Source organism: Panthera onca, chromosome D1 (genome assembly GCF_046562875.1).
Source record: "Panthera onca isolate mPanOnc1 chromosome D1, mPanOnc1 haplotype 2, whole genome shotgun sequence".
Taxonomy (NCBI): domain Eukaryota; kingdom Metazoa; phylum Chordata; class Mammalia; order Carnivora; family Felidae; genus Panthera; species Panthera onca.
In genome coordinates, this window is record NC_138348.1 from 7,160,061 (window position 1) to 7,275,017 (window position 114,957).

A 114,957-nucleotide genomic window follows, 5' to 3' on the forward strand; every position below is an offset into this window, starting at 1 on the left:
ATTAAAACCACGCCCGGCATCCAGTCAGAGCTCAGCACACACGGGCTGTGTGATAATCCTTACGATTTGCAGCATCCACAGGGGAGCAGTTTTCACTATTCCAAACCCTGTGCCGACGGAGGCCACAGACGCGGGAACCATTACAATATGGGGTCATATGAGATTGTGTTCACAGGCGCCAAGAGGAGGGAGAGATTCATTTGGGTTTACAGCCGATGCTTGGCAGTGTCTCAGACGAGCCCTAGGGATTTTCCGGGCAAACGGGAGAAGAAAAGCATAGAGAAGAGACCTTTGCCAAAGAGACCAGCAGAGTGGGGTGGCACGAGGACAAAGTGGGCTTGACGACAACACAAAGGGGATGAGGAAGGGTGGGGGGGAGGCGGGCTGAAGCCGACCACGCGGGAATCCCAATGTCCGGTTGGGAAGGCCTTTGTCAGAGCAGAGAGTGGAAGCGGGTGTAGCCATCTGGCTCACGTGGCAGCTGTCCCAGGCTCCTTCCAGCTGCCTTCTTGGACTGCAGAGGTTGGAATGATAAAACGAAGCCAAACAGAGCAAAACAACAAAAAAAACCACATATGCTTCAGCTGTTCCGTGGCAACCATGGGAGACTTAACTCTGGAACCCAGTGAAATAGAGCCCCTCCCCCCCCCCCCCCCCAGGTATTCCTTCTGTCCCTGTGCTTCCCAAACCGTGGCACCGCGGAGCCTTCCAGGCCCCTGGATGGCAGTGTCATCTCACTGGAACAGCCGGGTCCCCACTGCCTGTGGTATGCCACCTCAAGTGGCTCTGACTGGAACCCTGTGCAGGAGGAAATGATTTCAAACAATCGCAACAGGGACTGTCCCCTCGCTTCTCCACGAAGCTGCTGCCCTCTGTGTCCCTGATTCGGCCAGAACCGACCACTTCAGGGCCATCAGGCCCAAGACAATGCACGTATCCACCCATCTATTCATCTACCCAAACGTTTGTTTATTTCCTCCTTCAATATTCACTGAGCTCTTGTTTTGTACCAGGCCCTGGACCTGGGGCTGGGAACGGGGAGACAAAACGGGTATGATGCCCACTGTTTGGGCCGTCTATCGCTGTGAAACAAACCACCCTAAAACCTGAAGGTTTGCACCAACAACCGCCGTTTCATTCCTCACAGTTTTGCAGTTTGGGCAAGGCTGAGTGGAGCGCACAACTCTTTTCTCCCCCATGTGGCATCATCCGGCACAGCCAGCCGTTTTCCCAGCAAAGGATGGGCTTGCTCGGGAATCGCTGAGAATTTACAATCTGGGACGAGCAAGCTGCCGCGGTAAAACCGCAGGCAAGTCCCCGAACAAAGGAGAGGGCCATTCTTTGATAGAGGCAAGTGGGGCGTCGGGAGTCATAAACGGGGAGCTTGACGTATGGTGGCTTCTCAGTGGCTGAGCTGCGACTGTCTGTCCTTGGCTGGGCTGTGGCTGGAGGAAGAAGAAATGTGCCTTCCTCCCGCTGGGATGGTCAGTAAAAGTAGGAACTATCGCTCGCGGGTTCCTTCCCTCCCCGTTGGCTCCGCGGTTGACAGCTAATGTTGGGCGTGAGAGCTCCCCCTGCTGGCCTCCTGGCTCCCTTCTAATGAGGTTTCCTTTCATTCCTTTTGACACGGGCAGGGGCTCCATAGAAGAAACAGAATTGAATAAATGCGTGTCAGATAAATGATGGGAGGAATTTCTGACGTGTGCCCCCTGGAGCCGATACCCAGCTGAGTTGAGGAGTGGGCATCGCTCGTCAAGGAGTGCCGAGAATTGTCTCCTTTTCGACGCCTGCCCCAGGGAAGGAAGCCAATGTCCAAGGAGCTGGGACAGGTAATGAGCAAGAGTGAACTTGGCCCTGGGGACGGGAAGCAGCTCTCACTGGGGAGGTGGGCCCCGTGAGGCTCCTGGAGAAGCCAGGAATCCTTACTTCTTGTGTGAAATCATGTATTTTAAGCAACGACGACTAATTTATAATAATTGTCAGTGCTGCGCAGGTCAAACAAAACTCGACCCAGGGTCGGATGTGCCTGTGGGCAGGCGGCTTGAGTCTCTGATTGTCCTCTAGATTGTCAATGGTGCCCTTCTCCACGAAGCTTCAGGCTCACCTGGCCACCCAGCTCCCAGCGACCTGGAATTGCTACTGCCTTTGTTTTTAAACCTTTATTTATTTTTCTGTGTATGAAAGGAATCCCCTTTCTTGGTGAAAAATTCAAACCTTACAGAAATGTCTAACCCATAAACACAGACACAATCCTATCGCTACCTTCCACCCACATCACCACCAGGACTAGTTGGTGAATATTCCTGTGGATATTTTAAGGGATTTTTTCCCCCTCGGTTCACAAAACTGAAATCTTACTGTATAACCATTATACAATCTCTTTTTTCCATAATAACATAGGGTGGACAACTTTTCATGGCAGTGACACTGAACTCAATTTATCCTTTTTTTTTAAAATGTTTATTTATTATTGAGAGACAGAGCATGAGCAGGGGAGGGGCAGAGAGGGGGAGACACAGAATCCGAAGCAGGCTCTGAGCTGTCAGCACAAAGCCCGACGCAGGGCTCGAACCCATGAACCGTGAGATCATGACCCGAGCCGCAGTCGGACACTTAACCGACTGAGCCACCCCGGCACCCAGATTGTATATATACATTTTAAAAGAAACCCTTCAATTCCACCAAAAAACCTTTTTGATCTAGATTGAAATTTTAAGTCCATTTGGAGAAGAATTGAGAGTTTTACAGTCCTGAGCTTGTTAACCCTCTGGGCCTAATAAAGTCTTGTGTTGTCTGTATCCCAGGAGGAGGAATGGAGATAGTTAACTACTGACTCATCTTAAAAATATTTATTGGTCTATTTTTGTTCTCAGTTTTAGCACATCTTTTATTTTCCAGAAGTTGTCCATTTCACCTAAGTTTTCCAATGTATTGCCATAAAATTCCACCTACTCTATTTATATTATTTTAAAACCTCTGCTGTGTCTGTGGTTATTTCTGATTTCCATTCTTTATATCATTTAGACCTCAACTCTTTTTTTTTTTATCAGTCTTTTTTTTTAATTTTTTAAAAACTGTTTTATTTATTTTTGAGAAAGTGAGAGGGCGTGAGCAGGGTAAGTTCAGGGAGAGAGGGAGACAGAATCGGAAGTAGGCTCCAGGCTCTGAGCTGTCAGCACAGAGTCCGACGCGGGGCTCGAACTCACAGATCGCGAGACCACGACCCGAGCCGAAGTCTGACACTTAACTGACTGAGCCACCCAGGTGCCCCCTTTTTTGATCAGTCTTGACAGCAGTCTATCTTGGGGGGGTGACCGATCAGGTGGAGGCTGGTGTCTCAGAGGTGAAAGAATTCACCCAAGGCAGAACAAAGGAGTTAGAAGTTCGTGGAATACACTGCAAGGGAAGGAGGGCAGGACAGCAAAGAGATTGTCTGCCTGGAAGCGGGGGTGGGGGGCTGTGGTTAAGGGGAGGAGGTCAGGAGGTAGGGGAGGTTCGTATGGAATTTTCTTTTCGGTGCCTATGACTGGTTGTAAGTAGCCCCTTGGTCAGCTAGGGCTTATGGGTATTTTGAGGTGTGGCACCTGATAGGTGGTCACGGTGGGCCCCTTCTACCTTTCTCAGGTTCCCACTGCTCAAGCCTGTTGCCTAAAAGCAGCCTCTACAGATCTTATTATTAGCGAATTCAAAGTACCAGCTTTCACCTTTGTTAATCTCTAGTTCAGCTTTACTTATTTTATTAATTTCTACTTTGTTGTTTCCTTGACTTTTTCATTGGTAAAATTCACATACCATAATATTCACCATTTGAAAGTGTACAATTCAGCGATTTTAAGTATAGTTACCAAGTCGGGCAACCGTTACTAGTATGTATTCCAGAACATTTCTATCACCCCCAAAGGCAACCCCACATCCATTAGCCATCGCTCCCCGTTTCCCAATCCAGCCCCTGGCATCCACTAAATTTCTGTCTATGTGGACTTTACTCTTCCAGATATTTAACAGAAATGGAATGATACGATATGTCTAGCTTCTTTCACGGAGCATAATGTTTTCAAGGTTCATCAGTGTTATAGCATGAATCAGCCCTTCGTTCCTTTTTATAGCTGAATAATACTCCATTGGATAGATACGTTACATTTTGTTTCTCCGTTCACGGACCTTTGGGTTTCCACTTTTCAGCTAGGTTGAATAATGCTGCTTCGAACACTCATGTACAAGTGTTTATGTGAACAGACATTTTCACTTCTCCTGGGGATGTAACCAGGAGTGGCACTGCGGGATCATAGGGTAACGCTCCGTTCATTTTCTTGAGGAAATGCCAAACTGTTTTCCAAAGGACCTGTACTATTTTCCCCTGCTAGAAATGCGTGAAGGCGCCAATGTCTCTACATCCTTGCTAATACTTGTTATTATGGGGCTTTTTGTGTGTGTCTTTTTTATTATAACCATCTGGGCGTGAAGTGATCTCATTGTGGTTTTGGTTTGCGTTTCCTTCATGTGCCTATTGGCCATTTCTTCCTTGAAAGAAATTTCTGTTCAACTCCTTTGCCATTTTTGAAGTGGGTTATCTGCCTTTTTATTATTGAGTTGGAAGCATTCTTTTTATAGTCTAGATACAAGTCTTTCATCAGATATATGGTCTGCAAATCTTGTCTGTTATTCTGCGGGTTGTCTCTTCAATTTCTTGATGCTGTCTTTTGAAGCACAAAAGTTTTAAGTTTTGATGAAGTCCAATGTAGCTAGTTTTTCTTTCATTGCGATGCTTTTGATGTCATATCCAGGAAACCATTATCTAACCCAAGGTCATGTAGACTTATGCCTGTGTTTTCCCTAAGACTGTTATAGTTTCAGGTCTTACATTTAGGCCTTTGATCCATTGTAAGCTAATGTTTTGTGTATGGTGTGAGGTAAGGTTCCCAGAACCATTTGTTGACAAGACTACTTTTCCCCCGCTGCATCGTGTTGTTGATAATCAACTGACTATAAATGTATATGCTTATTTCTGGACTTTTAATTCTACTCCCCTTCTTTGTCTATCCTTTTGCTATTACTACATAATCTTGCTTATTGTAGCTTTGTAGTAAGTTTTTAAAATCAGGAAGTATGAGTACTCCAACTTTCTTCTTCCTTTTTAAGAATGTTTTCTCTATTGGGGGTCTTACGCATTTCCACATGAATTTGAAGATCTCATCAATTTCTGCGATGAAGGCAGCAGGGATTTTGACAGGGACTGCTGAATTTTTAGATCAATTTTAGGGACCATGCCGTCTAACAATATTAAGTCCTATAACCCATAGATATCAGATATCTTTCCATTTATTTAATGTTTATTTATTTTTGAGAGAGAGAGAGAAGATCCAAAGCAGGCTCTGTGCTGACAGAGAGCCTGATGCGGGGCTCAAACTCACAAACGGTGAGATCATGACCTGAGGACTGGAGCCAAAGTCAGACGCTTAACTGACTGTGCCACCCAGGCATCCCTCTATGTGTCTATCTTTGTGTCAGTACCACACTGTTTTCATTACTACAGCTTGTAGTATAACTTAAAATCTGGAAATGTGATGCCTCCAGCTTTGTTTTTCTTTACCAAGATTGTTTTCACTATTCGGGGTCTTTTGTGGTTCCATACAAATTTTAGGATTATTTGTTCTAGTTCTGTGAGTAATGCTGTTGGTATTTTGATAGGGATTGCATTAAGTCTGTAGATTGCTTTGGGTACTATGGACATTTTAACAATATTTGTTCTTCCAATCCCTGAGCATGAAATATCTTTCCACTTGTATCATCTTCGATTTCTTTCATCAACGTTTCGTAGTTTTCCAGAGTACAAGTCTTTCGCTTCCTTGGTTAAGTTTATTCCTAGATATTTTATTATTTTTGGTGCAATTTTAAATGGGATTGCTGCCTTAATTTCTTTCTGTTGCTTCATTATTGGTGTATAGAAATGCAGTGGGTTTCTGTACATTGATTTTCTATCCTGTAACCTTACTAAATTCGCTTATTGGATCAGGAACAGGGCAAGTCATACGCATGACACATCTGGGGTCCCCACAAATAGGGCATATGCCTGACAGGCAGAGCGTGGGGAGAGGAGACAAGACATGAACGGAGGTGTCAGAAGATCTTTCTGGCCATTGTAGGGGCAATAAGTGGAGAGCAGAGAATAGGAAAGGAGACCAGTCGGGTGGCTGTTAAACTGGACCAGGCATAAGATGGTGACAGCCTGGACCAAGAAGACCAGGAGATGGCGATGGAAACACTTCGGAGGCAGACTCAATAGGACTTCATCTTTCTCTCTCTCTCTCTCTCTCTTTTTAATGTTTATTTATTTTTGCGAGCGAGAGAGACAGAGCCTGAGCAGGGGAGGGGCAGAGAGAGGGAGACACAGAATCGGAAGCAGGCTCCAGGCTCTGAGCTGTCAGCACAGAGCCCAACATAGGGCTCAAACTCACGGACCGCAAGATCATGACCTGAACCCTCGAGATCATGACCTGAGCCGAAGTCGGCGGCTTAACCGACTGAGCCAGCCAGGTGCCCCCCACCCCCCAGGACTTCATCTCTTGAGTAATTTACTGTAAGAGCCTCCTGTTTTCCCCCCGCTCTCACCTTTGCCCACAACCCCACACCATTCAATAGCACAGGTGCTAGAGTGACCCTCTTACCTAAGTAGAGCCTTTTACAACATCTCTGCTCATGGCTCCTCATGTCACTCAGAGTAAAAGCCAAGGTCCTGGTAATGGCTAATGCCATCTGGTTCTGCCTCCTCCTCCTCCTTACCCTTTTGCTATTTCCACTCTGGCCACACCCACATCCTCCAACAAACCAGGACAGGTCGACTCTTACCTAGCTGCAACTCTTTACCCAGATATCCACTTGGCTCACGCCTCTACCTCCTTCAAGTCTTTGTCCAGCTTCTCACTGATATGGCAACCTGCTTCAAGCACCCTACCACACTCCTGACCCCCTTTTGTTCTGCTCTTTTTTTTTTTTTTTTTTGCCTAGAGTACTTACTATTCATTGCCTCCCAATGTAGTAGAGAATTCACTTACATCATGCGTATTGTCTATCACCCAGCACATTTACTAGAATAAAACGTCAAAAAGGCAGAGATCTGTGTTTTGTTCACGGACATCCTAAGTTCCTAGAACAGGCTGCATCTGACACATATTCGCAGACAACTGAATAAATGACTTATTTACCAGTGGGGATGTGGGGACAGATGGAGAGGGGCAGGGGAACAAGATGCCCACGTTTCCGGAGCCGGGTAAGAGGCGATGACTAGGGACACTGAAGTGTTTTAAAAACAGGAGATATTCTAGTAAAGACCAGACGTGGGAGTCATCAGCACTTGGGTGGGGAAATGGAATCCACAGGAGCAGAGGACATTATGTACACAAAACAAACAGAAGGGGCCAACGTGGACACCGACATTTAAATAAAAGGACAGAGGGAGGAAAGGGGCAGATGTACAGCCAGAGAGAAAAGCAGAGGCCTGTGGGATCACAGGAAGTTGAAGGAGGAGACTTTTTACAAGAGGAAAGAGATCGAGTCAGGCGAGAACCGAAAGCTGACCATTGGTTTTAGTCACTAGAAAGTAATAGATGGCCTCGCGGGGGAGCCAACTCTGTGACAGCTAAATTGGTCAGGCCAGTTGGGGAGGTGGTGAAGGTGATGAGGCCAACCAACAGCACGGGAATCTAGAATCAGACACACCCGATGCCAATCCCAGGACAGGTCTTGTCAAATCTCTGAACATCAACAGTCCCAAGTCCAAAATGAGTATAGCACCTTCTAGCTCATAAACTGTAGTGCTTGGATGTTAAATGCGACGGAGGACAACGCAAGGCACAAATTGGGTGTATCGGCTTCATTCTGTCAACGAGCTGACTGGGTTGGCTGCGACTGCGACACAAACAAATACTACGCAGCTCAAGATCAGTAGTAGCTGCGATTACGGCCCGGGGCTGAACACAAGGAGAGCAAAGCTGTAGGCGCCGGGAAGCTGAAGTCAATCCCTTTGCATTGAACACCATCCCAACATTAGCTGGAATTAAAGGTCTGCCTTCTTAATCCCAGACACATCGGGCTGCCCCTCCTTTTGTGGCGCAGCAAATGTTCCCGCTGGGCAGACACAGATCACCCGCCCACGGACTGCGCCCCCCCTACCCCCCAACCCTGCCAGCTGTCCGCCCACTGGGGTTGGACCTAGACCTAGGCAACGCTGCCTTCCGTCCCTAGCAACCGCTCACCTGCTTTTCTCTTTCCACAGGCCAGCAAATGTCCTTCCTTTTCTTATTGGTCCGCGTAACTCTATCTAGGCCAATTAGTAGCAGCCACGGGGACCCAACTCACTCCCACACAAATCGGGGGTGATCGCGGAGAAGCAAATTTTTCTTTTCTGAACCCAGTTCTCCAAGGAAGCCTCTTATTTGTGAAGTTGTTGCGAAATCTTCTGGAATGAGACTCTAAAACATTTTATTTCTCTTAAACCCGTAATGCTTGTCCCTTGCACACTCCCCCTTCCAAGTGGTACGGCCCACACGAAGCTCCACCTTCCAGCCTCTTTGAGAGCCTGAGCCCTCCGCTAGGTTGAGTACACTCGGCGGCGGAGGCGATACCATGTTTGACTGATAGATGGGGGGACTCCAACTATCTCCCGGGTTGTCCTATTCCGCTCCGACCACCTCTCGCGTCTTTCGCTCCGGCCGTGGGCACGAAGCCTAGATACAGTGGCGGGACTACCGCTCCCGGCACCACGGACGGTGCGCGGGGCGGCCAAAGGAAGGGTGCACTTGGTACGATCCACGCCGCGCCCCGCCGGAAGTGAGGTGTCTCTCCCCCGAAGTTCCGGCTCGCAGGGGGTGGGGAGTGTTGTTAACCGGGGCCGCCTCCGCAGTCGCGGGGATTGAGCGGGCTCGCGGCGCTGGGCTCCTGGTGAGTCGGCCGGGGTGGGGCCCGGGTTGTGGTTGGAGTCGGGACCTGGGCCCTCCCCTTGCGGTCTCCGGGGTCGGCGCGCCCCTTCAGCCCCGCTTGCGGCTTGTCAGCTGGCGGTAGACCTCAGGCTCCCGTGCGGCCGCTCTCCGGAGGCTGGGCCCCACCTGCGACGTTCGCAGCTCCCGGAGCTTACAGGTGCGGGGGCGACCCGGGTCCCTCTCCGTGCCGCCGCTGCATCCCTCCAGTCGGCCGTTTCTCCGGTGCCCCGAGTGGACATTGCCCCGGCGGGTGGGGGACGCCAGGGTTCCAGGCTGACGTATCCCGCCCGCTCCCGCGGGGCGCGCGGCGGGGTTGCGCACCCCGGCCGAGCTGTCACCGGCGCTGTCGCCTGCCCGGCTGCGCCCCCCAGCGCCTGGCTTCTCCGAGTCCAGGCGGCACGTAACCGCTTCTGGAGATTTCTGCGTTTGCATCCTCTCCATCACCTTCACGGTAGAGCCCGTGGTAGCAGTTCTCCCTCCTGCAACACGTTTGCCTTTCCCCGTTCCTCCCTGGAGGCGGTGGCTTGGCAGGCGGCGTGGAAAGAGCCCTAGATTTGAAACAAAACTGACCCAGGCTCCAGGCTCCAGGCCTTGCGTCAGTCTGATCGCTTAACCCTTTTGAGCCTCCATTTTCTTGTTCGTAAAATGAGGGGGCGGGGGGCGTTTGCTATATTTGACGTCATGATTGTGTGGGAGAGGTGAGGTGGAGGGGGGGGGTCTCTCCCTGGTGTTTAGTGACATCGCGCGCTGGGCACTGTTCAGGGTTTGCGCAGTGTGCGCAACACGCAGGTTATTCCTTCCCTGTCCCCACGCAGGTCTCCAGGCCGGAGCGATGTTCCGCACCGCAGTGATGATGGCGGCCAGCCTGGCGCTGACCGGGGCCGTCGTGGCTCATGCCTACTACCTCAAGCACCAGTTCTACCCCACCGTGGTGTACCTGACCAAGTCCAGCCCCAGCATGGCAGTGAGTTCAGGGCTCAGGGTGGGAGGAGCTCCCTGGGAGGGAAGGAGGAGTCTGCTTGAGACGGGGGCGGAGCTAGGGGGTCAGGTAAGCGTGAGAGGCGTGAAGCTGCCACCAGCCGCCTAACTTTGAACGAATTGGGACGGGGGACATAGGGAGGTTCCGGAATCATGAGCCCCAGACATAGCAGAGCAGAAAGTGACCTCAAACCATAGCCTCTTCTCACTCCTAGGTCCTCTACATCCAGGCCTTTGTCCTTGTCTTTCTCTTGGGCAAAGTGATGGGCAAGGTGTTCTTTGGACAGCTGAGGGCAGCAGAGATGGAGGTAAGATGTTCACGACTCCCAAAAGTGAGGGCCAGGGAGCTGGGCAAGCAGAATGTCTTGAATTCCTCGTCCTTCTCTGCCCAATCCCCAGCACCTTCTGGAACGTTCCTGGTATGCCGTCACTGAGACTTGTCTGGCCTTCACGGTCTTTCGGGACGACTTCAGCCCCCGCTTTGTCGCACTCTTCACTCTCCTTCTCTTCCTCAAGTGTTTCCACTGGCTGGCTGAGGACCGTGTGGACTTTGTGAGTTGGGTCAGGGGGTTCTCAAAGCAGATGGGAGCCAGGGAGTGGCTTGGTAGGTGGGCTTGTGAAGTGAAGGCTGGGGGGGGGGGGTGGTGGGGGGTGAGCCCCAGCCTTCCCGACAGGCCCCCTTTCTGCTCTGCCTCAGATGGAACGCAGCCCCAATATCTCCTGGCTCTTTCACTGCCGCATCGTCTGTGAGTGAGATCCGCGGGAAGGGAGAGGAGGGAGCTGGAGGGAGTAAGAGGCGCTGTGGAGGATTGGAACGTGATAAGTCACGAACTGCGGACCCGTGCCGTAGAGCGCAGGCTTCCCCCTCGACCCGCAGCTGTACAGGAAAGATAATTTGGGAAGTTAATTTGCATCCTCTCTGCCCTGTTCCACCCCAGGGCTTTTCAACTGTCCAGCCCCTCAGCTCTTCGCCTCCTCACCTGGAGCTCGGGCTGCTCTAAAACCCTCCTAGGCAAAACTGGAGCTCCCAGGGGGCCGGGGTCAAGCCACCTGACTAGATGGCTAGGGCTTGAGGGTGGGAGGTGTCTTAAAGCGGGAAGTGGCTGTCAGTCCCTGGGCTGACCCCACCAACCCCCTATTTGGGGGGTCCCCACAGCCCTTATGTTCCTCCTGGGTATCCTGGACTTCCTCTTCGTCAGCCATGCCTATCACAGCATCCTGACCCGTGGGGCCTCTGTGCAGCTGGTGTTTGGCTTTGAGGTAAAACTGGCTCGGGAGGCGGGGGGGACGAGCCTGAGGTGGCCCTGAGTGTGCCTCGGATAACCCAACAGCCCCTCCCCGGGCGCCTGTTCTGTGGCCAGGCCCGCGGGGGCCACCAAGGAGCAGCCGTCAGTCTCAGCTCCCGCCTCGTGCGCTCTCACGCCTAGGAGAGCGGGGGAGGCACAGAAAGAGGCGTGTGCGTCGGGGGAGCCCTGACCCGACGCTCAGGGAAGGCCTCCTGGAGGGCGACGCCAGAGGAGCTGGCTGTCGTTGGGACGGAAGCACTTAGCTCGATGGACAGCTGGGGAGGGGTGTTCAGCGATAGCAGCTCACCGAACGCTAGACCCCGTGCTGAGCACCGGCTGCGTCTTTTAATCAGCAAAGCAACGTAGTCACTAAGGAACGTTTAATGCCGTCACTTGGCAGACAGGCAAACTAACTGTCTGACGTTCCGAGAGGTCTGGTGAGCTGCTAGACGTCAAACCAGCTAGTGAGTGCAGGCGCTCGGAAGACCCCAGCTGTGTCCAGTACCACGCTTGTGTCGTGGCACTCTGCTGTAGCGGCCTGGGTGTGGCAAAGGGTGACCGGAGCAAGGAGGTGTCGTGTGCTTAGGCCCCCGCGCCCCCTCCTCCCTCCAGTATGCCATCCTGATGACTATGGTGCTGACCATCTTCATCAAGTACGTACTGCACTCCGTGGACCTCCAGAGCGAGAACCCCTGGGACAATAAGGCCGTGTACATGCTCTACACGGAGCTGTTTACAGGTGAGAAGAGCCTGGGCCTCCCCTGACCTGGACCAGCGTCCCCAGCCCTGCCTCCCAGGCCCCGTGACTGCTGCTCTCTGCACCTCCCCTTGCCCCCCAGGCTTCATCAAGGTTTTGCTGTACATGGCTTTCATGACTATCATGATCAAGGTGCACACCTTCCCTCTCTTTGCCATCCGGCCTATGTACCTGGCCATGAGGTAAGCCCAGCTCAGCCCAGCCCGTCCTGCCCCTGCCCCACACCTGATTCTTCTCCCTCACCCAACTTTCACTGCAACTCTCCTTTCAGGCAGTTCAAGAAGGCCGTGACAGACGCCATCATGTCTCGCCGAGCCATCCGCAACATGAACACGCTGTAAGTGGGTCGGTCCAGCTGCTCTCCCTAGCTCCGCCCCAGGTTCCTCTGTCTCCACTTCCGGTCTGGACATACCCTTGGCCCGTCCTCACTAGGTATCCAGATGCCACCCCGGAGGAGCTCCAGGCAACGGACAACGTCTGCATCATCTGCCGAGAAGAGATGGTGACCGGCGCCAAGAGACTGCCCTGCAACCACATTTTCCATACCAGGTGGGAGGGGCCCGGGGAGCCTGACTGCAGGGGATGGGCTCTGGAAGGCAGGCTCCTGGGGACTTGCCGACCGTCGCCTGTTCTCGACCCCCAGCTGCCTGCGCTCCTGGTTCCAGCGGCAGCAGACCTGCCCTACCTGCCGTATGGACGTCCTTCGGGCATCACTGCCGACCCAGTCACCACCGCCCCCTGAACCTGCGGATCAGGGGCCACCACCTGCCCCTCATCCCCCACCACTCCTGCCCCAGCCCCCTAACTGTGAGTGGCCCCCTCATTTGGCCGTCCAACACACTGATGAGTACTTGCCCGGAGCTGGGTAGGGGAAACACGGGGGTGAATCCTCCAGAAGCTCAGTCTGGGTAGGGGAGGGGGTCATAGAAAGAGACCTCCGTGGACTGAAGTCACGTGTCATCAGTGCTGAGCTCAGAGAGGCCCGTGGGAGCAGGGACAGAGTTCCTAACGACCAGTCTCTCACACGTGATTCGGAGCTATCTCACTCCGGACCTTTCTTCACTGCCTCGTCCTCTCTCTGCAGTCCCCCAGGGCCTCCTGCCTCCCTTTCCTCCAGGCATGTTCCCGCTGTGGCCCCCCATGGGCCCCTTTCCACCCGTCCCGCCTCCCCCCAGCTCAGGAGAGGCTGTGGCCCCTCCACCCACTAGTGCAGGTGAGTCTTTTGGCTACTGCGACAGCCAGGGGGCGGGAGGAATGGAGAGCGGAGGCCTCAGCTCTCACCGACTTCCTGTTCTCACTCCGTGCCAGCCCTTTCTCGGCCCAGCGGAGCAGCCACGACCACAGCCGCCGCCGCCTCCGCCTCGGCACCTGGCTCTGCCCCCGCCCCCGAGGCCGGCCCCGCTCCGGGCTTCCCCTTCCCTCCACCCTGGATGGGCATGCCACTGCCTCCACCCTTTGGTAAACCGAGCCGCCCTCGGGGTTGATCTGGAGGGATTTGGGCGTCGGGCCCGGGCCGCCCCGGCTGAGCCTCTGCCTCCCTCCAGCCTTCCCCCCGATGCCCGTGCCCCCCGCGGGCTTTGCCGGGCTGACTCCGGAGGAGCTGCGGGCTCTGGAGGGCCACGAGCGGCAACACCTGGAGGCTCGGTTGCAGAGCCTGCGCAACATCCACACCCTGCTGGACGCCGCCATGCTGCAGATCAACCAGTACCTCACCGTGCTGGCCTCCCTGGGGTACGTCTGCACGGGGGCCGGCGTGCGTGGCGGCAGCCTGGAGCTGCCAGCGAGGCCCCCAGCCCTGGTCCCGGGCCTTTCTCTTCGGCCACCCTGTGATGCCTGTTGGTTCGCGTCACCCGTGTGTAGGCGCAGCAGGATCTCTGGGTTTCTTGATGCCTCCGTTCTCTCGCTCCAGGGGGCCTGCCTGGGTCTCAGGAGGGCTGGTGTTTATTATTAGCAGAGAGTTGACTTTGAATCCTGCTCCTTTATATTTTTCTGTAGTCAGATCACTCATAATCGTCAGCGCTTTAGCTTATCACATACACCTTTCTCACGTGTGGTGACTCTGTGCCCGGGAAACACTGCCCCTGATCTGAGACCGCACGTAAGTCACCCAAGGGCACCTGGGTGCCTCAGTCAGACGTCCGACTTCAGCTCAGGTCACGATCTCACAGTTCGTGAGTTCGAGCCCGGCATTGGGCTTGCTGCGGTCAGCACCGAGGCCGCTTCAAATCCCGTTCGCCCTCCGTCTGCTCTTCCCCTCCCCCCCGCCCCCAAAAAGTCACCCAGAACCAGCCTGGCCTAAGTGTAAGTTATGGTGCCCACCACTCATTTGCTTCGTGACCACTGTCACTTTAATCGAATAGAAGGGTCCTAGCTCCTATTCACGGGTCACACACACAGAGTGTCTGGCACACAGAGCACAGGCTCGGAGGGGAGTTTGAGCCTGAGCTACCTGAATACGGTTTTCTTCAGTGGAAAATCTTAGGTGGGAACTCTGTGAGGAGCCTGGCGCCCCGCTAGAGACCGCCGTTTACCAGTGAACAGGCCAGCGATTCTTGCCCGCACGTAGTCTAGTCTGTAGTATGGAACCCCGAGAACTCACACACGCTCGCTCGCGTCTGCTGCAGACTGAGCCCTTGCGGGCTCCACCCTGCAAGGCTCACCAAGCGCAGAATCTTCTCAATCGTGCCAGCATGTCCAGGCCTCCCCTCCCTCGTTTTTCTCTCCTAGGCCCCCCCGGCCTGCCGCCTCAGTCAGCCCCACTGAGGAGACCCCTGGAGTCGTCACTGCTGCCACCCCCACCAGCGTCCCCAGCTCGGAGGCCACCACCCCATCCCCAGGAGACTCCCCGCCGGCCCCTGAACCTGACAAGCCTCCAGGTAGTCTCGGCGAGCGTGGGGAGCGGGTGGGGGTTGGGAGGGAAGTTCTCTGGGTTCCACTTCCGAACTCTGTCCCCAGCTCCCGAGTCCGTGGGCACGGAGGAGCTGCCTGAGGACGGGGAGCCTGACGCCGCAGAGCTCCGCCGCCGCCGCCTGCAGAAGTTGGAGTCCCCTGTTGCCCACTGACACGACCCCAGTCCTACTCCTGCCTCCACTCTCTTGAGCAGCCCTCGCTGTAACGTGTCCTGCCACCAAGTGCCAGCTCCCTCTGTGTGCACCAGGGAGTAAGAACCCCCAGCTCTGAGACAAAGGAGGTGGCGTCCCCTAGGCCGAGTGGAAAGGAGCCTGAGGCCCCAGTTGACTCCAGCCCTTTCAGTCCCCGGCAGCCACGGGGATCTCGGGTCAGTCCCAGCCTTTCTTTCCAACCCGTCACCCTTTTCTGCTGGGGCCGTGAAGGCAGAAAGGCAGTCTCTGAGAAGCCCTCTACCCCCCTCTGGGAGAAGGGGCAGCCCTTCTAAGCCCACTTGTGTGCGTGTGTGTGTGAAGTCGCTTCAGTGCTGAACAGTATTAGCTCCCCGATCCCACGTGTGAACTTTAGGAGCTGGAGGCAGGCCAGGAACTTGCTTCCTGGGCCACCCACCAAGATTGGTACTGATTTCCCTTTTCTTACCCTAAACTCCCTAGAAGCTCTTTGTGACGGTGGCTGTGTCACTTACGCCCTGTGGTGTTTCTGCGTCTTAGTGGCAACCGCACAGCTCTGGGAAAGGCATGCCGAGCAGGTGGGCAGCATTGAGGTGTCCGTGCCCCTCTCCCTGCAGTTTGTCTAAAGTGAGACTTCCTGGTCTCACCCAGCAACCACTGCCCAGCCTCACTCCAGGCCGAGGGCTCGTGTGTCTGCCCCTGAACCACTGCAAGCCCCAGAATCTGTGGAAGGCCACTTCTCAACTTACAGAACTTGAGTTGAGAAGAATTGGAATTACTTCCTTGCCGTTGTCTCTTGGCTTAAATTTTGTCTTTGAACTTGAATGCTTGACCCTAGGAAAGAGGAGCAGGAGTGTCAGACTCCTGGTCTTTCCAGTTTAGAAAAGGCACTGGGCCAGGTAGGGACCACAGGAGCCGAGGCCTGCCTGCCCTTGTCTCTTTCTCCCTTGGTTTTGTGTTACAAGAGTTGCTGGAGACCGTTTCAGATGATTATTTAATTTGTAAATATTGTACACATTTTAATAGCTTAAATTGTATATACCGCCAAATAAAGACTTGCATTAATGACCGGTGGAGCTAGTGTCATGGGGTCAGTGTGCCGGGAGTGGTCGTCTTGCTCAGGCTGTAGACTGGAGAATCCCGGGGGGGGGGGGGGGGGGGGGGGGGCGGTGACGGTTTCTTTAGACATTAAACCATTACAACAGTATCTCCATTTTCCAGATGAAGAAACCAAGCCCCAGAGAGTTAAGCTTTTAGAACTCCCAAGGACGGGGCAAGTGTGAAGGCCCACGGGCCCAGAGTGGGATGGGAATGATGACAGGGGCAGAAGGCCAGCATCTTTCTTCCCGCAAAGGCCCTGACCACCCCGACACCAGGTCAAGGAAGCTGGCAAGGATGGCCTGCTCCGCGCTGGACCGCTAGAATCTCCCAAGCACCCCCTCGTGGACAGACCAGCTAAAGCTAATCACTTAGCTTCCCGGAGCTAGAAACCTAGTCACGCCCAACTCTGGCCTAGAATGGAGCAAAGGCCACTGGGCCGCCTTCTCCAAGGGTGAAAAGAACGAGCCAAGGGGCTGACATGGGTGCTTTATGCCTATACCCAGGACCGCGCTGGGAACTGAAGACCTCTAGGGCCCACGCCTGAGTTCCCTGTGTCCTCCGTAGCCTCCACCAAGCCACGTCTGGCCTGGAGCAAGGGCTTAAGGATATTTGTGGTAGTGAGGGTCTGAGGGCCGAGGAAGGCAGGTGCTCAGTGCGTTTGCCCTGTGCCACCCTGCCCTGAACTGGATTGGGCTATTCCCCCAGAGGGGCAGTCAGCAACCTCCAGAATTTGAAGAGCTGAGCCCAGTGAGCTCCAATGAAGGCAGGGTCCAATGTCAGCCCGCCCCCAGTGCTGGCCCCTGTGTAGAGGGTCCCGTTCCCCCTTAATGTGAGCAAGGCCTGCTCTGAAGCCCTCAGCCCTCATTTAACCCGTCTACGCTCTCAGCCCTGCCATTTATACCTGCTGTCCTGGTTGGTCCTACAGCCATCTCCCTCCTGAGGCACCCCCACGCCCGCCCCCACCCCAGACTCTAGTTGTGGGGAAGGCTGTCAGGCAGGCTGCTCAGGTGGGCCTCAGAAGCCCTTTTCCAGGAGCCAGGCTTTGAGCTGCTGGTCAAAGTAGCCCTTGACCCGCAGGGTACCTGTCACCTCATTGATCTGGGTGACCGGTGTCTTCCCGAGCAGTGGACTCAGAAAATCTTCCACATCCTTCTGCAGGGCCTGGGTGGGGAGAGGACAAATCAAGCCCGGTCAGACCGTCCCCTCTAGTAGACTCCCCATCCTTCAGCCCTGAAAAGGTCAGAATCGGGCCCTAACCCATCCCCTCGCTTACCCAGATGTCCCCCTCCACCTTTCGGATCACAGTCATCTGGCGGTTACCATGTGTGATGTCCTTGTAGACAGGGATATTGTGCATACGAGAGCGCCTCACAAAGTAGGGCAGGTTAGGTGGGGGGTCTGTGACAGGAACAGTGAGAAGTCAAATCTCCCCAGGCTTTATGCCACCTTAGCCAACACCCTTCCCCTCACAGTCTACACAGAGTCAGTGCACCCAATGGCAAAGCCACCTCTAGATTTCAGATCGGAAGACCCGCTCTTTCCCTAAGTTTAGAGCCAGGACCAGATTGTTCACCCTGGTAATCTCGCAGGCCCAACACAGGGCCTGGCACCAGAAGGTGCTCAAGAAGAAACGAAGTTAGGGCCATGCCTCCCTGGATCCTCATCTGGGGCCAATCCTTGCACTTCTCCCCTGGCACAAAGAATCTCTGGCACAAAGAAATGGGGATTTACAAGCACTGAACACCTACCTACCGCATGCTGGGCTCTGTGCTAAGCGCTTTATGGACTGAGCAGATTATCTCCATTTTGAGAAACCGAGTGACTAATGATCACGCTGGCAATGAATAACAGAGCCAGATTCGAACCCAGCACTGCCCAACTCCCAAGCTATGTTCTCAATTATGGTACGAGGCCTACTGGAGTCGGGGCATGGAGGTCCCAGCTCTTGGGTCTCCTCTCTTTGCTTCACTGTTCCTGAAGGGGAAGACCTCATCCCAACAGCGTTGATGGATGGGTACTAGTAAAACAGGGCTGCATTCCCAGGCCCCTCCTTGAACATGAGATAGGTGCTAAGCCCTGAGTGCCCTCAACACAAGTCCTGAACCCACTGGGGAATCCAGAGCCTCAGCTGGGGAGGTACACCACGGCGGGGGGGGGGGGGGGGGTTCCCTGTAGCTTCCAAGCCATCCCCATCACCCAGCTCACCTCTGGGTGGCTGCCAGCCACTAGGAGTGGGATAATGTTCATGCTTTGGGGGCTTCGGGATGCGGGTAGGGGGTAATAGGCGCTCCACAAACTGGTATTCATCCACAGACTCCACAAAGCTGGGGTAATCAGGAGGCCCCTGGGTCTGGCTCTGCGGCCAAAATCAAAAGCAAACAACCGTTGCTCTGCTGGCCCAGCCACCATACACCCACCCACCACAGGAGAGGCAGAACTTCAGTAGGTAGAAACACTACAGGTGCAGAGACTGGGATAAATAAAAGACTGGAGGTAGGAAAGCATCAGACTTCAGTTTGCCAGGGTAGAGGTAGGACTGGAAAAGAAGTTCAGGCACTCTGAAGCATCTGCCTCTCTTGGGATTTCTGTGGGACTCAAAACCCAAAGCCAAATCACTGTCAGTCTGACCAGTACAGCATTTTTCAGTATTTTAAAGTTTCCTCTAGGGGCGCCTGGGTGGCTCAGTCGGTTAAGCCTCCGACTTCGGCTCAGGTCATGATCTCACGGTCCGTGAGTTCGAGCCCCGCGTCGGGCTCTGTGCTGATGGCTCAGAGCCTGGAGCCTGTTTCAGATTCTGTGTCTCCCTCTCTCTCTGACCCTCCCCCGTTCATGCTTTGTCTCTCTCTGTCTCAAAAATAAATAAACATTAAAAAAAAATTAAAAAAAAAATAATAAAGTTTCCTCTAAACATCCTGCTGAAATATTCTAGTTCTGGATGAGGCACTTTCAGCAATCTTGATAATGCCACTCACAATCATCTGACGTGACCCTCGCTTACCTGGAACGTTTTGGCCTCATATAAACACCATCAGGCATTGGACTAAATGTATTATGGGTATTGTTTTGAGTTAATTCCTCCAATGACACAGTAAGGTATTTTATTACCTTTTTCCATCTAGGAAAAATTAAGACATTAATAAGCAGTCTACCTAAGGTAACTCTCCGCTGTCTCTCCATCCTCCAACAGATAATCCTGGAGTCCTTATGGGCCCCGGGGTTACAAGCAGAATAAAGTGGCCTGTATATCATGAACCCCAGGTTCCCTAAGTGTCGCCAAAGATCTGGGGCCGACCCCTACCCTGTGAAACGGGTATCCCTTTTCAAAATTAGGCAGCAAGCGATGAAGTATAGCCTCTCCCAGTTCTGACCAACCCGAGCTGTCCACCAATCAGGATCCAAGCCCCACACACAGGGGCGCGTTGTCAGCCCTGCACCTCAACCTTGCCTCTCAACCTTGTATGTGAGCTCCAGGGTTACAGGAGTAACAACCAGACTCACACGCAGCCCTCTTCCCCCACCTCCAGGCTCAGCGCCCTCACCAGCCACCGTAGCCCGCAGCCCGGCTGGACGCCGGTTCTCCAGCCCCTCAGCGAAGCTCGGAACAAGAACGCTGCCATCTTGCACCGCTCCCGTACACTGGCCTTCTGCGCGCGCAACCGGCCTGGTTCCGCCCCTTCGGGGGCGCACCGCCCCGGACCGAAAGAACGCCTGCGCAAAGCGTAAAGAGGCGGAGCTAGGACTGCGGTGGGCCGTACAAAAGCCAGAGACCTTCGCGGTCGCTCAGCAGTGACGTAGCACGCAGCAGGCGGTGAGGACGTGCGAGCCCTTCCTCCTTCCTCTTTCTCGACTCCATCTTCGTGGTTACGGCTGCGGTGGCCGTAGTTCAGGTAAGATTTGGGCCCCCGCTGGATCTGGAGAGCTTAACAGTAGGTTGGCCGCGAGATCAGAGGGCACGGGAAAAGTAGAGGCAGAGGGGCTGTTCTGAGGGCCAAGTTCTGTTCCCCACCCGACCTCCCTGAAAGGCCCGGCCTTACCCACGTGAGATCCCGCGACCACCTAAATCCCAGAGCGATCGGCCCCGGCCCGCCACGCATCCCCCGACCCCTCTAGAGCATTGTTTCTCATACAAGCCTTTCTTTCTTCAGTCGCCGACATGCAGCTCTTTGTCCGCGCCCAGGAGCTACACACCCTCGAGGTGACCGGCCAGGAGACGGTCGCCCAGATCAAGGTAAGGCTGCTTGGTGCTTCCTGGTCTTCATCCTCTTTTTTTTTTTTTTTTCAATCTCCCCTCCCGCGAGAACGCTGATGAATCTTCTTTTTCCCGGTAGGTTCATGTAGCCTCTCTGGAGGGCATCGCTCCAGAAGATCAAGTCGTGCTCCTGGCGGGCACGCCCCTAGAAGATGAGGCTACCCTGGGTCAGTGTGGAGTGGAGGCTCTGACCACCCTGGAAGTAGCCGGGCGCATGCTTGGAGGTGAGTTGGGGAGGATTGTCCTTTGAACTGTTTGTAAGCTCATAACGAGTGTGGGCTGTGGAGTTCATTGTCCTCAATCCAGGGTGGTTCTTGTTTACCTCCCTCAGAAGGAACTCCTGAGAGGTCCGTGGGAGACTGAGCCAGAGCCTAGTTCTCTTTTCAGTCATTTATTAGACCCTATAAAGGCTTGAATTGAGAGAGAGAGGATTCTGCTGGGTGGGGCCTTGTTGCTCCCCTAACTGTTGGCTGTCCTTTACCATCGCAGGTAAAGTCCATGGTTCCCTGGCCCGTGCTGGGAAAGTAAGAGGGCAGACTCCTAAGGTAGGTGAGAGTATTGGTTCGGAATTTGTTTTGTTTTGTTTTGCTTCTATCAAAGTGAAGCCAAGACCTTTGGCCTTTCCTCTTGTCTGCCTTCTTCCTGGAGTTAGGCTGAGGGAAGGCATGGAAGAGGTCAACCAGGGTCTGATCGTTCCTTCCTTTGCCCAGGTGGCCAAGCAGGAGAAGAAGAAGAAGAAGACAGGTCGTGCCAAGCGGCGGATGCAGTACAACCGGCGCTTTGTCAACGTTGTGCCCACCTTTGGGAAGAAGAAGGGCCCCAATGCCAACTCTTAAGTCTGTCATGATCCTGGCATTCCCCAATAAAGCCACTTAGTCCAGACATCTCATAGTTTCACCTTCACTTGCAGGGCTTCGGGAGGATATGTGGCTCCCAGGGTCGGTGGTGTGTTCATTAGTTTCTTGGCACCGTCTAGTTGGAAGAGGCAGGGACCCTTGGGCTGGCATGGGCAAAAAGTGACAAACTACAAGAAAAGGCTTGCCGTGAAAATAATTCGGTAATTCTCCCGAGTCCTTTTTTGTTCTTTAAACAGAAGGTGGCAAGAATCATGGGAGGATTATGGAGGCCGTGGTAAAGGAGAGGGGTTTGAATAGTAGATCTATCAGGAAGGCCATTCTGACCTTCCCTTGGAGTTGGGACCAGCTATGTATGGCCTTAGTGGAGTCCTTGGCAAGGGTCTGGCCTGTCCCCACTTTAGAAAGGTGGGGTGACCCGATTGGGTGGAGGCCAGTGACTTGGGCAAAGCAGTGTAAAGAATTCACCCCAGGCAGAACAAAGGAGATAGAAGTTTATTGAACACAGTGCAAGGGAGGGAGGACTGGGATAAGGTGAGGAGGTAGGGGAATGTATGGAATTTTCTTTTTTTGGTACCTGTGCCTGGTTGTAAGTAGCCCATTGGTCACCCAAGACGTATGGATATTTTGAGCTGGGTCATCTGATGGGCCTGTTTGTTGCCCAAAAGCGGCTTGTACGGAAAGCATTGCCTGATTACTTTGGCACTGTGTAACTTTGCTCCCCTAATCACAGGTCAGGTGGGTTGTTTCTGTGTTCCCAGAAGCGGAATTCTCTGGGATTCATTTCAAGGTCCCTTAGCTATGTGGGTACCCACTTGTTGTGACAAGGTTTTTCAATCTGCTTGTTCTTGGAATACAGTATAACGAGGTAAAGACCTCGTGATCTAGACTTGCACTGCCTTGAGTTTTAATCCTCGCTGCATTTATTTTCTGACTGACAAACTACTTATTTAATCTCTGTCATCATCAGAGTTGCTGTGGAGACTAATAAAGGATGTGAAAGACTGAGATCAGTACTTGCCACATAGAAAGTGTGCAAGTATATTGGCTATTTTTATCTCTAGTAATCTTTCTAGAAAAAAGACGTCCCCTCCCTTCTAGGAGTTTGGATTCTCGTGGGCTAAGTGCAGAAGCTAGTTAGTTTCAAGGGCTAGAGCCTCAAAGTCAGCAGGGTGTTGTCATGAAAGGGGCAGTGGGTGGTGGGCAGACATAACATCATAGGGAAGGGCTCTGAAGATGGGATGTGTGACACCTGAAGCAACCTGTCAAGTGAGATGACCAGAGTTCCAGCCAGGAGAACTGTGTGCAAAGCTGTGTGATATTGTTAACGTGGAGAGGAGTTTGGGTTTGAGTCCAAGTGCCAATGGAACGTCGCCCGAGTACAGGGAAAGGTTTTAAGCAAGTGCGTGATGTGATCTGACTTGTGATCCAGTACTTTCTCTGCCTGATTTTTCCGGACAGCTGGCAAGAACAGAAACCAGTTAAGGGACCAGTAGCTTAGACCAGTGGTTGTGAGGATGGAGAGAAAAGAGCAGACTTGAAGGTCCTCAAATCCATCCAGATCTTGATAGGGAAGGAAGTGATCCATATTGAGATAAATACAACTTACTGAGGCTGGGACTAGATGTGAGGTGAGGGGCTAAAGAACCAGATCTCACTTTGATGGGTGCCATGGCTCGTCTTCAGGACGCTTGCCACGGTTTGTGTGGGTTATCACGCCCACTCGACCACAAATAAGCTCCTTTAGGACAGGGACCACATCTCTGCCCCTCAATGTGATTCTGGAACCTACTGTGGATTCTGCCCTTAAAAGTTGGATAAACCACAGATTAGGAGGGGGAATAAAACAAGTTCAGTCTTAAAAATTGCTTTCTTCTCCAGAGGGGAAACGCCTCCAACACACACACACACACACACACACACACACACACACACACACACACACATATTGTAGGCCAAGTAGTCTACATCCTTTTTCTACTCCGCTTTGTCTGTGTCCCCTAGTTAGAATGGCTACCCTCCCAGCGCAGGGACGCACCTCATCCCCCGAGGGCCTGGGGCAATTAGCCGCCTAGAGTAGGTGCCTCGCCGAGGATGAATTTCCGCCACCGCGCTTTCTGGTGCCAAAAAGGGAGCCACTAGGGGGCGAGCTGGTACCAGCGGAGCTCCCGCCTAGCGCGCTTGCGCTCTCTGCTCACCGCTCGGGGCGGGGCATGTGCGTCAGGACCCGCTCCTGCGCTTGCCCGAGCCCTACTTGACCGAGAGGTGGGGTTTGGCTCCCGAGTGTGGGCGGAAGTTGCCGAGAGTCCTCGGCAGCTTTGGCTACGCCCCGTTGGCCTCCCTCGGAGGCGGAAGCAACCGCTTAGCGCCGGAAGTCGCCCCGCGCCGCCTCGCGTGTTCGCGAGTGGCACGGGGCGCCGGTTGCCATGGAGCCGGCCGGGCCGTGCGGTTTTTGCCCGGCGGGGGAGGCCCAACCAGCGCGCTACACCTGCCCTCGCTGTAATGTGCCCTACTGCTCGCTGCGCTGCTACCGGGCGCATGGCACCTGCGCCGAAGACTTCTACCGGGACCAGGTGCTGGGGGAGCTCCGCGGCCGCAGCGCCTCGCCCAGCCGCCTGGCCAGCGCCCTGCGGCGGCTGCGTGAGCAACGCGAGACCGAGGACGACCCGGAGGACGCAGGCCTCAGGCCTGGCCCGGCGCCCGGCGGCCTCTCGGGGCTCTGGGAGCTCCTGGCCCCGGCCGAGAAGGCGGCCTTCGAGCGGCTGCTGAGCCGGGGCGAGGCCGGGCGGCTGCTGCCCCCATGGCGGCCGTGGTGGTGGGGACGCGGGGCCGGGCCGCGGCTCCTGGAGGAGGTGGGCGATGCTGCGGGCGGTGACCCCGTGGGGCTGGAGCCCACCCCCGCGAGGGCGCCACCGGAACCCGTGAAGGAGGCCGACGCCGAGCCATTTCTCGGAGACGCCCCCGAGGCCTGCGCGCCCACCGTGCCCACCCGGATCCCCACGCTGGCCAGCCTGAGCCGTGGCCCGGCCTCGCCGCTCGTGCGCTTCCAGCTGCCCAACGTGCTGTTCGCCTACGCACACGCTCTTGCCTTGTATCACGGCGGCGGCGACGACGCCCTGCTCTCCGACTTCTGTGCCACGCTGCTCGGCGTTTCCGGCGCCCTGGGTGCGCAGCAGGTCTTCGCCTCGGCCGAGGAAGCCCTGCAGGCCGCAGCCCGGGTGCTCGAAGCCGGCGAGCATCCTCCCGGGCCCCTGGGCACACGGGGCGCCATGCGCGAGGCCGCCCGCATCCTGATGGGCGAGGGCCCGGCCAACCAGAAAGGCTACACGCTGGCGGCACTGGGGCACCTGGCGCGGACCCTGGGCCAGGCCCGGAGGCAAGCTGTGGCTACCGAAGAGCGAGATCGCCTCTACCGGGCGCGGAAGAAGTGCCAGTTCCTGCTGGCTTGGACCAATGAAAATGAGGTGGCCCTCACGCCCCTGGCTCTAGACTGTGCCAGGGCCCACCGAGCCCACGCTTTGGCCGCCGAGGAGGTGGCAGCCCTCACTGGGGAGTTGGAGCGGCTTTGGGGAGGCCCCCTGCCACCTGCTCCAAGAATTCTCATTGAGGAACTCCCTGGCTGAACAGGGATCTCTATGTCATCAATAAAGCCGCGACTGGTCTGCCCTGGCAGCGGTGCCCATTTCTGAGTAACAGCTGTTGTCCCGCCCCCTCTCCCCTCCCCCACCCCCAACCCTGGGGCCCACAAACCACCTCTCAGGTTCTCCCAGATCAGAGCTGACCCAGCCGGTTTTTAAACACCCTAACCCCAGAAAGGGAGAGAAGTGGTACCAAGGGTTCCAGATGTTTATCCGAGGAGGACGAGCAGCCCCTCCACCCCCATTGAAGCACTGGCTTCATTTCTCCTCTCTCCGGAGCACCTCCCTGAGGCTGTTCACCCCTGCCTGTGGGAGCTCAGAGCAGGGGAGGGGTCCAGGCTCCTGGTGCTGGGTGCGCTGACAGGCGGGTGGGCACGGGCCCCCGCCCGGGGTCGGTGGAGCTGGCTTCAGTAGACGTAGGGCAGGATTCGGTAAGGCACGCGCCGGCAGTACTCCTGCCAGGCCAGGCCGTACTTCTGTAGGCACTGCTGTTCATCCCGGGCCTCCCGGTGCACCAGGAGCGCCGTGAAGTAGAGGAAGTAGAAATAGGGCAGCAGGTGAGACACCCCTGTGGGGGAGGGGAGGCTGTGATCCCTCAGCAGCGCCCCTCCTCCCCGCCCCAGTTCACAGAGGTTTCCACACCCACTGGCTCTCGGGGATCCCGGGGCTCTATGGTGAAAGGTCCCGGTTTGCAGGCGTTGGCACAGCTTAGGTCGGATGGAGGTCAGCCCCGGCCACTCAGCCCATCCCCAGCTCCCTGACGGCTCCCTCCACCGGGCGCACCCCTGCTCTGCATTCCACACCCAGACTGGGCCTCCTGTGTTCACCATCTCTGCCCCTCGCACGCGTGGTGCCCGCCCTGTGCCCACCCGAGCCGCTCACCGCAGGGCAAGGACCACGCCAGAGCCATGATGAGGTCCCCGAGGTAGTTGGGGTGGCGGACCATACCCCACCACCCGGACACCAGCAGCTGCCGCCCCGTGGCCGTGGGGATGGTCTCGAGGCCTGGGAAGAGACAGGGCATGAGGGGGCGGGGGGACTGCTGGAAGCCCAGCTGTCCTTGACACTTCACTCATGGCAGCCCGGGAACCCAGCTCACCAGCCACTCTGGGGTCAGAAGGATTCTTTCGGAAGGTGTTCTTCTGGGAATTGGCTCTTCGGAAGATGTAGTAACCAAGAGCTAGGGGAAAGCACGGAGTGGTCAGGGCTGAGGGTTAGAGCCTACCTGACCCTGACCCTCCCCGCACAGCCCCGGAGACCTCGGACCCAGGCCTCCCCAAGCCCCGGCTTTAGAGACGCGCCTGAGGCTTAGCACCTACCAGGTGCTGAATAAACGTGACATGAACGAATGACAGGGGGAGGAGCCCCTTCCAGACTGACCGTTGATGAGACAGATGGCGGAGGCCATAGGCAACCCGAGGGGCTGCGGGTGGTGCAGCAAAAATTGGGCCTGCAGGCTGTAAGTGAAGGGTACCCAGGCCAGGTCCCCAAAGGCCAGCATGAAGCCAAACCCGTCGTGCGTGATGTCCATGGTGGTGAGAACAGCCTCCTGCAGGGACGGGACCCAGACACACTGGCTCAGTCCCCACGAGGTCCTCAAACGCCCTCCCCGCCTCTCCGCCCAGTCGGGCCTCACCTCATGCCAGAGAGCATCACCCACATAGAGTAGCTGGAAGCCGTTGACCAGCCACATGGCCAGTGAGGGACTCCCCCGAAGTTCCGCTTCCTGCATCAGCAGGGCCAGGTTGATGAGGACCTGGGGTCGTGGGGGAAGGAGAACAGGGCAGTGTGTCCCCAGCCCGTCTCTACGGAGGTGGCAGCACCTACGTGGGAGAGGAGCCAGCCTTTCCCCTTACAGCTCTCAGTCCTCAGGCCTTTGTTGAATGGATCCAGGCCCTGTACCCAGGGGAAAGACTGCAATAGATGCTTCTGGAAGTGCTCCCTGCCTGTTGGCTGACTCTTGCCTCATCCTATAATATTCCTTTTGGGAGAGCAACAGACAAGGATTAGAACAGACGTGGTTTGGGGGCGCCTGGGTGGCTCCGTCGGTTAAGCGTCCGACTCTTGATTTGGGCTCAGGTCACGATCTCACAGTTTGTGAGTTCGAGCCCCACGTCAGGCTCTGCGCTGACAGGGCGGGGCCTGCTTGGGATTCTCTCTCTGCCTCTCTCTCTCTCTGCCCCTCCCCTGCTCACTCTCTCTCAAAAATAAATAAACATTAAAACACACACACACACACACACACACACACACACACACAATCTTTAAAACAGACCTACTTTTGAATCTCAGCTTTGCTACTTGGGCAAGCTGCTGACCCTCTTCAAAGCCTCCTTTCCCCCACCCCATGTGGGAAATGATCGTGGACCCGCCTTATGGAGCTGAGGACCAGTGGACCTGACGCATGGACAGCACGAAGCACGATGAGTCTGGCACCCAGGAAACACTCAGTAACGGCTGGGTGGCAGCCAGCCTGTGCCGAGCGCCCCATTCTGGTAGCGGTGGCTTTGGTGTCGCCGTTAACGTCCCCGCTTCTAATCCCCACAAGAACCTCAGCAGGAAGCTCTCTGACTTTATTCCATTTCACACATGAGGAAATGGCCTCAGAGGCCAGAGAGACCTTGCCCGAGAGACCCTTTGGGAAATCTTGACCACAGTCCAGCATGGGGGATTACAACCGAAAACCACAGTTGGCATGTCATCAAGGCCACTGGTGATGACCAGGTTGCCGCACCCAGTGACCAGTCTTAAGTTGGGCACCGCTTGGACCAGCAGGCAGCATAGCATCACCCTGTCCTGTCCTCAAAATAGATCTTGAACTTGACTGCTTTATTGAAGGTTGCACCTGCTCACGTAACTCCCTCCGTGCCTTTTCTCCCGAGCCATGCTATGTATTTTTTACTTCTGTTTTGTCTGCCTTCCCCAATAGAGGGTAGGCTCCATGGGGACAGAGATTTTTTTTTTTTCCTTGCTTTCCTGTAACTTTTTCTCCTTTGTCTCCTTGGACCTAGAGCAGTGCCCAGGGCACACAGTGGACTCAACAAATATTTGTGGAATGGATGATTAATGGTTTACATCTGCACAGCATTGGCCTTGCCTGCCTCAGCAAGCTCATCCATCCCACCCCTCCCCTTAGCCGGGCCCAGCATACCCAGCCGATGAGGCCAGGCCGCAGTTCACAGAAATATTTGAAGTCAAAGGAACAGATGCGCGGGTTGAGCTCCCGTCCCAGGAAAAAGTCGTAGATGGGGTTGCCTGGAGAACAGCCGAGGGATGAAGGCGCGAGCGAAAGCACCCCCACCGGCCCCCATCCGCTCCCTACCGGGCCCCCTCTCACCTGAGGTCCCCCCAGGTGCCAGGGCGGAGGGAGGGACTCCCAGAGCCTTCAGGTAGAGAAGGAAGCTGAAGATGAAGGCGGTGAGGGTGGCCGCAAACGCCAAGGGCACCAGCATTTCCGGAAGCGCCCCCAGAGGCAGCCCCGCGGACACTGCCAAGCCCACCAACAGGGCCGTCAGCACCAGGGCCTGGAAGCCTGAACCGCAGTCCACAATGAGTCCTGGGGGCTGCGCCCTTACACCCCTGCTCTCCCCCTCCATGCCACCCCCACCGCCCCCCCCCCCCCCAACACACACACACACAGTCCAAAGCCCAGGAAGGTCAGGGACCTTGCCCTTGGCTTTCAGTGGGTCACACCGACCACTACTCTGGTGCACAGAGTAGCAGCAAATGCTGCGGGTAGGGGTGGAGGAACAAGGGACGTGCAGAGGGACAGTGAGATCCCCCACGTCGGCCTGGGCACATGGCATGAAATGGGCATCTATCGGAGCTTGGGGTCGGGGGCTAATCGCCACTGGGCCTGGATCTCCACCCCCACCGGGCACAAATCCGGCGCAAGGATCCCCCAGGCACCGTTAATGGGGTAGCGCAGGCGACTCTTGTCCTTCAATTCCAGCCCCTCGGCCACCTGCAGGCACAAAGGGACTCTGTAAGGGGGGAGTGTGCCTTCTCTCTGGGGGCGCCCCCTCCCTCCGCCCGCCGAGTCCGCACCTTGCGCGCCGGCAGTAGGTAGAGAGCCGCCTGAAGGCCGAGCCAGGCGAGCCACAGCAGCAGCACCCGCGGGCTCCACAGCACGTCGGGACCCGGCAGGTAGGGGGGTGAGCCCAGCAGGCGCGCCGGGCCCGAGCGGGCCACCAGGAGCAGGTGGAACATGGTGGCGGGGAGCAGCACCATCAGCGCCGCGGCGCCTGGGGAAGGGGGCGGTCGCGTCGGGGGTCCGCTCCGCAACTCGCCCACGGCACCCGCAGGCGCCCTGTTGCCTCCAGGGCCCCCTCAGCATTCCCACTGCCTTCTTCCATATCCCGTCCTCAGCCCTCAGCCCCTTCCCTGGCTTCCACCTTGGTCCCCGCCCCCACGCTCGCCCAAGGATCCTCCCCCTGCTCCCCATCCTCCGTCCAATCCTCCACTCCTTAGATGCCGCACCCTGCAGCCGTCTCCCCGGACACTCCCCCCGCCCCCCACCAGACCCCTCTGCCTCGGGATACCCTTCCAAGCCTTCCATTCTCAGACCCTGCACCCTCCCCCATCTCTCAGTTCACCCCGTACCCGCCGAGCCTCTGGTCCCAGCCCCGCCTGCCCCATTACCCAGGGGTCCCCCGAATTCCAGCGGAGCCCGGGAGCCCCGAGGATAGGCCATGGTCTCCACTCCACCCGGGGCCGGGGGCACGCAAGCGTCCGTCAAAGGAACACCGTCCACCCCATCCCCCAGGAGATGAGCTTGGTGACGCAGAGGATCGGCCCGCTTCACGCAAGCACCTGCTTGGTCCCCGAGCTCGGACTACAAGCGCCCGAGCGCCGAGGTCTTTAAATGGACCCGCCCCCGGCCCATTCCAGGCCCAGCAATCCAGCCAATCGGCTCTCGGGAGCGGGCCTGACGCGAGGGCCTCCGAAGCCACCTCGGTAGCCTCACAACTCCACCCCGGGCAAGCCCCGCCCCCGCAAGCGACGAGGAGGAGGAGGAGGAGGAGGAGGAGGAGGCAGCGCGTCTTTATTTGGCAGGTTTTGAGGCTGGAGGGGAAGGGCCGCCCGGGCGGGAGACCAGGAGATGGGCGGGTTGGGGCAAGTGGGCGAGCCGGTGCCTGGCAGCGGCCCGGCCTAGCCGCGCTCGCAGATGACCTCGACGACACTGGGTTCCATGGGCACTGGGTCCGGGCAGCGCAGGGCGGCTGAGGCCACCACTTCATCCAACAGTAGGTGCACAAGCTCCTCGTCGGCCACGAAGCGCCACAGGTAGAGCTGCAGGAAGTGACAGTCCACCTGCACCTGCTGCAAGCCGAAGCGCCCAAAGGTGCGCAGCCGCACACACTCCAGCAGCGTCTTCAGGCTGATCTTGATGATGCCGGTCAGCACCGATACCTGCAGGCAAGGACAGGAGGCTGCTCTGGGACAGCAGGTGTTGGGTAGGGGCACTGGATCCCGGAGGGCACCCACGTTCTGGGCAGGGGCCAGAGAGACAGTAAGAGGCCGGTAGCTGTGACGGGGTGTAAAAGTCCCAGGACCCATCCGAGAGGGAGGGATGTATACGAGGTTAGCACCACCACCCGGAGGGGGAACAGACAGGGAAAACCCAACAGTCAGAAGCAGAGATGGGAGAAGCGCCTGGTCGGTTGAGTGTCCAACTCCTGGTTTCAGCTCAGGTCATGATCTCATGGTTCGTGAGTTCGAGCCCCGCATAGGGCTCGGTGCTGACAGTGCAGAGTTTCCTTGGGATTCTCTCTCTCTCCCCTTCTCTGCCCCCTCCCCCATTCACTCTCGCTCTCAAAAAAAAAAAAAAAAAAAAAAAAAGGCAAGCAGAGATGGGAGTCAGCACTGACACCAGGAGCGGGAAGGCTTGCTGAGTTAGAGGCAGAAGAACACCAGGTCCCCGAGTGTGGGCTGGGTTGGGGCAGGGCCTGTCGTGTGGACAGGAATCCCTGATGAGGACCCAGAACTCCTGTGGCAACAAGGACAAGGGTAAAAGAGGCGTTCCAGATCAGCATCGAGACCCAGGCTGGGGGCACCAAGGTCGGGGCAGAGGGCCATGGGATATGGCAATGGCGGGGCTGTAGATGACCATTCACTCCTAGAAACAGCCCAGAGACAGAGCCTGGTGGCAGGGGGCAGGGGAGCAGAGGAGTCCTAGACTCCTTGAGTCAGATGCTTGAGCCAACCTTCCCAAGGGCCCCTAGAAGGTGGGGTCACAGGGGACTTCAGACCTTGTTGAACTCCACAGGGCTGAACACGTCGATGCGTTCAGAGAACAGCTTCTGGATGTTGCTCAAGAGATTGGTGTCCATTGGGGCACTGGATGGGGGGAGACAAGCAGTCAGAGCCCACCCTGCACCCACATCCTCCTTTGTCCATTCCCCTGGGGTTACCCTGGCCGGCCAGACCTGGGCGTGTAGCTGGGGGCGTAGCGGCCCTGCTGTCGAGAGCTGCTGTACACGGAGAAGGTCCTTTTGCTGGAGTCACTGCTCTGGGCCTTGCGGACACCCTCTTCGTACAGAAGACCCACCTGGTGGTGGAAGGAGGCACTCACTGTAAGGAGGCCAGAGCAAGGGGACCCTCTAGCCCACCAGGTGCCCAGGGTGAGGGCCAAGGACACTCTAAATTACAAACTCTGGGGAGCCTGGGTGGCTCAGCGGATTAAGCTTCTGACTTGGGGTTCGGGTCGTGATCCCACAGTTTGTGGGTTCGGTCCCCACATCAGACTCTCTGCTGTTGACACGGAACCCCCTTCTGGTCCTCTGTCTCCCGCTCTCTGCCCCTCCCCCACTCACGCTCCGTCTCTCTCAAAAATAAATAAGCATTAAACGAAAGAAGAATAAAAATAAATTACAAACTCATCTGTTAGAAGCACCACAGGGTAGTGGGGACCTGGTATCTGGTTGGTACCCGGTCGCTCTTTATAGAACTGGTGGAGCGGGGCAAGGGTAGGACATCAGACTTGGGGCTGAGGCTCAGTCTTCAGTGCTAACCCTGTCCTGATCCCTTGGGTGACTCCAGAGCTCAGCCCCCTCATAGGTGACGTGCGGGCAATGATGCCACAACCCAGGGCTGAGGAGGAACGAGGCCACAGACGCAGGCACTGCTCGGCCCTGCCGTCTTGATCCTCTGAGGGCGGCTATCTTCCAACCCCCCAAGCCCGCATCAGGCCAGCCTGACGGGCCAGCCCAGGGCCAGCACCTGCACGTCGATAGCCGTCGTGTCCTCCACCACCCGCTTCATGACAGCACGCACGTTCCGGGGCTCCAGGGTACTCAGCCAGTCCCGTGTCTCTACACTCTTACGCAGCATCTGTGATATGACGAGGCCCTGCACCTTCACATAGTGGGTCAGTAACCGCCGCGCCGTCTCCCTGGCCTCTGCGCACAGTGTGCTCACGGGGGTCACTGGAGACTGGTCCTGAGCCGGGGACGCAGAGGACAGAGGGGCAGTGAGCACGGGGTGGGCAGCTCAGGGGCCACCGCCAAGCAGGAGCGGGGCACGGGCTGGGCATGGGCAGCTGGCCCGGGTCTGACCGCGAGGGCACCGCCCAGCCTCCTGGATTCCCGGGACCACCGTCCCCTTCCCTGCTATGAGTGAGCGGTTCACCTGCACGAGAAACTGTTCATCGGTGAGGGTGAGGATGTAGGAGATGGTGGCTGTCTCATAGTCCAAGCAGAGGCGGGAGAGCAGCAGGAGCAGAGCAGGTGGCGTGGCACCCCCCTTCTCCCCAGGGCTGTCACAGAAGCTCTGAGCCGTCTGGCACATGGAGCGGATGAAGCCCACGATGAGGCCCTCGCGAACACCCTGGCTGCAGAACTCGCCCTGTGAGGAGGAGGGCCGCAGATACACAGCAGGTCCCCTCTTCCGGGCGGGGGCCAACAGCGAGCCTCTACTGGGACCCTACATGCCCTAGCCCCTCTCCAAGGGACAGCTTGGTCCCGCATTCCGGTCCCCAAGAGCAGCTCCCCCCGGGGGGAGGGGGGCCGCGGGAGCGCAAAGGGGACAAAGCCAGCACTGGGGACCCTGCTTGCAGATGCCCTCGGAGCCTTCACCCCCCCCTCCGGGTAGTGCCAGCCTTCCTCGTGACTCCCTCAAAGCACATCCAGAGGGCCTGGGGCAAGGACTGTGTGCCCCGACAGCTGCCAATCTACGGGATGAATGAAACAATGCCAGAATGGGGGGTGGGGCGGGGAGATAAAAGCCGGAAGGTAGGCCATACCCGGAAGTAGGGCTTGTTGGAGAAAGACACCTCCTTGGCGGTGAAGAGGTGCACGGCTGCCAGCGAGGCCTTGATGTGGCTCAGGATGGAGCTGGCCACGTTGGCCAGCAACTCGGCCAGGCCCGGGCCTTCCTTTCCGGCCAGGCGAGGGGCAGCCAAAGCCTGCCGCACATCGGTCAGGCAACCCAGGAAGGCCGACCGCAGGCCCTGCAGGTGGTGGCCCAGGCGCTCGCGGGCCACTCGCTCCACGATCTCCGTGGCCGCCTCGGCCAGCCCGGCAGCGGCCAGCAGGGCCCCAGGAGCCCGCAGGCGCCGATGGAAGCGGTCCAGCGCCCGCACCAGCAGGGAGTTGTCACCGCCACCCTGCTCCTGCGCCAGCCGCCGCTCCACTAGCGCAAAGTAGCGGCCACCCAGCTCCCGGGCGAAGGCTGCCAGCTTCTCGGCACCCGCCGGGCCCTGGGCCGCGAAGAGCTCCTGGTAGGCCGAGGCCACCTGGCAGAGGCCACCCACAAAGCCACTTCCTCCGCGATCCGTGAACTCTAAGACGTCGGGAGCCGGAGGGGAAGGCCCCAGCTCTGCCTCCAGGCTCCGCAGCTCGGCCTCCAGCCGCCCGCGGGCGTGCGCCAGGAACTCCTCACACAGCTCCTCCGCAGGCTCGCCCAGGGCCAGCAGCAGCTCCACGCACTCTGCCTGCTCGGGGGCGCCGGAGCCGCCCTCCCTGCAAAGTGGGAGGCGGCGGTCAAGGGCAGGCTGATGGAATTCGGCGGGAGGGAGGAGGGGGACGAGTTTGGACCGCAACCGGCAGGCCCAGGGCCCCGGCTGGGGGTGGGAGAGGGTCCCGGGGCCACACCTGAAGCGCTGCCGCAGCTGCTGGGCCAGGCGAGCCGTGATGACCTGGCAGTCATCCTGGATGGCGCGGAACGAGGGCAGGTGCTGGTACTGCTGCAGGACGGCCCGCGCGCGGCCCTGGTAGCGCACCGCCTGCCCGTAGGCGCCCAGCTCCACGCACTTGGTGAGGCGCGAGGGCAGCTCGAAGAGGAACTGCAGCTTCCGCAGCAGCGCGTGGACCCCTGGGGGCCGGGGACGGGTGGTGTCAGCCCCAGAGCCTCGGGGTAGGCCGCTCCAGCACCCGCTCGGGGGCAGGGCCCACCTGCTAGCTTGGTGATGCGCTCGTGGCGGTCCTGCAGGGTGGCGCTGATGCGCGCACTGAAGTCGGTGATCACCGCCATGTTGGTGGCCAGCCGGTCCATCTCGTCCTCCATCTTCCGGAAATCGTTCTTCATCTTCCGGATGGTGTCTGGCGGGGCAAGGGCGCGGGGGAAGGGAAAGGAGGCGACTTGTCAGCTTGCGACAGGGTCCGACTGCTCCCCCTACCACACACACACACACACACACACACGCACGCACACACACATGCACGCGTGCACGCACACAACCCTCCTTCCCAAATGCCCCTGAGCCAGCTCCTTAAGGGTCACGTTGATGATTCAGTGCAAAAAGCAATGGTGCTTGGTCACAGTAAATGGGAGGGAAGGCCGCATCTTCTGAGCACAAGTGCCCTGGTGCGGAGACAGCCCGTGGAGCCACAGTCCCTGCGCTCAGAAGATGCCAAAAGGGGGCACAGAGCACTTGGCAGGAGCCTGTCTGCTCCTTCCCGGGGGGCATCCTCCGCGCCCAGCACACTATGTGGCACAGAGGAGACAATAAATGTCTGTTCGCCCTTATCTCCTTCGCAGACTTCCCAAACCATTTCACTCCACTTTCTGGAACATGTCCTCTCTTCTCTGAAGGGTCCTTTAGCTCTTTTGTCTCAGGGGAAACCTGCCTAAGAGTTTTTCTTTTCACAACCGGTGCCTCAGGGCCTGGCCCCTTGACACTTCTAGAAGTTTCTACTCTTCTTCCCTTTTAAAGACCCCAGCTTCTTCGAAGACTGTGCCGTCAAACGGCATCCCTCTTGCTGCTGTCCCTCCCGTCCTCTTTGCCTCACCTCTCAGTGCCTGGTCACTGTCACCTCCTTGTGGACATGGCCATCCACGTGAATGAGGCTTCAGACATTCCCGACTCTCCGTTCACAATCTCCTCAGTCCCACCCACCCTTGCCTCTGCCTCATCTGTGCCACCTCTCCTGGTCCTCGGCAAGACCTGTCAATCTCAGCTTCAAGCCTCACACCTTCTGTAATTCTGATCATTCACCCTGTCTACCCACTCTAACAATCCTTTGCCTTTTCAGGAACTCTGGACCCCTGCCCCTAGCACAGGGTCACTACTCATCACACTTCTCACGGCTGCAATTCCCTACTCATTCCCCAGGAACTCTGACCCACCACCAGTGTCATCACATGTTTACAAGCCCCCTTGCCTCTCTTGTCCACTCCCTCCATTACTCGCTAGTGAAACTCTACCGCAGGTTAAGCCCAACTAGCCATCTATCCCATGCATCGGAACAGCTAAAACCGCGCCACAAGATCATGCCAACTACCTCCCTTTATTTTTTTTAATATTTATTTGAGAGAGAGAGAGAGAGAGAGAGGGAGGAAGGGGTGGAGAGAGAGGGAGACACAGAATCACAATGCAATGAAATTGGAAATTAATAACAAAACTAGAAAGCAAAGAGATCCCATCATTTGGAGAAAAAAAGAAAACTTCATTCTTAATCGGCTAGTGGGTCAAAAGGGAAATCAAAATAAACTGCAGCATATAACAACGAGAACACTATAAATCAGAACCTATAGGCTATAGCTCTCTAGAGCAATGTTCAGAGGAAATCAGTTTTAAATCCCTATATTAATAAATTAGAATAAACATTCAACTCAAGAAGTTAGAAGAAAAAGTACTACAAAAGAAAGCAGAAAGAAATTAGTAAAGCTAAAAGCAGAAATTAATACACTTTTTAAATGGGGTGCCTGGGTGGCTCAGTTGGTTACGCATCCACCTTCGGCTCAGGTCATGATCTCCCGGTTCATGAGATCGAGCCCTGCATCGGGTTACTCGCTGACAGTGAGTAAGTTTATCGCAATATAAATAAAAAAAGATCAGGATCACTGAGAATAAAAGGATAAAAAATAAAATTTATAAAATGTTAGCTAACCTAATCTTTTTAAAGGGGAAAAAAACAAAATAAGAAATAAGGGGTGAAATAATCATAAATACACAAATTATAATAATCACAAGATACAAGTTTGCTCGATTCCCCGTAAAAGAATTGAAAACCTGAATGAATAATTTGCTACAAAAACAGAATTTACCTAAGTGGATTCCAGAAGAACAGAAAACACAAATGGAGGGAAGGGAGAATGTTGTCAATCAAAGATTCTCCCTCTCCTCCACACGAAGGCACCAGGCCCAGGGGATGTCGTGGGGCGGCTACCAGAGCTCAGAAGGGCAGTTCATTCCAATGCTCTGTGTAAGCAATGCTCAAAGAGAAAACATTAGAAAAGCTTTCATGTTAATTTGCGGAACAAACCTAACACTGACATGAGAATGTTAATAAAAAGTTCAAAGATGAAAATGGTACATTCATGTCTCTTATGAATAGAGATGCATAAATTAATAAATGGAGATGTGTAGGTAAATTAGCAAGCAGAAGCCAGCAGTGGATTAAGAGAATAATTGATAAAATATGTCCAAATGTTTTTTATTTCATAAATGTAAAGACAGCTCAACATTAGAAGCCCTCCCCTGCCCATTCTCCCTCTCTCTCTCTCTCTCTCTCTCGCAAATATAAATAAACATTAAAGAAAATTTTTTTAAAAAAGAACTTTCAATAATAATTCACCCATATAAAAGGTGAAAGAGGGCCAATTCAACATCTATTCTTGAATTTGAAAAAAAGTCTCTCAATAAAATGTGAACAGGGGCGCCTGGGTGGCTCAGTTGGTTAGGCGACCGACTTCGGCTCAGGTCATGATCTTGCAGTCTATGAGTTCGAGTCCCGCGTCTGGCTCTGTGCTGCCAGCTCAGAGCCTGGAGCCTACCTACTTCAGTCTCTGTGTCTCCCCCTTTCTCTACCCCTCCCCTGCTCACGCTCTGTGTCTCTCTGTCTCTCAGTAATAAATAAACGTTAAAAAATGAAAATTAAAAAATATGAACAGCTGAGTATTTCTCTAACCCCCAAAACCCAGCATCATGTTAATGAAGCAATGCTAGAAGCATTCCTCTTAAAATCAGAAAGATAACAAGGATAACCATGATCACCACTACTTCCTAACGTTGTTCTGAAGATACTGGCCAATTCGATTGGACTCAAGAAATATATTATAGAGATACACAAATTGGAAAGGAGGTGAAATTATCAATATTTGCAGATGATAGACTTGTATAAATAGCAAACCCTGAAGAATCACCGAAAACATTACAACAAACAATAAGAGAATTTAGTAAGGTGATTAAGTATGGAGTTAATACAAAGAAACAAAATATAGTTGGATTCAGACCACACGCTCTCACACACACGTGCACACACACACACACACACACACACACACCAGACGGATCAAAGTTTAAATGTGATTTAAAATGTAATCATGGGGCACCTGGGTGGCTCAGTTGGTTAAGCATCTGACTCTTGATCTTGGCTCAGATCATGACCTCCCAATTCGTGGAGTTCGAGCCCCATGTCAGGCTCTGTGCTGACAGCTCAGAGCCTGGAGCCTCCTTCAGATTCTGTGTCTCCCTCTCGCTCTGCCCCTCCCCTGCTCACACTCTGTCTCTCTCTCTCTCTCTCAAAAATAAATAAACATTGAAAAATTTTAAATAAATAAATAAATCATTGGGGTGCCTGGGTGGCTTATTCAGTTGAGCGTCCAACTCTTGATTTTGGCTCAGGTCAGGATCTCACAGTTCTCGGGATCGAGCCCAGTGGCATCAGGCTCAGAGCTCACAGCGCGGATTTTCTCTCCCCCTGTCCCTTTCCCACCTGCGCTCTCTCTCTCTCTCTCTCAAAATTAATAAACATGAAAAAAAAAATCATTATGAAAAAGAACAAGTCTATAGAAAAATAGGAAAAGGACATGAACAGGCAGTCCACAGACAAGGATACCAAACAGCTCTTAAATAGGCAAAAGACTTTCAACCTCACAAGAGACATTGAAACTACACAGAGATACCACTTTTCACCTATCGGATGGCCAAAGATGAAAACTTTTGGCAGCAACGTTGGCCAGGGTGTATAGAAAGAGCTCTTCTCTTCGTTGCTGGTGGTTGCACAAACTGACCAATATGTACGGAAAGGAACCTGGCAACGTCTAACTGCGGTCATCTGTGAGCCTTTGCACACCCACCGCTGGTTTGTGTGTGGCTCCTGGGCCAGGGGAATATTCTCAGAGCAGGACTGGAGTAGCAACCCAACTTGCCAACTTGGGGAGAGAATGCAGGGCCAGTGGTCACGGGGGTCCTTGGAAGGTCATGAGGCATTTTCATCCTCCCCCCCCCCAGTTCTTGTTCTTGCTTGTTAACAGTTTAACCTGTGACACAACTCCTCCCAGGTCTGTCAAATCATACCATCAAAAGAGCAGATTCTTTTTTGCATTAGGTGTTTAGGCCCATGATACTTAGGTGCTACCTCAAAAAGGAAACTTGAATCTGACTTCCAAAGGGGGGAAAAATCCCCAAACTAAGTTATCAGAGTAAAAGAGGGGCACCTGGGTGACAGTCGGTTGTGCGTCTGGCTTCAGCTCAGATCACGATCTCACAGTTCGCAGGTTCGAGCCCCACATTGGGCTCCTGCTGTCATCGCAGAGCCCGCTTCAGATCCTCTGCCTCCCCCTCTCTCCTCCCCTCCCCCACTTACGCTCTCTCTCCCTCTCTCAAAAATGAATAAACATTAAAAAAAAAAAAAAAAAAACAGAGTAAAAGAAAACCTACCGCTAGTGTCATTGTTGCTGATTTCACAGGCCCAGAGCCACAAAATTAGAAATTAAAGTTCTACCATGTCAAAAAAAACAAGACAAAAACAAAAACAACTTCATATCACCAAGTAATAAATACTACACTGTGTATCTTTGAACCATTTCAAGCTTGTTAACTGAACCAGCTTGGGCTAGGGCAAATGGTTAGCTGTTTGGACACCAATATACCAGCCTGGGGGAGGAGTGGGGGGTAACTGGTTACTGGTAGGAGACTGGAGGGCGCCTTGCTAGCCTGCAGCTTACTGACCTGGGTGCTGACTGCATAGACCTGTTCTGTTTGTGAAATTCATGGAGCTGTCCACTTATGACCTGTGCGCTTTTCTGTATGTCTGTGAATCTTCAGTCAAGTTTACCATCAAAGACTGCTTTGTCTTTGCCTGGAGAAAGGAATGGGAAGAGGCTTTTCATTGCACAACCTTTGAGAGATCTTTTCAACTTTGAAACAGATAAACGCATTATTACATAAACTCAAGGTTGAGGCCAGATGCTGGCAGGCCAAACCTGACTTGATCCCTGGTTGGGTTTTTTTTTGTTTGGTTGGTTGGTTTTTAACTGGGATATAATCAACATACCATAAAATTCAGTGGGTTTTAGTATTTTTGGTGTATTCACAAGATTGTGCAACCGATATCACAATCTATTTCCAGAACATTCATCACCCCAAAAAGACCCTCAGCAGTCACTTCCTGTTCTCCCCATGCCTCAGTCCCTGCCAACCACAAATCTGTCTTCTGCTTGTATGAATTTGCCCATCGTGTACATTTAATATAAATGGAATCATACAATATGTGACCTTTTGAGCTTGGCTTCTTTTAGTTAGCATGATCTCAAGGTTCTCTGCATTTTAGCATGTATCCGTATGTGGGGAGTAAGCTTAGGAATTCCCTGAGCTTGCACTCATGGGTTAACAAGGCATACAGGAATAGGAAGCCCCAGGATAAAAGCATCCAAGATTAGGTAGGCAAGATTAGGTATTCAGGGCAGAACCCCCCCTCCCCCCAATTTAGTACAATAGCAGAAAGCTGCTTTCCCTGGAAGGAAGGGCCAAAATAGGTAAACAGGTAAACTGGGCTATAGACCACAGCAGGACAGTGGGGCCAATTAGCAAAAGAAAGCAGGTGCCTTGTTGACCCCGAGGCAGCCAGCTGTCTTGTCCCTGAGTCAAGTTAAGATAAACAGAGGTGGCGCCTCATGCCTGCCTTAAACAACCATCCCCCCCTGGCCAGGATTTTGTTTTGTATTGACCCAAACCCCTAACACTGCACATCTATCTTCAAAACCCCCTTTCCCTCACACCCATGAGTTAATGTTCACAGTTTCATTGTCTCTTTGCGCACATCCTTCAGGCTCGTAAGCTTTCCTGATCCTAATAAAAACACAGCAAGGACCCTTACTCGGGGCTTGTCTCCTCCCAGACATTAGCCTCTCTCTCACTTTAATCCTGCATCTGCTCTCTTGCTGGACAAGAGAGAACTCCAGACCCAGAGTCTACGACATCGGTGTATTTTTTTATGGCTGAGTAATCTTACACTGTACGGGTCCACGTTTGTTGTTCTATCCACCAGTTGGTAGCCATTTGGCTTCTTTTGACTATTATGAATAATGTTGCTATGAACATTCATGTACATGCTTTTGTGCAAACATTTTCTCTTCAGTATATTCCTGTGAGTGGAACTGCTGGAACATAGGCGAACTCTGTGCTTACCTCTTTGAGGAACGGCCAGACTATTTTCAGGAGCACCATTATGTATTCCTGCCAGCAACGTACGAGAGTTCCAAGTCCTCCACATCTCCAACATTTGTTATATCCCATTTGCTGGAAATCCCAGTGAGGGTGCAGTGGTATCTCACTGTGGTTTGGATTTGCGTTTCCCCAATAACTAATGATGCTGAGCATCTTTACATGTGCTCGTTGGTCATTCGTGTATCTTCTTTGGAGAAATGTCGATTTGAATCCTTTGTCCATTTTTAAATAGGGTTGTCGTTTTAGTGCCAAGTTGCAAAAGTTCTTTATATATTCTGGACATTAGACCCTTTTTAGATATATGCCTTACAAATACTTTCTCCCATTCTGTGAGTTGTCCTTTAACTTTCCCGGCAGTATCCTTTAAAACACAAAACTTTAATTCTGATAAAGTCCAATTTACTTATTTTTGTTTTCCTTTAGTTACGTGTGCTTTTGGTGTCTGTAAGGGGAAAAGACACTCTGGTGCCTCTCCTCCACTCTCGATACTCCAACGCAACTTCGTATCTGACACCACGTGTGTGGGGTTTCCACACATCAAGCAATTCTGCAACACCAGCTGGGTGTCCCACGATCTAACTTCATTGTGACACTATCTGCCTGGAGTTAGTGTCAGATCTCACAAGTTCAGGGCTCGGTCACCCGAGACTACTCTACCCCCACCTCAAACGTCAGTCCAAAGTTGAGGTTGTCACTGGTACTTTTGACCAACTGGCTGTAAATTGGAGGGTTCCCACCCACGATCCCTCTGCAGGTTCAATTAATTTGCTACAGCAGCTCACAGAATTCAGGAAAACAGTTTACTTACTAGCTTACCGCTTTATTACAAAAGGATACAACTCAGAAACCGCCAGATGGCAGAGAGGCATAGGACAGCATATGTGGGAGGGGCACAGAGCTGCCATGACCTCTCTGGGCATGCCACTCTCCCAACTTCCGCATGTTCACCAACCTGGAAGCTCTCAAACTCTCTCCTTTTGGAGTTTAGTGGAGGCGTCACCGATGAGGCACGACTGATCAAAGCGATAGCTATTGGTCACTGAACTCAGTCACCAGCCCCTCTCCACTTCCACATCCGGGAGGTCTGGGGGGCGGAGCTGAAAGTTCCAAACCTCTAATCAGTCACATGGTTGGTTCCCCTAGCAACCTGCCCCTAACCTCTGGTTATCAAGGGGCTTTCCAAAAATCATTTCATTAACATAAACTTAGGTGTGGTTGAAAGGGGTCTGTTATATGAGTAACAAAAGACATCTATGTTGCCTTTATTGATCTGGGGTTATTTCAGGAAATGGGAACAAAACTAAATATTATTACAAAAGATGCCTTGCAAATATGGTGCATTCCACTGATTGATTTGCATGTTGAACCAACTTTGCATTCCTGGAATAAATCCCACTTGGTCATTGTATGTAATCCTTTTTCTATGTTGCTGGGTTTAGTTTGCTAGTATTTTGTTGAGGGCTTGGCATCCATATTCATAACGGATATTGGTCTGTAGTTTTCTTATGTTGTCTTTCCCTGGTTTTGGCATTCGACTAATACTAGCCTCATAGAATTAGTTAGCCTCCTCAAATTGTTGGAAGAGTTTGTGCACTATTTAAATGTTTGGTAGAATTCAGTAGTGCAGCCATTCAGTCCCAGGCTTTTCTTTGTGGAAAGTTTTTTTTCAATATTGATGTCTCTCATTGTTATACATCTTCCAAGGTATTTTATGACTTCTTGAGAAAGTTTTGGAAGTTTGTATTTCTCCAGGAATTTGTACATTTCACCTCATTTCCTAAGATGTGAGCATACAACTCCTCACAGTGTGCTCTTATAATCCTTTGTATTTTTGCAAAATTGGTAGTAACATCTTCTTTCTCATTCCATTTTAGTAATTTGAATGTTCTCTCATTTTTTTCTTGGCCAGTCTAGCTAAAGTTTTGTCAATCTTGCTGAACTCTTCAAAGAACCAATTTTTGGCTTCATTTATTTTCTCTATTGATTTTCTACATTATTTATTTTGTTCTGATCTTTATTACTCCCTCCTTTTGACACACTTTGGGTTCTGTTTGTACTCCCCCCCCCCCAGTTTTTTAGGTAGTATGTTATTTATTTGAGATCTTTTCTTTCTTTCTTTCTTTACTTGCGTCTGTATGTATATAATTTCTACACCCACCTCTGAGATTAAGAGTCCCACGCTCATCCAACTAAGCCACAGCCAGGTGCCCCTCCCTCTTGCTCTCTCTTTTTAAATTTTTTCATGTTTATTTATTTTTGAAGGACAGAGACACAGAGCGTGAGCAGGGGAGGGGTAGAGAGAGGGGAAGACACAGAATCTGAAGCAGGCTCCAGGCTCTGAGCTGTCAGCACAGAGCCCGACACAGGGCTCGAGCTCACAAACCAGATCATGACCTGAGCCAAAGTTGGATGCTCAACCAACTGAGCCACCCAGGTGCCCCACCTCTCTCTCTTTTTTAATGCAGGCATTTATAGCTATAAATTTCCCTCTGAGCGCTGCTTTTATTACATCTCATAAGGTCTGGAATGCTGTGTTTTCAGGTTCACTCATCTCAAAGTATTTTCTAATTTCCTTGCAATTTCTTCTGTAACCCATTGGTCATTTTAGAGCATGCTACTTAATTTTCACATATTTGTGAACTTCTCAGGCTCCTTTGTTACTGATTTCTAATTTTTTTTTTTTTTTTTCTAAACATTTATTTACTTTTGAGACAGAGAGAGACAGAGCATGAACGGGGGAGGGTCAGAGAGAGAGAGGGAGACACAGAATCTGAAACAGGCTCCAGGCTCTGAGCTGTCAGCACACAGCCCAATGTGGGGCTCGAACTCACGAGCCGTGAGATCATGACCTGAGCCGAAGTTGGACGCTTAACCGACTGAGCCACCCAGGCGCCCCACTGATTTCTAATTTAATTCCACCATGATCAGAGAACATACTTCATGTGATTTCAATCCTTTTAAATTCATTGAGGCTTTGTTTATGACCTGACGTATGGTCTATCCTAGAGAATGCTCCATTCATGCTTGAGAATAAGGTGTCTTCTATCGTTGTTTGGTGGAGTCTGTCAGGTCTATTTGGTTCAAGTGATCTTTTAAGTCTTCTGTTTACTTGTTTTTCTATCTAATTGTTCTATTCATTTTTAAAAGTGGGATATTGGTGCTTCTATTATTGTTGAATTTCTTTTTCTCCCTTTAATTCTGTCTATTTTTGCTTTGTGTATTTTGGGACTCTGTTGCTAAGTGTACAAATGTTTACATTTGTTAAATCTTCCTCATGGACTGACCCTGTCATCATTATAAAATGCCCTTCTTTGTCTCTAGTAACAATATTTGCCTTAAATGCTATTTTGTCAGACATTGGTACCACAATTCCAATTCTCTTCTGGTTATTGTTTGCATAGAATATCTTTATCAGCCCTTTTTCTTTCAAGCCATTTATGTATTTGAATTGAAGGAGTGTCTCTTGGGGCGCCCGGGTGGCTCAGTCGGTTGAGCGTCCGACTTCAGCTCAGGTCACGGTCTCGCGGTCCGTGAGTTCGAGCCCCGCATCGGGCTCTGGGCTGATGGTTCAGAGCCTGGAGCCTGCTTCCGATTCTGTGTCTCCCTCTCTCTCTGCCCCTCCCCCGTTCATGATCTGTCTCTCTCCGTCTCAAAAATAAATAAACTTAAAAAAAAGAAAAAAAAAAAGAAAGAGTGTCTCTTGGAGACACTCTTGAATCATGTGAGCTTTTCAAATCTATTCTGCTTATCTCTGCTTTAATTGGAGAGTTTAATCCTTTTACATTTATTGTAACTACTCATAATGTGAGACGTACATTTGTCTTTTTGTTACTCATTTTCTGTCTTATGTTCTTTTTTGTTCCCCAGTTCCTCTATTCCTACCTTCTTTTGCATTAAATAGATATTTTCTAGTGTACCATTTTAGTTCCCTTTTGGGGTGTGTGTGTGTGTGTGTGTGTGTGTGTGTGTGTGTTTGTGTTGGGGTATACCTTAAAACACTCAACCAGGCAGCTTACAACTCTGCCTCAGCCTTCACTTACTACATGTGCAGAGCCCGAAGATGAGCCAGAGGTGAGAGCTTAGGGCATCCTGAGGTCTTTCTTAAAAGCATGTGTACTGGGCATCTGGGTAACTCAGTCAGTTAGGCATCTGACTCTTGGTTTCAGCTCAGGTCGTGATCTTGCAGTTCACGAGTTCGAGTCCCATGTCAGGCTCTCCACTGACAGTGCAGAGCCTGCTTGGGACTCTCTCTCCCCCTCTCTCTCAGAATAAATAAACAAACTTTAAAAAAAAAAAAAAAAAAAGCATGTCTTATATATACGTGACCTTCAAGATTCCCAATATGGATGTCTCATTTCTTAGCTTTTCTTTTAAGCTTTTTCTTTTTAAGCTTTTTTAAGTCTATTTTTTGCCCCAAATATTATCCATCACTTCAGGCAGACACAATACCTGTCTGTAATTGTTTCTGACAAACACCCCCTGGTGAAAGGCTTTTAGTACTGGGTGACCTCAGGGTCAGGACAAATAAAGACAAATCTAGGGAGTAGAATCTTTCAGGAAAGCACCAGACAGGTTACATAATGACAATTCTCTCAGCATGAGGCTTTGAAACAGGTCCAGTCCTGTCCTGGTCCCTCCAGTACTAGAAAGAGGCTATTTTCCAAGGCTACTGCTGAGCTGGAGAGGAAACGGTGGGCCAAGTCAAAACATCACTACTACAAAGAATTCACTACTTTGACCAAGATTCAGCTGTTTTTCTTGAATAAAGGCTCGTAAGATTGCTACAAACACTTGGTTAATTTCTAGAAGTCTGAAAAAGTTGACTCTGACCGTTTTGGCCAGTGTTTTGGTTCCTTTTATGGAAGGGAGATTTCCAAATACACTTGCTCCACTGTTTTCGCTGATATTCTGGATGTCACAGCTGTTGGTGGAAAGGAGTTTCACCGGAATACAACCATGTGTACGCTTACCCAGCGTCTATAGCTGCTTTCAGGCTACAATAGCAGAGGTGAGTACAGAAACCAGGTGGCCCACAAAGCCTAAAATATTTACTCCACCCAGAAAATGCCTGCCCCCCCGTCATGTACAACCTATGCAGTCGGGTCCTATTCCCTTCATCCCATCACTCTTACTCTGGTCATAGAGTTTTCAGGGCCTCTGTACAGGTCGCTTCCTCAGCCTGAGCCACTCTGCCTCCAAATCCTCCCACAGTCAGCTCTTCAACATTCACCTTCATTGTCCCCTCCTCACAAAACCCTTTCTCTGCCACCCCATTCGAAACCACTCCCAACCGCCCACTCTCTCTATACTATCCTGTTTCATTTTCTCCAGAGCTCCTGACAGATAAAACGATCCTATCTTCTGTCTCTTTCTCTAGAATGTATGTTCTGTGATGGCTGAGAAATTGTCTCGTTTGCAGCTATGTCCTTGGGCCTAGCATAGTGCCCGGCGCACAGGCAATCCAATACTTGGCAAGTAAGTGAACGAACGAATGAGTCAGCCGAATGGATGTACATTCATGCTCATACCACCCTCCCTCTGTGACCGCTCCTCTCTCTGCTACAGGCTCACCCTCTTCTGTACGGCCATCAAACAGGCACTCCTCAGAGGCCTGTTCTGGGCTCTCTCCTCTCCTCAGGCTCTATCCTGTCCTTGGGCAGTCCCACCCACACTTCCCTTTAAAACCTCCTCCTCTTCACAGCAGACTCCCAGGCTTATCCCTCCAGCCTCGCTCTCCCCTCTGAGCTCCAGACCCACACATGTATCTGCCGTCTCGTCAGCTCCTAGCACCTCGAAACCTAACTCCCTTAGCCTCCGAGTTCTGAGATCCCAGCCCTCGATAAAGGCTCCCCACCTCCAGCGTGAGTCAGGAGGCCACTCCTTAGAGGTACTCAGAGGACAGAAGAGATGGACCGGACTAGATCTGTCAAGGCTCCTTCTAACCTGAGACACTGCTGTCATCTGACATGGATCCCCAGAGTTATGACGAAGACCAAAATCCTTCTCATGATCTACAAGAGCCTTCGTGATACAAGGGCCACAGGATCCTCTAGGTTTGCTTCATGTCTGGCTCCCTTTCAGAAAGTAAAAACCACAAACAAAAACACCGACCTAGCTCACTTTGTCCCTGTTCCCACACCTGATCTTCTTGTAGTTTCTTGAGCACCAGATCCACCATCCAGGGGTCACGCTGAAACCTCGGGGTCATCCTTTATGGCCAAAGCTCTTCAACACCGTGTCCCGTCAAGTTGCTGCAAATACTTCTCGGCTGGCCCAGCACGGTCCTTCTCCACCACTCCCATCCTGGGGTAAACTCCCCAAATCTCTGGCTTGGACTAGTGAAAAGACCTCTCTCCAGCCACCTCTCCAACCCATTCCTCCCAGTGCAGCTGGAGGGATCTTCTCAAAACACAAATCTGCCACATGACTCCTGTATCTAATCACCTTTGTGTGGCTTAGCGCTTAGGAGGGATAAAGGCAAGATTCCTTAATACGCTCTAGAAGGTTACACTCTACCATGTCTGACCACCTGACTGGCTCCGCCCACACTCTGCTTCCCCTTCTACAGTAGTTGGCCCACTCTCGTCCCCTCTCCCTTCCCTGAGGGCTTGGCTCCTGCGGTTCTCCCTGGCTCTTGCACCACGGATAAGCACTCCCCACACTAACATTTAGCCCATGCTTATCAATTCTACTTCCTGGAATGCTTTCTTCATTTGGCTTCGAAGACACCCATGCTCCTGATTGTCCTCAAACCTCCCCAAATGCTTGCTTCCTTTGTGAGATCTCCCTTCTCTTCATGACTTTCCGAACGTCAGGCTGCTGCAGGGCTCAGTCCTTAGACCTCTTCTCTTCTCTCTGTATACTTCCTCCCTAGGAGATCTCATCTTATTCCAGGGGACCTCGAGGTCCAGACTTCTCTGAACCCCTGACCCTTCACCTAATCAATTAAAAAAAAAAAAAAAAAATCTTGAATCATTCTGCTTTTCCACTGCTGACATGCTTCCTGGTCCCTGCCACCAGCATCTTGCCTGGACCACTCCAATAGCCTCCTCATGCATGTCTCTGCCACCCCTGCCTCCCTAGAGTTCATTCACTGGACAGTGAGCATCCTTTTAAAACCACGGTCAGGTCACCCCATTCTTGTCATTTCATCTCACTCAGAGTAAAGTGCAGGATCCCCATAACCACTTATAAGTCCCTAAAATCTGGTTCCCACTAACTATCTACCCTAGTCACCTACCACTCTTCTCCCTTGCCTCCCCCTAAACTCCCTGCTGCACTCTGAATATACCCAACATGCCCCTCTCTTCAGAGCCTTTGCCCCCGCTGTTTCCTCCCCCACAGTAGCTGGTTCTTTCTCATCAAAGCCCTGCTCAAATGTCACCACCTCAAAGAGGCCTTCTCATACTTACCCTAGCTAAAGGCAGACCCCAAGATATATTACTCTTTTCTCCCTACTCGATGTCCTCCTTCTAGTACTTACTACCACCTTTATTTGTAAATTCACTTATTGTCTGTCTCCCCAACTAGAATGTGGGCTCCAGGAAGGAGCCTGATCTAGCTGGTTCATTGCTGTATCTCCAATATGCAGAACAGCTCTTGGCAAAAAAAAAAAAAAAAAAAAAAAAGCCAGCCAGGAAGGAAGGAAGGCAGGCAGGAAGGGGCATTCAATGAAAACTTCTTGAATGGATACAAAAACTTGACAGTATTTATAGATTTAGAACCCCTGATTCCAACGCTTAGTTTATAACTCTCTCCCCTTCGTAGGAAAAAGATAAAATAGCAAACCATCCTTATTTAAGCAAGAGCTAAATGTCAAAACTATACAAATTCTAAGAAATGGAAAATGTAATGCTTGCAAAGTTCCTGTGAGAAATTTCTTAGCACAGGAATTGTGATTTCTTGCTGGTTGACATTGGCGTTAGCGAACACAGAGGTGCCTATTCATTGAACCTGTGTCCAATCAGATAAAAGAACAATAACTATGTGTTACTACACCTGGCATTGTGACACTTAGTACAGTAAGAGATGTCACCGTGAACCTCACAGAGGTTCACGCAACATCCTCACGGACCACAGGTAGGCCCCTCAGGATCTGCCTCTAGGACTAAGTACACACGGGTCCAAAATTATGACAAAACTCTGAGTAGTGCATCTCACCAACATAAGACAGAAGTTAGTGTGGATGATAGCTAAACATTGTGTGGCACTGTCCTGGACAGAGAATAAAGGGGGCAGGAGGAAAAAGAAAAGAAAAGAAAAGAAAAGAAAAGAAAAGAAAAGAAAAGAAAAGAAAAGAAAACCTTTACATGAACTTTGTGTCCCTTAATGTCATAAATTTTCTCTTTGCTTCATTTAAAAGGGGGGAGGGGTGGAGAGAGGAAGGGAGGGAGAGAGAGAGGGAGAGACAGAGACAAGCCCACGCTCAAGAAGGACCTGGACAAGAGAAGAAAGCTACCACTAATGACAGAAACTAATCCTTACTGAGACATCCTTAGTGTCACGGATTCTAAGTGGTTAAGATAAATCCATTTCAGTTTAAAAATGTCTTTGAGTTTTCTCTCCTTTGACCCTCAGAACGACCCTCTGAGAGCAGCTATTAAGCCTATAGTCGTTTGACCACAAAGGTTCTGAGCGGGAGGTGAGCGTAGATTAAGGTCAGGGAAGGACTAGAATCTGGGTCTTCTCCCCCGGAATCCCCTGCCGGTTTCCCCAACACAGGAGGAACAGGTCAGCGGGACTGCGAAGGGTAAGGTCCCGGTGCAAATCACCTGTGGCTGAGATGAACTTGTTGTAGTTCTCATAGACCAGGGTCTGCATGTCGCTGTCTAGAGCCCGGATCTGCCGCACCATGTCTGTTTCACTGTCCATCAGCTGGGCCAGGGGGCACTCTCTACGCAGCTGGAGTAAATGGGGTTGTTAGTGTTCAGGTCAGGGGGTACTCAGGTCCCTCAGGCTTTCAGAGCACGAAAACCCGCATCCCACCCCTGTCCGGAATCCTAGACATAGAGCCTATAAGTGGCACGGGTCGGGAGTTACTAGGTTCGGTCCGGTTTGGGATTTGTCAGCGTTTCAAACGCTCAGACCCGGCCAAGGCCCAGTCCTTATGCCTGTCAGCGCCTGGGCCACGCCCCCTACCCGGGGCCCGTCAGAACGTCAGCCCAGGACACCTCCGACTCCGCATCACTTGAGGCCAGTCCAGATCTGCCCATGCCCCCCTAGACTCCAGCTCTGCCCCTGCTTCCTGCCCGACCGTCGTCGTCTTTTTATGAACCCCTGCTTCCCTCACCCCGCAACAAAGTCGAAGGCACGATCTGGGGGTGCAATGTATCGGGAGCCTGGTTCCCCCCACCACACAAACACACACCTTGTCCAGATACACTTCCGGGTCGAAGTGCGCCCCGTTGAGATCCGTCGGGTCCAGGGGGTCCGACCCCGAGGGGCGCCCCGCCGCCTCCCCCTCCGAGAGGCCATAGTAAAGCTTTAGCATCCCGTGCGCCTTCCGCCGACGCTCCGGAGCCTCTGCCTCGGGCCCCTCCGGAGAGTCCCCGGGTCCAGACCCCGGGCCAGGCCCAGCGGCTGCCGCCGCCATCGCTCCAACTGCAGCCCACGGGCGTGAGGCTGGGAAGAGGACCGGGAGGAGGCACTTCCGGGAGCCATAAAGTTCTTGTTGAAACGAGGCAGTCCTGCAGGTGAAACGTCCCCCCGCAGCCCTGGGTCCTTCGAGACTAGAGTTCCCCCGCACCTTTCCTCCCCGAGCGAAGAGGTTCCGGGAGAAGCCTGGGCTCCCCCAGCTTCTCGGGTGGAGGGAAGGAGTGAGTGGAACTGGTCCGGTTGCTTCCCTCCCGGATGGAAGGCGGGTCCTGGCTCCCAACCCCGCGCACCCTTGCGGGCAAGGACCCCCGGAATATGGGGACGGAGCTCCCGCCGCGGAGCCAGAGAGCGTGTGCCGGACGTCCTGGCACTGGCTCCTTACCTGGGCGGCGGGGGCTCCGTTTCCCCCATTCCTAAACTTGGGGGACAGACTTCACAGTGGGGTTGCGAGTATTAAATGCCCGCACAAGAGGACAGGTAATGACTTGAAGTTCAAACTGAGACCACGATGAGTTTTAACGGAGAAAACGACTTCGCGTCGTGGTCCTTGGAACATTACTTATGATGGGCTGTGGTGGGCTCGCGGCGGGGAGGAGAGGGCAGGGGAAGTGTTGGAAGGGAAGTCACCTTGCAGGGGTCTTGCGGGCCCGACGCATCCTACCATGTGTCTTCCTATGGCCGGCGAGCTCAGAGTGTTGTTTTTTGTTTTCATTGGTTTTAAAAAATTAAGACTGATGGTTGATGATACGTGAAAATTATTTAAGTTCATATAATCAGACTAGATCTTAAAAGTTCTCGTCATGAGAAAAAATGTGTCGCTATGTGACGGGTGTTTAGACTTCACTGTGATCCGTTTGAAAATATACACAAAGAGCGAACCATTATGTTGTACGCTTGAAACTAATGAAGTTATGTGAAATATTCCAGTGTCTATAGTTTTTTTTAAATATCCATTTATTTTGGGGAGAGTACAAGCGGGGGAGGGCAAGAGAGGGGGACAGAGGATCCGAAGTGGGTTCTGCACTGACAGGCCAAGAGCAGAGAGCCTGATGTGGGTGGGGCTCAAACTCAGAACTGGAAGATGGCGACCTGAGCTGATGTCACTCAACCAACTGAGCCACCCAGGTGCCCCATCTAGTGTCTGTAGTTTTATTTCAACACCAGCCATGACCACTTGTTTACATTTTATTTATGCCCACTTTTGCACGACAACAGCAGAGTTGAGTAGTTGCATCAGAGGCTATATGGCTGGCAAAACCTAAAACATTTACCATCTGGTCCTTTCAAAGAAGTTTGCTGACCCCTGAAATCTATATTCAGAAGGATGTTCAGAGGCTGTTTAAAAAAACACAGTGTCAGGGGCACCTGGGTGGCTCAGTCGGTTAAGCGTCTGGCTTTGACTCAGGTCATGATCTCGTGGTCTGTGAGTTCGAGCCCCGCGTGGGGCTCTGTGCCGAGCTTAGAGCCTGGAGCCTGCTTCGGATTCTGTGTCTCCCTCTGTCTCTGTTCCTCCCCCGCTCTCCTTCCCTCTCTCTCTCAAAAATAAACAAACATTTAAAAAATATTTAAAAAAATACAGTGTCGGCCTATGAAGCTATAATCTTAAGAAAATGAAGAAAAGAGTATAAAGATTTAGATCTACTCCAAGAAGTCTATAAACTTAAAAAAAATAGGTTGCAGAACACTGATGAGAAAAATTACCCAAAATTTGGAAATAAGACCCAAAATGCAACATGTCCTCCCAGTGCCATAGCCATCCAAGGACTATTTAAATATCCATAGGGATGAACATTTGATTTTGCTATTTACCACTAAGTGTTCAGAGGCAGATATTACAAGTAGATATTGTGCAGATACAGAACATTTATATCCGGTAGAAAAAATAACTTCCAAAGTTGTATTTCTTATCGCCCTATAGGGCATGAACCAGTTTTGTGTCTAACCTAGAATCATACTCTAACACTCCTCTTTAAATGCCTATCAATATCCAGCTCCCCAAGACGTATTACCACCTTACTGAGGGGGAACCCCTCACTGATGGGTTAATACAGCTTGGTTACATGTTCATTCCAGATCTAGCATCGGACTTTTAACATTTTGAAGATTATACTCTGACAATACATATGCTGTGATTCTCTACATATTTTTTAAATTATGCATGTATATGCACATGTATGCACATGTAGTTACATCAAGAAGGGACCCAAAAGGGGCGCCTGGGTGCCTCAGGTGGCTACGCGTCTGACTTCAGCTCAGGTCATGATATCACGGTTTGTGAGTTCGAGCCCCGCATTGGGCTCTGTGCGGACAGCTCAGAGCCTGGAGCCTGCTTTGTATTCTGTGCTCTCTCTCTGCCCCTCCGCTACTCGCACTCTGTCTTTTCTCCCTCTCAAAAATAAATAAACATGAAAAAAAATTTTTTTTGAAGAAGGGACCCAAAAGATACCCACTCACCAAACTATTGAGGGGGTTACCTGTTAGGTACGTAGGAGGTGGAAGGCTCTTGCCTTTTCCTCTGTATGCTTGTGTATCATGCAAATCTGTTTTTTTGTTTTTTGTTTTTTTTTTTTTGAGAGAGAGAGAGAGAGGGTGCAAGTGAGCGAGGGGCAGAGAGGAGAGAGAGAGAGAGAGAAAGTGGGGCTCATCTGAAGTGGGGTTTGTTTTTACTGGAAGCAGGGCTCAAACTCACGAACCATGAGATCATGACTTGAGCTGAAACCAAGAGTCAGATGCTTAACTGACTGAGCCACCCAGGCACCCATCATGCAAATCTTTTACAAGAACAAGTTCACACACTACTTGGATACTTCCTTCAATGGCACTGAGCCAGGGACGCCTGGGTGGCTCAGTGAGTTGAGCAGCTGGCTTCGGCCCAGGTCACGATCTCATGGTTCATGAGTTCAAGCCCCACATCGGGTTTGCTGCTGTCAGTGAAAAGCCTGCTTCAGATCCTCTCCCCACCCCGCCCCTCCCCTACTAGTACGTGCTCTCTCTCTCTCAAAAATAAACATTAAAAAAAATTTTTAATGACACGGAGCCAGAAACCCTAATGCATAAAAGCTCATGTGTATTCACCAGAGAACCGAGATGCAAACTATTGTTTCAGCAGTGGGCCCATGGCTGGGCCCTGGGTGTCACCCCCGTGATGTGTCAGAACGGGGGTCTCAGGGACGGTTGTGATTAAGGACACTGGGCAGCAAGCATGGTGTGGCAGGAGACTTTGGGTCTTGGCCAGACCCTGAACCTTACTTCTGGGGCAGAGAGACAGGAAGGAGGCATGAGGGTGGCCAAGTTCATGTTGTCCTTCTACTTTAGTTCTTGGGAGTGTTCGTGTCCCTCCACACCATTTCTGCCCGTTTTTCTGGATTCTGTGGTTGAGAGTCCTGGAGTTTTCACCTCTTACACGTATGGAGAAAATGTTTTCTTCTTGCGTGGAAGTGTCCCTGCCCACTTAGTCTCAGTACTGGATCTTAGTCTCAGTACTGACTCCTTCACTCATGGCCGTGAGCACTTGAGCCGGCACTCCCTCTCTCTACCTCGAACTTGTGCACAAAACAGGATTTATGCCACGAGTCTCACCTGGGACTCCGGGAAAGGACAGAGATGATGGGGGTGAAAGTGCCGCGTGCTTGAAGGTGGCAGAGAAGGGCAAGCTGGTCAGCATCAGGCCCCTGAAGAAGAGGATGGAAGAGCCGGGTGCTCTCTGGACCTACGGAAGGCCCGGGGAAGGTGCCAGAACAGTTACGGACACTCTTTCACCTCTTCCCTTCCCTTCGTTCCTCCCCATTAGGGGATGGAGCAGATACTTGGGGCTTGCAATTCAGCCCAGGCCTCCTCACCTTGCAATGCCCTCCAGCTACCCTTCTGGGGCCTACTCTCTTGTTGGCCGAAGACTTGCCGTGGACCTGCGACATGCCCTTCCGCCGTTCCGAGCCCCGGCTCTGTACAAGTACCCACACTGCCTCCTCTGTGGCACTGTCGAGGGGACTCAGCGAGAAGGTACGCGGAAGCGTACGCGGTGTGCGGGCAAGAGGATACGGGACGCTGTCCCTTCATCAACCCGATGAAGCCAACAGGCTCCTGCTGGCCTGCACCTGTCACCCTCCAACCTCCCTTAACTTGGGAGCTCCCCTGGCCCCTCATGAACCACTCCTCTATCGGCTGGAACCAGCCTGGATTCTAGAATCTTGTCCCCTCCAATGTCCTTGTGGCCCTGGAACCCCACCGCTATTCCAAACCGTGCACTCTAGAAAGAGAAGGGCCAGCTGCTTCTCCTGGACAGCGTCGGCTTGCTCAACTCCGCGTCTGACTGGAGTCTCCGCTGCCACCAGGATGCGGTGGCGGGACCGGCTGGCTGTGCTCTTCTTTCCAGAAGGCATGATGCTCACTGTGGCCTCACTGATGCTCTTCCTCATACACCTGAGCGTCTTTGCCAGCGACGTGCACAACTTCTGTGTCACCCACCACTACGACCGCATGAGCTTCCACTACACGGTTGTCCTGATGGTAGACCGGGGCCAGGGCTCAAGGGCGTGGTCGGGGGAGGTCCAGGGGCTGATGGAAACCCCGCTGTTGTCTCAGGGGGCCACTCTCCCACCGGATGGGGCCTACAGTTCTCCCAGGTGATCGGCATCTGCTGGGCCGCCATGGGGTCACTCTACGCTGAGATGACCGATAACAAGTTTCTTCGGTGCTTTTCCCTGACCATCCTGAGTGAGTGGGGGTGGGGGCTGGGCTAAGGGGGAGGGGGCGCTTTGGATCCCCGAGACCTGGCAAAGAGCAGGCAGGGAATGCTGATGGGGGCTCTCTCCTCTGCCCAGTGCTAAATGGAGCCATGTTCTTCAACCGCCTGTCTCTGGAGTTTCTGGCCATCCAATACCGGGAGGAGAGTCACTGAGGCCAGAGGACCGGGCCGAGAAGGGGGAAGGAAAAGGAGGCTTCGGTGTTTTAATAAAGTCTGTCATTTATTTCCACCTGTCATCTCCTTCGTGGGGAGGAGGGTGGGAGGCTGGAGACCCAGGGTAAGCAGGTCAAGACAAACGTTTGAACTGCAGGGGCCCCAAGCCCAGCCAGCAGCCACTCTAGTGGACTTGGCCAGGCCTGGGATCTTAGTGTCTCAAGCTTGAAGGAGAGGAGCGGAGGAAAAAAAGCCCCCAGACCTCCCCACCTCAGGCCCCCAGGTCCTAGGCTGGCCCAGCTCCAAGCAAGGGCTCAGGAGGGTCCCACACGGATGTGAGGGTTCATGAGCGGGTCCAAGTTGGGATCGCTGTCAGCTGCAGCTCGGCCCAGGCGAGACATGAGGGCAAGGAGAGCCAGGAAGCCCAGAAGCCCCAGGAGCAGCAGCAGCCCTGCCCGCTGGAGCAGGGTCAGCGGCCGCTTACGAGACCCAGCCCGACTCCTAGGGGGACGAGGGGAAAGTCAGGTCAGGTTCCCAATCCCTGACGGCCCCTCAGCCCGGAGAGGAACCCCAGTCACGACACTTGTCTTCTGGCCCTAGGGCCACCATTCCTGAGCTTTGTTTCTTCATGTGTGCAGGGTCAACCCTGCACCTGCCCATTACACAGGTTACTGTGCAGCACAAACCAGCTGAGGCAACAACTTGTTCTGGAAACTGGAATGTGTCAGGCATGGTAGAGTCACTAAGGTCAGGTGGTGCCAGAGCAGGAAGGGGCCTCAAAGAGCCCAAGTTCAAGCCCCAGATACCTAACGGGCAAGGAAACAGCCCACGAGTACAGCAGACCCAAGACTCCTACTGCCAAGCTGCGGCCTCCTGGCACAGCCCAACACGAGGTGTCACTGCCCAGAACAGGCCCCTTTTGTCATGAAACCATCACGCCCAGGGCCTCTGGCTCTCACTTCCTCCCCTCCCCCTTCCTGCCATGCTGCCCCACCTGACCCTGTGTACCTGAGCAGCTGGGCCAGCCAGCCCAGGGCAGGCCGGCGACGGTACTTGTCATCATCACAATCCCCGTGGAAGCCTGGTGAGCGGTCATCGTCCCGCGTGTCATACACCTTCCTCGGGGCTGAGGCTGCAGGGGCAGAGCCACCGGTATCCACAGGCTCAGAGAAACTGGCCTGCAGCAGGGTGGGGGGTGGGGAGGGCAGGAGCTCCTTGCCCTCTCAGCCTGACAGAACGTCTCAGAATCGTGGGGAGGTGATGGCCATGTAAGAGTGAGAGGGGAGGGCACCCCCCGGGGGGGGGGGGGGGGACGACTCTGGAACCCTGAGCTCCTTACAAGCCAGCCCACTCCCTTTCTATCCTCCTCTAGACTGGACAGTGCCCCGGCTCACCGTGAGTCAAGGGCTCAGGGCTGCCCATGTGGATCACCGTGTGCTGCTCGGGCCGGCTCGGGGAAGCGGGGGGCCGGGGGACTTGGCTGTAGAAGGCTGGGGCGGCGGAAGCACTGGCAATCTCCTCTCGTTCAGGGGCACCACTGGCTATGGCAAGAAGAGAGCTGTCAGCAGAGCGGGGAGGCGAGGGCCCCCAAAGGCAGTGCGGGCCACCGCTTACCATTAAAACTAGACCAGTCGGAGAAGTCAGAGGTGTTGACGGGCTCGGGTTCCGGGCTCACCACTTCATCGATCTGGAGGAAGGAGCGTGTGTCATCGGCCTGCCTAATTATGTCCCTCCCCACCCATCTGGCCCAGGTGGCACCCAGGGCAGATGGTCAGACAGACAGACAGATTCTCACCAGAGGAAGGCCCAGTCCTGCTCGGGCCCAGTTGACCGTGGCCAGCTTCTCTCTCAGTGCAGAAGCCACAGGGCCAGCCAGGTTGGTCGGGGGGAAGATGGGGCCACTGCAGCTGGGGCACTGGTAGCCAGCAGGCGCTGTGTTTCGGGGTAGCTGGGCGGCACGTTCATTGAGGCAAGCCCAGTGGAAGAGGTCTTAGGGCCCATGAGATAGGGGAGGAGAGGCAAGAGGAAGAAGACACTTAGGACCCCTAGCCCAGCAACAGCCCCCAGCCTGCTGTAGGGACATAGGCGCACATACACCTAAGCCTGCAGCCTTCCTGTCCTCACTTAGGTCCATTTCAGCAGTGTTCCCTAAGACTTGAGCCTTCTTGGTCACCACTGACCCAGTCAAGGTAGATGCTACCAAGATCCCCAGCCCACTAGGAGGGAGAAGCCCACCAGGGTGGGAAGATGCCAGCGACCCTTAAAGTGAGTCCTCTCTGAACCTGCACTGAACACAAGATCCTCGGGCTAACAGCTAATCAAGAACAGTTTCAGAAAAAGTTCCTACACACACGCACAGGCACAGGGATGCATGTACACACCCACGGACACAAATGTACGCGTGCTTGTACACCTACAGTCAAACACAAGTACCGTCCCCTGTATCTATACTCGTGGGCACACTAACTCGCACACGTACACATCTATACATTCACGTTTGCTAAAATTCCAGCACTGTCACCCACACATACTCCTGCCACCCCACAACGCATCTGTGTTCGTATGTTCACATGATTTACCCGTTTACTCGTCCCCAAGTACTAAGGAACCCGTTAACACATGTAAAAACATAACCCACGTTAAATTCATGGATATGGATACACAGATACACACAACGAGAAATTCATACACGGAGCTCTCTTGCACTCGCTCCTTCAAAAAAGTGGAACTAAGACTCCTACACCGCAGTCAGGTCAAGGTCACGACACATGTGACTGCTGACTTCTTTTTGCTGATTTACTGTGGGAAACTCCCTTCCTCTCTCCCTTCAGCTCACTGTTGGTCCAGCCAGCTACTGCCCACAGTCATGATGATAACCACAAGTTTGACCGACTCTCCTTCAATCCTCAAAACGGGCAGGTAAGCAACTAAGAGCTTTAGGGGCGCCTGGGTGGCTCAGTCGGTTAAGCGTCCAGCTCTTGACCCTGGCTCAGATCATGACCTCACGGGTTCGTGAGTTCGAGCCCCGAATTGGGGGACATCAGTGTGAAGCCCGCCTGGGATTCTCCTCTCCCTCTCTGTCGCTTCCCCACTCTCGCGCGCGCTCTCTCTCTCAGAATGAATAAACTTAAAAAACGAGAAACAAAAAAAAAAACCTAGGAGCTTTAATTTTTAGGGCAAAACACTGAGGTCTAGAAAGGGAAAATGACTTGTCTGAGCTCGCATAGCAGGTAAATAATGTAGCAGGGCTAGAATTTTGGGCTCCAGCCTCCCAAGCTTGGGAGGGGGTGGTTTCCATTGCCCTGCTGCTTAGAGAGGCCCTGGAAACTGGTCACCAAGCTGGGCCTGTCCTGATCCCTCCCAAGGTGCTCAGGCCTCACCATAACAGACGAGGCGGGTGGTCTCCCGGTTGGCCAAGGGTATGTTGCACAGTCGGCAATTTGGATTGTAGTCGCTATCTTGGAGCCACTGCAGATAGGACTGGACGATGCACTGCAGAGGGAGAAAGAGGTCACAACTGGGGCCCATCTTCTCAAGGCCCAGCTGCTGGTCTCTCATCACAAAGGAGAATCATCCTTTCTTTTGTCCAATCAATAAACATTTATTGAGCCCACAGTGTGCTAGAGTCTGTCTTAAGGGCTGGGGATAGAGCCGAGAACAAAATAAACCAAGTTCCTCCCCTCCTGGAGCTTCCATTCCAGCCCAGGCCCTTCAGAGATTTGGAGAAAACCAATACTGCCTGCCCACCCAGTGCCCTGCTCAGCTGCTCCCATGAAGGACGCACCTTGGCGTGATTGGCTACCAGGCAGTGCTCGCAGACGTTGACCCGGTGTTCGAAGCAGAACAGATTGGTCACCTTCCTCTTGGGGCACTTGCAAAGTCCCATATTCGACCCTGAGAAAGGAGTCTGAGTTAACAGAGAATTCTGTTGTCCGCCACTACGAACTCACAAGCCCAGATGGTTTCCACTCTGAACTCCTCTAGACACCTCTCATTATCGCCCCAACCCCCAATTCCTGCCCACTGCCCCCCTACATCCCTGGCCACGCCCCCTGAACAAATCCCGCCTCTACTGACCCCCCATTCCTCCTGGATCCCGCCCCCCGCCACGTCCCTCCATCAGCGTCTCTCCGATACCAGCAGCCCCGCCCCCAGGGGCTCCGCCTGAGCCCCACCCCCTCCAAGCCCCGCCCCCACGTTCAATACAGACCCCGCTCTTCGCGTTACCGAACGACCGCCACACCGGTCCCGACAGGCGCGAGAGCTGGCCCGAGGCGCGGAAGGACAGACACCGCGCTCAGCCGAGCTCTGCGCTCTCTACCCCGGACCGCTCTGATTATCCCTCCGCTGCCACGTCTCTTCCGGGTGCGGCGCGCTCTGATGACGCTAGCGTGCCACTGGCCCCGCCCCTGCTGACGCTAGACGTGTAGACGGCTGAAGAGGTGAAAACTGAGCACGGCGGCCCTCCCCCCTTGCGTCACTTCCGCTTCCTCCCAGCCAGGCGGGTAATTCGAACGTTTCTGTCTCCGTCGGCCCTCCGGGTTGGCGCGAGCCCTGGCGGCGGAGACCGTGGCGGAGATCGAGACCGAGGCTAATATGTCCGAGAGGCGAACGCGGTCCGGAGGGGCCGCCCAACGCTCCGGTGAGCGGAAGGCGCGCGGGAGCCTGGGGCCGAGCCGTTTGAGGGACGGAGCCCCGTGAGGAAGGCCCTCCCCCCACCGCTCTAGGAGGCTCCTTCCCGGGGAGAAGCCCCAAAGGGCTTGTTTGGGAACTTTCTCTCGCTCTCTCCTGAACTTGTTCTCTAGACTCTGAGGTTTAGAGTCCTCCCCTACCTCCTAACTTTTTTCTCTTCCCAGGGCCCAGGACCCCGTCTTCTACCCAGTCTCCGCGGAGGTCCCAGCGGAAATCAGGCCCTGATCTCCCCAGCACCCTCCCTGAAATCTGGCCCAAGGTGAGCCCGGGATTCCTCAGTTTCTGCCTCGGAGGCCGATGGAGTAATGTGTAGTTCATGTTCACTCCTCTTTTCCAGGCATCCCATGCGGCTCCTGTCAGAAAGCCCATCGTTTTGAAGAAGATCGTAGCCCATACCGTAAAGGTGAGGGCTAACAGAAGGGTTGTGGGTTGGGAGCCAAAATTGGGGGTGGCTAAGTGATCAGTTATTACTGTCTCCACAGACCCCATCTGTGCACACGCCTCGAAGGAGCCCAAGGGTGAGTTCATTTTCATCTGCTTAGTTGAGTGGGGAGCACTCTAGAAATGGGGCAGGGCATACTGGCTGCTCCCATCTGCCCAGGTAACTGTTTTGAGGTACAGATCTTCCTCCCGTTAGGACGGGGTTACATCCTAATAAACCTATCGTAAGTTGAAAATATCCTAAGCCAGAAATGCATTTCATACACGTAATCCTTTGAACGTCATAGTTTAGCGAAGCTTGCCTTAAACGGGCTCAGAACACTTACGTTAGCGCGCCGTTGGGTAAACCATCTAACGCAAAGCCTATTTATAACAAAGAGTTGGATACCATTTAATTTCTTGAGTTCTGTATGAAAGTGAACAACGGGACGGTTGTACGTTCTATCCGTTGTTTACCCTCCGTGACCGCGTATGGGAACTGCCTGACGAGAGAGTATCTTACCACGTATCACTAGCCTGGGAAAAGATCAAAATTTGAAATGTGATCTCTGCTGAATGTATATCAGTTTTGCGCGGTAATAAGGTTGAAGAATTTTGAGTCCGACCATCAGTAAGTTGGGAACCATCTGTATTTGGAAACAGGTTGCCTTTGGAAACCTACATACATCGCCCGTTTTGCGCACTCCGTGTGGACTTAATAATAATACATTGTGGTCTTGTGGCATTCTAATAGTCTATATTGTTTTCCTTGAAGAACTGAGCTGTGTCCCAACTCTTCCTCCTCCTTTCCAGTCTGTCTGCTCTGTTCGTGAGTACTGGTTGTTGTAAGAGAAACGTACAGCACTTGTACTGGTTTAGCAGGAGTTACTAAGGGTGTTTCATTAACAGAAAACCTGTGCCTGGGGATACAATAAATGGAAAACGCTAGCTGCCTTTTAGGAGCACATGGAACTCCCAGTCAAGTGGGGAGAAAGACCGATGAACAAGCGATAGTAGCCTAGTGTGCTGAGAACTGCAGTAAGAAAAGTACTAGAGGTCAGGAAGGCACCTAACCCAGACTAGCTGGCCCTGCGATTGTGTCACAGAAGAAGGAAGGTTTCAACTGAGTCTTTAAAGACAGGAGTGTTTGGGCACAGGAAGCTGTGTTTGCCGGGACCTCTAATTCACAAAATCCCGAGGCGTGCAGAAGGGCAGCTCGCTCAGGGTGCCTTTGGCCATCTTGTTAGGGGATGGAACAGGCTAAGACAGAGCAGCTCCTGAAGCATGAAAGCCACACTCGGGAGCTTGGGCTCCATCCTTGGCACCGCAGGAGCCTTTGGGGAGTCGGTAGTCCCCGAGGCATGCTGGCGTGTTTCAGAAAAATCCCTCTTGGGTCTGGGTGGAGACCGGGTTGGACAAAGCCTGCTGCTGGGGACCCGAGGCCAGGTAGGAGGACTTGACTGAAGTGACATGGTGGGGGCCTGAAGGAAGGGAAGGGGAAAGTGATGCTCTGCCCCTCGGCTCACCACGTGACCATCCCATCACACAGGACTCGGCTTAAAGGACCCCTCCTGGAAGCCTTCCCTGACCACTTGCACCCTGTCGCTGTTGTGTCTCTTCATAATTCTCGTTAGGCCTTACAGATACCTGAGAATATTTGCGTGTGGTCTTGAGGGCGGGGACTTCTGCCTCCCCGCGGTAATCCCTCATTCTTGTTGGTTGAATGATAGGTTGATGATATACTGATCAAAACTGCAAGGATTTGGACGGCTGTTTGGCTGTAGGGGATGAGGAGGAAGTAGTCTAGGGTGACCCCCATTTTGTTCGGCATCCCCCCTTTTTTTTCAGTTCATTTGAGAGACGATGCAAGTGGGGGAGAGGCAGAGAGAGAAGGGGGGAGAGCACGCACGCACAAGAATCTCAAGCACGCTCTGTGCAGACAGTGTGGAGCCCGAAGCAGGGCTTGATCTCACCAACCATGAGATCGTGACCTGAGCCGAAATCAAGAGTCGGATGTGGGGCGCCTGAGTGGCCCAGTCGGTTGAGCGTCTGACTTCACCTTAGGTCATGATCTCTCATGGCTTGTGGGTTCAAGCCCAGCGTTGGGCTCTGTGCTGACAGCCTGGAGCCTGCTTCGGCTCCACTTGTGTGCTCATGTGTTCTCTCTCTCTCTCTCTCTCTCTCTCTCTCTCTCTCTCTCTCAATAATAAACATTAAATAAGAGTCGAGTGCTTAACTGACTGAGCCACCCAGGCACCCATATTCAGCATCCCCTTTACTAAGACTCCTGGGGCAGATTTCTAGTGCTTGTAGCTAGGAAGTGTCTCTCTTGATAACCAACATACTTCTGTTAGACCACAAGAGTGATGGAATTTGTCCTGTTTCCTACCTTGTCTTGGCTGCCAGAAAGCTCAGTGTGGAATTTTGTGTACATTTGTTCAGTGAGCATTTATGGAATGCCTGCTGCACGCAGGGCTTTGCGGAAGGTGCTGGACGTAGGCAGGGTCACCCAGACGGATGAAGACCCCTTGCTGTCAAGAACCTCATATTCCAGGGGCGCCTGGGTGGCGCAGTCGGTTGAGCGTCCGACTTCAGCCAGGTCACGATCTCACGGTCCGTGAGTTCGAGCCCCGCGTCGGGCTCTGGGCTGATGGCTCAGAGCCTGGAGCCTGTTTCCGATTCTGTGTCTCCCTCTTTCTCTGTCCCTCCCCCGTTCATGCTCTGTCTCTCTCTGTCCCAAAAATAAATAAAAAAATAAAAAAATAAAAAAAAAAAAAGAACCTCATATTCCAGTTGGGGTGATGGTTGACCAGTGAACAAGCCAAAATCCGAGAGTGGTGGCTGCCGGATGAGATAGGTCAGGGTCGCAGCAGTAAATAGCAGTGGTAGGAGGGGCTGGTCTCTGCTTTATGGTAAGAAATACCTTCTCTGAGGAAGCCGCATTTGAGCTGAGAATAGAATTTTTAAGGAGCCAACGTGTGGACCTCTCTTTTTTTTCTCTCTTGATTGTTTTCAGTTTATTTCTTTATTTTGAAGCAGGAGAGGGGCAGAGAGAGAATTCCAAGCAGGCTCCACCTACTTAAAATTCCAACCCACCCCCAGTCCTATCTTGTCCTGTTTTTTTTTCCGAAGCGTTGAGTGCCTCTGACGTGCTACATGATTTTTCCCTGTTCGTTATCTCTGTCTTACTCCCACGGGAACGGAAGCCCCATGGAGACCAGGTTTTCTCTGTTCTACTCCCTGTTCTCCCGATGCCTGGAACGGGGCCCGTGACCAATAGGTACTTACTGACTGGGTGCACATTTTAGGAAAACTCTTGCCAGCTGTGTGACATATGGACCACAGAGGGCACAGGCAGAAGCAGGAAGAGAGGTCAAGAGGTTACTGCACTGGTCAGGACGACCCGTGATGGACGCCTGCATAGTAGAGGTTGGCCAGCTTCTGGTCACGTGTTGTTTGGAGACAGAGCCGACAACGCCAAGTGGTGATAAGTCCTCTTGTGTTACAGAAGTGGACTCAGAAGTGATGGCAGATTGTTCTTCCCCTTCCCAAATTTGTCTCAAGGTCTGATTTGTTGCTCGTCCTGTCTTTTCCTTTATAAGTGTTCTGTGCGTCTTTCCACACTGAATCTCCTCGGACCTTTCTGGAAGTAAGTAATAACAGCTAAGTAACGAGGAGTTGTTCTCTCTTCTGCCCTGGTACAGATTGCTTTTTTCTTGGAGAAGGAAAACAACCCTTCTAGCAAGGAGCCTGCTAGGGAGGAGCCCTTCAAGACAAGCAGTGTCCCCATCACCCCCACCCCCACTCCTGTGCTGTGCCCCCTGAATGTCGAGTCCAACTCCAGGGAAGACCTGGACGCCAGAGACTTGGAAATGTCTAAGAAAGTCAGGCGATCCTACAGCCGGCTGGAGACCCTCGGCTCTGCCTCCACCTCCACCCCAGGCCGCCGGTCTTGCTTTGGCTTCGAGGGCCTGCTGGGGTCAGAAGACTTGGCCAGAGTCTCACCTGTGAGGTGTTCAAAATTAACCGAAGTCCCCAGGGTCCCTGTGAAGCCCTGGGCCCCAGATACCACTCTCCCCGGAATCTCTCCACCTGCTGTGAAAGAGAAACGAAAGAAAAAGAAGGTTCCGGAGATCCTGGTGAGTGAGGGGCAGGGCATTTCCTCTGCTGGCACACGGGACACACTGGGAGACATGCCGGGACTCAGGCTGGCCTGGGGCTCAGCACCTGCAGGGTATGGGTAGAAATGCCCTGGCCAACGTGCCCCTTTCCTCACTCACCTGTCCCCTCCCTCCCCCCCTCCCCCCCATTTCTCTTCCTCTAGAAATCAGAGCTGGATGAATGGGCTGCAGCCATGAATGCCGAGTTCGAAGCTGCTGAGCAGTTTGATCTCCTGGTTGAATGAGATGTTGTGGGGGCCCTATTCTCCCCTCCCTTGTACATAGCTCCTCCTCCCTGCAGAGAAGACACTTGGGGTCCCCTCCCCTGGTCTTGTTACCTGTGCATGTGCCGTCACCACACAAAGCCTGTCCTCCTCTGAAAGCTTGTACAGTGGCGACAGCATCTCAGGAAACGTACTGCTGTCCCATGTCTGTTCTGACCCACCGGCCTCTCCTTCCCTCCCAGGGGAGTCCAGCCAGTTTCCACACCAGGGAGTAGGGATTACTGGCACAGCCAGAGGAGGTGAAAGGCTGGGGTTGCAGGTGAGAGGACCTGGGCCGCTGTGGGGGATTGAGGCTGCTCTGCATCAGCCGCACCGAGCCTCAGGCATCCCCCCCACCCTGCATCATCTTCTCCTGGGGGCTTGGTTCCTGGCCACAAGCCCATCTGCGTCAAGAAGCTTGGGCTCCCTCTCAGATTCTGTAGATGGTCCGGGAGAGAATTCTGAGGAAGAAGCTGGACACTGTAGAGTTTTACATCGTGAAGGACGGAGGGAAGCCTTGGTTGGGTCAGAGACCATAGCTCTTACTATGAAAGCTGTTCTGTAGGTCTGCTCTGCTGCTGAGATTGTTCAGTTAAATGCCAGGCTGCTGGGGGCCAGGAGGGTGCGTTTTTCGGTGTGGCCATTAGGTGCCACAGGAACTGAGGCCCGGGCCTCTGGGGGACGCCTGCACAGGCCCGGGAAGGGGGCTGTGGTGGGAGGTGCCCTTATCGTCGCTTAGCCTATTTCTTACAAAATAAAGTGCAGAGTCTACTCCACTGTAGAGGGAAAACAGGGTCAAACAATCCGAATCCCAGTCCCACTAGCGTTTTGCAGCTACACCCATAAAGTTCTAGGAGGTGCCTTTTCACCTGCCAGAAAGGGACAGGGGTCAGAGGCAGTTTTAACTTTTAGTTTCCTTAGTGTCTGCTCACACGAGAACACTGCCTGACGAGATGTTAGGAGCAGATGGGGCGCGCGAGCGTGGGCGTGTTGTCTTGTTGTTTCTGGGGAGCCCTGCTCCCCTGCTTCTCTTGGATCAGTGCTGGTAAAGAGCATGCTCTCAGAGGCTGCCCTCCCACGATTTCTGCCATACGTCTTCTGACGTTTACGGGGCCGTGGAGGTAGAGGGGAGATGCACGCATGCTGGGTTAGGGTACTTGATGATCCGGCGCGGGCCCGGTGGGCACCAGTGAAAGCCCTCAAAAGGCCTGGGAATCCCGGGCTTCCTGTTCAACACTTTGTGCTTCGTCAGATCCTGCAAGCAAGCCCCCTTGCTCGGACGGGCCCGGACGCTCCGGAGCTGGACAGCTAAAGAATTCTTGTCCTCGCTGGCTGGTGGGGTGGGACACTTGGGAAGTGTCTTAGAGTCGAGAGTAGCCAGGTGCTGTGCTGATGGCATCATTGCAAATTCTCGCTGTCCCTGAAAAACTAAGACTAGAGTTGAAGGGGAAATTGTGTTGTCGTTTTAATAAAAAAGTTTTTTTTGATTACAAAGTTTCTGCTCATTCTGCTGTTTTTATAGAGGCAGAGGCGAGGGTGGGAGGCCCAGGAAGCCAAGCCTTCTTTGACCTGTGTCACCAGGGTTGTCCCCTTGTGCAGGGGACTGCCAGCCTGGCCTCTGGTGGCCCCGTGATCACTGCTCTGCTCTCACATTTGTTTTTTTCTGTCCAGTCAAGAACAGGCCCTTCAAGGCAGGACTTGCTTCTTCAAGGCAGGACTGCCTGGAAAGGGGGCCTCCAGGGAGCCCCGGCCCCTCCAGTCCCAGGAGGAAAGAGGTGGGGCTGCTAAGAGCTTCACCCGGTGCCTGGGGACCCGCTCCTCACAGAAGCCGGCCTCCGCTCCCCTGTGAGGCTCCTGCGAAGGAGCCAGCTTCTCACATTGGCCCAGCCGCCGTGCCCTACGACAGTAGGGGCAGAGCCTCCTGGGGGCTAGTCAAAGAGACAGGTTCAGTTCGCCCATCCGGCTCAAGAACGCCCAGGGATGCGTGTGCCGCTTGATGTACTGTGGCTCGAACTAGTCTCCCTCCCAGCTCCTCTTTACACTTGTCCTTGCCTCCTGGCCCTTAGAACAAATTAAGGGCTTTAACTCCTTAAATTCAGGGTGCCTGGGTGGCTCAGTTGGTTAAGCCTCCGACTTCAACTCAGGTCATGATCTCACTGTGAGTTCAAGCCCCGTGTCGGGCTCTTTGCTGTCAAGGGGCCCGGGGGGTCATCTGCAACTCTGTGCTCGCCCTCGCCCCATCCCATCAGCCCTAACCTCAGCCTCCCTCTGTCCCAAGGCCATTGGACAGCACTGGCCTAGCAGGTCTAGTTCCTTTTAACCTCTCACTTCCAAACTCCACACTGGGGCCAGACTCAGTTTCCTAGAAAACAAAAATAGCCCGTCTCTCCCTTGCTTAAAGCCCTTTACACAATTCCACTTCTGAGTGTAACACCCAAAAGAATGGAAAGTAGGGTCTCGAAGGGATAAAAGATAATCATTCGTACAGACCATTGAGAGGCTGGCTTTTGTGGTGTCACAGCGTCTCCTGCACTTGTTCCCCGGTATCCACACAGTGTAGACACTTGGCAGGGGGATCAGTTGCGCCTGCCTCTCCACTCCCAAGGCCCTTGGCTTCCGCCACCCCCCCCCACATGTCTCCTCGTCCCCCCCCCACACTCCTACTTACGGCCCAGACGACCCACAGACACACAAAGGTCTCTCCATGCCTCCTTGTCACCTGGGGGCCACAGCCCAGGCCAGCTCACACTGTGCCCTGGTGGGAGTGCCCTTCAGCACCGGCCTGCCCAAGCTGCTCCCTCTTTTGGGTTGCTCTCCCCGTGCCAAGATACCCCATTTCCTATGGACAATCAAGCGTCACATTCACGGCGGAATCTAGCTGGAGCTTTGAACCAAATGTGTGGCTCCCTTCTCTCGTGGCCGGGGCTGTCTACAGGCTTCTGTTACGGCACATCTCCCGGTGCTGCGCTCACCTGGGAACCTGGGACCTTCCCTAGCCCCGGGGGCTTCTCCTGGGCAGAACCGGATCACGATCACCTATCTGTGTGCTCTCGGGACCCTGCTGAGACCTGTCCCACAGGAAGCAGCCGGTCAACGTTTACTGGGGACCACTAACTGCAGAGTGAGCTGCGTCCTGTCATGTTCACGCCACTGATTACTGACCTTTTCTTATACTCGGGCCCTTGAGGCTGCTTCCAGTTTTGCTCTTTGGTGTAAATTATTTTTTTATTTCCATGGGAGTCGTGTCTTGAAGCCTCATTACCAAAGCAACCTTACCAGGGGCAAAGGTCCCGGCTAGTTTTGTAGATCTTGTTATACGCTGCCAACTTCCCCCAGGACACAAATCAAACCCAGTGACAGAGCTACCCGCTTGGGAGCGCTGGTGTTACTTTGGAGAGTTACAGGAACTCCTGCAGGATATTGCCAGCCACGAAGGTTCTGTTTACATCATGTGGACAGGACTTATAATATTTTAGGCCACCCGGAAAGGCTCAATGTACTGCAGAGAGGACTTCACATAGGATCCCTGCCACGACCCATGGGCCTGTCAAAAGCCCAGACGGAGCTCGGTATGAAGGACACACGGGAGGTCACTATTTGCCTTCTCATTGGATTGTCCTCTATCACTAGGCCAGCCGATGTGCAAGATTCTGGAAAATCTGAAAGTGAAAAATGGCGACAATTCCATCTATTGACTGAAGACTTTCTGTCACCTGGGGGCGGGGGGCGCCTGGGTGATTCAGTTGAGCATCCGACTTCGGCTCAGATCATGATCTTAGGGTTCGTGAGTTCGAGCCCCGCATCGGGCTCTCTGCTGTCAGCACAGAGCCCGTCTCCCTCTCTCTGTGCTCCCCCGATCGCATTCTCTCTCTCTCTCTCTCTCTCTCAAAAGTAAACACTGAAAAATACATATTTAAAGACTTCCTGTCACTTGGGGAGAAGCTGCTGGTAACATCACTTCGTAGAGACAGATGCATATTTAGGCTCAGGGATGTGAACCCGTCCACGGGGGTCCCGGGGAGGTACATCTGCTCAGCAGAGAAAAGAGTGGGGTTCAGCTCAGATTACAGAGCAGGGAGGGAACAGGAGAGGGGTGAACAGCACGGGCAAGAGTGGCGGTGGGGGCAGCTCAGGCTGGTGTTGGGAAGTGAGGCTCCTGGCCGGTCTGAGCAGAGACCTGTTCAGGGACAGTGGCGTATTAAGGGGGTTGGAAACAGGGGAGTACATAAGAGAGGGTCTTGAATGCCACACTATTTGTTTCTCGGTGTCTCATTGATAGATGATTTCTATGCCCAAAATGGGAGGGATTCTCCACTTTTTTACAAGCTTCTACAGGATTCCTTTCAACAGGGTGCCCGTCACGCCCCCACCCCCTATACCTTGCATTTGCAAGGGTTCGGTTTATAAAATATTACCAGCATGTAGCATGTTGCCAGATAAAATGCGGGTCACCTAGTAAAATTTGAATTTCAGATAAACAACGAATAATTTTTTAGTCTAAGTATTTCCCAAACACTGCGTGGGCCATACTTACGCTTTTAAAAGTATTCGGTTTCATCTGAGATTCAAATTCCACTGGTACCCTTCCTTGCGCTTTATTTGCTAAATGCGGGAATCCTAACTTTGAGGGGTCTGGTTTGCTAGACAGAACTGGTGGTGGAGGCTCTCCAGACCGGAGGCTGCGTCAAGAAAACCAGACAAGGGGCGCCTGGGTGGCTCCGTCGGTTAAGCGTCCGATTTAGGCTCAGGTCATGAGCTTGCGGTTCGTGGGTTCGAGCCCCGCGTCAGGCTCTGGGCTGACAGCTCGGAGCCTGGAGCCTGCTTTCGGATTCTGTGCCTCCCTCTCTCTCTGTCCCTCCCCAGCTCCCTGTCTGTCTCTCTCACAAATATATAAACAAATTAAAAAAAGGAAATCAGACAAGGCTGGAAAGGGGGAAACCAGCAGGATGGTGGACGTGCCTCACCAACCGGGCTTCTGTCTCCTTCAGTCTCTCAGGGGCAGACGAAGAGCCCGCTCTACACCCGTGGTGAAGCCAGAGGTGCAGCCGGTTGAGAAGCAGGAGCCAGAAGACCCTCAGGTCTCCGGGGAGCCAGTCTTAGAGGTGACAGGAAGCACCAGGGCCTCCCAAGGCAGACGGCAGGGGTGGCAGGAAGGGTGGCAGGTGGCTGGAGAAATTCTTCCCCCGCCGGAGAGGAGCTCTGGACCGCCGGCCACCAGCCCCGCTGTCTTGCTCTACGGTGTGAGGGGACCCAGTCTCCCCGGCCGCCGGCCTTCTGCCCTTCAGTCACCATGGCACCTTCTCTGCCAAAGCCGTCTTCTTCAGAGCAACCGCGGAACTTGCGGCCAGAACCTACCGTCACATTCCTGTTTACGCTCCTGAGCACAGCGGAGCCCAAAGACCCTGAGGCGTAAGGCTGAGTGAGTGTGTGCACGGGAGGGAGGCAGAGGGTGCTTCTCTCTGTTAACATTCAGACCTGGGCCAGGACTCGGCCCCGGGATGCGCAGAGGGGAGACCCATCCAGGACCTGGGCCTGGGTCTGCCCCCCTCCCCAGACCCTCCCCCAGCCTCTAGACCCTCTGGTCCAACCCTTGCTGCGCACTCTTCCCAGGGACGCAGAGATCCAGGAGGACCAGTTCCTGGACAAGGAAGACTGGGGGGCCCGGCGGACCTCACAGGAAATCAGCTATTTGCACAATGATTGCATGAGGTGAGCTGGGCCGGGGCAGGTGGGGGCGGGTGGGGGGACAGGGCTTCCCCCCCCCCCCCCCCCCGCCGCCCCACTGAGGTCAGGGCCTGGGGCTTGACAGCGGTGGGTTTGCACCCTCGCGTGCCCCTCCTCCTTCCCCTCTTCTGCCTGCTCACCGTTCTGCACTGGATGACCTCCTCACTGGCCAGCAGGTCCCCTCCCTCCCCAGCATCGGTGCCCTCCTTTGTGAGCGGAACCTGCCCCACAGATGCAGGAGGCGACCGCTCTTTCACATCGGGCAACTGGGTGCCCGCATGCCTGGTCAGCAAGGCTGCCTGCAAGGGGACCCCCACCTTTAACTGTCCAAGAACTTGAGGGAGCAGTTTGGTCTGTGGAGCAATGGGGGTGGGGCTCTGTTCTCTGGGTGCCAGGCTCTGGAGTCTGTGTAATTCCGCGGCCACTTGGCCCTCCGTGGTGATGCCAGGGTCAGACCTCTGCCTGGAGACAGAGGTTTGGGGGGTGGGGCAGGGGGACACATTCCCTCCGGGCTGCTCGTGGGCTCCCGTAGCAGAGATCGGAGGGGTGGGCACGTTGATTCATACCCAGAGCACTCGAGCCGGGCTACTTCCGGGGCCGACCCTCTTGCTGGCCTGGAACCACGCAGAATTCTGTCATGGTCCCCACCCCCACCTATGGCTTTGCCAGGACAAGACTGGACCCTTGGTGAAAGCCCGTTCCCAGGTGGCCTTTCCAGGTCACACAGCCCAGGCAGGAGACGCGTGTTGGGCGCTGCGGGGAAGCTGCTTAGGATAAGAGCCTGGGGGCTGAAGCGGGTCTCTTTCCACTCTAGACTTCGGGAGTCACTGAGCACCATCCAAGCAGACAACCTGGCCCTGGGGGAGAAGCTGCAAAGGCTGGTGAGCCCCTCAGCCCGGGACCCCCTTTCTTCGTTGTGCCTCCCCCTCCTCCCTGCCTCCCGGCCCAGCTAGAGGGCCTCATAGCGGGCCTCAGACAGTCCTGTCCGGGGTCAGTACCCACCTCTGGGCCCTGCAACCTTTTGTTCCAGCTGAACTTGTCATATAAGAGCCTCCAGGAGGAAGCAGAGGCCCTCCAGGAGGAGGTGAAGGCCGTCCACGAGGGAGCCCAGGCCATCCAGGAGGGATCCCAGGACGATCCGGAGGAGGCCCAGGCTGTCCCGGAGGATGCCCGGGCCGTCCAGGGGGTGGCGCTGTCCCCGCTGCCCTGACGGCCCCCCTGTGGCACGTGGGGAGCAAGGGCAGGCCTTCCCAGCCGCTCACTCAGCTCCCCTTGCCTGTAGCAACCCAGCTCCCAGGAGACAGCACTCGTCCTGCGGCCTGGTGCTCCCGCCACCCACAGACACCAGCGTCAGCCCTGGCCGGGCCCGAGGCTGGAAACTGGTCGTCTCCTCGGGAAGACGTTCCAGCAGCTCCTCTGCAGGTCCCAGCAATAAACTTCTCCGAAGTTGAGCAGCCACTCCCCGCGTGTTTGTGGGTCCTGGGAATCAGGTAGGGTGGGAGGTCACCAGCTCCAAAATGAGCTTGGTCCCTGGGCCGCCTCTGAGACACCGCCCCCCCCCCTTCCCCCCCCCCCCGCCTTGGTTCCCTGGCCCTGAACTCCCATCACCCCGGAAGAGGTTCCAGGCCTGGTGGTGTCAGCCTCAAGGGCAATGTCCCCGTGATAAGCACTGGGGTGGGACTAGAAGCCCCCCCCCCCCCCCCCCCCAAGGATGGAGGCCACAGGTCTAACTCCAAAGGGCAGAAAGAGACTAGGGAAGGGCTGGAAGAGCCACTACCCACCTTGCGACCTCGGATAAGTCTCTTCTCCTTTAGAAGTCCAATCATGGGCAGGGGTGGGGGCTGGTAGTGGGAGCTCCACAGGGGTCCAACACCTGACACTCGTGAGACCTCTTGCCCTACACCCATGGGACTCTTCCTGCCCTGGCTGCGGCTGGCTGCCTTCCTGTATGACAGGAGCATGGTTCAGTTTGGTTTGGTGTTCAGACTCCTTAAAGAGGGGCGCCTGGGTGGCTCAGTCGGTTGATTTCAGCTCAAGTTCCTGGGATCGAGCCCGGAAGTCGGGCTCTGCGCTGGCAGTGCGGAGCCTGCCTGGGATACTCTCTCCCTCTCTCTGCCCCTCCTGCGTGCTGTCTGTCTCTCTCAAAAATAAATAAACTTATTTTAAAAAAAGAGAAAAAAAACTCAAGGAGGAAGAGGACAGAGCCAGCAAGATTGATGAGGTTTTTGGGGTGACTGGGGCTCGTGGGGTCCGGAGCCGACGACCAAGAAAGACAGGACCCGTGGGCAGGAAGAGCTGCCCCGGGACCCTGAAGAGAGACTGGTTAAAGTCCAGGGGAAGTTTCCAGTGAGGTTTTCATATGCTAAAGACTCAAAGAATACCGGAGGCCTAGCTATTGTCAAGCTAAGGTGGTTTTCTCTCCAGCAAAGCATTAGCATTAAGACTGTAAGGAGTTTCTGGAGAAACGTTTTACTCTGCCTGCCTCAAGTATGTATTTGTCAATGGCCTGCTGGTTAGAAGGAAATTGAGTTCTAGCTGCCATTTCTTTCTGCCTTTGTTCCCCACCTCACTATGGAGGGGTGATGGAGACTTTTAGGTCCTTCGGGACTATGATCTCTATCAGTTAACCATCTGTTTTTCCCCTTTCCTTTGTTCTCGGGCAGCCAGGAGTGCCCAAGGAATGTCACACAAGTCCCACCTTGGTGGGGGAGGGGGGTGTTTGCGGCCTGTCAGCTTGCCTCGTGCTCCCTGACCAAGATGACGAAACCAGTTTAAAGGAGGATACAAGAAATCGACGTGCGTGTGTGTATGTGTGTGTGTGTGTGTGTGGTCAATGGGGGAAACAGGAGGAATCCTGAAATAAGACTGCTATTGCTAAATTAGATCAATATTGGTCAATATCCTATAGAACAGTGTTTTTCAGGGGCACCCAGGGGGGTTCAGTCAGTTAGGCGTCTGACTTCGGTTCAGGTCATGATCTCACAGTTTGTGAGTTCGAGCCCCGTGTCGGGCTCTGTGCCGACAGCCTGGAGCCTGCTTCTGATTCTGTGTGTGTCTCTCTCTCCCAAAAATAAATATTAAAAAAAAAAAAGAGCAACGTTTTTCAAAGCCCCATGACCCCTAAGGGTGATAAAATGTACTGGGCAGAAATTCTCTACTATGACACGAAAGGACTGGGGCCGTCTTTCTGCCTCATACCCACTGCAGGGAACACTAACCAAGAGGATGGAAATTCAGGTTTGCGGCCCCTCTTCAGACCTAGTTTGACTTACACCAGCCCTGGTGGGATCACGCCCAGGCCAGTAACTCCCGACAGATTTGATTAGTGAAGGTTTGATTTGATCACAGCTGCAGGCAGAGATGAGCTGAGCTCTGACCTAGCAGCCACCTCCCCCAGGACTCCACCCTCAGGGCCTGGATGGTTCTAGGAGTCTGAGGCGCCCCCCGCCCCCCACCCCCCCCCACTTCCTGACCAGTTCTTGAAGGCGGCCCAGCTGTTACAAAACAGCAATCCTGCCATTTTCCTGAAGGGAATCATCTGATGCTCAGACGGCTGTTGGACCGGAAGCATGGTCCCCTTTGAGCCTGCTTCCCCCGAAAGCCTCCAGCATTTCAGCCTGGGAAAGCAAAGGTATGCGGCTACGTGAACACTGCAGGAAATGGAGTCGGTCACAGAGCCCTCTCTGCCCATTTGTCTCCGAACCACAGAAGAGCTGACAGGTGCCCCGGAGGCCCCAGCATTGTCCTGCCCTGAGCTACGTCCCTACAGCCGCTCCTGTTGACACAGCAAGGCAGGGAGGCCTTCCCAAGGAGGGGGTCCCACAGCACAGCCATGTGGGCCCGGGGACATTCCCAGGTCTTTTAATACACACACACACACACACTACTGTGCCATTCACAAGCTGTGCCCCCCGATCGTCCAGGCCTCTCTGTCTTCAAGGCACTGAGACTGGGTTGGCAAACCAGCCTCCTGTGTCCCCGTGATTCCGCCTTGTGAGGAGCAGAATGGGATGCCCCTCTCCGCCTAGAGCCTGAGAGGTGGTGTAGCTTTGGAGAGAAGAGGTCCTGCTCCCGGGTTCTAATCTCAGCTCCGCCACGTGCCAGCCCGTGTGGCCTCGACCGAGTAACCACACGTGCTTCTTTACCTGCAACATGCAGTTAACTGCATGTTATCTGCAACATGCCCACTTCAGAGGCCCCCGCGAGGACTGGTGACCCAGTGCGGGCTCGGGGAGTTGTTAGCATCCAGCGAGGGCTGGCAAGTAGCCTACTTCCGGTGCATCTACCCACGCCTCCGACGTGGCTTCGGGGGCCCCGTGGAAGCAGGGTGGAGTGGGGTACCCCAGCAGGCTCCCAACTCCCACCCCACCTGAAGGGGCTGCTATTCGTGCCTGTGCGGGTGGCTCGATCCCGCGGCCCAGCAGCAGCACCCTCTGGAAACATCCCGCCCTGGAGGACTGTTAGATCCCACATCCCCGTCTCACGAGGGCACTTGTGTCATGCAGGCCCCCACCCGTGGCCACCTCAGCGATCCCACTGGGGCTCATTCAGATGGGGTCTGTTTCCCAGGGGTTCTGAGCCCACCTTTGTATCCCTTGGGGTTGCCCCGGGCCCCCTGCGTTCTGCTCCTTAAATCCCAGATAGCTGGGCCATGAATGCCCGACGCTGAGGAGGTGCGCTGGTCCAAGGCAGCTTTCCATCCATTCGACAGGCATGTGCTGAGTGCCTCCTACGTACCAGGCTCTGTTCTGGGCTCCGGAGATTCAGCGAGGGTGATTCAGTGAGATTCAGTGAGGGCGAAGCTTCCATCCGGGAGCGGGGAAGGGTGAGCAGGCCAGGACCAGGGAAAGACAACGGGACCGCTGGGCAGTGCTGAGAGCCTGCCTGAGGTTTGGGCTCATAAAGGTAAAGCAAGACCAGTGAGGTCACGTGATTCTGCAGGCCCATTCAGGGTCAAGGGTACAGGTGCAGAGTGGGCAGAGAGCCAGGTTTTTTTCCCCAGCGAACGTGACGGAAGCAGAAGAGGAGGAAGCAGAAGAGGAGGCCGGTGGAGAGGCTTTGTAAGGGGCTGGGCGAGGCCAGGAGGGAGGAGAGGGAAAGTGGGAGGAGCTGGCACCAATGGATCAGGGGTCCTGGAGGGACAGGAGAACTCCTGCAGGCAGCAGGATCAACAAGTGAGGAGGGAAAATAAAAGAGAACCCGGTAGCTACCTTAAATGGTTCCATCAACACCACAATCCAAAATGTTCAGGGAGGGGCCACACCAGCCACCGAGCCAAGGTGGGGAAAGGAAAATTGGCCAGGTTTACATCCGGTGCAGAATGCAGCGTAGACACCAGCTGACTCCAACAGCCTGAGCTGGGGTTCTCAGATGGCACACAGAGATGTCACACGCCCTTGTCCACGTGTCGCATCTGTAATTTCACAGGTTCAAGCGGCTAATCCCTCCAGGAGGGGGTGGTGTGGGACCGTGGGGCTGTTCCTCATGCCGTCATCACCGTGTCTGTTCCTCAAGTTATCAGCCGATCTTGACGTCCCTCCCACTGCCTGCCAGGTGGTGACAGTCCTCCTGGTCCTCAGGAATGTGTACGCTCCCCACACTAACAGGCTTCTGATAAGATCCAAGGTCATATCTGGCGTGCTGATAACCACCTTGCAAAAACTGTGGCTTCCTGGTGTGCCTCCCTGAACCACTGATCACACTAAACCCCACCCATAGTCCTCCCATGCTGTCCTCCTGACCAGCAGCACCAGGGGGGATGGACACAGGACGGTGGGGGGCAGGTGGTGCCCACAAAACAGGGTTGTGAGCAGGAAGGGGGCTGCTCCGGGAGTGGGCTGTGAAATCACACACACACACACCAAGTCTACCCTGCCCGGCTCACCCAGCTCTTGGGGCATCTGTGGGACAATCAATGGGCTGCAGCCTGGCTGGGGAGAGGCCCAAGGCAAGATAGGTCATGGGGGTAGGAGGAGTCACAGCTTGAGCCCCAGGGATCTTCCCACCCTGCCTGGCTCTCTGAGGCCCAGAAGGGGCTCAATCAACATTTGTAGTGAGAACTTGGTGTCTTCCTGTCCTTCTCAGCCTTTGCGCATGCTGGGCCATTTGCACGGATGGCCTGCCCCTTGCCTTCTCTGCCTGCTGAATGCCTTCTCATCCTTGGAAGATCCCCTCAAATGTTCCCTCTTAGAATTCCTCATTCTCCCCACTGGGAACACACTGGTCCTCCCTCTATAGGGGCACTTACCACATGGTTGAGCCCAAAGCCTGCCTGTCTCCCCTCTGGACCTGAAGTCTTGGGCACCTCTTCCTCCTCAGGCCCTAACACGGGTTTTGCACAGAGCTGGATGAATGGATACTTGCAGGTATAAGAGAAGGAGTGAATAAAGGAATGGATGGATGGGAGGGTGGGTGGATGCATGGATAGAAAAATGGATGGGTAAATGGGTTAGTGGGTAGATGGATGGATGGGTGGATGGATGGATGGGTAGATGGGTGGATGGGTGGATAGATGGATGGATGGATGGATGGATGGATGGATGAAGAATGGTTGGATGGATGGATGGGTAGTTGGGTGGGTGGATGGATGGATGGATGGGTGGGTGGATGGATGGATGGATGGATGAAGGATGGTTGGATGGATGGATGGGTAGTTGGGTGGGTGGATGGATGGATGGATGGGTGGGTGGATGGATGGATGGATGGATGAAGGATGGTTGGATGGATGGATGGATGGATGGAAGGATAGAAGGATGGATGGATGGATGGATGGATGGATGAAGGATGGATGGATGGATGGGTGGGTGGGTGGCTGGATGGGAGAATAGATGGGTGGGGGAATAGGAGGGCAAGTGGATAAATAGTGGATGGATGGATGAACGGGTGAATGGATTCCAGAGAGGGCAGATACGGTTAGAGGATGGAGGAGGAAGTCACCTTGCAAAGGAAGAAATGGCTTCCCTTTCTAAGAGTTCCACTTCCTCACATAAGCTGGGACCCCTGCAGGATAGACACAGAGAATTCTTCTGGATCCCCTTTCTTCCTTTAGCCCCAGGTTTTGCATTTTAGGGAGTCAGATGAGGCAGGAGTGGCTAAAATGTACTGAACTCCCATGATGTGCCAGACACTGGGCTAGATTTTTCTGCAGATGTGGTCTTGTTTAATGAAAACAGCACCAGTTTTGTGAAACAGATCTATTATCCCCGTTTGACAGCTTTAAAAAAACAAAACAAAACAAAACAGAGTCAGAGAAGCTAAACGAATTACTCAGGGTCACACAGCTTACATCCAGCAAGGACGGCATTTGAACTCAAAACCTGCTCAAGCAGCGGGGGCTGAATGCGCTGGAAATCAAAGGGCGCTGAGGAGACAGAGGCAGGGGTGGCTGGGGGCAGGCCCAGCCTTGCTCTGAATAGTGGCTCTGAGTTCCAGTTCTGGCTGAGACCTGGTCCCTCTCTGGGCCTCAGTGTGCCCATATGGACTTGATACCCTGGGGGTCGCTTCAGTGAATGATGCAGATATGGAGGTGGATGGGAACAGCTCGCGGCCCTCCCTGCAGGATGCTCCCTGACTCTCCCCGCCAGCGGAGGGCCAAAGGGCAGGGCCACCCATGGGGTAATGGTTAACTAGACCTGACACCCATCTATAAGGAGTGACCCCAGCTGGCCAAGACTCCACAAGATGCAGTGGGTGAAGGTGCTTGGGGGGTTGGTGGGGGCCTCTGCCCTCTTGGGCCTGGGGATCATCCTGGGCCACTTCGCCATTCCCAAAGGGGCCGACGCACCAGCTCCCAGCGTCTCAGTCTCCCAGGACCTGGATCTGGAGATCCTTGAGACCGTCATGAAGCAGCTGGATGCCAGCAAGATCCGAGAGAACCTTAGGTGAGAGGGCTGTCTACCCTCCCCTCCTGTTCACCAGAGGCGCCTCCCTGACCCTGGGCCTGGCCCTTTGTCTCCCCACAGAGAACTCTCCAGGGAGCCTCACCTGGCCTCCAGCCCCCGGGATGAGGCGCTGGCACAGCTCCTGCTGCAGCGCTGGCGGGACCCGGAGTCAGGCCTGGACGCGGCGGAGGCCCCCACGTACGAAGTGTTGCTGTCCTTCCCCAGCCGGGAGCAGCCCAACCGGGTGGCTGTCGGTGAGGTCCCTCCCACTCAGGTCTGGGGATGCCCGTGGGGCGGGACCTGCCGGGCCCAGCTCTGATGCTGCCCCTCCTCCACAGTGGGTCCCACTGGGACCATCCTCTTCTCCTGCCGCCAGAGTGAACAGAACCTGACTGGGGAGCAGGGGGGCCCCGATGTGGTGCCACCTTATGCCGCCTACGCTCCCCCTGGAACCCCGCAGGTGGGCCTGGGACACTCCCTCCCCTCTGCCGAGGCCCAGTCCCCTCTGGCTCCACCCCAAATTCTCCCTTCCTGACCCAGGGCCCTTCCCCCTAAACTCCACTGCCACACCTTTTGCCCATCGCCTAGCCATTTTACAAACGCTGATGGCCCCGTGTTCAAGGTCAGGCCCACTACAGGGCACCTGGACCCAGAGGAAACGAGATGTGACTCCGTTCTTGGGAAGTTTACAAGTTCTGGGTGAGGCGGGGAAAATAGAATCAAAATCCTTCACTCTGCCACTCGGCCTCCCTCTCTCCTTTCCTCACCCCCTCTTTCCTGGGCCTGGCTCTGAGGATCACCTCCCCTTGGGACCAGGGCCTCCTCGTCTACGCCAACCGGGGAACAGAAGAAGACTTTATGGAGCTACAGACTCAGGGCATCAGACTGGAAGGCACCATCGCGCTGACCCGCTATGGGGGTACAGGGCGTGGGGCCAAGGTGAGCAGCAGCCCCCAGTACAGGAAACTGGTGTGTGTGTGTGTGTGTGTGTGTGTGTGTGTGTGATGGGGTGGTCAGCAGAGGACAGGAAGAAGAGAGGGGAAGAGGAAGGAGCAGGGTTGAGTGGCCTGCGGAGGCCTGGGCTGGGGCACAAGAGGTGAGCTATATTTGTGCTGTTACCACTCATGATGTGCTGTGTGACCCTGGATGCCTCCCCTAACCTCTCTGAGCCTTAGGAAATAAATGGATCAGGTAAACTTTGATATTCTGGGGGTCTAAATTCTCCTGAATATTCAACTTAAGTCCCTCCTGTTGCCCTCCCTCCCGGCCTGCATCTTTTCAACTAAACATTTTGGCTGAGTAGTTCACATGTGTGTTTTTCAAAAATGCAGGATTTTTTTTTTTTTTTAAACATATAGAGTGAGAGAAGGGAATAGGGAGTTAGTGTTTAGCGAGTACAGAGTTTCAGATGTGCAAGACGAAGAATTCTGGAAGTGGGTGGGGGTGATGGTAGTGCAATAAAATGTGGATGTCCTCCCTGCTGCTGAACAGCAGGCTATAAAATGGTTAGGGTAGTAAATTTCATGTAGATTTCGGTGGGCTGAGGTCTTGATCTCACAGTTTGGGAGATTGAGCCCCTTGTCGGATAGCTCCCAGCCTGCTTGGGATTCTCTCTCTCTCTCTCTCTCTCTCTCTCTCTCCTCTTTCTGCCCCCCCCCCCCCCCGCTTGCACACATGCTCTCTCTCAAATAAATAAACTTAGAAAAAAAAAGAGAAGTGCCCATAATAAGATCTGCAAAAGAGAAAAGAGGAAGAGCCATAATGGAATTACACAAATTATAGAATTTCCAGTTAAAAAGAGAAAAAAAGTTTAGAGTGCAAAAGCTCTCCTGTCATGCCATCCTCCAAAGAGGAATCTATCCACAGTTTCTTTTGGAAGAAATGCATATGAATATATATTTTTATTTCTCCCTCTTTTTGTTTAAAAGCAGCATACTATACCCACCTTTTCAAGGTGTGCTTTTTTTCACCTTAATACATCCTGGAGATGATTCTCCTTCGGCACACAAATTGTGTCCTTGTTCTCTTTCTTTCTTTCTTTCTTTCTTTCTTTCTATGTACTATTTTGTTTTCATTGTGCTAAAATATACCAGTATAAACTGACCGTGTTAACCATCTCTAACGGTCCAATGCAGATGCATTAAGTAGCTTCACAATGCTGTGCAAACCATCACCATGTCTGTTTCTAGAACATTCCAAACGAAACTCTGTGCCCACTAAAAATAACGTCCCCTCTCTCCCTCCCCAGCTCCTGGTGACCTCTATTCTACCTTCCAGCTGTATGAGTTTGCCTATTCTAGAAACCTCATATAAGAGGAATCACACAATACTGACTTTTTGTGCCTGGCTTCTTCACTTAGCATAATGTTTTCAAGGCCCATCGATGTTGTAGCAGAACTTCATTGCCTTTCAAGTCTGAGTAATTGCCTCTTGCGTGCTGTATACCACACATTGGCTTATCCATTCATTCTGCCCATGGACACTTGGGCTGCTTCTGCCTTTTGGCTCCTGTGAGCGGTGGCCCTGCTCTCCTACGCAGCTGCCCAGGGTGCCCTTGTGCGATGCCTCCGATCACGTGACAGCCCTGCTCATGAGCATCGACCTGCCTATGTCCAGCGGTCTTTTGCTCCCTCGAGCAGGGCTGCAGTAAATGACTTGTGCGAGCATCATCTTGCCTGTGGGAAGACAGATCCATCCTGGCTGCCGCAGTGAGGGAGGGAGCGGAACAGGACATGACATCCCCTCTCCTTTCCCCTAAACACAGCCTCATCCCCCTCCCGCAGGCTGTCAATGCGGCCAAGCACGGGGTAGCTGGGGTGCTGGTGTACACGGACCCCGCAGACATCAACGATGGGCACAGCTCCGCCAGCCAGACCTTTCCGAACTCTTGGCGCCTGCCTCCCTCAGGGGTGGAGCGAGGCTCCTACTATGAGTATTTTGGGGATCCTCTGACTCCCTACCTTCCGGCCAATCCTTCTTCCTTCCGCCTGAACCCTGATACTGTCTCTGGATTTCCTCCCATTCCCACTCAGCCCATTGGCTTTGAGGATGCAAAAATCCTTCTCTGGTAAGCTCTGGTGCCCCCCGGGGGCCCCTGCCCGCAATCCAGTGGCCGCCAACCTCCAACCCCCACACCCTCCACCTCCTCCTCAGTAACCTCCAGGGAACCTCGGCCCCAGCTGCCTGGCAGGGAGCACTGGGCTGTGACTACAAGTTGGGGCCTGGCTTCCGACCTGATGGAGACTTCCCAGCAGACAGGTGAGGTGGGGCCCCGCTTCCTCAAGGCTCCTCTCCTCTTCCCTTGTTATGCTTCTCTGCCCACGTCAAGGCCTGGCCTTTTCCTTTCTTCTCTCTCCCAACCTTCCCCTGACTCCAAAATATCTGTCTTGTCTTTGGGGAAGCCACAAGGCCCTGTGGGGTTCCACCCGCCCTTCATCTACACCCTCTAGTCTCCAGCCACCCTCTCTCTCTTGAACTCATTCCCAAACCAAGGCCTCTGCGCTTGCTTGCTGCTCCCTCTGCCTGAACACCATTCCCCACGCTCCTGCCACTCCTGGCCTGTCCTCCCCCCATCTGCCACCAGGTGTCCTCTTACAGGTCAACCTGTTACTGTCCTCGCCACACCCCTTCACCGCCTGCAGGTGCTGTCTTCCTCGTGGTTTGTCTCTCTCAGGGGAGGGAGGTCCCCCCAAGGGCGGGGCTGTGTCTGTCTCAGGCCCTGCCCAGAGCCTAGTACGGTGCAGGCCTACACTAAGTATCCAATAAATACTCTCACCTGAGTAAGTCAGTCCGTGAAAAGAACGGACTCTAAAGAGCGGGGCTCTAGCCTTGCTGCCTCTCCAGGTACTTCTGGGCAAGTGACCTCGTGGTGTCCCTTTCTCGCTCTGGGTCCCAGTTTCCCCTATATTGGGTTGTGAGGGGGAGTGGGCAGGGCCAAGACTCTGCTCGCCCCCTTGGCTCCCCAAGCCAGGTGAACGTGAGCGTCCACAACCGCCTGGAGCTGCGGAACTCCTCCAACGTCCTGGGGATCATCCGCGGGGCGGTGGAGCCCGGTGAGCGCCCCGTCGGAGCTCCCTGACCACGCCCCCTGCGCTCCGCCCGGCTGGCCCCGCCCACCCTCCTTCTTCCCTGGTTTCTGAGCCTCTGCTCGTCTCTCCAGACCGCTACGTGCTGTACGGAAACCACCGGGACAGCTGGGTACACGGGGCCGTGGACCCCAGCAGTGGCACTGCCGTCCTCCTGGAGCTCTCCCGAGTCCTGGGGACCCTGCTAAAGAAGGGTGAGGCAACCCCCGTCCCCGGTCTAGGGACTCTCCCAGCAGGAGGTCACCCGCAGCTCACTCCTCCCCCAGTTTCCCCCACCCAGCCCTCTCCCACCTCCTCTCTCTCACTCTCCAGTGCCCACTTGTGCCAAGCCTGAGGGCCCTGGGGGACGACCTGCACGGACACCAGCCCTGGCCTTGCTCCGGTCGCCCAGTGGGACATGGGGAGCTCGTGCGGTGGCTTCTGAGAGCCTCCTGTGTCCCTCCAGTGGAGGGAAGCCGGGTGCCACCGTAAGGAAGGCAGTGCCCGGGCTCTGCCTTCAGCCTAGTTGAGGCAGGGATGACAGGCAGTCGTTAACTCAACAAACATGTCCCGTATGCCTACTACGTGCCAAGCCAGTTCTAGGCACAGCAGACCCCACAGTGAACACCTGAGTGGCCATGTGTAAAGACAACGGTGGCCACAGTTTCTCCTGCTCCAAATGGGGAGGTTATGGGGAGTGAAGGCCCTACATGGAGGGACCCGTCAGAGGCCTTGGCATCCTCAGGGCCAGGAGGGATAGTGGGCTCGGGCCAAGGTGGGGGCAATGGCAAGGAGGTCTGTGGGTGTCACAGGTGCGGGAGAGGACGAGTGGAGGACTCCCGGCTCCCTGATTGCTGGTTTGAGCAACCTATATATGGCTGTGCCATTTATGAAAAACAAATTGGGGTCAGAGGGCAGATCGAGGGGGAAGAACGTGAGGTTAGTTCTTTACATGTTGATTTTTTTTTTTTTAGCTTTTGTGTGTGTGTGGTAAAATATACGTGCCATACAATTTGCGCTTCTAACCAGTTTTAAGTGTACAACTATGGCATTAAGTATATTCTGTGTTGTACAACCATCACCCCCATCCATCTCTGGAACTTTTTCATCTTCCATTACCTATAACATGCTAAAGTTATCACTCCATAATTTGAATGGATAGCAAGTTAATCTCATAGGAAACTCTACTGCTAGAAAGCGCTGTCTTTCCTCTTTACGTTACTGATGTCACAAATCACATCGTTATACATGCGTGCCCGTTCACACATGGATTTTGAGGGGCCTAGGAGACATTCCCCCCGGGGGGAGGGCAAGCAGGCAGTTGAAAGTGCTGATCTCCAGGTCAGAATAGAGACTCCAGAGATAAACTGGGGAGTTGGTGGCATAAATGGCATGCGAAATCACAGGCGTGGTAGAGATCAACTGATAAGTGGAGGGGGGCTGAGCTTGTGTTTATCCCCGTTACAAGGGCAGGAATTTCTGTCTCTGTCGTTGCTGTTCAAGTTTTTTATTTTGAAATAATTTCTGGGGCGCCTGGGTGGCTCAGTCGGTTGAACATCCGACTTCGGGTCAGGTCATGATCTCTTGGTCCGTGAGTTCGAGCCCCGTGTCGGGCTCTGTGCTGATGGCTCAGATGCTGGGGCCTGCTTCGGATTCTGGGTCTCCTTCTCTCTCTGCCCCTCCCCTGCTCATGCTCTGTCTCTCTCTGTCTCCAAAATAAATGAAAACATTACAAAATTAAAAAAAATAATAATTTCAAGCTTACGCAAAGACTTGCCAACATAGTACAAAGAAGCCTTAGACACCCTTCATTCAGATTCTCCTGATATCAGGATTTTTACCTTGTTTTCTCTTTCTCTTTTTGTTTTCTGGAGTGTTTGAAAGTTGCAGAAATGCTGGACTTTTACCCATAAACTGTGTATTTCCTAAAAACAAGAACATTTCCCTTCATGACCACCATACAATGACCAGAATCAGGAAATTAACAATGGTCCCAGTTGTTCTCATAATGACCTTTAGAGCAAAAGAAATTTCTGGTTCAAGGGCCAATCCAGGATCACACATTGCATGTGTGGTAGTGGTATGTGTCATCTGTGGAGGGTTAGGGGGTGTCTGGAGGAGGTAAGGGGCAAGCGAGGGCTGCTAAGGCTTCTGGGAGGCGGCTGGAGACTGCGGCAAGAGCGGTGTGGCATCGAGATTGGAGATGGAAACGCGGTCGCCAGAGGCAGTGAGAGGGAGTGTGGGCAGCTAGTGAAGCCCCTGGACTCTGGAGCCGGGCTGTGGATTTGAACCCTGGCTCTGCTTCCTACCAGCTGTGTAACCCTGAGCAAGTCATTTAACGTCTCTGTGGCTCAGTTTCAATTGCGAAAAGGAGACTGTAACAGTCCCTCCCTCAAGGCATTGAGGACTGGCTTAATATGAATAATGCCCTAAGGAGAACATCAGTGTCTTATTACCGAGTGGAGAAGGTTCCGGAAGAGTTTGGCATAGGATGCTTGAAGGAGACAGTTGGGGGGGCCAAGGGTCAGGATGTCTACCCAAAGCATGCCTATAAGGAAGGAGGAGGGAGGGCATCCTGGCAGAAGGGACCACCTGAGATTGGTATTGGGGGCAATTTTGTGGTGGGGTCATAGCACAGGCCGGGGGCTGGAAAAAGGAGGCCAGAGGGAGCCTGGGCCAGAAGGCTGGGCTGGAGAGTAGCTGGGACCTACCTCCTGTCTCCAGCAGCCCCGCCCCGTCCAGCCCTTCCTCCTCTCCACGTTCTCAATATTTCCAAGCGACCCCAAGATCCGGGGACCCTGTCCTCCAGCCCTTTATCCCCCTCCCCAGGAACCTGGCGGCCCCGCAGATCAATAGTGTTTGCGAGCTGGGGGGCAGAGGAGTTTGGCCTCATTGGCTCCACAGAATTCACCGAGGTGAGTGAGCCCTGCAAGGCTGGCGGTCAAGGGGATTCCCGAGGCAGGGCACCGCTGAGCTGACGTCGGTCCTCCCACCCTCAGGAATTCTTCAGCAAGCTGCAAGAGCGCACCGTGGCCTACATCAACGTGGACATCTCCGTGTTTGGTACGGGGGGCAGCTGGGCTGGCTGGGGGAGGCGGGTAATGAGGGGCTGGGGCCTGAATAGAGGCTTTTCTGATCTTCCCACAGCCAATGCCACGTTGAGGGCTCAGGGAACACCCCCGGTCCAGAGCGTCATCTTCTCCGCGGCCAAACAGGTGAAAGGGGGTGGGGCCGGGAGGAGGGCTGTCCCAGGCGGGGTGGGCGGGGCTGGAGCTGGTACTTATTAGAGGGTCCTGGCGTTGGGGACTGAGGCTGGGGGCAGGCTTTGTAGGAGCCGCAGGGCTATGCATAGGAAGGAGACTCCAGTGGGTAGAGCGGAGGACGACGGCCCCTTGGGCCTTGGGGGAGGCCAGCCCCAGACTGGATTCCTCTCCGGGTCAGATCCCCGCACCGGGCCTCGACGGCCTCAGCATCTACGACAACTGGATCCGGTATTTCAACCGCAGCAGCACAGAATACGGCCTGGTTCCCAGGTGAGCCCAGGGCCAGGACAGGGGCCCGGGAAGGGCGGGCTGGCCCAGCGGCCTCCAACCCGACCATCTTTCTTCCCACAGCCTGGGCTCTCTGGGTGCTGGCAGCGACTACGCACCCTTCATTCACTTCCTGGGCATCTCCTCCATGGACATCGCCTACACCTATGACCGGGTGAGCAGGCACTCCTGTCTCCCAGCTCCGTACCTAGCTCCACCATCCCCTTCCTCTTTCAGAGCTGCTCTAGTGCAGACTGAATCCGGCTCCACCACTCAGTAGCTGTGCTACCTCAGCCCAGTGTCTTAACCTCTCTGAACATGTTTATGCTCACCTGTCAATTTATCAAATTTAAGATACTACTGATTTTAAGATATAATATGGTGATGTGCACTATTCACGGGGGAAAAAAAGCAACACTGCCAGTTAGTTGTAGGGTGACATTGACTTAAGAAGCATCCTGGGGCAGGGCACCTGGGTGGCTCAGTAGGTTCAGCATCTGACTTCTGCTCAGGTCGTGATTTCATGGTTCGTGAGTGCAAGCCCCACATTAGGCTCCCTGACAGCTCAGAGCCCGCTTCGAATCCTCTGTTCCTGACTTGTGCTCTCTCTCAAAAAAAAAAAAAAAAAAAAAAAAAAAAAAAGCATCCTGGGCTCCTGGCTGGCTCAGTGGAGCATGCAACTCTTGACCTCAGGGTTGTAAGTTTGAGCCCCACATTGGGTGTAGACATTACTTTAAAAAATCAATTTAAAAAACATTTGTTTAAATGTTCATTTATTGTTAAGAGAGAGTGCGAGCAGGGGAGGGGCAGAGAGAGAGGGAGACACAGAATCTGACGCAGGCTCCGGACCCCGAGATGTCAGCACAGATTCGGCTTGAACTCACGAACTGCGAGATCATGGCCCGAGCCAAAGTTGGACGCTTAACTGACTGAGCCACCCAGGCGCCCCAAGAAACAAATCTTACCACCAAAGAGGCATCCTGATTCCAGAGATCTTAAAATATGACAAAAATGTTTACCCCAGAATAGATTAAGTAACAGTATAAAACAGGGGTGATTCATAGCACTGGTGTGAGGGTAAAATGCGATAAGGGATATGGAGTGCCCAGCTTGTGTCTCCCTGCTTGATGTTCCAAGAAGCCACTTCTCTCATCCATGGCTATACTGCTGCAGGGCAGTAGAGCTGGGATTTGAATCCTCTTGTCCGATTCCCAAGCCCTCTTCTTCACGTGAAATAGGAAACTGGCACCTGACCCGGTTCTGCTACTCTTAGCTGTTTGTGGAGTCAGGCAGGTGACTTTACTTCTGGAGCCTCAGTTTCCTCCTCTGTGAAGTGGGAATTCTAGAACCTACCTCATACCCGTGGCGATGATTCGAGATAATGTCCCTGTGTTGTAGCTCGCTGTTGATTCGCCTTCTCCCGCTTCTCCTCTCAAGCCTGTCACTTGGCCTTGTTCCCCTAGAGCAAGACCTCGGCCAGGATCTACCCCACCTACCACACGGCCTTTGACACCTTTGGTTACGTGGACAAATTTGTGGACCCTGGTGAGGAAGGGGGCAGGGGGAATCCTGAGGCTGGAGGGCGGTGGGCTGAAGACCGAGCCCTGGCCTGATGGCATTCCTTGCAGGCTTCAGCAGCCATCAGGCTGTGGCCCGGACAGCAGGGAGCGTGCTGCTTAGGCTCAGTGACAGCCTCTTTCTGCCTCTTAACGTCAGTGACTATGGAGAGACCCTCCGAAATTTTCTGCAGGCTGCCCAGCGCGACCTCGGGGTCCTGTTGGAGCAGCACAGCATCAGCCTGGGTATGGAGCCCCCTTAACATGGAGGTGTGGGGAGCCCTGCACCTCCGGGGCTAAGATGCTGGCTGTTGCCCACAGGGCCTCTGGTGACTGCAGTGGAGAAGTTTGAGGGGGCAGCCGCGGCCTTGGGCCAACACGTATCAGCGCTGCAGAAGGACACCCCTGAGTGAGAAAGGGCAGCAAGCAGGTGTCTGGGAGGGTGGCCTCCGGGGCAGGATGCAGGCTGGCAGCTGGGCTGTTGGTTCCAGGGTGACAAGGTCCTGCCACTTCCAGCCCCCTGCAGGTCCGGATGCTCAACGACCAGCTGATGCTGCTGGAACGGACCTTCCTAAACCCGCGAGCCTTCCCAGAGGAACGATACTACAGGTGAGCCTGCTCAGGGCTCTTGGGAAGTGCTGTGCAGTGGGGGCCGGGCAAGGGGCACCCATCTGAGGCCGGAGAGATGTCAGAGTTCTGCTGGCCTTTAGAGCACAGCACAGCCCCTTGAAACAGGTGGGGAATCAGCCTCAAAGGAGGGGAGGCAAATCAATCAAGGTCACCTTGGGGCTATAACGTACATCTCTCACCCCCACTGCGACGAGGGCCGCAGGTTTCTGAGGCGGCGGGGAGGCGCTTTGGTGCCTAGCTGTACAGAGAGGGGCCTCTCCAGGCTGAAGCTCCCTCCTCTCCTGGTCCCTGAGTGACTTTGCGTCTCCCCCATATCTGCTTGCAGCCATGTGCTCTGGGCACCCCGCACGGGCTCCGTAGCCACATTCCCAGGCCTGGCCAATGCCTGCTCCAGGGCCATGAACACGAGCCTAGGATCTGCAGCCTGGGCGGAAGTGCAGAGGCAGCTCAGCATCTTGGTGGTGGCCCTGGAGGGCGCGGCAGCCACCCTGCGGCCTGTGGCTGACCTCTGACCCCAGCCCTCTTTCTCCAGCTCCCACCATCCTTTATCCTAACCTTCTCCCACCCGAGTTCTTTTTGGGTGTGCCCCAGTCGTCCTTGATGCCAACCTAAGGCACCATCACTGGACCCTCCAGAGCTTGGGACAACAGCTCAGGGTCCTGTCAGTTGTGGACACCTGAAGGGAGTGACAAGCCTTCCTCATCCTGGATCTTGGTCGGCAGAGGGTGAAGATCCGGAGACGGGGATGGTGGGGAGTGTCAAAACCACCGGCTGCTCTTGGTGGTACGTGGGCAAGGGAGGGATGCATAATGCCAACCAGCGACCACGAGGCCCACCCCTCAGGGACCAGCAGGGAAACTGAGGCGCAAGATGGCTAGGGCCTTGCCCAGGCTCGGTTCCTCTCTCCCTACATACCTATCGTGTCTCAACAACCCCCTGCCCTCCCCCACATAAATCAATTATAGTTACTGTCCCTACAAAACAAATTCCTTTTATTGTGTAGGAATGATGAGAAAAGAAACCAGTGCTTGGATCCATTCTTGGGCTCTGGGAGAGCGCACAGCTCCTCACGCAGGGGACTTCCGTCTAGCCACACCCTCATCTTCCTCCTCCACCATGACCACCTCCTCCAGGGTGCGCCCTCCCAGTTTGCTCGCCACCAACACACTGCAGGTCCCCGCAGGTGGCAGCCCTTTCTCCGTGTAGCGACCCCTGAGAAACACAACTCTCTCCTGTCCGTCCAAGGGCAGTCCGTGGGCCTGGCACAGATCCCGTGCCTCTTCCGGCCCATCCAGGGCCAGCAGGTGGACCATGAAGCCCAGGGGCAAGGTCTGGCCTTTGGGGGTGCTCAGGGCACGAGCGAGGCGGGCCAGGGCTTCCCGGCGGGCACGGCCTATGTGGCACTGCACTGCGCAGCTTTGCAGATAGGGCAGGATCCGGAGCAGGCGGAATAGGCGGGCGGTGTTGCCTTCTCGAAAGGCTGAGTCCACAGCCAGGGCCCTGCGCAGGGCGGGGCAGGAACGCAGGGCGGCAGGTAGCTGCAGAACCTCATGAAGGGCCTCCACGGAGCCTGTGAGGGCGGAAGCCGGGGGACAGCTCAGTGTGTTTCTCTGATCAGGTCCACGTTCCGCGGCCTCAGGTTAGGCCTCTCCCCCACCCTAGCCTCCCACCTGCTAAGGTCCTCAGCCACGCCCACCCCCTCTGGCCTACCACCAAGCCCTTCTCCGACCTTGGGCCGCCCACCTTCCGCTCTGGCCACGCCCCTCCCCTGGGCCAAGCTTACTTTCCCTCCCCCTGTCTCCATCAGCCCGTTCCTGAGCCTTATTGGAATGAGGTGCAGAGAGAGCCCCTTCAAACAGTCTGGATCCTCTTAGCAGAGTGAAGCATTGTTTTCGGATGAGGGAGACAGGCCCAGATGATTTCACGACGTGGCCTGAGGCTGTCCTTGAGTTCGTACGTAGAATTTCACACACACACACACACACACACACACACAAATCTGTTTTCTGGCTTCAAACTCAGCTCTTTCTCCCCTGCCCTAGCTGCGAAACAGACGAGGAAGCTGGTTCTGCCACACCTTCCCTGTCTACCTGGTGAGGCCTTTTCTTCAAAGAGCTTCTGCCCCTGCTTCCCTTCCAGGAGAATCACAGACAATGGAACCTCGGGCCTCTTTTGTGAACTGAGGCTTCTGACCCATTAGTGGGTTGTGAAATCAAGAGCATTTTATTACAATTAAATAGGATAGTATTAGAACGCACCATCCACCCACAGGGAGGATCTAATGTCTTGAAACTTCTGTGTCAGAAGTCTCATGGGCATCTAATCATGGCTGCTTTGGAACACTGAACTGCAGGTTTAAAAAAGTTTGAAAATCACTTAGGTGAATTTTCCCGTTCCAACCTTGTCCTCTCCACTTTTATTACAAAAACACACGAGACCCAAATATGGGAATGGACAGTCCGGAAGGCCCACGTCGGGGCTCGGCGGATCTTGCGCATTGACTCGACAGACATCTAGAAGGCAGGGATGGGGAGGGAGCTAATGGTGAGGTTGTAGAGCTTCCCGTTCCTTCCCTGGCCTCCACCGTCCGTCTACAGGGAGGCACCCTTCCCACGCCCCGCCCCCGCCCCTGCCCTTCCGCCGGGACCCGGACTCACCCAGGTTGTAGAGCAGAAAGAGGCCCTGGAAGACGGCCTCGCGGGGATGCGGCCCCGCGCCCTGAGCGTAGCAGCGCCGCAGAGAACCGAAGCCCTCCTGCACCTGGGCCTGCAGCAGCACCGGGTCCGCTGGCCCGCGCACGGCGTCGGGCCCCAGCCGCGCCACCACGGCCAGCAGCACTGCCAGCGCCGCCTCCAGCACCCCCGCCGCCTCGGCGTCGCCCGCGTCCTGCAGGGCCAGGTCCAGCCGCACGGCGCGCAGCCGGTCCGCCACGAAGCTGGCCACCTCGGCGCTGGATGCGTCGGCGCGCTCGGCCACCTCGCCGGCCAGGTAGCGCACGGTGGCCAGCAGCACGGACGGCGGACGCAGCTGGCTCGGCGGGGGCCGGGCCTTGCCGGCGGCCGGCCGCCTGTACTCCTTCACCGCGCGCTGCGGGTCCGCGCGGGGCCGGTCGCCGCGGCACCCCGGCGCCACCTCGAAGCGGTGCAGGCGGCGCTCCTTCTCGCGCTGAGCGCGCTCGGCGGCCGGGCACATGTCCGGGCACGTGCCCACCGGCAGCTTGCAGCCGGACATGGGTGGGCTGAGGGGAAAGGACAGGCTCTCAGCATCCCGGGGACCGCGGCGGCCAATCGCTCCATTCTACGCGAGGGCTGGCGGGGACTCTGGCGGCGGAGCTGGCTGATTGTGGCGGGGCCCCGCCTCCCCGCCCGGGGCCTAGCGTCCCCACCGCCCAACGGCAAGCGCCGTCCTCTCACCGAATCTTGTCCCCTCCCACAAGGCCTCCAGCAGGACTCCCGAGACGCCCCGCGTTGTAGTTCAGCGCCACCATCTCCGGCTCAGGCGTCCCCTTAAGCCTCCATGATGCACCGCGCACAGCCCCGCCCACTCCCATGACACACCAGTTTGTAGTCCCTTCCGCAACCAACCGCTTTGCAGGAGGGGCGGGGAAGGAATAGAGCCACGCCTTCCCAGGTTTCTGCCTGCCAAACCCTCGCTCTTCGCCTCTGGGCACCTCCCAAAATGGCTAACGCAAATTTGGGTTCCCTTTCATCATCCTTTTCACCCAATAACCTGGTTCAGTCGGTCCTGCTATCATTCTCTACTCTTGTTTCCCTGGAGACTATTCTCCCTATTTTCTAGATCAGGGGTCAGCAAACTTTTTCTGCAAAGGGCAGATAGTAAATGCTTTGGGATTTGCGGATTGGAATTAGTCGACTCTGCCACTATTCACCTCAGCTGGTGTAGTGGGAAAGCAGCCACAGACAATATTAAACGAATGAGCCTGATTGTGTTCCACATTTTATTCTTAGATACTTAAATTTCATGTAATTTTCACCTGTCACAGAATACTATTCTTTTGATTTTTTTTTTCAACTATTAAAAAATGTAAAAACCTTTCTAGCTCATGGGCCTTACAGAAAAAGGCACTTAGGCAAAATGTGGCTGCTGGCCATAGTTTGCAGAACCCTGTTCTAGATGGGTAAACAGCTAGTTTAGGACCAGAGATGCTGCTCACACAAGATAGACAGGATCACAAGTAGGAGTCCCTGATTCCAAGGTGGCAGATGTGGTCAAGGAGCTTCAAATTCATTATTTGTCTCATTCTTGGTCCAGTTACATACAGAAATGACCCCTAGAGTTACAAGACCAGGATATAGGGCCAGGCCCCAGGGACAGTAAAAGGGAGTGGCTGGCAGTGCTGGAGCTCGTCCTGGGTAGGGGTTCATGTCCTCTCATGGGGGGAGTTGGGACAGATGCAGGTGCAAAATTTCTTCTGCCCGCTTTAGATATTCAGCTGCCTTCTTCTTCACACCCTCCCGGCGGGCAGGTGATGGGTCCCCTATGGAGAGAGAATGGTTCAGCTGGGACACCTGGGTTCAGAACCCCTGGTCCAGCCCCTTCCAGTTCACAGAGCATCAACATGCATCTTCCCCCCTCCCCACCCGCCCCGCTGCTCCCCCCGCTCCCTGGGAATCAGATCTATTCTCCCCATTTTACAAATAAGAAAATTGAGGCCACAAGAGGTAAAGAAACTGCCCAAGGTTATATACCTGGTCAGGGACAACACTTCTCCCCCTGGACTTGCTTGTTTTGCACCTTCCCTTCCCTTCGCTGCACTATCTGAGACTCTGGGCCTGCCCTTCCACCTTCCAGGCCTACTCACCGGGAACCCCCTGTAGCAGGATGTGCACGCCGTCCCGATAGCCCTGCAGGGCTGCAGGGTAGGCACCTGCCTTCTCATCCCGCAGAGCCTGGGTGATGAGCTCTGTGGCTTGGCTCAGATATGCAGGGACGGGCCGTTCTTCCTCCTCCTCTTCCTCCTCCTGCCCTCCAGGCTCCCAGGGTTCCTGGTCCAGCCTTTCAGACTCCGCCTCCATTGCTGCCAGCTCACCCAGGTGGGTTGGACGGGGGCCCGCACCTTCTACAATCAGATATGGAGGACTCAGGCCAGACTGGCCCTCCTTTTCCCAGGGCCTGCTGCCCATCCCCAGAACTCTCTTGCCCATCAAGGTACCAACCTGTTCCACATGGAGGGAAGCAGTGCCTGAGCAACTCAAGAGCCGTTTGTGCATAGCAAACTAGCCATGACCTATTTAATTGATGCAGTCCTTTGCTTTTGTAAAAACAAAAACAATGACCTTCCTAATTCTTTCCTTGGGTACGCACTAACATTAGTTTGTGAGGTTTGGGTCACTGGGCCTACTCCTCTCCTGACTATAGTTGATGTACAAACGTAAGAATTCTCTCCACAAAGTTTAACGGAAGGATGCTAGAGCAACCATACCAGGCCAAGGATAGAAAGGCTCCAAACCTTGGAATGTTAGAATAACGGATTCAGAGAATCTCAGGTCTTACAACTTCAGTTGAGAACCCCCTCCATGGGGGGCCTTCCCCCTTCCATGGGGGCGGAGGGTCTTGTGGGAGGCCTCCACCTGCCAGCAGCAGCTGCAGGGCCTCCCGTGCTGCTCTCTGAACCCAAGCCTCACCCCTCCCTGATCGACAGGCTTCTCCTGCCTTCAAGATCTGCAGCGTGACCCCGAGCCAGCCGGGAAACCCCTACCTTGGGCTTCCAATGGAAGGAACTCAAACCCTCCGAAGACAGGGTGACCCCTGCCTGTTCCAAAGCTTTCTCAGGGAGGAGGAGATCCCACGGTGGGAGGTGGCTCATTTCCTTCCTCTGTGGTTGCCCACTGTCCAGGGGCCTCCAGCTTATGCGCCCTGGCACAGGGCAGGGGGGAGTATGGGGGGTGGGGACCTGCTTCCGATTCTCACTAAGGCTGAGGGCTGCCCGAAGGGGGGCTCCTTTCTAGGATTCACACAGGCATGACATGAGCTAGTTAGTGGCTCTGCCTACTCTCCTTGCCCCCACATCAGCCCCCCTCTGCTTGTCCCAGTTTGTTACCTTCCCTGGAAAAGGGGTCGAAGAGGGCAAGCTCAGCCTCTGTGAGAGGGCCTCGGGCAGGGGAACCGGATGCCTCCTCGGTGCTCCCACAGTTAAAGAGGAGATCCAGGGCCTCCTGGGCAGGGCTGGATGGTGGGGGATCCGCTGAGGAATAGATCATTGGTGACATTTCATGCCCGTCCTTATCATTCCCCAGCTTTCAAAATGGAATTGCCTCTCATTAAATCCTTGTGGCACCCAAGGGCACAGATAAGCCCACGTTTAGGGTTGTGCCCCTTTTACAGATTAAGAAACTATAGCCTAGAGAAGGAAAATGGCCTGGCTAGAGCTCCTCAGCAGGTTAATGGTAGAGGGGCTGGAACACACCCCAGAATTTTTACTGGGGAAAATCTTTACTGGGGAGGAAGTGTGTGCCCGCCACCACCCCCAGACCCTCCAGCCCTGCCGCCCTCCCCACTCCCCATGTACCTGGCACCTCCAGTTCCTCAAGGCCTCTCCTCTCTGCAGGGAGCGGCTGGGGCAACCAGGGTTCCTCAGGGGGCGGTGTGGGGATCAGAGGGGGTGGCAGGATGTGTAGGTCCCTGGACATGTCAGAGGGCCGGGTTACCTCCCCACCCTGCGGGAGAGAAAGACAGGGATGGGGAAATCTCCAGCGCGGCCTCGAGGGCAGGTAGGTTTCCCAGGTACCCGGGAAGAGGGACAGCAGGTACACGCACCCGGAAGAACTCCTTGAGCTGGGGGCTGTTGTTGAGTGCAGGGATGTGCACGGTGAAGCGAAGCAGGTCCTCGGCCCCCTTCCGCCGCTCCTCAATCACTGAGGCCTCGAACCGGCCTGCGGCCGCCCCAAGACAAGGGGTGGGGAGAGAGGCAGTGATCCACAGGGGTCACTTTCCTGGTTCAGCCGGAGAGGATCCCAGCAGCCTGCTGCCGTCCTCCCCATCATCTTCCCTGGCTCCTCCCGGGGAGGTGGGGTGAGGGTGCTTGCAAGCAGGGACCGAGCTCCCTAGTCATCCATTTGCCAGATGTTTATCGAGCACCTACTAATGCGCTAGATTGGTGTTGAGAAGGCGAAAGAGAGAAAAGCAAGGCCTCTCCTCTCGTGGATATCACATCCTAGACAGGCAGGGCAGCCAGCCAGCAGGAAACAAAATAGTTTCAGACGGTTTTGATGTAACGGAGAGGAAAGTAAGGCTCAGAGAGAGAAGTGACTCGGCCAAGGTCACACAGCAGGTAGCTCTGTGTTTACGGTTGCCCTGCTCTGTTCTAGATGTCCTGCAGAGTCACCTAGCTCCGACCTCGTCATCGTGCTGCCAGGGGAGCAGCTGGCTGCGCTGCCCACAGCCCGGCATGACCTGCCAGCAGCAAGCCTTCTTCTTGCTGTGAAAGGGGAGCTCACGTGAGTCTACAGACGCAAGTAACGGATCAGTCCCGGCCACCCAGAAATACACCATGAGTGGCATACGTAATTTGTCATTTTCTAGTCACCATGTTTAAAAAAAAAAAAAAAAGTAAAAAGAAACAGGTTAACTCGGTGTTAATAATATATTCCATTTGGGGCGCCTGGGTGGGCTCAGTTGGTTAAGCGTCCGACTCTTGGGTTTCCGCTCAGGTCACGATCTCAAGGTTCGTGGGTTCGAGCCCTGTGTCAGCCATCAGCGTGGCGCCTGCTTGGGATTCTCTCTCTCCTTCTCTTGCCTCTCCTGTACACACACACACACACACACACACACACACACACACACACTCTCTCTCTCTCTCTCTCTCTCAAAATAAATAAGAGATTCTCTCCGCAAAATACATAAATAAATACATAAATATAAATATATAAATAAATATCTTTATATTGAGTTAAGTGAAATGCTTTATATATATGTTTCATTTCACCCAAGCAACCAAAATAATCTCCTTTGGACACGGGATCCATAGATAAGCTATCAGGATAATTTACATTCTATTGCAGTGTGCATTCAACCCACAGGCACACCTCAGCTCAGACTCACCACATCTGGCTCACAGCTGCTGCTTTTGGACAGCGAGGGTCTGGAGGAAACACCGGCTTGTGGGGAGGCATTCTGGTTCTAGCCATTTACGGGCCAAGCCCCTTCATGACCCTGCGTCCCAGCGGCCTTGTCTTGAAAATGGGGCTAACGAAGACGGAATGTTAAAGGGCCTGAGATGCACACTAAAGGCTAGGCTGCTCTGAGCCTCAGTTTCCCCCTGTGTGGAAGGAGGTTGTCTCTAAGGGCCCTTCAGCTCCCCAAAAGTGTCTCTGCTGGCGGTCTGGGTTCCCCTCATCCAGCCCCCACCAGCAGGGGTCCCCTTTGCCCACCTGTCCCTCCATCTGCGGCCTGAATGCCAGGATGAACACTCACCAAACACTTGGGCACGGGGGAAGGCCGGGAACTCCTCCAGGCGGCGGAAGAGGTTGCGGTGGGTGTAGGCCAGGTCTCCATGCAGCTTGCGGAAGTCGCTGTACCGCTTCCAGACCACCACCTAAGGGGGACACAAGACTTGACCCAGGCCAGCAACGGTGGAAAGAGGCATCCCCGCCCCGCCCCCCCCCCCTCGCCTGGCCCCAGCGTGGGTGTGCAGATTGGGGCGTAGCACCCCCTCCTCCCAGGGCTGCGGAGTGATCAGTTGTTCCTTTACTGCTCCTGCATCTGGAATCGGGGAATGGTCCCCCTTCCTCCCAGGAGCCTCACCTCTTTGACATCCTCTGGGTCCCTCTTTGAGATGAACTGAGGAAGAAAGGCAAGAACCAGGTGAGTCCAGAGACTGACATCTGACACCCCATCACCCAGTAAAATCCAGGGAGGCCCCAGGTACCTCCCAGCCCCCCCTCAAAAGGGCAGGTGCCTTTGGCTGTTGACCACGGCTATCAAGGTGTCCTGGCTTCGAGGCTTTGTGTGGCTTGGAGCAGTTTTTCTACCATACGCCAGTTTCGTCGTCTGCCCGACGCGAGGGTCCCTAAGGACCCGTCCACACCCCTCGGTCCTCGGCCCAACTTTTATCTCAGTTCCTTCGTGAATTACATGCCATCCATCTGCAGCGGCCACACTAACCTTCTCTGCGTCGTTCCAACTGTAGCTTACGTACCACCCAAGGGAGCACTATTTCAGTTCCTTCAAAGGGCCAAGTCCCTGAATTTCACACTGAAACCAAAGAACCTCAAGTTCTCCAAAGAATCAGGTTCCGTCCCAGGAGCCCCTCCTTCCTTAAGTGAGGGAGACGCTGTGGGCAAACACTCCTGAGCACAGAAGAACCATCACTGGGGTTGTGACCTTCTGGAAGGGCAGACTGGGGTCTGAGGTGGAAAGAAGACCCTGTATTCGCTATGTTACATTTCTTTTTTTTTTTTTTAATTAAAAAAAATTTTTTTTTACATTTTTATTTCTTTTTGAGAGACAGAGAGAGACAGAGTGCAAGTGGGGCAGGGGCAGAGAGAGAGGGAGACACAGACTCCGAAGCAGGCTCCAGGCTCCGGGAGGTCAGCACAGAGCCTGACGCAGGGCTCGAACTCACAAATTGTGAGATCATGACCTGAGCCGAAGTCGGATGCTCAACCAGCTGAGCCACTCAGGAGCCACCCCCCCTTTTTTTTTATTTTCTTAATGTTTATTTATTTTTGAGAGAGACAGAGACAGAATGCGAGTGGGTTAGGGGCAGAAAGAGAGGGAGACACAGAATCCAAAGCAGGCTCCAGGCTCTAAGCTGTCAGCCCCGACGCAGGGCTTGAACTCATGAGCTGTGAGATCATGACCTGAGCTGAAGTCGGAAGCTCAATCGACTGAGCCACCCAGGCACCCCCACTATATTATATTTCTTTTTTTTTTTAATTAAAAAAAAATTTTTTTTAACGTTTATTTATTTTTGAGACAGAGAGAGACAGGGCATGAACGGGGGAGGGCCAGAGAAAGGGAGACACAGAATCTGAAACAGGCTCCAGGCTCTGAGCTGTCAGCACAGAGCCCGACGCGGGGCTTGAACTCACGGACCGCGAGATCGTGACCTGAGCCGAAGTCGGCGGCCTAACCGACTGAGCCACCCAGGCGCCCCTAATTTTTTTTTTAACATTTATTCATTTTTGAGAGACAGAGACAGAGTGGGACTGGGGGAGGGGCAGAGAGAGGGGGAGACACAGAATCTGAAACAGGCTCCAGCCTCCGAGGCATCAGCACAGGGCCCGACGCGGGGCTCGAAGTCATGGACCGCGAGATCATGACCTGAGCTGAAGTCAGACGCTTAACAGACTGAGCCACCCAGGTGCCCCAATACTGCAATAATTTTCTATGGCGACAGCTGGTCAACTACACTTATCGTGGTCAACATTTCATCATAAGCGTCGAATCACTATGTGGTACACCTGAAAATAACATAATACCGTCTGTCAACTAAACCTCAGTTAAAAATAAAAATTCTTTAAAAATTGCACAGCAAGTAAGAGGGACAGCTAGGACCAAAACCCTGGCTTTTGCTTTTCACGACAAACTTGCCTGAAATATGTTGGGTAAAAGAAACTAGATTTAAAAACTGTTGAGGAATATATATACCTGACAAAAAAAAAAAAACACCTCATATCCAGAATATATAAAGAACTCCTACAGATCAATACTAAAAAGATAACTCAACTTTTAAAATTGGGCAAAACAGGGGCACCTGGGTGGCTCAGTCGGTTAAGCGTCTGATTTTGGCTCAGGTCATGATCTCACAGACTGTGAGTTTGAGCCCCGCGTCAGGCTCTGTGCCACCAGCTCAGAGCCTGGAGCCTGCTTCAGATTCTGTCTCCCTCTCTCTCTGCCCCTCCCCCACTTGTGCTCTGTCTCTCTCTAAAAAAAACAAAACAAAACACGCACACACTAAAAAAAATTAAAATTGGGCAAAATGTTTGAGCAGGCACCTTCCACAAAAGAAGGTGTTTGGCCAATAAGATTATGAAAATATGCTCAACATCATTAGTCATCAGAGAAATGCAAATTATGCTGCAATCAGATGTTACACATCCACCAGCCTAGAATGCTGAAAATTAAAGATGCTCATGATATCAAGTGCTGGTGAGAACAGGAGTATAAAACAGTATAACCACTTTTAAAAATCAGTGATTTCTTTCTCTTTTCTCTTCCTTCTCTTCTCTTCAGATTTAAAAAAAAATTTTTTTTGATGTTTATTTTATTTTTTTTTATTTTTGGGACAGAGAGAGACAGAGCATGAACGGGGGAGGGTCAGAGAGAGAAGGAGACACAGAATCGGAAGCAGGCTCCAGGCTCCGAGCCATCAGCCCAAAGCATGACGCGGGGCTCGAACTCACGGACCGCGAGATCGTGACCTGGCTGAAGTCGGACGCTTAACCGACTGCGCCACCCAGGCGCCCCTTGATGTTTATTTTTGAGACAGAGGCAGAGCACAAGCAAGGGAGGGGCAGAGGGAGAGACAGAATCTGGAACAGGCTCCACGCTCTGAGCTGTCAGCACAGAACGCGATGCAGGGCTCGAACCTACGAACCGTGAGATCATGCCCTGAGCCCAAGTTGGACGCTCAACCGACTGAGCCACCCAGGCGTCCCTCTTCAGATTTTATTTTTAAGTAATCTCTCCACCCAACATGGGGCTCAAACTCACAACCCCAAGCTCTACTGAAAGAGCCAGGCAGGTGCCCCGAAAATTGGTAATTTCTAAAATCTATTTGTTTTGAGAGAGAGTGTGGGCGAGCACAAGCCGGGTAGGGGCAGAGAGGGAGAGAGAGAGGGAAGGAGAGACTGAAAAACCCAAGTGGGCTCTGCGTTGGCAGCACGGAGCCCTACTCAGGGCTCGAACTCACCAACCATTGGGAGATAATGACCTGAGCCGAAACCAAGAGGCAGATGCTTAACCGACTGAGCCACCCAGGTGCCCCCCAAACTGGTAATTTCTAGAACAACTACACAGGTACCTATCAAATGACCCACTAATTTCACTCCTAAGTACATACCAAGAAGAAATGGGTGCACATGCCCATAAAAAGACTTGTACATGTGTTCATACAACTCTACTTGTAGCAACTAAAACACTTTTTAGATACAACCCAAATGTCCAATAACAGCAGAATGAATAAAGAAATGGTGGTGTATTTATACAAGGGACTAATGCCATATGGCAATAAAAAAAGAATACTTATACATGTAACAACACAGATGAATTCCAAAAACACCATATAGACAGTGACGAAGGCCAGACACAAAAGAGTACTTGCTGTGGATGATTCCATTTGTATGAGGTTCAAGAACAGACAAAACTAATCTGTGGCAAGAGAAGTCAGGTCAGTGGTTATCTCTGTGGGTGTAGGACTATAGATTGGGAAGGAACAAAAAAAGACAGGGTCTATATCCTGGTCTGAGCGCTGCCTGCACAGACGTATACATATGTAATGTAAAAATTACTGGGCTATACACTTGAGAGTTGGGCATATGTATGTAAATTATGTGTCAGTTTTTAAAAATTTACAAGGGGAAATAACAACAACAAAAAAAGGAATACCGGCAAGTGGCTTGTAGAACGTCACTGTGTGTTACACATATCTGCTTTTTTTAATAGTCTTTTTAAAAAATTTTTATTGTTTTTTGGTTTGTCAGGTGATTATCTGTTTTTTTCTTTTGTAAGTTTTCATTTAAATTCAACATAAAGTTAATATAAAGTGTAATATTGGTGTCAGTAGAATTTTGTGACATACCTAATTTTTTTTAAGTTTGTTTATTTTGAGAGAGAGAATGCAGGGTGGAGGCAGAGAGAGAGAGAGAGAGAGAGAACAGGGTAGAGGCAGAGGTGGTCGGGGCAGGGGGGAATCCCAAGGAGGCTCTCAGCTGTCAGTGTAGAGCCTGACTCAGGACTTGATCTCATGAACCTCGGGAGTAGATCCATGACCTGAGCCTAAATCAAGAGCCGGAGGCTTAACGGACTGAGCCACCCAGGCGCCTCTGACATATTTGCTTTTAAATATAGGGTTTATCTGCAAGGATAAATAAGAAACTAGCTGCATTGGTTCTCACAAAGATGGCAGACAGATGGGGATGGTAAGGGAGGGAAAATTATTTATCTTCGAAAGTTATAAAAAATATGTCAAAATAATGCATTTACTTGTTTAAAAGTGCTTCAACAGAAAGACTTCTAGGAAAAGGCTACAGCTCCTTGCCACACCCTTCCCACCCCCCTCCGTCTCATCTTTCTAAGGGCAATCTTTTTGCGTTTTTAGGCCAAAGTTAAGGCATAAAGGATATGAGGAAAGCTCATTTTAAACATCTAGGATTCTGCACTTAAATCACTTTGGAAGTATCTTTGAGTTTCTGCATCCTTTTAACAGTTACTAATGCACCAGTTTAATAGTTGCCTAGTTCAAAATTCTAAAGGTACAAAACAATTTATAGCGAAGTCTTCCCCAACCAATTCTTGTATGTCATTCTACAGACACTCTTTTAGACTGCTTCCATTTTTTAATTCTTCTCTTGGTTTCCCCCAAGTATCTATAAACTGTGCTTATAAACGTTGTTACTGCTACATACGTCAACTTTCGTCTTCATTTATTGACCTCCTGCTAGGACCGTGAAGATAGAGACTTACTCTTCAGATTCTTTTGAACTGTATGAATTTTTAAAGCCATAGAGCGGTGTTTTCTGAAGAATTAAAAGTGAAAGTCTTTTAAAAAGGAACTTTTATGTAAACATCAAACAAACCAGTTAACAAAACTTACTCCAAGAGACTGGAGAACTGATATTTGGATGGAACAGAGCTTTCCTGTTAATTTAGAGAAATTCACAGCCTGAAGTGAAGACACCAACACGTTGGGCGTGGGAACCCACCCCTCCCACTCCGAGAACTGCCGTCCACGCCCTTTTAAAAGGACAGCGCCCTCCCAGGGCCTCGCCCCCTGAAGGCTAAAGAAGTAAACGAAGGCTCTTACCGCAGCCTCCCCTTAAAGGGGAAATCCATTTCTGTCGTCTAAAAAGGGAGCTTCCAGCTGCTCCTTGCCTTAAGGTAAAACCCGGCCCCCCTCTAGTTAAAAGGGTAAAGGTCCCCGCCGGGCCCCACCTCACCTGCGCGGTCACTTTATATTCGGTGTAGCCTTTGGGGTGGGTCCGGGGATCGGAGACGGTGTAGTGCCGCAGAAAGTCGTCCTTCGCCTGGCGGGACATGGCAACCGAGCTGGAGCGGAGCTGACCGCCGGCCTCTGCCTCCTCCACGCCGCCCCCGCCCCTCCGGGTCAGTCCCCGCCAGCCACCGCCTCAGCCCGGCTTGCGCCCTCCTTCCTTGGGCCTAGGGAGCAGTCGCAAGTGACGGCGCAGCTCTCGGCCCAGGCGGGCGGCCAGGGAGCGTCTAAAAAGTTCACGGTTGTTGGTAAAGCGTGAACTGGGGGATTGAAGCTGGGGAGGTTGGATCGTTCAGCTCTGACCCGAGGTCAAACCCGCCCCATCAAGCATCGCCAGCTTCTCCTCTGCTTCCCAATTCCCCGCTTTCATCTATCCACCCACCTTTCACTGTGTCCAAAGTGTGCCAGTTGTAGCCAAATCATTCCCTGTCTCCCTCCATAGGATTCGATAATTCATGTTTTCAGGAAAGGTAGGGGAAGCAAAAGAGAATTCCAGAGAGGCAGGATGGCTTCACAAGTTCTGAAGTCACACTTTTTTTCTTCTTTTTTTTTTTTTTTTTTGATAGCATTTTCTTTCATTTTTTTAATCAATTAATTTGTTTGTAGTTTAATTTACATCCAGGTTAGCACATGGTGCAGTAATGATTTCAGGAGTAGATTCCTTAATGCCCCTGACCTATTTAGACCACCCCTCCTCCCGCAACCCCTCTGGCAATCCTCTGTTTGTTCTCCATATTCAAGAATCTCTTACGTTTTGTCCTGCTCCCTGTTTTTATATTATTTTTCCTTCCCTTCCCTTCTGTTCATCTGTTTAGTATCTTAAATTCATCATGTGAGCGAAGTCATATGATATTTGTCTTTCTCTGACTAATTTCGCTTAGCATAATACCCTCCAGTTCCATCCACATAGTTGCAAATGACTTTTTTTTTTTTTAATGTTTATTTATTTTTGAGAGAAAGAGAGAGTGTGAGCAGGGGAGGGGCAGAAAGACAGGGAGACCCAGAATGTAGAGCATGCTGCAGGCTCTGAGCTGTCAGCACAGAGCCTGTTGGGGCTCTTGAGCTCAAGAATGACTGAGCCACCCAGGCACCCCTGAGGTCACACTTCTTACCAGCTGTACGGGTTTCCTTTGATTACTGGAGCCTAAATCTCTCATCTCTAGAATGTTTATAATAGAGGGTGTTTTATAATAGAATCTCCTGCGGTGGATATTTCTTTTTTTCTCTTCTTGGCCTGTCCAGCATTCACCCCCTTCTCTCTGTTAGCACCGTATCTTTGTTTGAAGATAGTTCTCTATATGTGTAGCCCTTCAGCCTCCTGCCCCAGAATCCAAAGGTGTTGGCTCCTTTCCTTGCCCCAGCTCCTGGGTCGGGGTGGGGGACTCTCTCCTGAAGGCTGAGTACCTTGAGTGAGGGACCGAGGGCACAGTGTCTGGCAAGGGGACCAATTTGTCCCTGGTGTGCAGTGTTGGCCGCAGATTTAGCTGCCCAGCCCCTGGGCACTCCTGACGTCTGGCATCCCGAGACCTCTGTCGGGGAGACCATGAGTTCCGGGTATCCTTCCAAGAACCATCCAGTTGGCTGGGGGCAGTTGTGATCAGTATCTGGGGCAGGCCGATGAGAATCCTGACTGATAACCACCCCCGCCAGGGTGTGAAGCTTAAAAGCAGTAGTGTGAGTGAGGCCCTCAAGTGCTCATGGCCACTCCTGGTGCCGGCACTCAGATGTGTGGGCACCGTACTGCCAGTCTCCAGACAGAGGTGAAGGAAACTCCCAAATAAGACTTGTGGAGGCTCAGGCAGAGGGTAGATAACCAGGAGGTGTTGGGGAGGGCGCTGAGATGGGCTATCCCCTTGAACGGTACACACCTCTGCAGACCCATTTGCTTTGTTTATTTATAAGTGTTTATTTATTTATTTTTGAGAGAGAGCACAGGCGGGGGAGGAGCAGAGAGAGAGGGAGACACAGAATCCGAAGCAGGCTCCAGGCTCTAACCTGGGCACAGAGCCTCTGCGAGAGGGTAGCGGTAGCCAGGGTCTGCACGTAGCCTTTATTTCATGTTCCATTAGATATAAACATCAAAGAGCCTCAAAGTATGAAAGGGAGCACAAAGGGTCTTAAACATGAACGAGACCCACATCTGGTGTTTATGTGCGAGCACGCAGGGAGCGCGTGCAGTTTCACGGACTGCCAGGCAATTACAGTGGGTCTGTTTCTTAACTGCCTTCTGGGGGAGCACGGGGCTCTGTACCTCGTGATGCTGTCGCGTTCGACAGCCTTGAGACCGGAACACTGCGGGTGTTTCCGCTGTTGCCCCCTTCACCCTCCGGGGCTTACGATACATTTTCTAGAAATAACTCCACAAAGCCCCGTTCCTATCTAGATCAGTTTCCCCCGCCCCCGGCCTTCAGACTCCAGCTCCACCATTTCCATCAGCGGGAGGAGCAGAGGGAGGAAAGTTGCAGATTCCCGGATGCCAGCAGGGCTCCCCACGTTCCCACTGGGCTGAGTGCAGGATGCAGGCTTTCTGCCACAGCTCACACTCCCCATCTGCAAGCCTTGGTAATGAGTATGGCCTTGTTATTTTCTTCTTTTTCTCCACCCATGCATAATTCATGCTTTAACTCAAGGATGCTGCTTACTACTGAGGGCGCCCCGGGAGGACTTGACCCCTGCGGTGACTCATCTGGATCAGTGGATGGCTGAATTCACATCCACTGGATCTGCTTGAGCTCTTACTGGTTCAAACAGTGATAATTATAGCTAACACTGTGCAGTGCTTGTGACACACAAGACACCCACCCATTTGGTCCTTGTCCCAAACTAAGCAGGTCGGTGCCATGATCTCTCCCCCAGACGGGGACACCGTGGCACAGACAGGTTAGGCAACTTGCTCAGCATCATCCCGTGAGTGGCAGAGCTGGGGTTTGGCTCTGGAGCCCGGGTGTGCTCACGCACCGTAGGGCTTGGGAGCGCGGGGACCACAGAGTGTCTCACACAGAGGACAGGGCAGGTCGTTTTAATCTTCTACACGGTAGGACAGGTGATGTTCTGAGTTTGTCTACCTAACGCCAATTTCCCCTCGTCCACCCTAACAGAGCCCGGATTTTGCCCATTCCCTCTCCAGGAAGGAATCCTAGCACCAGGTTAGGAGCAAATCTCTGTGTCTTTCTCGCCTTTAACGTCACTCCCTCTGGGGAGCCTGCCTGGAGTCTTCCAAGTGGGATTCGTTGCCGCCCTGTCCTGTGCTCCTCTAATTGTCTGTCCCTGTGACACAGCCGCGGTTAACCCTCTGACTGAAATGACCCGTTCCTTTCTGTGCCCTGCTGCGCCCTGGGCTCCGGGTGGGGGTCTTAAAGCTACTGGATCAACGCATGACTCTACCAGGAAGTGGGGCGGGGAACGGTTTATTCTCACAGCTGAGCAAAGGATGAGGCCCACAGCCTTGGTAGCAGCAGAGGCGGCCCCCTCCCAGCCCCAGCCCTCTCCTCCGCAGGCGGGCCGGGTCAGGAGCCAGGGTGACGGCCAGGGCAGCAGCCCTCCGGCCACGGGAGCCGGCCGCCGAGAAGCAGTGGGTAGTGTTAGCAGCAGCAGGTTACGGAGTGGGGCGGGGGGTGTTAGTCAGGCTGGCCGACTGCCATCCCCCCCGTGGATGGTGCCTGATGAGGGCCGGGGGAGGGGGCTGGACTGTGAGGTGTGGGGGTGGGGGTGGGGGGACGTCTGGAGTGGTTCAGTCGGCCGTGAAGACGCGGCTGGAAATGTCATCCAGGAGCCAGTCGATGCCAGGTAGGAGGTTCTCCCCGGTGACGGCGCTGCAGCCCTGGATGCACCAGTGGTGGCTGTGGATGGAGTCCAGCTCCAGGGCCTGGGAAGGGGGAAGATGACAGTGGGCCCTGGGGACCACAGGCCCTGCCCACTCACTGCCTCTTCCCTCTCCTGGCCCACGGGAAATCCATGCCTCCCTTTAGGGCCTGCTCTCAGGAGCCTCCCCTGGCCCCTGGGGAAGATCTGTCAGCCCCTCAGGGCACCTGGGCTCTCGGCACCCAACCCCACCAACGCTACCCCTCAGTAACTGAACGGGGATGCAGGCTCCTGAGCATCTGCTAGGATCCAGGCATTGTGCTACGAGCCCCACTAACGTCCTCCCATCCACTCTTCCCAAGGCCCAAGGAGCCAGGGATTGTTGGGCATTTTACTTAGAATACCTCAGAGAGCTTAAGCAACCTGCCTTAGGTCACACAGCCAGTAAGTGACAGAACCAAGATTCTAGCCCTACTCTTTCTCATGCTGCTGCTTCAAGCTCTAGAATCAGAAATAGGATCGATACAATTTGGGGACACAGAGGCCTGTGTTTAAATCCCGGCCTGTCTGCTCCCTGGCTGTGTGACCCTGGGTGAGTCACCCAGCTTCTCTAAACCTGCTTCGCCATCTACAGAGTGACAGTAACAGTTCCTAGTTCGTGAGGCTGGGGTGAGGACTGAAGGTCAAGATAATCCATGCAGAGAGCCTGGCATGGGAGCACTCACTACTGTCTGGCTGCTATTGTCTTGAAGGATCATGTTCGCAGGCCTGCCCTCCCCCAGGCTGTGGGGCACAACCGTGTCTCATTAGTCACTGACTCTCCAGTGGCCTGCATAGGCCCTGCCACACAGGAGAGGCTACTAAATGCTTGTCGCACAAGTTAACAAAGAAAACGTGTGCCTCTTTTCCTCCACGAACCTGTGCCAAGGCCTGGACTCACCTCACAGATGGCGTTAGAGGACAGCGCTCCGGGTAGGTCCTGCTTATTGGCAAAGATGAGGAGGGTCGCTCCAGCCAGGCGCTGGGGGGAAAAAACGGGGGGGGGGGGTTGGGAGTGGGGGCTCAGAGGGCAGCCCGGCCCCTCCCCTCATCACCCAGAGCAGGTGGGGTCAGAGATCTACCTGGAAGATCAAGGCAAGGCCCTGGGGTGGTAGGAGAGGCCCAAGTGGGGTAGCACCATGGTCATGGTCTGTGAGTCCAGCCATACTTGGAGCGGGTTGGGGGGGGGTGTGGAGCCCTAGGCTGGGGCCCAGTGGGCACCTCTCCCCTCTATGCCTCAGTTTCCTCCTCCATAAATGGGGAGGGGGTGACGGACATGATGATCCCCAAGCCCTCTGGTTCTAAACGGCTCCCATATCCCATGACCTGATATGCGCAATGAATGCAACTGTCCTGGAGACCACGGGGTCTGCTGGAAGTGACCTTTCCCTCTTCCAAGTTCATGTTGCCCTTTAACTGTGCACTACCCTCACAGGCCTCACTCTTGGCCTCTGCTTCCAGTTAGTTCCATGTGTGTATTTCCGCCGGGAGTCCCTCCACATAAGCAGGTGGATCTAGCCCTGACAGATGGCCTCGAGGTGCCAGGCCAGGGCTCAGCACTGACATCCATGATCTCACTGAACCTGCTTGACACCCCTTGGAGGTGGCTCCTGCTACCCCAGGTGACCTGTCCCTGTGTGCCCAGAACAGTCCTGTTGCTGTCCGTTGTCCCTGCGTAAGTATTAACAACTTCCTCTTTCATTCTTAAAAGTGTCCTTGTTTTCAACTAAATGCAGCGTCGTAACCCGGACAAATCCTGCAGCAGAAAAAGGAGACTGGTGGAAAAACTGGTGAAATCCAAGTAAAATCTCTAGTTAAGAGTGACTTACTAATGTTACTTTCTAAGTTTTGACAAATGCAGGGTGGTCGCATAAGATGTTAACAGGGGAAGCAGAGTGAAAAGTATTTGTTTCTTCGCTATCTTCGCAACTTTTCTGTAAAACTAAAATTTTACTTAAAGCGTTTTGGCCCAGCTAATAAGTTAGCGGAGCACCCTAATTATAATGCCCAGCTCAGAAACGAGGAAGTGGAGGTTCAGAGAGGTTAAGTGCCTTGCCTGAGGTCACACAGCGGAGAGGCCAACTCCTGAGCCAGGCTCCGCTGCTTCCCAAAGCTCCACCCACTGGCCTCAGATGAGCCTCCCGAGAGCCCCATTCAAGGTGCAGAAACTGAAGTTCAGGGTAGTGGAGCGGTGACATCACGGGGACATGAACCCAGGTCCCAGTTCATAGCATGCCCTGCCCACAGCACTGTGGGTTTCCCTGGGCCAAATGTACAGGTTGTCTCTGCCTCCCCAAGGGTGGGCACCTGGTGAGGGCTCAGTGAAGGAACAGAGCCCTCCCCCACCCCCCAGGTGTTCCTTTGGGGTCACGGACCCCTCAGGGAATCTGCTCACACATCCGCGTATGTGCACAAAGTTGTGGGGGCCTGGATGGAAGCCTGGCTCCCCCCTGCTTGGCCAGCCAGCCTGCCCACCTCCTCCACCAACAGGCTCTGGAGCTCCCGCTGGCAGTCCTTCATGCGCTGCCGGTCGGCGCTGTCCACCACCCAGATGAGGCCATCGGTGCTCTCAAAGTAGTTCCGCCAGTAGGACCGCAGGGACTTCTGGCCGCCCACATCCCAGATGTTCAGCTTGAATCTGGGCGGGAATGGGGTGGCCAGAGGGTCAGCCTGGCCCCTCACCCGCCCTCCCTGCCCTACTCTGGGCCAGCCCGCTGCAGGGCCCCCACTCACCCCCGGTGTTCCAGGGTCTTAATGTTGAAGCCCAGTGTCGGGGAGATGGTGTCGATGTCTTCCCCGTTGAACTTCTTGAGGATGGTTGTTTTGCCAGCATTGTCCAGGCCTCTGGGGCACACCAGGTTAAGGAGAAGTCCCCGTGCTCTGCCCAGGGTGGTGACATCACCGCCGTGCCCCTCTTTTAGGGGACCAAGCGTTTCCCGCCACGTATCAAATGAGTTGAGCACGGGCCTGAGCCCCAATGTATCGGCCCGTGAGAAATGGGAAAGTATCAAGAAATAAAGATTTTATCATCTCGTCCTGACCGAAGATTCCTTCATTCGCTCTACAATATTTATTGAATACTGACTATTTGCCGGGGCCTCCTCTGGTGCTGGGGGGGGGGGGTACCCCAGAGTCAAAGTCCCCACCCTGTGCACCTTCTAGTCCAGTGTAGAGACAGGCGACAGAGTGCAAACAAATGAGAATCAAGGTACCGTCTTGATTCTCTAGACGAGACGAAGCTAAGAGGCTTTCGGGGAGGGCCTTTGCAGGAGCTTCCTTTAGCTCGGGCACCCCTCTCGGGGTCTTGGGCTGAGGCCCAAACGATAAGAAGCCAGCTTTCCAAAGGGCTAAGGGAAGAGCATTCTAGGCAGAGGGAACAGCAGGAGCAAATATCTGGAGGTAGCCAGCCTCACCTTTCTGTTTCCGGAATATTCCAAACCCTCTGCTGCTGAGTGCGCAAACAAACGGGAACCACCCTCCTCTGTCCTTCCAACGCCCGAGGGGGCTGGCAGCTGGGAGCGGGCCCAGGCGACTCAAACCAGTGGAATGAGGGGGAACCAAGAAGCTCTCCTGAGACCCAGCCTTCACCGCCGATTATCCAACTCCAACTCCATCCTCCACTGGATCATTCCCATCAGCAGACAAGCTGGTGTCTCTCCCACCTTAGGAGAAGCAAACGTCACCCTCTCTTGATCCCTTCTCCCTCTACTTATTCCTTTACTTCCTTCCCTTGACGGCAAATCTTCTCAAAACCATTGTTCGTAGGCACCCTCTCCAATTTCTGTCTTCCCGCTCGTTCTTGAGGCTTTTGCGGCCACTGCTTCCCTGAAACAGCTCTTACCGAGGTACCTAAAGACCTCGTGTTCTTCTCCTGCTGGGCAGTAACCAGGCCTCGTCTTCCCGCACCATCAGCAGCACCTGACACAGTGGCCTGCCCCCTCCTCCACTGCCTCACCTGGTTCTCATCGCCCTGACCTCTTATCTAGGTAAGCGCGGTCCTTTCCTCTGTCCACACTCATCCCTTAGAGCTCTCACCCAGGACCATGGCTTCAGATACCATCTGTTTTTTTTTTTTTTTTCTTTTTGAAGCTTATTTATTTATTTTAAGAGCACATGCCAAAAAAAAAAAAGAGCACATGCACAAGCAGGGAAGGGACAGAGAGAGAGAGGGAGAGAATCCCAGGAACTCGATGTGGGGCTCGAACCCAGGAACCAAGAGATCGTGACCTGAGCCCAAATCAAGAGCCGGAAGCTCAATCAACTGAGCCACCCAGGTGCCCCGCAAACACCACCTTTATGCTAATGACTCCTAAAAGTACACATCCCACCCAGCTGCTCCCCTGGACTCAGTCCCTCTCTTCAGCTGCCCATCTGGCACTTAGAGGATGTCTCAGAGGCATCTTCCGTGGCCAAACCTGAGTTCTCCTCTTTCTTTTTTTTTTTAAAATTTTTTTTTTTTTAACATTTTTATTTATTTTTGAGACAGAGAGAGATAGAGCATGAACGGCGGGAGGGCCAGAGAGAGAGGGAGACACAGAATCGGAAGCAGGCTCCAGGCTCTGAGCTGTCAGCACAGAGCCTGATGCAGGGCTCGAACTCACGGACCGTGAGATCGTGACCCGAGCGAAGTCGGACGCTCAACCGACTGAGCCACCCAGGTGCCCCGAGTTCTCCTCTTTCTGAACCTGCTCCTTGCCCCCCTTCCCCATCTCAGCAAGTGGTTCCTCATTCTTCGAACCGCTCTGGCCAGACACCTCAGAGTCAGGCTTGACTTGGCTCTCCCTCTCACTTTGTGCCCAATCCAGGAGCGATTCCTGCTGGGCCTGTAGGCAAAATGTTCCCCATCTTCCATCACCTCCCTGCTTCCACCCTGATCCAAGCCACCCTCCTATCTCGCCTGTGGCAGAGCAATGGCACACCTAACCTGAGATCATGCTTCCTCTCCACACTTCTCATCGAAAGGAAAAGCCAAAAACCAAAGGCTCTTCAGTCCCCTCTGTCTTCATCTCGTAATCTAGTAATCACTCTCTCCAGCCACACTGCCCTCCTTGACATTCTTTTGAACACACCCGTTGAGTTCCTCCTTCCAGACCTTTGCGCTCGTTCCTTTTGCGTCAACAAATTTTCCTAGATATCCACGTGATTCAGTCCTCACCGCCTCATCTTTACTCAACTGTCAATTTCTCCACTCCGGCCTTCATTGACCACTTTATTTAAACTGCATTCCCGCCCCCCCCCCCCCCATACGTCCTATACAGCTTACCTATTTGCTTTCTCCCCACAGCATTATGGACCGTCCAAGACGGTGGGGTTTGGTTTTGCTGTTTTACCCCAGCCCCTAGGAGAGTGCCTAGTACATAGTAGGCACTCAGTAAATATTTAATTGGATGGGTGGATTCTCGGTGCCTTTCTAAAAAGAGAGCTTTTTAAAAGAGACGTGATGTGACTATTATAGTTATTTGTACACTTAAATGTCTTTTCTCCCCTGCTAGGGGAGCTCTGGGTGAAACCCGCCCAGCTCCGGGATCGCGGAGTCCCGACGCGGCCAGGATAAGACGGGGCAGAAGGCGTGCAGGCGCCTGTTAACGGGACTCGGAAGGTCGGCGGGGCCCTCGGGCCTACACGCAGTCAGCCTGGGCAGGGGACGGGAGATAACGACCGGCCGCGAGGCCACACAGACGGGCAATTGGACACAGGGGTGAAAACAACCCGAGGCGTCTACACCCCCCTCCCCCCCCAAGCGAGGGCGGGGCCCGCACGCCCCCGGGATTCCGACCTTGAGGGCGGGGCCGGGGTCTGGCACCCTCGGACAGGGGAGGAAGGTCAGAGCCAGGGAGGACAGCGGCCTCACGCTCGGGCCAGACCGACGGGTGGTGGCATCCGAGTCGCCTCCGGCCCTCCTCCCCGCCCCCTGCATAGGGATATCTAGTCTAGCCGCTGCGCCTGTAGGCCCTCACCTTTGGCCTTGGCAACGGAGACCCCCCCGCCCCGAGCCGGTGGTACGACCTCCTCACGCCCCCCCACCCCGCTAGAGCGATTGGTAGGGCCCACGTGCGTGACGCACAATGGGCAGTTGGTACGCGCCGGCCGCGCACCCCGCGCCCGGTAGGGGGCGCCTGGCACCGCCCGCCCGGCGGGGCCCCCGCTACCCTCGCGGCTCCGGCGTCCAGGAGGATACAGCATGAGCAGTCGCAGCTCCCGCTCTTTCTGCTTCATCTTCTTCAGAATGGTCAGAAGCCCCATGGTCCCAGTAGCCCCCTCCCGGCCGCCGTTTCTTCCTAGTCCCGGGACCCCTCTCCCTGCTCCTATTGGCTATCACGCCCACCGACAGCGCAATCTATTGGTCGGCCTGTCGCTGGGTCCCGCCCTCGCTCCCACGTGACCTCGAAGCCGCCTGGCGGTGGGGCCGAGATGGTCCCTTTAGCGGTGCTAGGGGCTTCTGCGGGGCCACCTGCGTTAACCCTTCGCTTCCCGAGGGCTTGGGGGACGAGGGCACCGCCATTCCTTCTTCCCCAGGAACCCAGACTCGGCCAGGAACGGAAACCTGGATTGTATCTTGGCTGCAGAGGGGGTAGGAGTTGTGACTCAGGAGTCGGAATCGACAGCCCCAAGGATGTTGACAAGCTCGTCCGGGGGCCAGTGTAAGGCCCTGTTCCCCGGAAACATGATCCAGGTCCTGCTCATCTTAGGTCTCGGCATCATTCTAAACCTGCCAGTTACAGGGCCTCCCCTTTTCCCCGTCTCCTGGACTCGTAGAGGGTGGGCCGGGGATTCTTCGTCGCGGGCGAAAATGCCCCCTAGGGGCCGTTTCGAAATGTGCTGGAACATTTTGGGCTTGTCCCAATTACAAGATATAGTTCCTGTTGTTTAGATGACACAAAGAGTTGTTCTGCCTAGGATGCCCATCATTTCTCGTTTGAGAAGCACTGGTTTTCATTTTGCCAGTGAGAATATTGAGACGCACACGATGGTTAGCACAGTGACTGGCGTGTGGGAGTTACTCAATAAATATTTGTTATTGAATGAATGTCCCAAGAGTTTGGTTCTTTACCTTAGCGCTCAAGTCCTGAAGAAGTGAAGAAAATGAGGCCAGGGCCAGGCAAACTGTAAAGTCAGAAGGGTGAGCTAAGCTGATGGTCTTATTTTCAGCCCTTGCCCCATCCCACTGCAGGGTAAATGTGAGTGGGTAACAGAATAGGCTCTGTCTGGTGCTGGGGAGAGAACAGTCAGGCACAAGCTGAAGATAATGGCTGATTTCTGTGTGATTTGTTTATAAAGCTCGCCACCTTTTCTACTTCACCCTCCTGGCAACCCCGAGAGGTTTGTTTCCTTTTTGTAGATAGTGATAGTGAAGTCCAGAGAACTTAAGGAGCTGGGGCAGCACTTTATTATTTTTTTTAATAATATTTTTTAATGTTTATGACTTTTTGAGAGACCGAGACAGAGTGTGAGCAGGACAGGGACGGAGAGAGAGGGAGACACAGAATCCAAAGCAGGCTCCAGACTCTGAGCTGTCAGCACAGAGCCCGACGCGGGCTCGAACTCACAAACCCCGAGATCTTGAGCTGAGCCGAAGTCGGATGCTTAACCGACTGGGTCAACTTGGGCAGCGCTTTAAACTCAGAACCGGGGGCACCTGGGTGGCTCAGTCGGTTGAGCGGCTGACTTCGGCCCAGGTCGTGATCTCGCGGTCTGTGAGTTTGAGCCCCGCGCGGGGCTCTGTGCTGACAGCTCAGAGCCTGGAGCCTGCTTCGGATTCGGTGTCTCCCTCTCTCTCTGCCCCTCCCCCACTCATGCTCTGTCACTCTGTGAAAAATAAATAAACCTTTAAGAATATATATGAAAAAATAAAAAATAAACTCAGATCCGGTTGACATTAAAATGCACTGTTTTTCAGAGTCTCTCCATAGTGTTTGTCTGGAGAGGGAGAGGTCTGGAGCAAGCCTGAGCTTCCAGTCCTGCAGAAGAAGATTGTGGACAGATGAGGGCTGGACAGAACAGGGTGCCTGGCTGAGCCCCCTTGGTCAGTACTGTTTTACCCTCCACCAAGCACACACAGGGGGAAAAAAGTGAGCCTAACTCCCGTTCAAAGGCTTTGAGACACAGCAACATTCATGACGAGAAAGTTCACCGTGGTGGTTTGAAACAACAAGGAATTGGAAAACATCCAAGTGCCTTCAGTGGGGATCCGTAACCTAAGCTGGGTGGTGAATCCCATGAAGCCTTTGAGAAGGGTGAGGTGGAGGGATAGTGTATCTGCAAGGAAAGATCTCATGCCATATGAAGTGAAATAAAAAAAAAAACCACAAAACGTTTTCAATCTCATTTTAATTTTAAAAATAACAACCCACTAAACAGTGCTTCCCGGGGCACGTGGGTGGCTCAGTCGGTGAAGAGTCTGACTCTTGATTTCGGCTCAGGTCGTGATCGTGAGACTGAGCCCCACAGCCGGCTCCGCACAACAGCAGGGAGCCTTCTTGGGATTCTTTGTCTCCCTCTCTCTCTCTGCCCCTTTCCTGCTCGCTCGCACATGCACTTTCTCCCTCAAAATGAATAAATACACTTAGAAACAAATAAAGTGCTTTCCTACGGGATGCAGCCCATTAAGTAGATTGTGAAATGATTGTAATGTCACAAATTAGTCGAACCATATGAAGCCACCTGTATTTGACCATTTTGACTACGAAGTTGTCAGTTTCATGTGGTTCAGCCTAGCAGCATTAGCAA

The 114,957-nt window shown here is 53.9% G+C and overlaps 13 protein-coding genes and 2 long non-coding RNA genes across 20 annotated transcripts; 8 read left to right on the plus strand and 7 right to left on the minus strand.

Annotated features, from left to right (window-relative positions):
- The first annotated feature begins 1,741 nt into the window (after positions 1-1,741).
- Positions 1,742-2,977, plus strand: LOC144612993 (uncharacterized). The gene is made up of 2 exons (XR_013550272.2): positions 1,742-1,829; positions 1,984-2,977. It is a non-coding gene; the product is annotated as an uncharacterized LOC144612993 (long non-coding RNA).
- A 5,641-nt stretch (positions 2,978-8,618) lies between these two features.
- Positions 8,619-16,141, plus strand: SYVN1 (synoviolin 1). 3 transcript variants are annotated; one of them, XM_060607184.3, is made up of 16 exons: positions 8,619-8,798; positions 9,791-9,939; positions 10,169-10,261; positions 10,353-10,505; positions 10,651-10,699; positions 11,110-11,213; positions 11,852-11,978; positions 12,079-12,178; positions 12,268-12,333; positions 12,429-12,545; positions 12,640-12,803; positions 13,081-13,209; positions 13,305-13,454; positions 13,541-13,727; positions 14,724-14,872; positions 14,952-16,141. In XM_060607184.3, exons 2-16 carry the CDS (start codon positions 9,808-9,810, stop codon positions 15,056-15,058), a joined length of 1,827 nt encoding a protein of 608 aa, XP_060463167.3. In that variant the 5' UTR covers positions 8,619-8,798; positions 9,791-9,807; the 3' UTR covers positions 15,059-16,141. The 3 variants fall into 3 exon arrangements, with proteins under 3 accessions (XP_060463167.3, XP_060463166.3, XP_060463165.3); XM_060607183.3 differs by lacking the exon at positions 8,619-8,798 and adding an exon at positions 8,833-8,937; XM_060607182.3 differs by lacking the exon at positions 8,619-8,798 and adding an exon at positions 8,842-9,132.
- Positions 16,054-19,908, minus strand: MRPL49 (mitochondrial ribosomal protein L49). Its single transcript, XM_060607189.3, has 4 exons — positions 19,714-19,908; positions 18,380-18,530; positions 17,448-17,572; positions 16,054-17,335 (listed from the first exon to the last, which is right to left on the minus strand). Exons 1-4 carry the CDS (start codon positions 19,789-19,791, stop codon positions 17,189-17,191), a joined length of 501 nt encoding a protein of 166 aa, XP_060463172.2. The 5' UTR covers positions 19,792-19,908; the 3' UTR covers positions 16,054-17,188.
- A 37-nt stretch (positions 19,909-19,945) lies between these two features.
- FAU (FAU ubiquitin like and ribosomal protein S30 fusion) lies at positions 19,946-21,305 on the plus strand. The gene is made up of 5 exons (XM_060607190.2): positions 19,946-20,061; positions 20,320-20,402; positions 20,503-20,647; positions 20,913-20,968; positions 21,134-21,305. The coding sequence occupies exons 2-5, from the start codon at positions 20,328-20,330 to the stop codon at positions 21,257-21,259; spliced, it is 402 nt and encodes a 133-aa protein (XP_060463173.1). The 5' UTR covers positions 19,946-20,061; positions 20,320-20,327; the 3' UTR covers positions 21,260-21,305.
- Positions 21,306-23,527: 2,222 nt separating this feature from the next.
- ZNHIT2 (zinc finger HIT-type containing 2) lies at positions 23,528-24,959 on the plus strand. Its single transcript, XM_060607186.3, has one exon. The coding sequence runs from the start codon at positions 23,704-23,706 to the stop codon at positions 24,898-24,900; it is 1,197 nt and encodes a 398-aa protein (XP_060463169.3). The 5' UTR covers positions 23,528-23,703; the 3' UTR covers positions 24,901-24,959.
- Positions 24,960-25,107: 148 nt separating this feature from the next.
- On the minus strand, positions 25,108-29,780 carry TM7SF2 (transmembrane 7 superfamily member 2). Its single transcript, XM_060607185.3, has 10 exons — positions 29,557-29,780; positions 28,963-29,159; positions 28,825-28,879; positions 28,253-28,447; positions 28,067-28,170; positions 26,552-26,671; positions 26,296-26,464; positions 26,015-26,095; positions 25,798-25,920; positions 25,108-25,483 (listed from the first exon to the last, which is right to left on the minus strand). The coding sequence occupies exons 1-10, from the start codon at positions 29,606-29,608 to the stop codon at positions 25,323-25,325; spliced, it is 1,257 nt and encodes a 418-aa protein (XP_060463168.1). The 5' UTR covers positions 29,609-29,780; the 3' UTR covers positions 25,108-25,322.
- Positions 29,781-29,942: 162 nt separating this feature from the next.
- Positions 29,943-50,476, minus strand: VPS51 (VPS51 subunit of GARP complex). The gene is made up of 10 exons (XM_060607181.3): positions 50,175-50,476; positions 49,579-49,708; positions 34,308-34,454; positions 34,008-34,227; positions 33,158-33,875; positions 32,545-32,760; positions 32,137-32,355; positions 31,344-31,465; positions 31,167-31,254; positions 29,943-30,327 (listed from the first exon to the last, which is right to left on the minus strand). Exons 1-10 carry the CDS (start codon positions 50,397-50,399, stop codon positions 30,067-30,069), a joined length of 2,346 nt encoding a protein of 781 aa, XP_060463164.1. The 5' UTR covers positions 50,400-50,476; the 3' UTR covers positions 29,943-30,066.
- Positions 50,477-54,426: 3,950 nt separating this feature from the next.
- CATSPERH (catsper channel auxiliary subunit eta) lies at positions 54,427-55,374 on the plus strand. 2 transcript variants are annotated; one of them, XM_060607192.3, is made up of 3 exons: positions 54,427-54,895; positions 55,015-55,114; positions 55,222-55,374. In XM_060607192.3, the coding sequence occupies exons 1-3, from the start codon at positions 54,734-54,736 to the stop codon at positions 55,296-55,298; spliced, it is 339 nt and encodes a 112-aa protein (XP_060463175.1). In that variant the 5' UTR covers positions 54,427-54,733; the 3' UTR covers positions 55,299-55,374. The 2 variants fall into 2 exon arrangements, with proteins under 2 accessions (XP_060463175.1, XP_060463174.1); XM_060607191.3 differs by having other exon boundaries at positions 54,429-54,907.
- Positions 55,345-59,652, minus strand: ZFPL1 (zinc finger protein like 1). The gene is made up of 8 exons (XM_078433686.2): positions 59,509-59,652; positions 59,083-59,192; positions 58,679-58,790; positions 57,094-57,287; positions 56,913-56,985; positions 56,693-56,839; positions 56,307-56,430; positions 55,345-55,799 (listed from the first exon to the last, which is right to left on the minus strand). The coding sequence occupies exons 2-8, from the start codon at positions 59,182-59,184 to the stop codon at positions 55,613-55,615; spliced, it is 939 nt and encodes a 312-aa protein (XP_078289812.1). The 5' UTR covers positions 59,185-59,192; positions 59,509-59,652; the 3' UTR covers positions 55,345-55,612.
- Positions 59,653-59,786: 134 nt separating this feature from the next.
- On the plus strand, positions 59,787-72,008 carry CDCA5 (cell division cycle associated 5). Of its 3 annotated transcripts, XM_078433683.2 has the most exons (10): positions 59,787-59,940; positions 60,155-60,249; positions 60,328-60,393; positions 60,473-60,508; positions 64,115-64,549; positions 69,822-69,935; positions 70,145-70,242; positions 70,444-70,542; positions 71,372-71,438; positions 71,588-72,008. In XM_078433683.2, exons 1-10 carry the CDS (start codon positions 59,895-59,897, stop codon positions 71,765-71,767), a joined length of 1,236 nt encoding a protein of 411 aa, XP_078289809.1. In that variant the 5' UTR covers positions 59,787-59,894; the 3' UTR covers positions 71,768-72,008. The 3 variants fall into 3 exon arrangements, with proteins under 3 accessions (XP_078289809.1, XP_078289810.1, XP_078289811.1); XM_078433684.2 differs by lacking the exon at positions 64,115-64,549; XM_078433685.1 differs by lacking the exons at positions 69,822-69,935; positions 70,145-70,242; positions 70,444-70,542; positions 71,372-71,438; positions 71,588-72,008 and adding an exon at positions 64,735-66,332.
- A 6,213-nt stretch (positions 72,009-78,221) lies between these two features.
- NAALADL1 (N-acetylated alpha-linked acidic dipeptidase like 1) lies at positions 78,222-89,076 on the plus strand. Its single transcript, XM_060607176.3, has 18 exons — positions 78,222-78,437; positions 78,519-78,691; positions 78,776-78,897; positions 79,254-79,376; positions 81,221-81,504; positions 81,591-81,695; positions 82,404-82,489; positions 82,597-82,716; positions 85,331-85,416; positions 85,501-85,564; positions 85,649-85,716; positions 85,943-86,034; positions 86,116-86,206; positions 87,495-87,576; positions 87,660-87,833; positions 87,909-87,996; positions 88,104-88,196; positions 88,543-89,076. The coding sequence occupies exons 1-18, from the start codon at positions 78,238-78,240 to the stop codon at positions 88,727-88,729; spliced, it is 2,238 nt and encodes a 745-aa protein (XP_060463159.3). The 5' UTR covers positions 78,222-78,237; the 3' UTR covers positions 88,730-89,076.
- A 110-nt stretch (positions 89,077-89,186) lies between these two features.
- SAC3D1 (SAC3 domain containing 1) lies at positions 89,187-92,062 on the minus strand. Its single transcript, XM_060607177.3, has 3 exons — positions 91,631-92,062; positions 90,875-91,455; positions 89,187-89,787 (listed from the first exon to the last, which is right to left on the minus strand). The coding sequence occupies exons 1-3, from the start codon at positions 91,765-91,767 to the stop codon at positions 89,285-89,287; spliced, it is 1,221 nt and encodes a 406-aa protein (XP_060463160.2). The 5' UTR covers positions 91,768-92,062; the 3' UTR covers positions 89,187-89,284.
- Positions 92,063-92,441: 379 nt separating this feature from the next.
- SNX15 (sorting nexin 15) lies at positions 92,442-102,572 on the minus strand. Its single transcript, XM_060607180.3, has 8 exons — positions 102,338-102,572; positions 96,981-97,016; positions 96,651-96,771; positions 94,995-95,110; positions 94,747-94,894; positions 94,279-94,422; positions 93,040-93,297; positions 92,442-92,715 (listed from the first exon to the last, which is right to left on the minus strand). The coding sequence occupies exons 1-8, from the start codon at positions 102,434-102,436 to the stop codon at positions 92,609-92,611; spliced, it is 1,029 nt and encodes a 342-aa protein (XP_060463163.2). The 5' UTR covers positions 102,437-102,572; the 3' UTR covers positions 92,442-92,608.
- A 3,209-nt stretch (positions 102,573-105,781) lies between these two features.
- On the minus strand, positions 105,782-112,542 carry ARL2 (ARF like GTPase 2). The gene is made up of 5 exons (XM_060607175.3): positions 112,409-112,542; positions 108,964-109,074; positions 108,706-108,868; positions 107,132-107,212; positions 105,782-106,255 (listed from the first exon to the last, which is right to left on the minus strand). The coding sequence occupies exons 1-5, from the start codon at positions 112,471-112,473 to the stop codon at positions 106,121-106,123; spliced, it is 555 nt and encodes a 184-aa protein (XP_060463158.1). The 5' UTR covers positions 112,474-112,542; the 3' UTR covers positions 105,782-106,120.
- LOC132661974 (uncharacterized) lies at positions 112,191-113,257 on the plus strand. Its single transcript, XR_009602470.2, has 2 exons — positions 112,191-112,459; positions 112,747-113,257. It is a non-coding gene; the product is annotated as an uncharacterized LOC132661974 (long non-coding RNA).
- The last annotated feature ends 1,700 nt before the right edge of the window (positions 113,258-114,957 follow it).

Coding starts and splice junctions, on each gene's coding strand:
- SAC3D1 (XM_060607177.3), bottom strand. CDS start 91,767: ATGGGAGTGGGCGGGGCTGTGCGCGGTGCATCATGGAGGCTTAAGGGG. Junction 91,456..91,630: donor GTGGGAGGGGACAAGATTCG/GTGAGAGGACGG, acceptor CTTTCCCCTCAG/CCCACCCATGTCCGGCTGCA. Junction 89,788..90,874: donor CTTTCTGCTCTACAACCTGG/GTGAGTCCGGGT, acceptor CCGCCCTCACAG/GCTCCGTGGAGGCCCTTCAT.
- VPS51 (XM_060607181.3), bottom strand. CDS start 50,399: ATGGCGGCGGCAGCCGCTGGGCCTGGCCCGGGGTCTGGACCCGGGGAC. Junction 33,876..34,007: donor CAGCTGCGGCAGCGCTTCAG/GTGTGGCCCCGG, acceptor CCCACTTTGCAG/GGAGGGCGGCTCCGGCGCCC. Junction 30,328..31,166: donor GCCCTGTGGAGTTCAACAAG/GTCTGAAGTCCC, acceptor CCTTGCCTGCAG/GTATCGGTGCTGACCGGCAT.
- ZFPL1 (XM_078433686.2), bottom strand. CDS start 59,184: ATGGGACTTTGCAAGTGCCCCAAGAGGAAGGTGACCAATCTGTTCTGC. Junction 56,986..57,093: donor CAGGACTGGGCCTTCCTCTG/GTGAGAATCTGT, acceptor TCCTTCCTCCAG/ATCGATGAAGTGGTGAGCCC. Junction 55,800..56,306: donor TGGCTGGCCCAGCTGCTCAG/GTACACAGGGTC, acceptor TCGTCCCCCTAG/GAGTCGGGCTGGGTCTCGTA.
- ARL2 (XM_060607175.3), bottom strand. CDS start 112,473: ATGGGGCTTCTGACCATTCTGAAGAAGATGAAGCAGAAAGAGCGGGAG. Junction 108,869..108,963: donor AAGACCCTGGAACACCGGGG/GTGAGTGGGGGC, acceptor ATTCCCGCCCAG/ATTCAAGCTGAACATCTGGG. Junction 107,213..108,705: donor AGAGCCTGTTGGTGGAGGAG/GTGGGCAGGCTG, acceptor TTTTCCCCCCAG/CGCCTGGCTGGAGCGACCCT.
- ZNHIT2 (XM_060607186.3), top strand. CDS start 23,704: ATGGAGCCGGCCGGGCCGTGCGGTTTTTGCCCGGCGGGGGAGGCCCAA.
- FAU (XM_060607190.2), top strand. CDS start 20,328: ATGCAGCTCTTTGTCCGCGCCCAGGAGCTACACACCCTCGAGGTGACC. Junction 20,648..20,912: donor AGCCGGGCGCATGCTTGGAG/GTGAGTTGGGGA, acceptor TTACCATCGCAG/GTAAAGTCCATGGTTCCCTG. Junction 20,969..21,133: donor TAAGAGGGCAGACTCCTAAG/GTAGGTGAGAGT, acceptor TCCTTTGCCCAG/GTGGCCAAGCAGGAGAAGAA.
- SYVN1 (XM_060607184.3), top strand. CDS start 9,808: ATGTTCCGCACCGCAGTGATGATGGCGGCCAGCCTGGCGCTGACCGGG. Junction 12,546..12,639: donor AACCACATTTTCCATACCAG/GTGGGAGGGGCC, acceptor CTCGACCCCCAG/CTGCCTGCGCTCCTGGTTCC. Junction 12,804..13,080: donor CCTGCCCCAGCCCCCTAACT/GTGAGTGGCCCC, acceptor CTCTCTCTGCAG/TCCCCCAGGGCCTCCTGCCT.
- NAALADL1 (XM_060607176.3), top strand. CDS start 78,238: ATGCAGTGGGTGAAGGTGCTTGGGGGGTTGGTGGGGGCCTCTGCCCTC. Junction 81,696..82,403: donor GGAGACTTCCCAGCAGACAG/GTGAGGTGGGGC, acceptor TGGCTCCCCAAG/CCAGGTGAACGTGAGCGTCC. Junction 87,834..87,908: donor GCAGCACAGCATCAGCCTGG/GTATGGAGCCCC, acceptor TGTTGCCCACAG/GGCCTCTGGTGACTGCAGTG.
- CATSPERH (XM_060607191.3), top strand. CDS start 54,734: ATGCGGTGGCGGGACCGGCTGGCTGTGCTCTTCTTTCCAGAAGGCATG. Junction 54,908..55,014: donor ACTACACGGTTGTCCTGATG/GTAGACCGGGGC, acceptor TGGGGCCTACAG/TTCTCCCAGGTGATCGGCAT. Junction 55,115..55,221: donor CTTTTCCCTGACCATCCTGA/GTGAGTGGGGGT, acceptor TCCTCTGCCCAG/TGCTAAATGGAGCCATGTTC.
- CDCA5 (XM_078433683.2), top strand. CDS start 59,895: ATGTCCGAGAGGCGAACGCGGTCCGGAGGGGCCGCCCAACGCTCCG. Junction 59,941..60,154: donor AGGGGCCGCCCAACGCTCCG/GTGAGCGGAAGG, acceptor TTCTCTTCCCAG/GGCCCAGGACCCCGTCTTCT. Junction 71,439..71,587: donor GGGAGAAGCTGCAAAGGCTG/GTGAGCCCCTCA, acceptor CTTTTGTTCCAG/CTGAACTTGTCATATAAGAG.
- TM7SF2 (XM_060607185.3), bottom strand. CDS start 29,608: ATGGCCTATCCTCGGGGCTCCCGGGCTCCGCTGGAATTCGGGGGACCC. Junction 26,096..26,295: donor CGCCATCTGTCTCATCAACG/GTCAGTCTGGAA, acceptor GCTTTCCCCTAG/CTCTTGGTTACTACATCTTC. Junction 25,921..26,014: donor TTCTGACCCCAGAGTGGCTG/GTGAGCTGGGTT, acceptor GTCTCTTCCCAG/GCCTCGAGACCATCCCCACG.
- SNX15 (XM_060607180.3), bottom strand. CDS start 102,436: ATGTCCCGCCAGGCGAAGGACGACTTTCTGCGGCACTACACCGTCTCC. Junction 94,895..94,994: donor AGCTCAAGGAGTTCTTCCGG/GTGCGTGTACCT, acceptor TCTCTCCCGCAG/GGTGGGGAGGTAACCCGGCC. Junction 93,298..94,278: donor CGACCCCTTTTCCAGGGAAG/GTAACAAACTGG, acceptor ATCTGATTGTAG/AAGGTGCGGGCCCCCGTCCA.
- MRPL49 (XM_060607189.3), bottom strand. CDS start 19,791: ATGGCAGCGTTCTTGTTCCGAGCTTCGCTGAGGGGCTGGAGAACCGGC. Junction 18,531..19,713: donor GCTGCGGGCTACGGTGGCTG/GTGAGGGCGCTG, acceptor TTTTGGCCGCAG/AGCCAGACCCAGGGGCCTCC. Junction 17,336..17,447: donor AGGTGGAGGGGGACATCTGG/GTAAGCGAGGGG, acceptor CTCCCCACCCAG/GCCCTGCAGAAGGATGTGGA.